This window comes from Ahaetulla prasina, chromosome 2, assembly GCF_028640845.1.
Source record: "Ahaetulla prasina isolate Xishuangbanna chromosome 2, ASM2864084v1, whole genome shotgun sequence".
Classification (NCBI taxonomy): domain Eukaryota; kingdom Metazoa; phylum Chordata; class Lepidosauria; order Squamata; family Colubridae; genus Ahaetulla; species Ahaetulla prasina.
In genome coordinates this window covers 158,857,065-159,001,243 of record NC_080540.1, presented here as the reverse complement: position 1 = coordinate 159,001,243, position 144,179 = coordinate 158,857,065, and the positions used below count along the sequence as shown (strand labels likewise).

Genomic DNA, 144,179 nt, shown 5'->3' with positions numbered 1-144,179 from the left:
GTGAGGCCCCATTGCTGCTTATCTTTCAAGGGCGATTACAAGTCCCCCCTCTTGGGACTGGATAAGCTGCCTTTAAATCAGGACTACTAATAGTTCTAGATTGCTATTCTCAGTTTATTCATTATCAATAGTAAAACTGATATGCAAACTGGATTTATTAAAATTAAGAACATGATACAATCTGCCTCTTTCCCATTCATTTTATTAGATAATCCAGTACTGGGAGAGTACGAAGACTGTTTTCTGCTTTCCTCCTCCTCTTCTTCCTTCTTTATTTAAGTAATATAATAATTCTATACTGATAGAAATTAGATATTTATATTTCCGGTCCATCCCATCTGCTGGCACATTTACAAGTTGTGATCTGAACCCTCACTGTATCTTTGATGTCTGTGATTAATTAGTGAAGCAAATACAAATGTATTCAAAACACCATTATGTGCGTAGCATAACACTGAGTTGCTTCCTGTTTATGAAATTAATGCAACGTCAGCTAAGCTATAGTGTGAGATCAGAGTTCTTTCCATGGTTAACATAAATAAAACTAGAGATGATGCATATAAATGCTGAAATGTCATTTCAACTTATTTGTAGATAGGAAGTACAAAATTAAGGTCTAAATTGGATTCACAATTAGTCATACTAAAATGTAAATTTGTTGAAGTAACGAAACAACTTAGTCACTTACAGATTGTACTCAAATTCCAGTTTTGCACTGCTATGTTACTATCTCCAAGGCTACCTTTGATCCTCCCATAGTGTCAATGACTCATTGAAGAGGGCATCTGGCCACGTATGTGTGTGTGCTCGCGCACGTGTGTGTATCCCAAAAATGGGGAGCCAGGCAACCCGCCTTCCCATCCTAACCTACATTCTTCCTTTGTTGGGCTTGCTTTCTGCTGCCCAAAACTGAGCTGATGTTAGCATAGTCCAACATAATGGTATAAATGTACAGCTAGGTATTTGGCAATATTATATGTAGAACTACCAATGGCACTCACAATTGGATGCAGTGGCACAAACTCTTTTCGAATTTTTGGTAACCCTAACAAGCATGGTGGCAAGGCTTCTGCCCAGCAAAGGCAGTTGTGCATTTCAGGTAAGATTGACAAAGTGTTGATGAGGTGATTAGTTTTCTGTAATACTTTGGTTGTCGCATCACATCACTTACATGTTGTAAGATCTAAGAGGTTCTGGATGTTCTTCAAATACTCTTTTATGTCTTCATAATAACTTTAGTGTTTCCCTTATCCGCTGGCAAAATAATTAAGTTATTTTTTGCACTGAGCTTCATAATTTGTTTATTCTTCATCTAGTATAGTACAGACCCTGCATGTTTGATGCGGTGTGACAGAACCAAACATCTTTCTTAATCAGAGGGAGACGAGCAATTAATTCATACAGGGAGTCCTCAACTTATGAGAATGGTGCCACAATTTCCATTGCTAAGCAATACAGTAAAAAAGTATGACCGCATCACTTTGCAACAGCAATTCCAGCACTCCCCATAGCTGAGGATGCACCCCAATTAAACTACTCCAGGTTTAGTCACTCACAGTGTTGAGTCTTGGTAAGATAAGGTACTGTAGCCTCTTTTGGCTGCCCTGCATGCTGTTTTGTCAGAAGGCAAGCAGTCCAGAACCACACAACTCTGCGGTTGCTTGTCCCACTGCGGTTCGGAGGGGTCTTGGTGCACCATCCCAGCAGCACAGTGCAAAGATGCACTGTGTTAGAAAGCCCCAGTAGCGCACTGCAAAGCTCCAGCTCAGAAGTTTGGTGCAAAGCCCCAGCCACCCCAGGAAGCCCCAGTAGCCTGGTACAAAGTCACAGCCCAGCAGTGCAGTGTGAAGTCACAGCTGTCTTCACTGTCCTGCACGCCACCATTTCAACTGACCTTCACCACCTTCTTGCTCCCACTGCTGATGAGGTTTGTCTATCCTGGTCCTTTGCGAGGGAACGGCTGGTCACATGATGCCATCTGCCTCATGATGGGCCAGGCCAGGTGTTATGTATCTTTAAATATTTTGGCGGGAAACAAGCACGTTGCTGATTGGTTGAAGCCGCCGGTTAAACAGTATATAAGGAGAGGTTTTTCCCCAGCCAGGTTGCTGGGTTCACCATATATTAAAGAGCTGTTGTCACTACCCTGGTCTCCAGCCTCGTTACTTCCCGAACTTAACACTGGCGACGAAGGTGGGATCTCGAGGCTAAGGAGAACCAGAACCGAGCTGAAGCACGGAAGAACCGAACCCAGCAAACACAGGGCAGAAACGCGGAGATGGCCAGTTACACTCCTCCCGCGCCGTTTGACCCAGCTAGAGAGAAATGGGGAACGTACATGACCCGTTTCGAAAGCTTTCTAGAAGCAAACGAACTGCAAGGAGTTCCAGACAACCGCAAAAGGGCATACTTTTTGAGCCACTGCGGTCCCGAGGTCATCGACATCGCGGAAGCCCTGGCAGAGCCAACGCCGGTACAATCGGTATCGTGGCAAACTCTGCAAACCCTGCTAAAAAACCATTTCGCGCCAACGCCGTCCAAATACGTGCGGCGTTTTGAATTTGGAGAGCGCCGACAGCTAGAGGGCGAATCCATCGGCGACTACATGGCCGCCCTGCGGAAAGCCTCCAAAGACTGTGGGTACCGAGACCTGGACGAGGCGCTGCTGGAGCAACTCATCCGGGGGGTCAGAGACATGCGTTTGCGGAGGCGGCTGCTATCAAAAAGCAATCTAACGCTGGCAAACGCCTTGGACGAAGCCAGAGCGCATGAAATGTCCACCCAAGCGGCGGAGACCCTGCAAAAGCCTCTCACACCAAAGGCGAGCACAAAGTCAACCCCGGTGCACCAAGAAGAGATCCAAACCGAATCTGACGGTGAGGATGAGGAAGGGGTGTGTCGAACCGAGAAACGCGGCAAAGAGGACCGGGACGAATGCGGAAGTTGCGGAGGTCAACACCAGCGCCAACACTGCAAGTTCAAGGACGCTACATGTCGGCGGTGCGAGAAGAAAGGGCACCTAGCTCAAGTCTGTCGAGCTCCCCAACCTTCCCGCCGAAAATTCAAATTGGCCAATCAGAGCGCGGGAGCGGCAAGGCGACCCGCGATTGGCGCAAACAAAAAAGGCGCGAATTCGAATCAAACAACTGTGGTCATAGGCCGCGCCTCAACCCGAGTGGAGAAGAAAATCTTCACCAAGCCCAAAATAGAAGGAGTACGGTGCCGACTCGAAGTGGACACCGGGTCAGCGATCACCATCATGTCCTGGGACACTTTGGCAAAATCGTTGCCATCAGTCGCGAAGCGCCACCTGCAAACACAACGGCTACGAGTCCACGACTACCAAGGGAATCGCATCCCTGTTCGAGGGACCACCTCTGTCCGAGTCGAGTACGGACCACACAAGAAGACCCTGCCCATCACGATCGTCGAAGGGACCCTGCCTAGTTTGTTGGGACTAGACTGGTTTCGTGCACTGGGCATGGGAGTGACTGGCATCTACAGAAGTGACTGTAATCTGAAAGACATACTCATGAGCAGTTCAAGATGTCTTCAAGGACTGCCTGGGCAAGTACAAGGGACCCCTATTTCCTTCAACTTAGACCCCAGGTAGCCCCATTAGGTTAAAGGCAAGGAGAGTCCTTTTGCCCTTAAACCTAAAATTGACAAGGAGCTAGATAAGCTCATAAATCAGGGATTCTGGTGCCAGTCGATCACGCAAAGTGGGAGACGCCAATCGTCACCCAGTAAAACCAGATGGGTCAATTAGAATCTGCGCTGACTACAAGGCGGCGTTAAACAAAGCCTTACAGAAAAGCGCTTGCCAGTTCCGTGGTGCAACACTTGCTGCACTCTTTGGGGCAAGGGCAAGTCTTTGCAAAGTTAGACTTGGCTCAAGCCTACCAACAACTGCCCGTGACGCCAACACAGCCGAAGCCCAAGCGATTGTAACTCACAGGGGTGCTTTCAAGTGTACCCGATTACAATTTGGGGTGAGTGTGGCACCAGGGCTGTTCAAAACTTAATGGAACGACTTCTGCAAGGGCTCCAAGGGTAGTTCCCTACTTGATGATGTATTGATATCAGCAGAAACGTAGAGGAATTGGGGAGCGCTTGAGAAAGTTCTGGGCATTTTCGGTCAGCGGATTAAAGGTTAAAGTGAACAAATGCCAGATAGGGGTAGAATCCGTCAATTCTTGGGCTACCGAATAGACAAGAAGGAATTCACCCACTGAGAGCAAGGTCAAGGCAATCAGAAAGGCTCCAGCGCCCAAAAACAAAACAGAGCTACAGGCATTCCTGGGGCTAGTGAATTTTCTGTGGTTTTTAAAAACAAAGCGACGTTGCTGAACCGCTGCATAAGCTTCTGGGAAAGAATACTGTTTGGTCTTGGGGAAAGTCGGAAGCTAGGGCTTTCGAGCAGTAAAAACCTACTCTCGGCGATAGCCTGCTGATCCAGTATCGTAGCTCATTGCCATTATTACTGGTTTTGCGATGCCTCCCCTTACGGGTGGGGCTGTGCTCAGCCACAGACTTCCAAACGGCACAGAAGCCCCTATAGCCTTCTACTCCAGAACGATGTCCTCCACAGAGAGGAACTATAGCCAGTTAGATAAGGAAGCGCTAGCAATTGTGTCAGGGTAAAAGTTTCACGAATATGTTTTTGGGAGAAACTTTGAAATTGTTACTGACCACAGACCGCTGTTAGGGATACTGGCTGGCGATCACCAACGCCTGTGGCACTTTCGCCACGATTGACCCGATGGACTATTTTCTTAGCCGCTTATTCCTACAAGCTGCAGCATCGACCGGGAAAAGAAGTGGGGCATGCGGACGCTTAAGCAGATGCCCACTACCAGGGCGATCGAAGACCCCACTCCGGGACGCCCATCCTGCTAATTGACTCTTTGGACTCTGGCCCAGTCACATCTAAGGAGGTGGCTCGGGCATCATACCGGGACATTACTTTGAGGACTGTACTAGGTTGGGTACAAAGGGGGTGGCCCGCTGCGCCGGGCGAACGGTTTAAGGAATTTGTAAAAAAACGTGGGGAACTCTCGGCTCAAGGGGGGTGCCTGCTATGGGGCGATCGAGTGGTGATTCCAGAGAAATTGAGGGAAAGGGTATTGGACCTCCTCCACGAGGGTCACCCAGGGATCGTAAGGATGAAGGGGCTAGCAAGAAGCTATGTTTGGTGGCCACTCATGGACTCAGAAATTGCTGAGAGGGTAGGAAAATGCCAGGCTTGCCAAGAGTCCAGACCTCTACCCCCAACGGCCCCAGTCAGGGAATGGGAAAAATCCCAAGGGCCCTGGTCAAGAATCCACATTGATTTTGCTGGCCCTTTCCACGGCCAAACCTTCCTAGTGGTAGTCGACGCTTTCTCTAAATGGTTGGAGATCATTCTCATGAAATCCATGACAGCCGAGGCAGTAATCGCAGCCCTGCGCCACCTATTCGCAACCCACGGGTTGCCTGACACGCTAGTATCCGACAACGGCCCGCAATTCACGGCAACCCAGTTTGAGGAATACCTGGCAGATGAGGGCATCCGACATGCCCTCTCTGCGCCTTTCCACCCTGCGTCGAATGGCCTTGCAGAGCGTTCCGTCCGGAGCGCTAAGGAGGCATTGTCCAGACTCAAGCCAGGCGACTGGCAAACAAAGATAGATTTCTTTCTGGCCGTTCAGCATAGAACCCCCAGCACTGCTACAGGCAGAAGCCCAGCCGAATTATTGATGGGACGGAAGCTCCGGTGCCCACTTGACCATTTAAATCCCCATTACACACCAGAGGGTTACAAAGGGGAACTGGAAAAAACGAGAGAAATGGGCATAGGCGACCGAGTGTGGGCCCGCAACTATGGGGACGGCCCAAGTTGGCTAGCAGGGCAAATCATAAAAGCAACCGGTCCAAAATCATACTTAGTTGAGTTAAAAAACAACCGAGTATGGAGGCGCCACATAGATCAGATAAGGAAACGAATAGCCGAACAAACCGAGATAATTGAGACAGATCATGACCACTCATTCTTTGAACCCACAGCTGACCATAACCCGGGGGAGGCGCAAGACTTAGCTGAGTTCCCGGAGGTCCAGCGACGCCATCAGGTTCCCGATGGAAATGGCAGGGAAAACTCTGCAAGTAATCCAAGGCCGGATGGCCTAGAAAAAGAGTCTGCAAGTAATCCAGGGCCGGATGGCCTAGAGAAAGAGCTGGGAGGAGCAAACAGCCCCTCCGACCAGCTCAACCCACTCCCAAGGACTGAACCGCGCAGGTCCGAAAGAATCAGGAGACGCCCAGGTTATTTGCGTGACTACGTCGAAAAATAACATGTAAATAATATGTAAATAGAGGTAAAGTGTTTTCTGGGAGGGGAGGAGTGTTATGTATCTTTAAATATTTTGGCGGGAAACAAGCACGTTGCTGATTGGTTGAAGCCGCCGGTTAAACAGTATATAAGGAGAGGTTTTTCCCCAGCCAGGTTGCTGGGTTCACCATATATTAAAGAGCTGTTGTCACTACCCTGGTCTCCAGCCTCGTTACTTCCCGAACTTAACACCAGGTATGCTTGGTACGCAGCAGGAGCAGGAAGATGGCAAAATTCAGCTGGGGTGGCAGGGCCTGCTGGGTGCAAGGGACCTAGATGGGAGAGGGAGATCGGCAAGTGTGGGGAATGGAAATGCCCCTGTGGTCATAAGAGCTGGTGGGCTGGCTCAGTGAGTAAGGCGCTGAGCATGTCGATCAGAAAAGTCGGCAGTTTGGCGGTTCAAATCCCTAGTATAGGTCTCCTGCGTGAGCAGACAGTTGGACTAGATGACCTCCAAAGCTCCTTCCAACTGTCAGTTATATAACCGAATTTTGATCATGTGATCACAGGGTTGCTGCAACAGCCGTACCTTCAAGGACCATTAATCAGTCTCTTTGTTCAGCACTACCAGAACTTCAAATGGTCAGAGTGAATGGTCAGAAGTCAGGACTACCTGTAATCACTGTGTATAGTTTGAGGTCTACTGACTAAACATTACCTTTCTAATAATGTAAAACAATGTTAAAGAAAAAGGAGGGTTTGAGTTCTATGACACCGTTATTTAACCTATATTGGGGAAAAACCCTGCTTCCATCCATCTGCCAGTTAGAACCTTAAAGGCGTACATTGTCCTTTAGTCTTGTGCCTCACATCCATTTTCTGGCACCACAATTTGTAGTTCAGTCCCTGCAAACTGGGATGATGCAAACCTCTGATGGCGGTGTCAGAAGATCCACAGATCAGATTGCTCCAGATTCATGGTGCATCTGTTTTTATTTATTTTTTAGAGCAGGGGTCTCCAACCTTGGTCCCTTTAAGACTTGTGGACTTCAACTCCCAGAGTCCCTCAGCCAGCAAAGCTGGCTGAGGAACTCTGGGAGTTGAAGTCCACAAGTCTTAAAGGGACCAAGGTTGGAGACCCTGTTTTAGAGGATTTATATGACCACCCACTTACTTTCAGTCACTCTAGGGCCGCTTTACAAAAAAAAAAAAAAAAGACTCCTCGGAGATAGCCTGATCCTATGCTAACTTATTCAGAAGCAAGCCCTCCACACGTTCGCAGTGCTTCTGCCGTTCACCCTTCCTCTTTTTTTTGCCCACTCCTTTTGCAGCCACCACGTAGTCCCGATTTTTTTTTTTTTTGCAAGCCAGGCTGCCGAAACAAAAAAACGAAACAAAACAAAAAACCCCATCTGTTGAAACCTCAAAGCGAACGCGAGCGGGGGAGGGGGGGATGGTGGGGAAAAAAAAAACAACAACCTCAAAAACTACGGGCTTCGATCCCTTCCTTTCTTCCTTTCCTGTTTAAAAGCTTTGCTATATTAACCCGTCCCTTTTTTTTTCCCCGGAACCTTTGTTGCTGCTGCTCCGTTCCTAGTCGGAACGAAAAGCTACTGGCCCCTAACATGGCCGCGCCCGTGAGCGCGTGTTGCAAGGTTCTTGCCGACGCCGAGCCCCCGGTTCTGCCAGGCGGGGCGGCGCCGTACGGAAATTTCCCCAACTACTCTTGGTTCCATCCGCCCGAGGGACGCGTCTCCCTCTTACCTGCGACGCTTTTAAGCGAGCTGTTCCCAAACCCGCGTGCGGGTCCCCTTTTGGGCCTGGATGTTGGATGCAATTCGGGGGTAAGAAAGAGAAGGAGCGGGAGGGGAGGTCTCAGTATCTTTGCATATGCAGCAGCTGCTTCCCCGTTGGTTTCTTCTTGCTTGCAAATGGGCATTCAGCTCTTGCGCAGGCAATCCATTATTTTCATATTACTCTGGTCGTTATTGATCCCGGCCTCAATCTCTCGAAGTCCAGAGAACCCAACTTGCAAAGCGTATCTGGCAAATCCAGGCTATCTATAATTCGAAAAAATTGCAAAGCATTTTTTTTTTTTGGTGTAGGTCAGGTTTTTCCATTCCTGGTATGTTCCAAATGTGTTGGAACCGATTCAACTCATCAATTCCCTGACAATGATTGGGGAAGACAAGGGATGATTTGACATTATAGTTCAGCCCAATGGTGAAATCCAAGTTTTTTTACTACCAGTTCTGTGGTTGTGGCTTGGTGGGCGTGGCAGGGGAAGGATACTGTAAAATCCCCATTCCCTCCCCACTTCAGGGGATGGATACTGCAAAATCCCCATTCCCTCCCCACTCCTGGGGGAAGGATATTGCAAAATCTCCATTCCCACCCCACTCTGGGGTCAGCCAGAGGTGGTGTTTGCCGGTTCTCTGAACTGCTGAAAATTTCCACTACTGGTTCTCCAGAACCTGCTGGATTTCACCCCTGGTTCAGCCACATATAAATTTGGCTGAACTATAATGTCAAATCATCCCTTGTCTATAGGTGCCTCACTTCAAGAAACCCCTAAGAAATAGAATGCTTATATAGATAGTATGATTTAGACTTGTGTAGGTGGCCGGATTTTCTTTATGGGGTTAGCCAGTTAGCCAGGATGGACTCAGCCAGTGTTCTATTGAATCTGACTTTCTGGATTTATGAACTATGGTTTGTTTGAACTTTGTTTAAGATCATAGAGGCGCAATTACATTTAGTCTATGGGTGGGTACCTAGGAAAAGATTAGAGCAAAAGTTGAGAGATTTCTTTCTTTCCTCTCTTCAGGAACTCAGTGTCGCCCTCTATAAGCATCTCCTTGGCTTTAACCATACTAACCCGGAGCATTCTGTGAATGGAAAGGACTTCCGCCTCCTCTGCTGTGACATTGATGCAAACCTGATTGAGAGAGCCAAGCAATACAGCCCTTTCCCTGGTTCCATTTCCTACACCACTCTCGATATCATGGACCCCAGTGCAAGAGAGACTCTGCTGACCTCCTACTTGAACAAGTTTGGTCGCTGTTGGTTTGACATTTGCTTCTGCATGTCTATAACTATGTGGATCCATCTGAATCATGGGGACAGTGGTCTGGTGAAATTCTTATCTTTCCTTGTGACTCAATGTACGTATTTACTTCTTGAACCCCAGCCATGGAAATGCTACCGTGCAGCTGCTCGACGCCTGAGGAAGTTGGGCCGGAATGACTTTGACCATTTCCATTCGCTCACCATCAAAGGGAACATGGCTGAGAAAATAACTCAGATCTTGACGAGAGACTGTGCCATGGAGTTTGTGTGTTGCTTTGGAAGCACTAGCTGGGACAGGAGCCTCTTGTTGTTTAAATCAAAAGAGAAAAAACATTTGAGATAATTCATGATTTGTATATTCTTGTTGAAGGGGCTCGATGATGATGATGATGTCATCGATGGCATGATAGCTTGTTGAGGTGGTGTGATGGTATTGGCATTCTATGCATTTTAGCATATAGCCATACTGGCCATATGACCATGGAAAATGTCTTTGGACAACACTGGGTCCCTCAGCCGAGAAAGAGAGATGAGCAAAACCCCCTAGATTTGGACACAACTGGACAGGAAAATCTTTAACCCACATTCTGGCATTTAATCAAAGGGAAAATGGCAGGTTATTGAGAGAACCAAGTCTTTTGCCATGTTGTTATTGAGCTGTAAGAATAACATGGGGTCTTGAAAATCATACATTTTAATATCAGAAATTATTTTCCAAATTTACTGATACACCTTGACTCTTGGTGTAGTCTCAAAATTTTGGAGACAGATCTTGCACAGAGAATTCCCACTAGATGGGAACAAAATTTAATGTTTTTGGTCCTCTAGCAACAGGAAAATAAGATATGCTTGATTTTGGTATTTCACAATTTTAATGATTCTTTTCTCATCACAGAAATTTGATTTCTGTTAAATAAAGCCACATATCATTTTTTCTTTTGGCGCTATACTGGTTCTGTATTCCTTGATAAACTTTATATTTTGACAATATAAATGGCAATGCTTTTTAGGGAGAATTGTTGAAGCATGCTCAAGCCCTTCAGAACTGGGAAGTGGGCTGAATGCTATTCAACTGCATTGATAAAACTTCCCTTCCTCCTTCGGTTTGAAGGCACATGATAGAATGAATGAATTTCAATGTGGCAAACCAGATTCACATAAGTCTTTGTTGGTATCCCAGACTCCGCTTTCATTTGCTTTCTTTTCAAAGCAACACAGAAGTGTGAAGTGACAAGAACCACAGGAAGAGCCTGCTTAAACCCTCAGAATAATTCTATAGAGGGAATTTATCTTGCGCAGAAAAGAAGATAAAGAATATTCACATATTCTCCTGTTCAGCCTTCCACACAAACATCTCCCCCTTATGGGTGATTCTGAAATGCAGTAAGCAAATTCAAAACAGGTACAGTGATAGATTATGCATAGCTGGGTATTCTTGCACCACTGTGAATGGCTAGGGGAGTACCAAAGGCAACTGGACTTTCTTGGTTTTTTTCCTTGGGAAAAAAAAAGTTTCGCTTTTCATCCAAGAAGCTTCTTCATTTTCAGTACTGAACGACTATGACCTGGATGATTTGAGAATCTCCATAGATATGCTAGCAAAACCAGCAAAATAATTATATTGCTACAATCCTCACTGCTGTGTTTTATGTGTTTGCAATCAGGGTGTGTGTATTTCCTTCTTGACTCCTGCTTGAAAATAGGTGGCTGTTGCGGCTAGGAGGGTCTTAGCGCAACTTTGTACTGTATTATCAGTTATACCCATTTCTGAATCAGGAGGCTGTGCTCTCAGTTACTCATGCTCTGGTCACCTTCCAAATGGACTTTACATGGGGCTCCCCTGCCCTAGAAGAGTATCCCAAAGCTTCAACTGGTGCAAAATGTGTAGTGGGCAGTTATATATGCTCCTAAAATTGCACATGTTAAATCTCTGTTTTGTGAACTGCATTGGTTGCCAGTTTACTTCCAGATTCAATGGGTTGGTTTTAACTTTTAAAGTCCTAGATAGCATGAGGCTCGGTTATTGGAAAGATTACATCTTCTTGGTTATGTTTACCTGTCTCCTCAGGTCTGATAGGAGGGGCTTATCAGGCATAAAAGAGATGGAAGGAGAGTTGCACTTTCAGGCTTGCAAGATTCTGTTAATGAAGTCTCACAATAAAGCAGATTTAGCCCATCTAACTGTGTTTCAAATCTTTTTTTTTTTTATAAAAAAGTTTTATTTTTACATTCATATCCAACAACTCATCCAATGTACAGTCATATACAATTAGTCGGGCTTGCCCAGTCACCACCCCCTTCTTTTAACTCTCTTCCCTCTTCTACCTTCTACTTTCCAGACCTTCCTCTCCTTCTCTTATCTACATCCTCTCCTCCCTCGACCCTATACCTTCCTTCTCCCTCTTCTACCCCTCTTCCTTCCTCTTCTTCCTCTTCTCCCCCTCTTCTCCTGTTCCCTACCTCCTACTCTCTCCTCCTTTCTCCCTCCCCACCATTCTAAAATGGTAGCTGGGCAGACCCGACCTTACATTAATTATATTTATACATCTTCAATAATCCCTGTACATTAACCATCACTCCATCCTCTACCCTCAACCCCCCAATTCCCCCTTACCCCCCAACTTCCCAGAACAAAATGCAGGGTATCAAAACTAACAATCATAATCCAAAATAAATCTTAAATTATAATCTCTAGTCACTCCACACATGATCACACTCTCAATTCCCTTCTCCTCCAATTCTCCTTCAAAGATATATCTAATACAAAATATTTCCTAAATTTACTCATATGCTATTTGATATTTTTTTATCTGATACTTATTTTGAATATAATCAATCCACATTTTCCATTCTAAAATATATTTTTCTTGTGTATAGTCTTTCAAATAAGCAGAAATTTTTGCCGTTTCTGCCAGATTTGATACTTTAAGTGTCCATTCTTCAATTGTAGGTAATTCTTCTTTCTTCCAATATTGAGCAATCAAAAGTCTTGCGGCTGTTATTAAGTTCAAAATCAATTTAGTCTCTATAGCAGTACAATCCATAATTATTCCTAGTGGAAAGAACTGCGGAGTAAACTTAATCTTCTTTTTCAGAATGTTCTGCATAATCCACCATACTTTAATCCAAAATGCTTTAATTTTTTTACAAGACCACCATATATGGTAATAAGTGGCATCTTCACAATCACATCTCCAACATTTAGCCTGTACATTAGGATACATACATGACAACTTTTTGGGGTCTAAATGCCATCTATAAAACAATGTTTCAAATCTTAGCTGGGAAGGCTGGCAGTAAGCTTGAGGATCCCATGGAAATAGAGAGCCCATGAAACGGCTATACAACAACTGCCCTGTTTGGAGACCATTTGAAGTTATGACAATGCTGAAAAAGAATTTTACAAATGGCTGACAACAGATGGTTTCACTTAATAACCATGTTGCTTATCAATGGAATTGTCAGTCCGGATTGTGGTTGTTAAAACAAGAACTAGCTATATTGCATGTATCTGAAGGCACTCTTCTGTTGTTTTAAAAAGGTAAAGATTCCCCTCGCACATACGGCTAGTCGTTGCCGACTCTAGGGGGCAGTGCTCATCTCTGTTTCAAAGCCGAAGAGCCAGCGCTGTCCGAAGACGTCTCCGTGGTCATGTGGCCGGCATGACTCAACACCAAAGGCGCACAGAATGCTGTTACCTTCCCACCAAAGGTGGTCCCTATTTTTTCTACTTGCATTTTTACGTGCTTTCAAAACTGCTAGGTTGGCAGAAGCTGGGACAAGGAACGGGAGCTCATCCCGTTACACGGCAGCACTAAGGATTCAAACCGCTGAGCTGCCGATCTTTCGATCAACAAGCTCAACGTCCTAGCCCCTGAGCCACCACGTCTGTTGTTTAATGGTTTTTAAAGTTTTATTTTTAATAGTTCTATTTTTATTCTATGAATAAAATCCCCCTGAGTTACATTCATAAGATGGGTGGCTATATCAATTTGATAAATAACTAAATAACTTTAAATATACATACAAAACAGATTGAAGGAATAAAAGTAAGAGCTTTCTTGCTTGGCTGATATAAAAAAGCTATGATAACACCACTATTGTCCCCATTAATTCTGTTTTTGCTTCTGGATTGGGTCATACTCCCCAGGCAGAACTGGCACACAATTTGGGAGCCTCTTGGACTCACAATTCCTGCTTGAACTGATGGCGGCCATGGCCAAGAGGTCTTTTCTGCAACTCCATCTAATGTACCAGGTGCACTAATTCCTAGATTGGGAGGCTCTGCTTCACAATCACTGGCTGCCTGGACAATTGCAAGGTGCTCTACATGGGGCTGCCCTTGAAAATCATCTAGCGATCTACTTGGTCCAGAATGCAATGCTATGGGTAGTTATATGCCTGTGTAACACTCCTACTTCAGGAGCTACATTGGCTTCCTCTCGGCTTCTGAGTGCAATTCATTTTACTGTTTATCACCTATCAAGCCTTTGATGGCACAGAATTATTAGCGGGACTACTAATCTCCAGTTATGCCTACCTCTCCCGCAGGATCCAACAGAGTAGACACGCTTCAGGTCTTTCCATGAATCAGAGCCATCTATTGGGACAAGGCATGCCTTCTCTGTCACAGCACTTGCCCTTTGGAACAGCAATCTCTGACATCACCTTTACTCCGCCCGGATCTGAATGGCCCTGATGCTATGGGCTTTCCATAATGCTTTAAAAGCTTGGCTTTCCTCATGAGCACTGGATTAGGATATTGTATCAACTCATCTAGAAAATAGTTTAGAATTCTGAACCTACTGTAGGTTGTGGTTTGTGTTTGTTGGTTAGCTTGATTTGGTTTTAATCCTTTGTTCACCAACCAGAGAGATATTTGTGAGTGGTGGCCATGCAAAGAAATCCACAGGCACTCTGCTGTTAGTGACACAAGAGTAATCAAATGGCTACAAGTTACCCAAATGCTTCTTAAAAAGCCCAGAAGTCTGATAGCACCTTTTCCAATTTGCTTGAATCCAGTAGGCTTTAAATGACCACACCTCTTGGGTGGCAACAATCTTGTACATTCATTCAGAGCAATATCAATCACTGTTCTGCTAAATCTTGAATTAATTATCAAGTTGGTCACGAATCGGGTGAAATGCTACTGGTTCAGACCAGTTCATTCGAACTGGTAGTAAAAAAATGCTACTGGTTCAGGGGAACCAGTATTTCCGATTTATATTCGCTAAAAAACAGGAAATCCTGCTTTCTAGCGAATCTAAATTGTGCGGCATAGCTGTTCTTCCCCTCGCTGTTCTACTTACTCAGAAAAGGCTTCTTAATCCCCTTTTTTCAGTTCTGTGCAGTAGCATGTGTGGTGTGTATGCACGTGAAGTGTGCATTTGGCGGGCACCGCACATGCACGTGCAAAACAAACCAGTAGTGAAGCCAATCGGTAGCAGACTTCAGAGCATTTCACCCGTTACGAATTTTTATTTTTATTGAGCCACAGAACTGTATTCTATAACAATAAAGGAGAATATTTGTAGCTCAGGGTTGAAATGAAAGGTTCGTGGTGCTCTCTGAGCTTGCTTGTTTTCTTGCAGATGTTTCATTACCCAGTCTAGGTAACATCATCAGCATTGATGCTCAGAGAGCATCAATGTATCCTGTACAGTATTGAAGATTTCATTATGGAGGTTGCAGTGCATTTGGTTCCCCACCAGGGGACTCCCTTATAACACCTTCAAAAATCTACAACACTACCAAAAGTATAATACCTTAATTTTCTCCATTCCTGCATTAATTTGTCTATTGGCTTTGTAATCTGTGGATATGGCAGACAACTTCCAATAATGAATATTCTGTTCAAATGTCTCCCTTGACATTTGAACAGAAGGTCTTCTCCACTTCACTTTTTATGTTAAGTTAAACACCCACCCACGTACACTGACACAAAGAAATCTGTATTGCTGCCAACCAAACCAGGCCCAAGGACCATATTTATTTTTCAAAATATGTCAGGGCCCCAAATGAGCCCCTAAAACTTTTTTAGAAAGCCAAAAGTCACTGGATTTTTAAAAAAAGTATCCAGTGAAAGGATAAAGACAAAGATCTCTATAAGTTTCTTCTGAACTTCTCTGAACTTCAGAGAGGGTAGGTGCCCCTTCTCTGTGGGGGCACCTACCCTCTGGAATGAGCTTCCCCCTGGACTCCGTCAACTTCCTGACCTCCGGAACTTTCGCTCCGAGCTGAAGACCTATTTATTCTTTCGAGCAGGACTGGCATAAAATGGGTTTTAAATTCGATTTTAAATGGGGTTTTATACTATGTATTTTATAATTTTAAATTATTAGCCACATCAAATACATTTTTTAATTGGGTTTTATTTTATTGTACTGTATTGTATTTTATCTGGCTGTTAACCGCCCTGAGTCCTTCGGGAGGAGGGCAGTATAAAAATTAAAATATTATTATTATTATTATTATTATTATTATTATTATTATTATTATTATTATTATTATTATTATTATTATTATTAACTCCAGCATCTAAGGAGGGGTGTCAAATTGGCAGCCCACAGGCTGGCTGCATACATGCAGGCTACACCCACCCCAGCTCCGCAAAGGCAAAAAACATCGTGATACGTCATGTGATGTCACGTGATGCGAGCAGGTTTGACACCCGTGTCCTGCACCATGGTATCAACAACAGATTTAGCTGCTCCTATCAGTGAGATCTGACCCTTTCTCTCATTTCAGACCTAGTCATCCAACAACCTGCTGGTCTCAGGGGTGGAAAAGCAAGTGCCTTCTAGATGCAAGCCTTTAGCTCCCAACACCTTCATGAGTGATGGTGAAGGATGCTGGAAGTTCTTCATTTGTTTTCTGTCCTGCAGTATCCCTGCTTATCCTCTGAGAGACTATCTTTCAGACTTCATACCCTTAAGAATCTCACCACTATTAACAGTCCTAGAGATTACACTAACCAGTTCTGGTAAAATTAAGGAATGTTTTGATAATTTGGAGAAGACATTTTCTAAGTAAGCAAATTAGAGTAGATTGTTGTGTTTCTAGTACCTGCTATGTTCCATTAAAAAAAAAATCCACAAGCGTTGATAATATTCAGGATGCACAGTCCACAACAATTGCACTTTTAACTTCACAACAATAGTACATTGTGTGAGGGTTCAGCATCGATTTGTTTGTGTTTGAATTCATAAAATAGTTCTTGCCAACAGTTGGAATTAACATAGCAGAGCTCACTGCTATTGCAGCCAATTATTTCTACTGCTACAATAGCCAATTGCATTTTTCCCCCTTGAAAATAATTAAGCTGCTCTTTTAATGGTAACAAATAGTACCATTTGTGAATGAAGGCAAATACCTTTTGTATTTTGTGATTGTTTGAGCTTTAGTGCAAAATGATTACAAGAGCTGCCACATAAATCTTCAGTGTTATCGTAGTGCTGTTTTTCAAAATACATTACATTAAAGAATTAGATTTGCAGTTGCATTGCTAAAGCTTAACCCTAGAGAGAAGCTGAATTTTTGTTTGCAGAAAGTGTATTGGTGTTATGGTCCACCAGCAGCCTACGGACCTGGCAGTGGAGTCGGAGGCTGGGGGGTGGGACAATGGCCCAGTCCTGGAGTCAAGGGAAGGCCCGGACGAGGGCTCTGCACCAGAGGCAGAGATGGGGCCAGGGCCATCTGGGAGCGATGCGCAGACTCCAGAGCCTCCAGAGATGGACAGCAGAGAGGCAGAGGAACAGGAGGAGCCTGTTCCTAGTACACGCATAGGGAGAGCTGCCAGAAAGCAAGAGCAGCTGAAGAAAAAAGGACAACTCAGGAGTAAGGCCAGAAGATGATTGGCCCCTCTCATAAGGCTTAAAAGAGTAGTAAGGAGTTGTTGGGCTCTTTGTAGAAAAACAACGTTGATTTCCATGCTTCTAGTCAGCGTCTCTTGCACTTTGTGGGGGTTTTGCCAAGAAAAGCCTTTGGCAGGTTGCCAAAGACATCAAAGTTTGGTGATAAGGCTGCAGGACTGTTTATTAAGAATTTTGTTTTGGACTAAGCTGAGAATGAATTCATTCTCAGCTGTTTTAATAAAATAAGTTTGTTGAGGACTGAATTGTGTTTAGTAATCAATATTTGAGCCTTGGTCACAACAATTGGCTGAAAGGAAAGGGTTTTGTATTTCATAGTCATTTCCCCTCCATATTATACAGATGGTCCTCGACTTACACCTATTTGTTTAGTGACCATTCAAAGTTACAATGGCATTGAAAAAAGTTATTTATGACCAATACTCACCCTCACGACTGTTGCGGCAAATTCACGGTCATAGAATCATTCAGGCTGTTGGCAACTGGCAGGTATTTATGATAGTTTCAGTGTCCCAGAGTTATGTGACTGTCATTTGCAATCTTCTCAGCCAGCTTCTGATAAGCGAACTAATGACCGCATGATTTACATAACAAGGGGCCGTGATAGCTCAGGCTGTAAAGAAGCCTGTTATTAGAGCACAGCAGCCTGCAATTACTGCAGGTTCAAGCCCGGCCCGAGGTTGACTCAGCCTTCCATCCTTTATAAGGTAGGTAAAATGAGGACCCAGATTGTTGGGGGGGGCAATAAGTTGACTTTGTAAATATACAAATAGAATGAGACTAATACACTGTAAGCCGCCCTGAGTCTTCGGAGAAGGGCGGGATATAAATGTAAATTAAAAAAAAAACAAAAAAAACTTCAGTGATTCTTTTAACAATCGTGGCAAAAAGGTTGTAAAATCGCATGTGACTCACTTTAACAACTCTCTTGCTTAGCAATGGCAATTCTGGTCCCAACTATGGCCGTAAATTGAGGACTACCCATATTGCTATTTGTTCTCCATTAGTAGGATAATACTTCATGAACAGAATGAAGTGAATAGGTATGCCATGCCATGCCTGATTAGAATTGTATCAGTAGGATAATTCAGTTGAAGAGGTGGCATCCATCTACTGATTTATATATGTAGTGACTAGAATAGAATAGAGTAACAAGAGTTGGAAAGGACCTTGGAGGTCTTGTAGTCCAATCCCCTGCTTAGGCAGGAAACCCTACACCACTTCAGACAAATGGTTATCCAATATCTTCCTAAAAATGTCCAGTGTTGGGGCATTCACAATTTCTGGAGGCAAGTTGTTCCACTGATTAATTGTTCTAACTGTCAGGAAATTTCTCCTTAGTTCTAAGTTACTTCTCTCCTTGATTAGTTTCTATCCATTGCTTCTTGTTCTACCCTCAGGTGCTTTGGAGAATAGCTTGACTCCCTCTTCTTTGTGGCAACCCCTGAGACATTGGAACACTGCTATCATGTCTCCCCTAGTCCTTCTTTTCATTAAACTAGACATACCCAGTTCCTGCAACCGTTCTTCATATGTTTTAGCCTTTGTGTTTCTTCCCCATTTACTTCCCTGCCCCTTAAATTGGTCTACAAGGTCAAGGCATTAATCAAATTGGAGAAGGAATACAAAGAAGAGTAAAAGCAGGACAAAAACTTTGCTGGTGTTGGATGCACTTTAAATATCTCCATGACAAAATCTGTGTTGTAGCATATGAATATGCAGAATTATTTAACTTTCCAGAATGCACGTAAGATATTTATATCCATCCTTGCAGCTGAGGTAATAAAGTTGCAAGGTAAGTCACATTGTTGTGTGTGCCTACTTAAATTGCCCAGCTGGTGGTAGTAGTGTACCACTGAAGGACTCTCTTAAAGGAAAAGAGGAAGCCATCTCCCTGGTCATTTCAGCATTGCCACAGTTATTGTCCTATTGAATCCCAATTCCCAAATAGGAGGTGAAAGATGTGTGAAAGAAGCAGAACTTGTTATAATCAAGAGCAACAGTGTGGTGTGATGGTTATTACAGGGTTTCTCAACCTTAGCAATTTCAAGATATCTGGACTTCAACTCCCACCTGTATTGGAGATTCAGAGTATCAGACTGAATGAAAACCCCCTCTTATCAGTGGTGGGTTTCAAATTTTTTTTACTACCGGTTCTGTGGGTGTGGCTTGGTGGGCGTAGCATGGCTTGGGCATGGCATGGCTTGGTGGGCGTGGCAGGGGAAGGATACTGTAAAATCTCCCTTCCCACCCCAATCCAGGGGAAGGTTACTGCAAAATCCCCATTTCCTCCCGGTCAGCTGGGACTTGGGAGGCAGAGAATAGATGGGGGTGGGGCCGGTCAGAATTTTTACTACCAATTCTCCGAACTACTCAAAATTTCCACTACCGGTTCTCCAGAACTGGTCAGAACCTGCTGAAACCCACCTCTGCCTCCTATCATGGCATTTACTAAGTAACCATGGTTACTTGCTCTTTATTTCTAAATAACACAGAGTTGTTGTGATGATCAAAGTGTGTGTGTTTTTCCCTGAGTGTGAGGGATAATAGGATTAGATAAACCAAAAAGGCAATTTAGAGTTTCTTGGAGGACAGATGAGGCTATAAAAGTAATAGTGAGTACTAATAAGTAATCAGACTTGTCCCCACATCTTCAGGGTAATTGAAGACTCAGTTTTAAATGAATCCATTTGGGATTCAGACAGAAAATATCCTGAGAAACTTGGCAGTTTGGGAGAAATCCTGCATGAAGTTTTATGGAATCAGATTAAGAAGTAAGTGAGTGTTTAATTGTAGACATGAGAAGCATCAAGTATTCTGACTGTTCACCACAGCTCTTCTCTTGAGCACACAACTGTTGCCGCCTACTCAACAAGCTGTTCTCCATGAAAGGCCGGTTTGGCAAGAGATAAAACGTTGATAGACTATTACCTCAACCTTCATCTCTTAAGAAGGCCTGGCATGTATTGCCATAAACTCCAGCTTTTTCAGATTTCTTTTGAACACGGCATAATGGAAAACTGCCTGGTTCTGCGACATTGTTAGGGCCTAGTTCCATTCCAGGGAAAGGCGTAGTCTCGCTCAATAATTCTATTTTGCAAAAGCAGCCTGGTTAAGCAAAGGCAATCCACTAAGTACTTCTTACCATAAGGAAAGGCAAATCTGTGACTCAGCTCACTTATCCAACAGGCAGCTCAGTTATATGGCCTGACCTAAGTATGCTCAGGTAAAAACGATGGGATCTCCATTAAGAACTCAGCCGTCAACCTTTGTGGTTATTTGGACTAAATATTGTTTGCCTTTACCATTCCTTTAAAGCAATTAAGCTTCAACACCACCCCATTGTGTGGTAACTACTTATCTCTAGTTGTTGTTTTAAGAGTGGAAAAGTACAAGGAGCAACCAGCTATCCTTCAGAACAATTGGACATTGCAGGGTTTCTAAAGGCTTCTCCCCCATTTTTGAGCCATGAACAGTAATGAGGCCTTCTGTGAAATTGTATGTGCATCTTGCTAAACTGAGTATAAAATCTGGAAGCATATCCTGGAGTTGAAATGGCTTCCTTCTTTGTATCAGAATATCCCTTAATATATTGCATGCTATGATGGAGGGATAGTCATCAAGGTCTTAGTTGTAGCACAATGTTAATTTATTGCCAACAGACAATAGTATGTAAGGGCAGGTTCCAAGCTTGGTGTTTTGTATGCCAGTTTTGTGGGACTATCACAACACAGCAATAGCTGGACTCTTGCTCAACTGATCTTCACAACCTTGATAGAGTCAAGGTGGCACAGTGGTTAGAGTGCAGTAGTGCAGGATACTTCAGCTGACTGCTAGCTGCAGTTCAGCAGATCGAATCTCACCGGCTCATAGTTGACTTAGCCTTCCATCCTTCCGAGGTTGGTAAAATGAGGACCCGGATTGTTGGGGGCAATATGCTGACTCTGTAAACCCCTTAGAGTGGGCTGTACAAGTACTATGAAGCGGTCTATAAGTCTAAGTGCTACTGCTATTCACAACAGTTTATGTCAGCCACATTCACAAAACCCATCACACTTGGCACTTTCTGGCTTTAAATTGTTGTTGTTGTTGTTGTTATTGTTGTTGTTATTATTATTATTATTATTATTGATACTTTGTTACAACAAGCTTACTCATCCCACTGAGTCACATAGGACTTAGTTCTCTTAGACCCTTTTCAATGCACCCAGATCCTGTATTTTCTCTGAATTGGATAGGAGGATCTCTTTTACTTTGTTTGTGGTGGGGTTTTTCTCCCCATTTTTTACTCCTGATGGAACTCCAGCCTGCCTGCTGAGAGAGTTGCCTTTTCTTGCCTCCTGATTGTGTATCATCAGATGTAGGAAGGATACTTTCTCAAGGTTAAGTAAATGGGAAAAGATTTATTTAGGCCTTCATGCCTTAGGCCAGTGGTCCCCAACCTCTGAGCCGTGGCCCACTGCTGGGCTGTGGCCTATTTGGAACCAGGCCACACGAGCGGCAGGCCGATGTGCATAAGTCGAGCTGCGCATGTATATGCGTGCTGGCCTGCTGCTTGGGCAGCCTGGTTCCCCTCTCCACCTCTTTAGCCGGGCTGCCAAGCCACAAAGATTGGGGACAGTTGCCTTAGGCATGAAAGCCAGCTGGGTGACATTGGGCCAGCTATTCTTCCTCAGCCCAATCTACCTCACAGGGTGGTTGTCGAGAGAAAAATAGGAGAAATATAGGAAGTCTTTGACTTATAAACATTTGTTTAATGACTGTTCTTAGTTACAATGGGCCTGAAAAAAGTGACTTTTGATGGGGACTTGCACTATCAATCATCAATCTCTTTCCGCTTAATCTCTTTCCACTTATGACTGTATGACTGTAACTTTGTTGCTGGCAATCCTTATGATTTATATTGATATACTGACCATCAATTGTGTTGTAAATGTTGTACCTCGATGAAGGTATCTTTTCTTTTATGTACACTGAGAGCATATGCACCAAGACAAATTCCTTGTATGTCCAATCATACTTGGCCAATAAAAAATTCTATTCTATTCTATTCTATTCTATTCTATTCTATTCTATTCTATTCTATTCTATTCTTACAACAGTTGCAGTGTCCGACAGCCACTGCATTTATGACCGTCTAAGGAAGCTTTTGACAAAGTCAGTTGGGAATGCTTAAAGACCATGGCATAAGTGGTCATAAAATCAGATGCAACTCACCTAATGACTGCATTATTTAGTGATGGAAGTTCCATTGTAGGTTGAGGTCCACCTGCATTAGGTATGTTTATCACGTTGAATTATAATAAAAACAGGTAAAAATAAATAAAATTTAGATATGAAGGTGACTTTGTCATAGCAATAGTCCATGCAGCCCCTCCCTTCATATTTATCTTGGTCAGAAGAGAGTTGATGAACAAGCTGCTTCATTTCACATCCATGCTATTTTTCAAATTGTGTGTACGTGAGAGACCTTGCAGTAAGCCATCAGCTTTTAACAATCTTTGCCTGGTGATATGATTAAAAGCCCAGCCTGCAGTGCATTGGGGAAAACATGGGTTTTGTTGTTTTTTTGAGAAGCAATCACAATATTATAATACTTAGCGTATAAACAGCGAAACCATAATTTTATCCTACATAATTTGTATGTAAAGGAAAAAAACGTGTTGAGCATTTTCTAGAATGTTTTGGATATTGGCATGGACCCATTAAGCTCTGCCAGGGCACCACACTAATTGAAACTACACCCAGCAATGTGCTGTGAACAATCATGTCAGTGATAAAATGGGCCATGCTAATCAAGCTGTCTTTCCAACCAATTCCTGAGACGTTTGTGTGAAGTTCTGGCTCCATCATTTAGACTATATTTCTTTGAGCAACCTGCCTGCAAGTGGAATCCCTTCCTCTTTATCCCGAACCCTTATCTGGCAGAAATTGCTTTCTGTGGCTTTCCAGATGCACTCCTGCCTTGAATATATACCTATTTCTAAATAAGTATATTTATATCCTTCCAGAGCTCAACACAGCATACGCAGCACTCTGTCTTCCTGTTTTCTCCCATATATAACCCTGTGAGGTTGGTGGGGCTAAGAGTAGATGAGTGTCCACAATCATTCACTGCATTTCCTTGGCTCATAGTGGACTACAAACTGGGCTTCGCTACTGTTTTGCCACACCTCATTCACTCCATCACAGTGGATCTCAAAGTTTAGTGAGATTTTACTGGATTTCTGCTGAAAAAGGAATACAAAATACAGAAGAGCAAAATTGGAGGTCTTCTAGTCCAACCCCCTGCTCAAGCAGGGTACCCTATACCATTTTAGATAAATGGCTGTCCAGTCTCTTCTTAAAAGCTTCCAGTGCATCCACAATTTCTGAAGGCAAGCCATTCCACTGATTGATTGTTCTTACTGTCAGGTAATTTCTCCTTAGTTCTAGGTTGCTTCTGTCCTTAATTAGTTTCCATCCATTGCTTCTTGTCTTGACTTCTGGTGCTTTGGAAAATAGGTTGACCTATTCTTTGTAGCAGCCCATCAAATATTGGAATACTGCTGTCATGTCACCTCTAGTCCTTCTTTTCACTAGACTTACATACCCAATTCTTGCAATTGTTCTTCATATGTTTTAGTCTCCAGCCCCTTAATCATCTTTGTTGCTCTTCTCTGCACTCTTTCCAGAGTCTCAACATCTTTTTTTAATAGAGTAGAGTAGAGTAGAGTAGAGTAGAGTAGAGTAGAGTAGAGTAGAGTAGAGTAGAGTAGAATAGAATAGATAACAGAGTTGGAAGGGACCTTGGAGGTCTTCTAGTCCAATCCCCTGCTTAGACAGGAAACTGTATACCAGTGATGGCGAACCTTTTCAGCACCAAGTGCCGAAAAGGTCATGTGGAAATGTTGCACATGCAACCGTGTGCCCGTTGGGGCCAAAAGCCAAACTTCTAGCACACATGTGCGCCCAACGATCAGCTGGCTGGTGCACATGTGCACACCAGTTTTTGGCACTGCCATATGCATAAAGGACAGCTGATCGTCATGCACACATGCATGCTAGAAACCTGGAAGACAAACAGGCAAGGCCACGCCATCACGGCCCTATACCATTTCAGACAAATGGCTATCCAATCTCTTCTTAAAAATTTCCAATGTTGGAGCATTTACAACTTCTGGAGGCAAATTGTTCCACTGATTCATTCTTCTAACTGTCAGGAAATTTCTCCTTAGTTCTAAGTTGCTTCTCTCCTTGATTAGTTTCCACCCATTGCTTCTTTTTATTTATTTATTTTATTTATTTTTATTTATTTATTTTGTCACAACAATATATGTAACTATCATACAGAAAGGTTATATAGTATATAAAGGTATAAGCATATATATATATATATATATATATATATAGGAAGAAGAAAAGAAAAACAATAGGACAGGAACGGTAGGCACGTTTGTGCGCTTATGCACGCCCCTTATGGTCCTCTTAGGAATGGGGTGAGGTCAATAGTAGAAAGTTTTTGGTTAAAGCTTTTAGGATTATGAGAAGAGACCACAGAGTCAGGTAAAGTATTCCAAGCACTGATGATTCTGTTACAGAAGTCATATTTTCTGCAATCTAGATTAAAGAGGTTGACATTAAGTTTAAATCTATTGGTTGCTCTTGTATTATTGCAATTAAAGCTGAAGTAGTCTTTGACAGGAAGGACATTACAATAGATGATTCTATGAGTTAAACTTAGGTCTTGTTGAAGGCGACGGAGTTCCAAGTTCTTGTCCTGCATTCAGGTGCTTTGGAAAATAGCTTGACTCTCTCTTCTTTGTAGCAGCCCCTGAGATATTGGAACTCTGCTATCAGTCCTTCTTTTCATCAAACTAGACATATTCAATTCCAGCAACCATTCTTTATATGCTTTAGCATCCAGTCCCCTAATCGTGGTGACCTAAATTGGATGTAGTATTCCAAGTATGGCCTTATACCAAGGCTTTATAAAGTGGTTGTAACACTTCTTGTGATCTTGATTCTACCCTCCTGTTGATGCAGTCTAGGATTGCACTGGCTTTTTTGGCAGCTGCAACACATTTAAGTGGCTGTTCACTAGGACTGCACAATCCCACACAGGAAGGAAGGAAGGGAGGGAGGGAGGGAGGGTTCAATAGGCTAGCCTCAGAAGATAGCTCACCTGGGCCTGGAAGATAGATAACATTGGACATGTTTAATACCTCAATGGGAGATGATCAAAAAGGCCAGGGCTGTGGACTAGAAGTGGGAAAGAAAACATTGTGGACAAAGACAATGGCACACCGCGTCTGTCTTCATGTCAAGGAAACTACATGGACATGTTCAGCTAATCACCAGATTAGCTGGTGATTAAGGCTGATTTAATCAAGGCTGGCTTAACGAAAACTTTACTTTCCTCTCTTCTGCAGATGTTGACTAAACACAAATACCAAGACTTTAAACCTATTGGTCAAAACAAAAAAAAACCTTAGCTTCTTTCTTTGCTCTTTGGCTTTAAAAAAAAGAAACCTGTCCCTTTAAAAAAAAAGTATACAAGAAGTCTTTGGAACAATTTCATTTCATAATCTTTTCCCTTCCTACCTTACAGTACTTCCTTGTGTTCCCCCATCTATATTCCTGGGACAGCTGCAGTCAGCATTTCTTCTGAACCAGCCAAAGCAAGTCTTTACATCTGGAGTGGAGGAAACACACACACACACACACACACACACACACACACACACACTTATACAAAAGCCGCAGCTACCAGCCAAGACCTGTAGCCTTGGCATGGAAATGTGTAGCCTTTCCCAGTGACAACATTGCTCAGATATTCTGAGCAAGAGAGGACAGGGAAAGTAAAATGCGTGCGATAACTCCAAGGCCAGGCTCCTTTCACGTCTCTGAGCTGCTGAGTTTAGCCCTAGACTCTTTTGCACCCCCATTCTTAAGCCAACCATTTTTCTGCCCCCTTCCAATTTTATTTACCTTCCAACTCTTTTTTTTTTTTTTTTTGACTAATGTGCAAGTATGGTTTGGATCAAAAAGACAAGAATAAAGTACACGGCACCCTGTTCTGCACAAATTTCAGAAACCAACAGAATAAAGAAGGATTTCTAATATGTATAATAGTTATTATACCGACAGGACTCCAGGAAATTATCTGGAAGTCCCAAATCTAGGGAAAACAACTTGGTAAGATGCATGGGACCAGATTCCTCTTCTTACAATGCATGTGAACCCCGAAATGTGGAATGGTTCTCTTGTACTGAAGTGATTAAAGCAAGTGCCCTTTTCTGTTGGGGGACAGTGAGCTACATCAGGGGTGGGCTTCAAAAATTTTAGGAAGGAGTTCTCTGCCCGGTTGCTGGGTGGGCGTGGTCATGGTGGGTGTGGCCTAGTCAGCCTCCTGCACCACAGCAGGGGCAGGAGGAGGTGTTTTTGCCCTCCCCGGGCTCTGGAGGATTTCCTCGAGCCTCTGGGAAAGCAAAAATGGCCTTCCCAGGCTCCAGAGGCCCTCTGGAGGCTGGAAACTGGCCTGTTTCTGGCCTTCCCGAACTTCTGGTAGGCTTGTTTTTCACCCTCCCTAAGCCTCCGCGTGCTCCCTGGACTTATCACCATCCAAAACAGGCTGCGTGGGGACTCCTGGGAGGGATGGGGTGGGCAGGGCCAGCCAGGAGTGGGATTTGGGGGTTCTCCGAACTGCACAGAATCTTAGCTAGAGGTTCTCCTGAACCCCTGCGAACCCCCAGCAGCCCATCCCTCAGCTACATGTTTATCACACCTTAGTGAAATGTTACAGGTGTAGAGCAGTCTGTCAGAAGACTTAGCAGAGCCTGTTCTTTGCAGCAAAGCAAAAATGAGTTAAAACAAGTAAAACTGGACTTTAGACCAAGGGATGTTCTTATTTTTCCCCCCCCCGAAACAAAATCTGAGTGTGTTATCTCCTATTCAAGACCATTACTTTGCAACTTAATATGACTGGTATGGTAAAATAACCAGTCTAGGGAGTCCTGTAGGGTGGCTTGATTATGGACAGTGCCCTGTTTGAAATCACAGTCTATTTCTAGGGGTTGCCAGTTCAAACTGGATTTAAGCCATGGTGGTGCAGTGGTTAGAATAAGTATTGCAGGAGAACTCTGCCCATTGCCAGGAGTTCGATCCTAAGAGAGCTCAAGGTTGATTCAGTCTTGCATCCTTCTGAGGTCAGTCAACTAAGGTTCCAGATTGTTAGGGGTCATATGCTGACATTGTAAACCCCCCAGACAGTGCTGTATAAACACCATGGGGCAGTATATAAGTCGAAATGCTATCGCTATTAAAGAAATTGACCTTGAACACTCAGATAGCAGATTGAAAAGGCTGGAAGGGACATGGTTGCAATTTTCTCCACATTGGTGAGATAATTATCATAGTTATTTCTACATTTGCTATTGCACATGATAATCAAAATATGCAAAATCTTTCTCTCTCTCTCTCTTGCTCGCGCGCTATGGCAGCCAAAATAGAAGTGCTGAGTGGTGAAAAAGCCCAACAAGCTGAGTAAGAAAGTTCCCAACAATGCTACACAGAAAACTAGAAGTCAGGCTGGGACAAGGACATTTGTTCTACTGACCAGAAAGGATGAAGCTTCTTAATAGCATTTGGTGAAACCTGGAGTAATAGCGGAGTAGGACACTGAGTAACATACAACTGACTTGTAACATATGCATCAGAATGAAGTGGGCAGCCAAATTTTAGACTCGAATGGTGGTGTCTCATTTTTACCAGGTTTGTTATTTTAAATATATATGATAAAGATGAAGTAAAGTAAAGAATATATATGAATCAGCAGATTCATGGAGCCAGATTCTTTGCACTTTCAAAATGTAGCACAGCCATTAAAGAATAGGCATCCCTTTATGGCCTTCTCAGGATTTCTAACTCCTCATCTTGCTACTTGGATAGAGCAGACTTTACTACAAATTACATCAGGGTTTCCCAATCTTGGCAAGTTTAAGACATGGGGACTTCAATTCCCAGAATTCTCCAGCCAGACATCCTGGCTGGCTGGGGAATTCTGGGAGTTGAAGTTCACAGGTCTTAAAAGTTGACATGGCTGGGAAATCCTGAACTACATGGTGAAAGGGCTGATATTTTTAGCAACTTTATTCCCTCTTATTCTCCTTTTATGCTTAAATGGCAAAGTGATGACTGTTCTGAAAATTAGGGTGGGGGATAGTAACACAGCTATCGAAAAAATTCTTGTGGGAAAGCTGTGTGTGGAAAAAGATCTATCAAGATGTGACAGATTTATTCTGCCTGAGGGAACAACCTGTCAGGGACACATCAAAAGGCCAGGCAGATAGCTGGAGGTTTGCCTCAGAGATGAAAAGAAACAAGTCCTTTCTTATCTTGATTTATTGGTAGAAACTCATCACTTATTTCCCTCTTTCAAAATCTCCAAGATTGTACCTGCAACCTATTGTTTGGCTGTTTAATGGCACAGATTACACTAACTTGCTTTTCTTCTCTTCTGCTGACAGAGGGGAAAATCTGAGCTCCATTCCTAAAACCTGCCGAAGGTCAGGAGAGATGATGTCCTTCAGGAGGCAGCTCTTTCATCCAGTTCCCGGAGATGAGAGGGAGCCAAAATCCAAGCAAAGGGCACAGAGGCCAGAAGTGCAGGGTGCCTCAAGAAGAAGTGGGAGGCTTGGCATAGGTCATGCATGAGTATCTAGCTTAATGAAAAGAAGGACTAGGGGAGACATGTTAGTAGTGTTCCAATAGAGGGAGCAACTTGAGGCTCCCATGTGACACCTCTCCTGAGCAAGCTGCACTGGCTTCCGGTGGTCTTCCGAGTGCAATTCAAGGTGTTGGTTACCACCTTTAAAGTGCTCCATGGCATAGGACCGGGTTATTTACGGGACCACCTTCTGCCACCAATAGCCTCCCATCGACCTGTGTGCTCCCATAGGGAGGGCCTCCTCAGGGTGCCGTCGGTCAAACAATGTCGACTGGTGACCCCCAGGGGGAGGGCCTTCTCTGTGGGGGCACCTGCCCTCTGGAATGAGCTGCCTCCAGGGATACGACAACTCCCTGACCTCTGGACCTTTTGTTGCGAGCTGAAGACTTTTTTGTTTTCCCGCGCAGGGCTGGCTTAAAGTAATTTTAATAGGGGTTATTATGGTTTTAATTATAGTTTTAAATTTTGTTTCGGCCTTAATTGAATTAGTTTTTTAAAAAGTGTTTTAATTTTTGTGCAATTGTGTTTTTATCTGGCTGTAAACCGCCCTGAGTCCTTCGGGAGAAGGGCGGTATATAAATTTAATAAATAAATAAATAAATAAAATAAATAAATAAATCTAAGGGATTGCCACAAAGAAGAGGGGGGGGGGATCAACTTATTCTCCAAAACCTATTCTCCAAAGAAAAGGGGGTCAAGCTATTCTTGTTCTGAAGGCAGAACAAGAAGCAACGGATGGAAACTGATCAAGGAGAGATCCAACCTAGAAATAAGGAGAAATTTCCTGACAGTGAGAATCATTAACCAGTGGAATGGCTTGCCTTCAGAAGTTGTGGGTGCTTCAACACTGGAGGCTTTTAAGAAGAGGCTGCGGACAGTCTGAAATGGTATAGGGTCACTTACCTAAGTGTTGGTGTTAGTGTCGGACTAGAAGACCTCCGAAGTTCCCCTTCCAGCTTCTGTTATTCTGTCTCTCCCTCAGGGGCTGAAAATCCTGCTTGGATTTTAGCAGGGAGGATTTTCAGCTTCTGAGCAGAGCCTCCCAGGGTTCCCCCTCCGCCCCAAGGCACCCCTCATTTTTTAATGGGATTTCATCTTGTTAACAACGTGATGGCTTAATTATCGCAACTGGGAGTGCCAGGATTACAGCAGTTGAGCGAGACAATCAAGTGAGCAGTCGGCTTGCTTAATGACTGTTTTGCCCAATGACAGAATTCCAGGCTCAATTTTGGTCATAAGTCAAAGACTACCTGTAGCTACTGCTGGGAACTACACATAAGGATAATGAAGGCAGCATTGCTAAGACTGACTAATTTTTATTAACTACTTAATGGCCATTGTTATTTCAGCTTTCCTTTGTTTTACAGCCCTGCGAAGATCATAATTTGGTCACAAAGTTAGCTTTCCATCACCATTGTAACTGAGAGCGATTACTAAATGAGATAATTGCTAAATAAGGATTGCCTGTATTCACCTGCAGATTACACATTAAAATAGCAACACTTCCATCTTAAACTGGGCTAATATTACCTTTATTTGTATTCTCTCTGCTATTTTCAGAGATTGTATTGTTCTTCCCCCTTTATTTCTACCCATTCATAAATCACTTCCAATCTTCTTACACTAAAACTGGCTACTCTCATAAATTTCCTGAAAATTACAAGGATGATCATTGGAGTTGCATTATTTCTCTCCCCTTTTGAACTAGGAGTTTCCCACCCTATTAGATAAGAAGCCCTGTCAATGGCAGAAATTCATTTCTGGCCAAATGGAAGATATAGTCAAATCAGGCTCATCCCAATCAAAAGATTATTGTGAACAAAGGGTTAACATGCAGGCAGGGAGGGAGGAAGGCACCTGTTTTCTGGGGGTCTTGGGGGGTGGTGAGACAGGGAGAGGAGGAAGCTGAAAGGCCATTGCTATTGTTTCTGCTAAAATGGCTGGCTCTAATTAGCATTTTCACATCTCAGCTGAACATACAATGAACATGTTCATTCATGTGAAGCTGGGTCTGTCGTTAACGGAAACCAGAGGAAGTATCTGTGCCAACTGCCTTCCCTACCCCAATATAGTCTCAATGGATTGAATACAGTTCTCCTAAGAGACACATCTATGGACTGTGTTGGCCGAAGACAATGGAACCAGAAGCAGATACACAGTGGGCTAGAGGTCAGGTAGAGTTTGAGTTTGAGGAAGGGTGATCTCTTACAACAACATTTTCAGCCAAGTTTTAGGTTCGCATGGATCAAGATGTGAAGAGGAGTTTTGTGAGGCTTTTTTTTTAAAGTACATTATACCACAAGAGCGTTCAGCCCAAATGAAATCCAATATTCTGTTTCCTGTACTGACACACACTTTTCTTTTATTCACTTGCTCTTCTCCCAAAAGTCCAACACATTCCAAGCCCATGTGCACATCTTAGGAACACACACTATTAAACCTGGGCACAGTTAATTCTCAGTAAGCATGCCCAGGAACTATGTGGTCAATGACTCACGATTGAATATACAGCAGCCTACCCATATCTAATAGCATTGTGCCTAATATATCCCTTCCCTTTCCTTCCCTTTCCTTCCCTTTCCTTCCCTTCCCTTCCCTTCCCTTCCCTTTTCCCTTTCTGTCTGCAATTTTTACACAGCACATTCCCACATAAATGAGCAACCACTTTGCACATGTTTCCCCAGAGCAGATCTGTTTTCACAATACAGTGGTAAATGAGCTAGGAGGAAATAGGATTCAGATTTATCACTAACCAACTCTGTTGAATTTTAGGAACATCATTTCTCTTTGAAGACTTTTTAAATGTTTTCTTCTTTTTTAAAATAATTTTAATTTGCCTACATGATAAGATCTTTTCTTTACCTTTTTAAGGCTATGAAAAACCAAAGGCTTTGCTTCTCCCAAAGGGGGAGGAATACAAAAGCAACAGCAGTGCAGTCCAGCAGATTGAAGACAGGTTAGTTCTCTATGTGCAACCACCAGCCAAGAAGTCAAGACACAGTGCCTGGGCTACTTTTGCCAAGAGGCATGGATTGGCCAAGGTGAAGATATGAGAGCCATATAAGAAAAAGTTGAGTGTTGGCCATAAAGGGCACAATTTTAGGATGTTCACTTGGGATGACTTAATCTAGATACATCTAAATATAGTATGCCAGGGGTGGGATGGGGGTTATGTCATAAGCAAAGCCCAGGTTGTAGACTTGGCTATGCTTGTCCTAAGGGATTTGTCAGCATTCTTTGGTGGCTCCCACCTTGTTGATGAAGCTGTGGCTATAATAATATAGCTGTGCAAATGGTTGAGGCAGCTCAGCAGCTTTCCTTCAACATCTTCTCACCCTTTGCAGGCCCTTAGGAAGGGGGTTCTGTGCAGGTGCAAAGAACGTCTCCCTCATGGTGACACAGACATACCAGTTTGAGCTGCTTTGTGTTTGTTCTTTGTGTGCTGTGTCAGTGAGGCACTGTGATTCCATACTTCAGGCACCACAAAGCTGTGGTTGAGGTGATGCATCAAATCGGCTTGCTAAAGATATTTACACGTGCAAACGTGGTTTGACAGCAGAGCAGGACCAGGCAGGCATACAGGGCTGAGGTATTTTCATTAAGCTTTGTTGTTCACCTGCAAGGTGTTCGGAGAAGTCTGAAATCCCAACTAATATTCTTTAAGAAACACAGTTTTAAGGTATCTAAATACATAAAAGCCACTTTCTCAAAATCTTACGCTGTTGTCACATTATTGCGTCACATTCTACTTTTACCCAGAAAATAGAAGATACTGTAGTTGAAATAACAGGATGTTGAGGTTAAGAAAAGGTTTGATTCTAAGTGACTGAGGTCCCCAGAGGAAAATTATATTTGGACTCATTAGCTATCATCAAAGTAAATACATCCTTTACTATCTCCCCTATTAGTAAATAACTGTCAACTAGCTCTATTGGGGAGAGCGATTAAAGTGTTAGATGTAGTTCAGTATTGAAATGAAGGCTTCTTCCCCATGACTTAACTGGTATTGGTGAGTTTGACTAATAGTAGTTGGAATATTCAGCATGAGGTACTCTGTAATCTTCTGCCTTTTGTTAACAGAAACATTTAGCAATACATAGTAAACAATGCAAATAAAATAAGGAAATGTTTATTTAGAACTTGGGGAAGGAAAAGAGGGTTTCATTCTTCTAAACTTTTGTTGTAGGCTAGAAAAATATTATTTAGAGATTCTGATCCTCTAAAACCAATGCAAGCTATATGGATGCAAATGAAATGCTGGTGTCCTATTTAACAGGCAGTATTGTATAACTGGGCGTGTGGTTGTGGAGCACCTTTATGTGGGTGATATTAAAACTATGAAATTCTCTCCCCAGGTTCAGACATGCTTCTTCAGTGACTAATGCCATTAAATAGTGTGAACATACATAGGAACTATGTACTTCGGAAACTTTCCAGAAGTATTTCCATTCAAGTAAGAAAACGTACCTGGCTGTACACATTTCAAAATTGGCTAGCCACAGAACTAATAGCCAGATTAAAGAACACAATTTCTGGTCGATGAAGAAAATAATGATTGTGAAGGGGGAAGGGAAAAACCATTTTTAAAAATTCCTAATTTAAAGAACTTCAAGTAGGTGGTCCAAACTTCTTTCCTTCCTTCTGAAGCTCCGCTGCAAAAAGTTGATAGCACAATCCTCTGCATGTCTACGTAGAAGTAAACCCCATTAAATTTCATTGACCATAATCCTTAAGGGACAAGATTGCATGAATCAACCAGGATTTTATTCAAATATGCACTGATTCCAAGGGTTGAGTCAAGCTGAAATGAGTCAGTTGAGTGTAACTTGCTTATTTGAATGAAATCAAATATTCAGTTTGATTTTGCATGAGTAAAACCCACCAAAACTTTGAATATATTTCAAAGCACCTGATTCACTTCATTAGGTGAAGTCAATTTTGGAGTTCAGTTCTGAAAAATTTATTTGAAGGAGTGATTAACACAAGGTTTGGAGAATGCATGCTTACTCAGAAGTAAATCTCACTTATTTTAATGGGCCTTATTACAGAGCTAGTTAATCAAATTGGAACAGAATTTGAACGCTCAACTTAATTTAAATAGTGTATGAAATCTAATTCCTATGGGAGATTTAATTTCATGAAAGTGCTGTTCACCTGTATAAAAGCTCATCTAATCTTAAAATTGTATTAAAGGCAAGTGTATCTGAGGTGATTTAGCAAATTAGAGCAATTCAGCAGAATTGTAGACTCCAAAGATCTATCAAAAGAATAAATCAACTGAATTGCATTCAACTTAACATCTCCAGAATTTAAATTTGTTGAGCCCTAGTTTGAATGGAATTTGAACCACAGTCTCCTTGAGCACATGAAGGAAAAAAACAAAGAGAAATATTTTGGGAAAGGAGCAGTAATGTCTCTTTCCTTTTCTTTTTTGAGCCACTTCTCTGAGGACACAATTTTTTGTGTCTATGTCTGAAACTTTTCTGCCTACTTGCTCAGCTCTTGACCAGATGTAGCTCCCATGATCACCATGATCACACATCAGATAGTGGAAGAATATTACTTGAATGTATGTTTCCCAAAAATCATATAATACCCAAACTTAATAATGCATGTTTCTTACATTGACATAGACAATTCTGTCCAGAAAATTAACTTGGTTTTGTCACCGATACATTTAGAACTTTTCCCGGCAAGGAAATTATCACCAATTGTTCAGTTTTCTTGAAGACCCAGCTAGAACTATCGCCATTTCAATTCTTAGTGGTGAATCAAACAGACCTCAAGCTAACACCTGGGTCTTTAGGCCTGCAAAATCCAGAGCAGAAGGTTTTCAACAGGGATGAATCATAAGCTTTGAAGCCCTGTGTTCTGTCACTAGGATTGTAGATCTTTTCTATTTATTCTGAAAATCCTTTGTTTTGTTTTGTTTTTGTTACAGTGTTTATTGGGAGGCAGCAGAGGGGAAATGATTTATTTGCCCTAGAATTGGCAGGATCCAACTCTCCTCCCTGGTCTGTTTCCCCAGCTTTTGCAGGCAGCTCCCTGCCCAAGGATTCTTCAGTTCTAAGATGATTCCTTACATTCCCCGCCCCTTCCCAAAACCCTGAATCAGAGGGTGTGATTATCAGGTTCACAAATACTCACAGGCCTCAGCAAGAAGTGGTGAGGAGATGCTTTTCCATTGCTGCCCTACAGAAGTAGCTTGATCCTGGCCTGATGCCACCAGCCCATGTCAGACAACATAGCTAACTTGAAGCACCACACGTTTGTTCCAGTCATTTGCCTCCATTGCATGGTTTCAATTAATCAGTCCCAGCCTTATTTTCATAGCCAGCAATGGAAACCAAATTGGAGTTCTGGTTTCTCTTTCCTCTTATACTATGCTTGATAGCAAATCTGAGCTCATCTGGATTTTTATATTCCAGATTTCAGTAGGCTAACCAAGTAATTGGATTCATTACTGTATTTTGTCTTCAGTCCACCCTTCTTCTTGACTTATGGAGTGCAACATCTGTCTGGGGTCCTTGCTCTTATATTTGAAGAGAGGAGAAAAAGAGAGAGAAAACAAAATTGACGTGTTGGTTCTGTGTTAAGCGATTTAAGGCTTAAGTATGGTCCAAGGACCTTGGGGTTACCTGAGACCAGTGGCGGGTTGTTCCCGGTTCTGTCCGGTTCTTGAGAACCGGTAGTAAAAGCAGTGGGAGGCTCCACCCACCCGCCCTGATGTCATATTTGGCGATCTGCGCTTATGCAGATAGCGTGCATGTGCGTGCTTCCGTTGTGAACCAGTGGTAAAGGTAAAGGTAAGTAGAACCCACCCCTGACTGAGATCCTTTCAGGAAGGTCCACAAAGTCAAATAAATATTTTAAAATTGCTCGGTTTTAACAGATATAACCAAAACCATGCTGTTGGTGTCCTTGATCACTTTTTAAGCATATAAAACAGTCTGGAGAACCAAAAATGTTTGAAAACCACCGATGCAGAGTCACGCAAATCCGAAAGACATACAGTATGCAAGCTGCGATTTTGAAATTCAATTCTTGCCTTTTTTTAGGTTTACTTTTTAAAGTGTTTGCTTGGACAAATTGGTTATTTTAACTTACGGCCTAGGTGAAACTTCAAGAAGAAAGTTGCGATATCATGTTCTCGGGGGAAAAAAGTATTGGATTGCGAAAGAAGACTGAGCCACAGAAAACTATTGAGTGATTTGGTGTCCGTCGCTCATTCTCAGCTCAACTTATTTTACGGTTGGCGGTTTTGGGGGAAAACTAGAAAAGTCAGGCAATGTGTATGCTGCCCTGAAACTCATGGAAGAAAGACAGACTATATCCTAATAAATAAACAAATAACCCAGATTGTCCTACAATCTGAACATAGATTTCTGCACTCATTTTCTCCAAATTGTCAATATACCTGCACATTCATGTAACTATATAAAGTTCTTTTTATTAGGTAGATAACAGAAACAGAAAAGGACAGGAGGCATTGATACCAGCATATCTCTGCTTTAAATTAGGTTCTGTATTCCCTTGATCAATGACTTTAAACATCCATTGACCACATGATGGTGCTATTATCCTAACACATCCTAACTTTGGTAAAGAGTATTTGATTAAAACACCCTTGTGTGAGAAACTGTTGTGCCGTCTGCTTTGTTAATGTACCAAGAGAAACGAAACTTAGCCACCCACAACCCAGCATGCACAGATATGCTGCTGGAGATCCTTGATTAGGAGTAGTTAGCTATCAGTACTAAACCTAGAGTGACTCAATATAGGTAGTCCTCCACCTACGACTACAATCGGGACCACAATTTCTGTTGCTAAGCAAGGCAGTTGTTAAATGAGTCATGCCTGATTTTACAACCTTTCTTTGCTATGGTTGTCAAATGAAACACACATCCATTGGGCAAATCCAGCTTCCCCCATTGACTTTGCTTGTCAGAAGCAAAGTGGGAGATCGCAACCATTCATGTTGATTACCAAGTGCTGAATTTAGATTACGTGACTGAGCAAATGCTGTGATGATCCTAAGTATGAGCACCAGGGGTGAAATTCAGCCGGTTCTATCCGGATCGCGCGATACGATAGGGCCGACTGCAGGAAGCCCCACCCACCCACGCGGATGTCATGACGTCCCTTTTTTGCGACAATTTTCAGTCTCTGCGCATGCGCAGAAGGCTTTGCGCATGCGCGGATGACGGCATGTGGCACGCGCACATTTGCAAACCAGTAGGGAAGGTAAGTGAATTTCACCCCTGATGAAGACCAGTTGTAAGTCACTTTTTTCAGTGCCATTATAACGGTCACTAAACAAATGGTTGTAAGTCAAGAACTACCTGTACTATAAAAACAAAAACAGATGACCTGCAACTTTAAAAATACCCAAGAAAAGAAATTTAAAGACTTTGGGTTGTTGTTGTTTTTCCTGCCACATGAAAAGCTGCATTTGTTAAATTGTCCTCATTACCTCATTGGGGATGCTTGCCTATCTAGGCAGAAAGCTTGTCTCCTCTTTTTTTTGTTCGTTTGGGCTTCCAAGATGAATCACACACTCTTTTAAATGACATACAGATTCCTTGGGCTCTATGGCACTTCATAATGCATCTTTTGTGTGAAATTCTCCTATCTCAAGGAAGAGATATAACAAAACACCAAAATAGGCAATGTCTGTGTTACTCAGACATTTAGGGTTACAATGTGCATTACAACTGCAGGCAGCCAGCAGTTCGATTCTCACCAGCTCAATCCTTCCTGAGTCAGTAAAACGAGGACCCAGATTGTTGGGGGCAATATGCTGATTCTGTAAGCAGCTTAGCGAGGGCTGTAAAGCACTATGAAGCAGTATATGTGGGCATGCATAAGCGCACAAATGTGTCTACCGTTCCTGTCCTATTGTTTTTCTTTTCTTCTTCCTATATATATGCTTATACCTCCTTATATTTACCCATATATGTGTTTATTTACTATATAATCTTTTTGTATAATACCTACATATATTGTTGTGACAAAATAAAAATAAATAAAATAAAAAATAAATATATATATAAGTGCTAGTGCTAGTGACCATGGTAGCTGGAGCTGAGGGAAACTGGTATTTGAAACCTCTGGAGGTCATGTTGATATTAGTGATGGGTAATATATGCCCAAAAATGCAGTCAAAACACTACATATTTAATGACAAAAAGGTCCTTTATTTTCCCCCAACCCTAATTTCTCCATTCCTTCCCTCCTTCCTCCATTTCTTAATCTCTCTGTCTCTGCCTCTCTCTCTTTCCAGGTGCTGACACCCTAAAATTCATGATCTAATTGAAGTCTTCAGAGTTGATAAAGATCAATCTTGGCACCAGAATGAGAAATTACTGGCTGTTCTTCAATTCCTACTTATATTCACTCAGAATCATGCCAAGCACAGTTAAGTTTGCCTGTTGGGCAAATATATCTTTCAACTTACATTAAGTTTGTATGTATGCATGTGTGTGTGTGTGTGTGTTTGTGTATGTATACGTGCATGTATCTAACTCAGCCATGTTCTAAAGATACTAAACAGAGTGATATAGAGGAAAAGATTTCAAATTAGCCTTCATGAGAGCCAGTGGATAAAATTAGTCCCACAAGCTTGGATTTTGTCTTCCTGTCACAAATCTAATCAAGGATTGAGGCAAGTCCCAAATTACTTATTTGGAAATAGGAAAAACACATTTCAAAACTATTCATTTCAGAATCATTGTGCTGTTGGATAAGAAGTGAAACTAATCACCAGAAAATTTGGCTGGATAATTTTTTATTTAGGATCTATGGTCAGACTCCCAGTCTCCTAGCAATCTTCCCAAAATACCAATCAAAGTCATTATGCCTTTTTTTTTTTTTGTAAAAAGTTTTATTTTCATTTTCCAACAACCTATTCAATATACAGTCTCTTATTCAACATTAGTCATTAACTTTCATTTGTTACTTATTCGGACCTGCCCAGCTACCACTTCCTTTCTTAACAAACCTTTCCTCCTCCCTTCTCTACTTTCTTCTACTTTCTTCATCCTTCCTCTCCTTCGCTTTTCTACATCCTCTCCTCCTCCCCTACTCTTCTCTTCCACCCTTTCAAACCCTCTCTCTTTCCCCTTTCTTCTTCCTCTCCTTTCCCCTTTTCTACCTCTCTCTTCCTACCTACTTTCTTCCTTCACTCCTCCTCTCCTTTCCATTCCTTCTGAAATGGCAGCTGAGCAGCCCGCTTTCATTTCAAATTATTTCTATTTCTTAATTACATATCTTCAATCATTCCTTTACATTGATCCTTCATCTCCCCTCTCCCCTTCCCTCCCTCCCTCCCACCCCGAGACTTCCCAGAACAAAGCACAGGGTATAAAATTAACAATCATAAATTAAAATACAACATAAGTCAAATCCATAGTCACTCCTCTCTCTAAGACCTTAACCTTATGCTTTTTTTAACCATTTCTCCTTAGTAAACTTCTTTTTTTTTTAATTGAAAAAGTTTTTACAAAAAAAAGCTTTTCCCCCCTTACCTCCCCTCCCTTCAAAATCACCCCTCCCCACCCCACCCCCGACTTCCCGGAACAAACACAAGGTATAGTTAAAAATAAAACAAACATATGCTAAAAATTTTCCCTTCTAACTCAGTTATACTCCTGCATTTCTCGTCAAATCCTAACCTCCCCCAATACAATCAGATATAATACATCCTAATCATTCAAAGGCAGTCTGATATCTCTTCATCTGATATCTGTTTTGAATATAGTAAATCCATTTTTTTCCATTCATTTAAGTATCTTTCTTGCGTATTGTCTTTCAAAAGGGCTGAGATTTTTGCCATCTCAGCCAAATTGGCAACTTTCAATATCCATTCTTCTATTGTAAACATCTTCTATTAGTAAACAACTTGTAAGAAAAAAAGTAGAAACCATCTTTCTAAGTAGGGTTATGCAGAAATCTGGATTTGAAGAACAGTCTGATTCAGAGCATGTCTGGTGCACACTACAGAGTTAGAGTTGCAAGCCCAGGGTTTGGCTGCAACTGCTCCAAAATGTTCATTTCACCCTTCAAAATCCAGATCTCTAAACAAAATCCTCTTACAAATACAGATGATAATGGTTAGATCTCTCATAAAATGTGTGTTCTACACAAAGTGTTGGCATAGCCCTCTCATATGACTTTGTGAGTGAGATAAGTGGTTTCCAAATTCTCTCTCTCTTCCTCCCTCCCTCTCCCTCTCCCTCCCTCCCTCCCTCCTGTGGACAAATCCTTTGTTGCATAAAAATTTGGGAGATGAACCCAAAATATTCAAAGCAGGAGATGGTGAAAGCCTATAAAAAATGCTTTCAAGTATGCAAGGGATGCAAACAGGGCATCTGATTGCATTTTTTAAAAGCAGCCATATCTTTACTTGGAATAATACAACAGCTAACAGCACTGTAGGGATGCGGTGGCTCAGTGGCTAAGATGCTGAGCTTGTCGATCAGAAGGTCAGCAATTCAGTGGTTCGAATCCCTAGCGCCGCATAATGGAGTGAGCTCCCGTTACTTGTCCCAGCTTCTGCCAATCTAGCAGTTCAAAAGCATGTAAAAAATGAAAGTAGAAAAATAGGGACCCCCTTTGGTGGGAAGGTAACAGTGTTCCATGCACCTTTGGTGTTTAATCATGCCAGCCACATCATGTCTTCTGACCGCGCTGGCTCTTCAGCTTTGAAACAGAGTTGAGCACCTCCCCCTAGAGCTGGAAATGACTAGCACGGATGTGGAGGGGAATCTTTACCTTTACCTTTTAACAGCTACAATTTTTAAAACTGATCCAAATGTTTACATGTTATTTCCTTTCCATGTCTCCACGTATGCTGGGGTTCTCACACAAAAAACGTTGAATGTGATCATTGTTTCCATTCAATAATTTATCACATGGTTTCTAAGATTTTCTCCTCTTCCAGTGCATAGAATTCAAAACACTGATTGCCATTGGGACGAGCAGGAGTTCACGAAAAGTTTGTTGCATTTTGAATAAACAAACAAACTTTTCGTGAACTCCTGCTCGTCCCAATGGCAATCGGTGTTTTGAATTCTATGCACTGGAAGAGGAGAAAACAGTCTTGAGTTGCACTTGACTCCCAGTGACTGAAACCATGTTGTTTCCTGGCTATTCAGAAGCTGCCATAGCTGTCTTCTGGAATCACTTTCTTGATGAAAATAAATACATTTCTTACATTAGCCAACAAGCCTGCAAATCCCAGGGAGTGCTCCAAAAACCTCAACCAAGGCTAATCCTGCTAAACTTTTGAAGTCAGCCAAGATCACTTAGGTTCTATAGGAATAGGCCACCTAATTACTTAAAATTATGTTGTTTTGGATCATGGAATGAATTCAAGCAGTTGTGACTGCAGTGTTGACCAATATTCAGGGTATTATTGGTTTCCCTGCCAGTAGGGAAGGCATTCAGTTTCTATGCTGTGTGAAAAACCTTACACACCTGGGAAAATCTTCACTCAAGGAGTGTTTGAGCAATACGCAATACAGTTTCTGAATTAACCCCAATTTTTTTGGTGTTCTCTCAGTGCAATGAACCACAAGCAGACCCCACAAGCTGTTTTGAGAGGATTCTAAGTCCCCCAAGAAACATTCATATTACTTAAGCTTAAATCTGGACAAGTTTTGCATGTTATATAAATGCAGCCAATAGATTTTTGATTGGTCTGATTAATCCAGGCATTATGGTTTTGTTGGGTTCCAGAGTGAGGAGAAATACTGTGATGACCAGTTCCAGCCTTAGTTGACAGGCAAGTCCTGTGCTTAGGAGTGGCTCTGACTAGCCCTCTACCACTGCTAAGCTTGTGCACTGCTGCCAATACACCTGGTGAGCTGAAAGCAATTTCCTGAAAGAAAAACAACAATAAGAGAAGAACTCCTGGCAGATATTCTGAGTTCTTAGTTGAGGGCTGGAATGTTTGCATTCCTTTCCTGATAGGCCAGTCAATCCTGAGGAGACCAAGTTATAACCTTATATGGTAAATGAGAATGCTTGCTTTACTTGCCACACCTTCCTAAGAGACTGAACTTGTCGGGAAAGATACTCTACATTGAACTTCAGGCGGATGGAGTGCCTTCCTTCCTTCCTTTCCTTCCTTTCCTCCCTCCCTCCCTCCCTCCCTCCTTCCTTTCCTCCCTCCTTCCTTCCTTCCTTTCCTTCCTCCCTCCCACCCTCCCTCCTTCCTCCTTCCTTCCTCCCTCCCCTCCCTCCCTCCCTTTTTCCTTCCTTCTTCCTTCCTTCCTTCCTTCCTTTCCTTCCTCCCTCCCCCCTCCCTCCTTCCTCCCTTCCCTCCTTCCTCCCTCCCACCTCCTCCTCCTTCCTTCCTTCCTCCCTCCTCCTCTTTCCTTCCTTCCTTCCTCCCTCCTCCTCCTTTTCCTTCCTTCCTTCCTCCCTCCCTCCTCCTCCTCCCTCCTCCCTCCCTCCCTCCCTCCCTCCCTCCTTCCTTGTAAGAAAATGGGTCAACAAATGAGCAGAATGCAACTAAATGTACCCCTCTTAATAGGACCCACTCAATTCTAAACTAACTGGCCATATTTTAGCAGAGGGTGCTGTGCAAACCCAGTCAGTTATGGTTAGTTCCTAGTTCTTTGTGTAATATGAACCTAGATAATTGGGTTAATTAAGTCTGTCTGGCTAAGAATATTTTAGGGAGTGTTGTAGCTCTCCTTTTATCCTATGCCAGTATACTTCTTATACTGTACGATATCCCCCATTTTTCTTGCTTTCACTGTTGCACTGTTAATACAAAATTTACCAATTACACCCGAGTTTCTTGTATCAAGTATGTGAAGAGACACGTGTGCATAAAGGGTAGTTCGTGATTCACAACCATTTGTTTAGTGACCGTTCAAACTTATACTGGCGCTGAAAAAAATGTGGTCCTCGTACTTAATGACCATCGCCGCATTCCCCATGATCATGTGACCAGAATTAGAGTGCTTGGCCATTGTCATGTTCTTACGACATTTGCAGTGTCCCCAGGGTCACGCGATCTCCATTTGTGGCCTTCCCAACTGGCTTCTGTGAAGCAAAGTCAAGGAAGGAAGCTGGAGTCACTTAACAATGACATGATTCACTTAACAGCTGCAGTGGTTTGCTTAACCATGGCAAAAAGGGTCATGAAATTGGGTGTGTCTCATTTAAAAACCACCTTGCTTAGCAATGGATATTCTGTTCCCAATTATGATACCTTGATGAACGTATCTTTTCTTTTATGTACACTGAGAGCATATGCACCAAGACAAATTCCTTGTGTGTCCAATCACACTTGGCCAATAAAATTCTATTCTATTCTATTCTATTCTATAAGTCAAGGATTGCTACGGCAGTATGTATTATCATATATGTCTCTATGTGATGGGCTTCTACTTGAACAACCAACTGCGCATAGGCTTACATTATTTAAACTTTAATGCAAGAATGACCAATACAGGTAGTCCTCAACCTACGACCGCAATTGAGCCCAAAATTTATGTTGTTAAGTGAGAAGTTTGTTGCGTTTTACCCCATTTTATGATTTTTCTTGCCACAGTTGTTAAGTAAATCACTGAAGTTGTTAAATTAGTAACATGGTTGTTAAGTGAATCTGGCTTCCCCAGAAGGTTGCAAAAGGTGATCACATGACCCCGGGACACCGCAACTGTCATACATATGAACCAGTTGTCAAGAATCTAAATGTAAATCACATGACCATGGGAATGGTCATAAGTGTGAAAAACGGTCACAAGTCACTTTTTTCAGTGCCGTTGTAACTTTGAACGGTCAGTAAATGAACTGTTGTAAGTTGAGGTATAGTGTATACTGCAGGGATGTCCAAACTTGGTTCCTTGAAGAGTGGTGGACTTCAATTCCCAGAATTCCCCAGCCAGCTTAAGTTATAAATATGAGCAAATTGCTGGCTGGGGAATTCTGGAAGTTGAAATCCACCACTCTTCAAGGAGCCAAGTTTGGACACCAGTGGTATAGTGTATAGTTTTTTTCTGTCCTACAGTCCAAATACTGTAGATACTTGGGAATTGAATCTGCTGTAATGTAATCTGTAAATGTGGAAATGCTGTTAAACTTTACTATTTACCTTTTTTAAAAAATGATATTTTTTTCATAGAGGCGACGGCCTTGATTGTTGACCAGCATTATGCTTTTTATAGCTTTATATCCCCTTTCAAGGTAAAGCTGCCTCTACACCTCACACTTAGAAACTAACAACCTACTCTCCAATAAACAATTTGGTTTCTGGAAAAAATTATCATGTAACTTACAACTTCTCCACTGTAAAAATATATGGACTACAAATCTTGATCAAGGCAAAACAATAGATGCAATCTACATAGACTTCTGCAAAGCTTTTGACTCAGTAGTACACGATAAACTTCTCCTAAAACTAAAATCCTATGGCATCTCAGGACCCCTTCACAAATGGATATCTGCTTTTCTGTCTAACAGACAACAAGTGGTCAAAATTGGCAATGCTCTATCAAAACCTGTTCCTGTCAAGAGTGGCGTTCCTCAAGGCAGCGTCCTTGGACCAACACTCTTCATACTATACATTAATGATCTTTGTGACCATATCTCAAGTAATTGTGTTCTCTTTGCTGACGATGTCAAACTATTTAACACCACAGACAATACATCTATCATTCAAAAAGACCTTGATCATCTAACCGTTTGGTCTAAAACTTGGCAACTCCAAATCTCAACCAGCAAATGCTCAGTCTTACATATAGGAAAAAAGAACCCAAACACTAAGTACATACTAGATGGACATTACCTTACAGATGACCCCCATTCCGTTAAAGACCTTGGAGTTTTCATGTCAAATGATCTAAGTGCCAAAGCCCACTGCAACTACATAGCAAAAAAAGCTCTAAGAGTTGTAAACGTAATCTTGCGTAGCTTCTTTTCCAAAAACACCACACTACTAACCAGAACATATAAAACATTTGCTAGACCAATTCTAGAATACAGCTCGCCTGTTTGGAATCTTCACCACATCTCTGACATCAATACAATTGAACGTGTCCAGAAATATTTTACAAGAAGAGTTCTCCATTCCTCTGAAAACAACAAAATACCTTATCCCACCAGACTTGAAATCCTAGGCTTAGAAAACTTGGAACTCCGTCGCCTTCGACAAGACCTAAGTTTAACTCACAGAATCATCTATTGTAATGTCCTTCCTGTTAAAGACTACTTCAGCTTCAATTGCAATAATACTAGAGCAACCAATAGATTTAAACTTAATGTCAACCGCTTTAATCTAGATTGCAGAAAATAAGACTTCTGTAACAGAATCATCAGTGCTTGGAATATTTTACCTGACTCTGTGGTCTCTTCCCATAATCCTAAAAGTTTCAACCAAAAACTTTCTACTATTGACCTCACCCTATTCCTAAGAGGTCCATAAGGGGCGTGCATAAGCGCACAAAAGTGCCTACCGTTCCTGTCCTATTGTTTTTTTCTTCTTCTTCCTATATATGTATATATGTATATATCCTCCTTATATTTACTCATATATGTGTTTATATATTATATAATCTTTTTGTATGATACCTACATATATTGTTATGACAAAATTATATATATAATTATTATATATTCAGCCTGCTAAAACAACTGTGTAGAGCAGGGGTCTCCAACCTTGGTCCCTTTAAGACTTGTGGACTTCAACTCCCAGAGTCCCTCAGCCAGCGAAGTGGCTGAGGGATTCTGGGAGTTGAAGTCCACAAGTCTTAAAGGGACCAAGGTTGGAGACCCCTGGTATATATATATTCCACATTCCACTTCGCTGGCTGAGGGACTCTGGGAGTTGAAGTCCACAAGTCTTAAAGGGACCAAGGTTGGAGACCCCTGCTCTACACAGTTGTTTTAGCAGGCTGAACATACTTGAAGTTATATTTTACAATAAAAGGTAAAGAGCATTTAGGTGTTTCAAACACTTTGCAGTCGTTTTGTCCAGCCGTTTGTCCATCATTGCGCATAAAACAGGATACTATTTTTCTCCAAATTTTGCGGATATAGAAACTGAGGTGAAATGTTCTCCTTGTATCTCCCTATGAATGCACAGCTGCAGCTGTTTTCCCAGCTCAAAATAACCTTCCACCTAACAAAGTACAGGAATGTCTTTCAGTGGGAGGACAAAAGCAAGAGACTTTTTTTTTTAAAAAAAAGATTTCTTTGTAATTCATCATTCAGGTCCAAACAGCTCAGCTTGTTGTTTCCAGCTCCACAAACGTGTGCCTGGCATAGCTTTCTTGAAACTACAAGAACGCTCATCCCAACTCTGCTCACCAAGCCCCATCCCCAAATTCCATTTTAAGAGGAAAAGATAATTGATGCATAGAGCAAAATCTCAAATTTTAAGGTCCAGGTAACACAAAGAGGGGAATTAAAATGGCAAAGAATCTCCAATGGACTTCAGTGTAAGTGTGTGTTGGTGGGGAAGGAAGGTATTGTTGATTCAGGTAACAGAAACAGGAAAATTTCACCGTCTTTAGAAAACTCAACTTTTCAAAGAGGGAATTAGCCCAAAGCTTATTTGGGCTCTGATACTTTCTCCAAAGTATGATCTCTCCCCACAAATCTGAAATGGAACATTCCTCTTCCCTTCCCTATAAAGATTGGCTCTTCTTTATCTCTTTACCAATAGTGGGGTGGGGAAATGGGGGCTTTGCTCAGTTGCAGTTTATAACAGAAGTAATAATCCACATTGTTTCTGCCTGAAATGGAGAACAAGATGGGCCTGCATTTCTGTCTGGCTGCACTGGCAATCAAATCTTTTCTGAATGCTCCAGGAGGAAAATGGCCTCCATCATCCTTAATGGCAGCAGGCTAGTTTTAGGAGTGCAAGATATGACTTAACAGTAAACATGCCTCCTTTATTACAAAGGTAAAGGTAAAGGTTCCCCTCGCACATATGTGCTAGTCGTTCCCAATTCTAGGGGGCAGTGCTCATCTCCGTTTCAAAGCCGAAGAGCCAGTGCTATCCAAAGATGTCTCCATGGTCATGTGGCCGGCATGACTCAACGCCAAAGGCGCACAGAATGCTGTTACTTTCCCACCAAAGGTGGTCCCTATTTTTCTACTTGCATTTTTACGTGCTTTTGAAACTGCTAGGTTGGCAGAAGCTGGGACAAGTAACGGGAGCTCACCCCGTTACGCGGCAGCACTAGGGATTCGAACCACTGAACTGCCGACCTTTCGATCGACAAGCTCAATGTCCTAGCCCCTGAGCCACTGTGTCCCTTTATTACAAAGGAGAGTCCTTTATTTCTGAAAGCTGTCTTTCAGATTTATTTGGAAACCATTCTTGGCAGCAGGAGATACAGATTAATAGAGTTGGAAGGGACCTTGTAGGTCATCTAGTCCAATCCCCGCCCAAGCAGACCCCCACACCATTTTTGACATATGGCAGTCCAGTCTCTTCTTGAAAGCTTCCAGTGAATGAAGTTCCCACAACTTCCAAAGGCAAGCTGTTCCATTAGTCGATTGCTCTCACTCTCAGAAAATTTCTCCTTATTTCCTGGTTGAATCTCTCCTTGTTCAGTTTCCATCCATTATTCCTTGTCTGGCCTTCAGGTGTATTGGAAAATAGCTTGACCCGCTCTTCTCTGTGACAGCCCTTCAAATATTGGAACACTGCTATCATGTCTCCCCTAGTCCTTCTTTTCATTAAACTAGACATACCCAGTTCCTGCAACCGTTCTTCATATGTTTTAGCCTCCTGTCCCCTAATCATCTTTGTTGCTCTTCTCTGCACTCTTTCTAGAGTCTCAGCATCTTTTTTTACAGTGTGGTGACCAAAACTGGATGCAGTACTCTAGGTGTGGTCTTACTAAGACTTTATAGAGTGGTATTAGAACCTCACTTGATTTTGATTGTATCCCTCTGTTAATGCAGTTTAGGATTGCGTTGACTTTGGCTGCAGCTGCACACTGTTGGCTCATATTTAATTGGTTGTCCACTAAGACTCCAAGATCCCTCTCACAATTACTGCTATTAAGCCTGGTTTCACCGAGTCTATAAGTATATTTTTGGTTTTTCTTGCCTAAGTGTAAGTGGAAATCTAAGTGTAAGTGTAAGTCTTAAGTGGAGGAGATAGAAGGATCTTCTTTCATTAAATTTTAATAAAATCAAGATGGGGTTCATTTGGATTCTCAGACTTTGATATCATAACTTTGATATTCTGCCACAAGATTTCTATTAGCAGTACCATGCATGCCTCTGCTTGTGACTGGCAGTAGGTGACATCACAGGCAGTGGTGGGATTCAAGTAATTTAACAACTGGTTCTCTGCCCTAATGATTTCTTCCAACAACCAGTTTGCCAAACTGCTCAGAAAGTTAACAACCGGTTCTCCCGAAGTGGTGAGAACTGGCTGAATCCCATCACTGATCACAGGTGTGCTTTGAAATACAAAGGCAATAAATTGGAGTCTCTGGCTAGAAATAAAGGCAAGACAGCCTTGATACCTTTGGCAGACCTGAGTCTGCATGTCCTCTGGATTATTTTTCAGCAAGTGGTGTTTGGTATCATGGATATATTTTTTTTTAAAGGAGTCTTGTTTTACTTCACCTCAGTCCCTGGATTGCAAATAGAATCCATACTTTGCAATCTCACACAAAAGTTCCTTTCCTGTATTTTCATATAAACTTTCCTTCCCAGTTTTTGTATTTCCCTGAAGAAAATAATGCCCTACCCAATCATAGTTATAGTTTGAAAATAGTCTCCATCGTTAGAAAGTCTTCTAGAGATTTACGGCCAGATGAGAATGGCTGGAATCTCCTCGAATAAGGCAATTGTGTCAGCACTTTAGCCATTTTATTGGTGTAGATCAGGGGTGTCAAACTCGTGACATCACGGCATTGTCACCTGACGTATCGGGACTTTCCACCCCTTCATTAAACTGGGCGTGGCCAGTGCGTAATGCATCTGGCCTGTGGGCCGTGAGTTTGACAGCCCTGATGTAGAGGTTTCCTGATGCCATTCGGGGATGTTGTGGATGCCCTGATCATTGGTTCACCATCCCTAGGGGCAGGTCTGCCTTCTCTGCTCCCATTAAAGTGTCTCCTTATCAATGTTTTCCTATGTGCAGTTCAGGGGTGGCATTCACTTACCTTCGCTACTGGTTTGCAAATGTGAGCATGTGCATGCGCAGGACCTTCCGCACATGCGCAGAGCATCAAAAACGGGATGTGATTATGTCTGGGTGGGTGGGCAGAGCCTCCCGCCACCGCCACCACTACTGGTTCGTCCAAGCCAGATAGAAATGGCTCAATACCACCAATGGTGCAGTTTGAGACATCAGAAATATGTGCTTCCAAACACTTTTTCTTATTGTGTCCTAATGCTGTTGCCTTCATCTCATCCCTGTCCTACGAAAGAGACAAGCTTAAGATGTCCTTAATGATACTGGGCCAAAAGTACTGACTTTTTCCTCATTTTGATACTATCCAAAGCAGGGGTCACCAACCTTTCGGACCTCAGGGACCACTAAATTCATAATTTTAAATCCCACGGACCACTAATATGATCTGCTTAATGACCGGCTGGGTGGGTGTGGCTAGATGATCATGTGACTGGGTGGGCGTGGCCAACTCAATGTCACACACGTCAAGGGGCACCTCACCAGCCTCTACTCGTCCCTCCCGTCCCACCCACTCATCGCCTGCCTTCCCAACAGGAAACAGTTGTTGGAGCTAAGCAGCTACCAAAACAGCTCAGTTCAAATTGGATCTGACCGAGAAGGAGGCTCAGCAGAAGCACCTCACTGAGGACTAGGAGCATAGGCTTTCCAAGCAGAGGGATGACCTGCGGGAGTGCAAAGCCAGGTACCGGCGCCTGGAGGCTCAGCGGGCTGAGATGCTCAGCCAGTACCAGGCCATAATGCAGTCCCACTGGAAAGTGGCCCTCTGGCTCTTTGCCACAATGGCACTTCCCTCCAGCCTTCGCCCAAAGCCCCACACGAGGAGGCTGAAACAGAGTCCAAATTGGAATTTCTGCCCCCCTCCGACCCGCACAAAAAGACCCCGAAGGGGGAGACTCTCTGCAGTAACACAAGCATTCATTGCACAAATCTCCCAGGGGCCGTAGTTTCAGGAGCCTTGATTTAGTGCACTATATATAATGCAAATAATTTTTCTGCAGACCACCAAAATTTTCTCGTGGACCACCAGTGGTCCATGGACCACCAGTTGGTGACCACTGATCTAAAGGAGCCTCGGGTATATATAAAATAGGTCCAAGTGGACAATCAACTTCACAGTGCATATGAATTGGCATACGCACAAGTACCTATTAGGTGGTATACTTTAAAGCAATAGTGGTTTTTCCTGGGATTCAACCCAGGGGTGAAATCTATTTACCTTCCTTACTGGCTTGGAAGACCATACGCCATGCACAGACCTTCTGCACATGTGCAGAAAGTAAAAATTACTTCCTGGTTAAAATGACACCCGGGCGGCGGATGTCGCCAGTGGTTTGGCGATCGCTACTGGATTGTTTGGCGATCGCTACCGAACCACCGGCCATAATCGCTACCGGATCACGAGATCTGGTCAGAACCGGGAGCATTTCACCCCTGATTCAACCGCTGCCCTCCACAGCTGCTTGCAAATTTGGGGAAAGATGCGTATTTGGCTTAGCATATTCCTGGCACCCTTCAGATCGCATTTTGCCCTCTGATCTGTAAATCTGAATCTCTATAAAACTCTAATATACAATCTGCCAGGGGATTGGACTGAATGGGAACAGGCACGAATAGAGTTAATTTCATACTGATTTTGTTTTTTGCTATACAGTTGATAGCAGCAAGGCTCTGAAATTCTGTAAGAACATCTGCTTCCTACGTTTGAACTATCTTCAGCTGGTGTTTTCAGTTCAAAGAGTGCTAGGTTATAAAGCCATGGTAGAAACCCCAGAGAAAAACTATCAGAGTGGATAGTAGCTGAATACAGGTATGGGCTTCAAAAAGTTTAGCAAGGGATTCTCTGCCCAGTTGCTGGGTGGCCGTGGCCATGGTGGGCGTGGCCAAGTCGGCCTCCTGCATCAAAGCAGGGGGGGCGTTTTTGCCCTCCCCAGGTTCCAGAGGCTTTCCTCCGGGAGTGCAAAAACGCCCTCTCTGAGCCTCCGAGCATGCCCTGCACTTACCTGCATCCAAAACCTGCATGGTGGACTGCGTGGGGACTCCTGGGAGGGGCGGGGCAGGGTGGACGGAGCCAGCCAGGAGTGGGATTTGGGGATTCTCCTAATTGCACAGAATCTTAGCTAGAGGTTCTTCCAAACCCCTGCGAACCCCCAGTAGCCCACTCTTGGCTGGATAGAAGATTTAATTTGATCTGAGGGGGTAGGACATTGATCTTTCTCTTAAGTCTGCCACATTGACTGTTCAACACTTCCTGTTGGATGCCTAAGCCAAAGTTTGCATGAGATGCCTTACAATCTTTATTATTTTATTAAGTTGCCTTCATGATCCCCTGGAATAACACTGAAGTCTTATTTTAGCCTTGAAGAAACACTCAGCTGCCTGTTTGATCAGTTTCTGTGTAAAATCATACCATCCTTTCTTTATCTCCAGTGAAAGAATGTCTTGGGATTTGCCCTGATCATTTGAAAAAATCAAACTTTCCTCTTGCTGCTAAATTTATCTTTCCACATGACTCCATCTAATTTTAACTCATTGCAAGTTTGGAGAATCCTATTTCACAGTTGTTTCTCCAATATCTATTTCTTTCTTTCTTGCAAAATCCTGCATCTCTCAATGCAGTGCAATAGCCAGAGTGAGGAGGGTATGTTTGGATGCCCTTTTAAGCTGTTATTTATCATCCAGTCCTGCATTTGGAGAAGCTATTTTTCATTCCAAATGCTCTGAATTCTGCAGTAAAGCAAAAAAAAAAAAAAAAAGTTAGCGTGACTCTTTGGAGCTGTCCCACCCATCCCACAGCCCCCAAAGATTCAATCTTTGTTTGATCTGCTGCTGAAGCAGAATCTGTCTCTCTCCCCACCCTTCAGTCTACAAGGGATGTTATTCAAAGCTTAGTTGCTAATCCTTTTGGATTTTTCACAAGTGCTTTCATTTTGGAATGCAGTTCAGCAATACAAGTCTGGCATTGTTCTTGATGGAAAGGAAGAGATATCCCACCTGAACCCTAGAGGGCACTGTTTACACATGTAAACATGGGCTTGGGGAAGGTTTTGTCTGCCACACCTTCTCTCACTTGTAGAAGAGGCCAAGAGACGAAATAGTTACTTCAAAAATTATTGAATGCTCCTTTGTTTTCCCCTTGTAATCCTTCCTGGATGTGGCTGTTAGCAAGCAATGGAGGAATTTTTCAATTTTGGTTTGGCTCCGTTTCTTGATTTTTCTTCAAGCCTGATTACTGAAAAAGGAGAAGGGAATATGTCATCAGGGGAAATATGTCATCTAGAAATGCCCCTAAAGAAATTTCCCCTGATTGTTCTACGGATGTTTCTTGTCTTCTTTATGACAGCTGTGTACTGCATGGTTTAATATTTTGGATTGCTTGTATAGATGATTATTTGGCATAAATGCTCAGGACAATTAGGGGAGAGGGATTATTTTACTTCCTGTAGGAAGTTAGCACCCACCCCTCTCCTAGAAGAATGAAATATTCTAGGAAATATTAAAAAGGCAGAATATTATACCTCCCTGGATGAGAAAAGGAGAAACATGCTCTAGGAAAGCCGCCCCCACCTTTGTTAATAACCCCAGAAAGACTGGTATCTACAAGACAAAAGGCTGGGCCATCTTATCTACAAAAGACCTTCAGCTCCAGGGTGATAGGATTAGCCCTCACTCAAGATCCAAACCAGGACAAAGCCATTAAGCCATGATAGGAATTGCACAAAGCCCCTTCATTACATCACCCAGCAAGATTCAACCAAGCCTGGGACTCAAGACAACCTACAAAGTTATCCCTGCATGGCCCTATGGGAGTCTGACAACCAATCAGAATACATTTCTTACACAGGAACAGGAAGCTCCAAGGCGGGGCCCAAGAGAGGGTATAAATCTCTCTCGCTCACACACACATATGTGCTCAATTGCCCAGGGTGTCAAACCATGTACCATTAAACCATCTTTCCAAACAGTCTCCATGTTTCCAGTGTCTTTCTCCCCACTTGGAACTGATCCCAGATGGACATTTCTTCCAACATTCCCTCCACTAGTTCCACGTTTACTGCTTATTTGGACTTCACAGAAATAACTAGTAGCCATTCTATTTCCTACATTTTTTTCCTGTATTAATTTAGTGGAAGCTTCTGATTTTTGTAGGACATGATAAATATTAAGTATTTCTGTGAGTCAAGGGAATCTTTCTAGACACAAAATACTCTCTGGTATTATCTCTCATTTTGCTTCTTTTTCTGTGCTTCAGTTTTCCCAGATGATTTTAGTCAACTTTGATATTTCCTAGATGTGAAAGTTCTTTCTTTAAAAAAAAAACAGACCTCCGATGAATCTCTTTTCTGCAAAGCCCTTAAATCCACAAGAGAAATTAGTTGTTAAGTGCTGTGAGAAGTGATGTGTGTGTTTTGTGTGTGTGTGTGTGTGTGTGTGTGTGAAGATAAAATTATCCACAAATCTGCTCAGCAGTGGTCTGAAGACAGATTACTAACAATTTTCAAGAGGCTTCATTGCCATGCCACTTGCCTTTATCTCATTGTCCATCTGCAGCTAAAGCAGCCAGAGAATAGATTGACATGCTGCAGGCAGGTAATATGCAGGCTATCGATGCAGAGGATAACAATCTGAAATAGTATGTTTTGTATTGGTAATCCCGTGGCCCCAAGTATCTACTAGTATCCTGTTCTACTAGTATCCTGTGGATTGTTAAAGTGGGGGGGAGGGACTAGTCCTCCATCAATCTAGAGCAGGGGTCCCCAACCCCCGGTCTGTGGACCAGCACTGGGCTGTGGCATGCCAGAAACTGGGCCACAAACAAGCGAAGCCCCATCCATGGGATGCAGGCAGCACGCGAAACCACATCCCCTCTGGTCCACAGAAAAACCTCTCTCCATGGAACCGGTCCCTGGTGCCCAAAAGGTTGGGAAGCCACTGATCTAGAGTGTGTAAAACTCTATAATTGACTGACTTGTCCCTGGCTTAATTGGATGTCTAATTGAAACAACTTCCTTTCTTGTATTTCCTTTCCAGTAGCTTCCAGGACACCCGCCTCTTCGTTTCTCCTTCTTGCCTATTGTTCTAAGCATTGTGTGCAGCTCCCACACTGATCTCCACTGTTAAACCCTTCTCAAACTCCAGCTTTTCAACAGCTTACTTACCTGGATGCCGCATAAATCTAGTCATTTGCTAGATGGCAGTCAAGAGATTATTTCTTGCTAGGATGGGAGGGGAACACATTAATTACGGTATATGCATATTGCCAGTGTAGTTCAATGGAACACCTATTGTTGCTGGTTTTGATTTCACAACATCAGGAATATTTAAATGGCGATTAGACTTTGGGCTTATTCATTTACTTTTTTAAAAAATCTCTTGAGATCCACCCATCAGTACCTGGGACACCCATAGAGCACTCAAGAATTCAGAGCCCAGGAATGTATTTTGTATAGCAGAACTGAATGGAGTTGATTCATTCCAGTTCATGAAATTCCACTCATTAATCCATTATTTTTCATTTTAGTAATGTAATTTGGGGCAACTGGTGAGTGAGTAACACTGTTAGCATTACTTAAACTATTGGGAAGCAAACTGTTCTCCACTATGATTATTTTCTGGTTTTCCCTAATTTCTTCTGTGCCTGATTTAAAATTGTACTGCATGACAATGTTTTTCAACAGAAGTTTCAAGAGTGTATCCAACTATTTCGTCTGGAAGGTATGCTTACCTTTCCTGAATGGAATGCAGCCCATCCAGGTTTAAGTTGTTCATTGACTCGAAACCTTTCTCAGCAGTGGCTGAAATATCGAAGGAACAGCAGAGTGTTGTCAGAGCAACAACACTTGCTTTGTTTGGCTGGTATTTGCAATCACATAAATAGTAAAGCCAACTTGAGACAGCAACTTAACAAGCACATAAGTAGTTTTGTGGTGAATCACTTGAAGAGCTTCTTGTACCTTCTTTTATCACACATATCTGAAATATTTTTTTTCCCAATTGGAAACACTCCTGTAACACTCTGCTGCACCCAATATATTAGCAATTGCCTCTTCTATGGAAGAACAGCATGCCACTAGTTTGATGGCTTCATTATGGATGATGGTTTTGCCTAGGTTGAGAAAACATTGGACTAAATCCCAGAGACCTTCTGTGTAAACTCTGGTCATTCCATGCTCTCCCTCCCTCCTACCTACAAATCAGGGGTAGTCAACCTTTTTCTACTTACCGCCCACTTTGTATCTCTGTTAGTAGTAAAATTTTCTAACCGCCCACCGGTTCCACAGTAATGCGCTATGTATTGTCGTCCGCGCATTGTGGTTTGGGTTTTGGGGGGGGGCGCCAGCTACCAGCTCTGCTTGTCTGTTACAGTTGGGTGGTGTGGGGGGAGATGCGTGAGCTATTCTGAGACGAGGGTCTTTTGTTTGCGGTCGCACTATAGTGCCATTTAGTTTCACTTACATAACATGAACTAAATTTATGCGCCGCCAATACAAATTGTATATTTTCAGAAATTTAAATTGTCACAGGGAATTTTATGAAAACCTAATGAAAATGTTTTTAAATAATGCTATGAATTTTTTTAAAAAAGTCAATTAAATTTAAAAAAAGGAAAGTGCTTCAGTATCAGACAAAACCCCTACCACCCACCATGAAAGCTGAACACCCATTAGCGGGCGGTAGGGACCAGGTTGACTACCACTGCTACAAATTGTCCCTTTCTCAAGGAGCATAAATTAGGTAATCCAGAGTGAAGGAAAGCAGGTTCTTATATGATTATCCTCCCCATAAAAGATTTGTATAGTGCTGAATTTTGGTTCCTTGGATTCATGTTTTACTAACTAAAGCCATTGTCAGGGTTCCAAGTGATACCCCCAACCAAGTAAGACTCCGAGGTCCATTAATGATTACCTCTTGTTTCTTAAAGACAGACAAAAGCTGTGTCATTAGTTCGCCACAAAGTGCTGTGGCTGCAAAGAAATTGATACTTTGATTTGTATTGGAATGTACAAGACAATAAATTAGTAAAATGTCCGCTATTCTTTGGGGTGTTTGGTATACATAGAGGATGGGTTTACATTGGGAGGGATTCCATGAAGATTCATGACACTACTCCTTATCTATGCAGTGCCATCTTGCACTCTTATCAGCCTCCAACGAAGTGTGCAAGCTCAGTTGAGTGGTTGGGGAGAGAAAACTGGGACACATTAACATAACATAACAACAGAGTTGGAAGGGACCTTGGAGGCCTTCTAGTCCAACCCCCTGCCTAGGCAGGAACCCTACACCATCTCAGTCAGATGGTTATCCAACATTTTCTTAAAAATTTCCAGTGTTGGAGCATTCACAACTTCTGCAGGCAAGTCGTTCCACTTATTAATTGTTCTGTCAGGAAATTTCTCCTTAGTTCTAAGTTGCTTCTTTCTTTGATCAGTTTCCACCCATTGCTTCTTGTTCTACCCTCAGGTGCTTTGGAGAACAGCCCGACTCCCTCTTCTTTGTGGCAACCCCTGAGATATTGGAACACAGCTATCATGTCTCCCCTAGTCCTTCTTTTTATTAAACTAGACATACCCAGTTCCTGCAATCGTTCTTCATATGTTTTAGCCTCCAGTCCTCTAATCATCCTTGTTGCTCTTCTCTGCACTCTTTCCAGAGTCTCAACATCTTTTTTACATCGTGGAGACCACAACTGGATGCAATATTCCAAGTGTGGCCTTACCAAGGCATTATAAAGTGGCACTAACACTTCACGTGATCTTCACATTATTCCAATCTGAATGCCAAGATTTCGAGAGGAATAAATGACAAAAAAAAAAAAACACGGTTATTTTTTCACCGTTTCCTTTTTAAATAGCGTAGGACTTTATTTAGCACAGCCGCATTTTAATACAATACACATACACAACAAGGATATTGCATTCAATGCTATCAAAGGAGTCGATTCTCACTGAATGGATATTTGAGCCACAGGAAGTGAGCCAAATGAACAGTATGGGTACAGAAACAGAGAGCTTGGTCTTACTCAAATTTAGTATCTGATTATTGTGAAGACTTTTGAGTTCCCATCTGATAATTGTGGAGAAGCCGCCCCTATAGATCAGATGACAATGTAAGTAACAATGCAGCTAACGTCTTACAAATGACTCAATGCTTGTTTCTTTTGTCACTTAGGAACAGCAACACAAAGGCAGTGAAAATTATAATCCCAATACTTGAGGTACTTCCTACCAAGGGGAGAGGACTTCTGTACTCTCAGTGGTAAGAATCCAGCTTGTTCACCTCCCTGCAATAGCATTATACACTAGCTTGTAAAAGAACCCCATGCCAGAAAGCCAACAAATACAGGTAGTTCTCAACGTACAAACACAATTGACCCCCAAATTTCTGTTGCTAAGCAAGATAGTTGTTAAGTGAGTTCTGTCCCATTTTATGACCTTTCTTGCTATGGTTCTTAAGTCAATCACTGCAGTTGCTAAGTTAGTAACACGGTTGTTAAGTGAACCTGGCTTCCTCATTGTCTTTGCTTACCAGAAGGTTGCAAAAGGTGATCACCTGACACTGCAACCGTCATAAATGTGAGTCAGTTGCAAGCATCTGAATTTTGACCATATGGCCATGAGGATGCTGCAACGATCGTACGTGTGGGGGGAAAAAAACTCACTTTTTTCAGTGCCATTGTAACTTTGAATGGTCACTAAATGAACTGTTGTAAGTGGAGGCTTACCTGTATTTTTGATGAAAATGGGGAGAGGAGAAATATGTGGAAGACTGACAAAACGTCTCAGCGAATGGAGCCCTGAATACAATCATGCCAATCCTCATAATCACCATATTTCTTGCAATGGTGAGAATGGCCCAGAAATATCACATGTTCTTTAAACCATAACTGGAAGGCTTTGTTAACAGAAAAGATTGTTTAGAAGTGCCCTTGATTGTTATGGGATGAAGACCTATTTAATAATTTTATTTTAATAAAATCAGTCACCTGTGCATCTCTAGTATTTAAATAACAGTACAGCCGCACGGTGGCTCAGGGGCTAGGACGTTGAGCTTGTCGATTGAAAGGTCGGCAGCTCAGTGGTTCGAATCCCTAGTGCTGCCGTGTAACGGGGTGAGCTCCCGTTACTTGTCCCAGCTTCTGCCAACCTAGCAGTTTCGAAAGCACGTAAAAAATGCAAGTAGAAAAAATAGGGACCACCTTTGGTGGGAAGGTAACAGCGTTCCGTGCGCCTTTGGCATTGAGTCATGCCGGCCACATGACCACGGAGATGTCTTCGGACAGCGCTGGCTCTTCGGCTTTGAAACAGAGATGAGCACCTCCCCCTAGAGTCGGGAACGACTAGCACGTATGTGCGAGAGGAACCTTTACCTTTACCTTTACAGCCGCACGAATGTCTGATCCCAGTGCATAGAAATGCTAGCTATAACAGGCTTTAATTTTAGTGCAAGAAGGAAAGCATTATATTTCAATAAGACAAAAATAATTGTTACCAATACATTATCTCGCCAAATACCAAAAATATACCCAGACAATAATTTCCGATTTTTTATTTACTACTTCCTTGTTAGCACAATATCTGATTTTCAATTTACCACTGTATGCATAGGTGTTAAAATTTTTGCTTTAGAAACGGGTGAACACAACACTTACGAAAAAGGCAGCTTTAAACATCCTGTTTACTGTTTTCTTTATCAAGATTAAGGAATGTGAAATAACCACTGTTACGACAATCACCCAACTCTTTTGGCCTTTTTCTCTCCTTCTAATTTTCCACATGGCTGTCTGCTTCCTCCGTGCAGTTTCCTGACGTCAAGTTGCATAAAGTTGCAAGGTAAGTTGCACAAAGTGTCCTTCTTTCATCATATTTGTGTCGGAAGCATCCTTCCCCTTCTTCAGCTTGTTTCTGTATTGCATGTTTGCTCAGGGAGTAGTTACAAGGAATTCATTTGATCCCTAGTAGTCAAAAATTATTTGATGGCACGTAAACAACCAATCAATCAGTCCTATATACGTATGCATAAAATTGCACTTGCTTGTTATTAGTTCCCATCCTTTGATCTAGCTTCATCGGTGACCTCTGTGTTCATGTTATAAAGTTCTGTGTTTTTGTTAACCAACGCCTAATACTGGGAATTGCATTCCCTTCCATGGCACACAAGACAAGACACCTAAACTAAGATATCAGTTAGAGCTTTGTGGGATTGTAGGAAGAGAATTCTGCTAATTTATGGTAGCAAAAAACTCAGAAGTAGTCGAAGGGCCTAGAGCAAAAGAAGCCAATTATTCAGCAATTTTATTCCGCAATTTTATTCAGCAATTGAAACTTTCTCCTTTTTGTGTATTCTAGCACTACTTTTGACCATGTTTGCCTATTAATTGGCTTTGTTACGTTTATTCCAAGCCCCAGTTATCTTCAGGCACCCTTAATCTAACTGTACTGCATAAAGACACAGCCCCATTATAACATCTGTATAACATCTGACTGGTGGAATCACATGTGTGGTTTGCATCTTCATTTTTTAAAGATTGTACTTTGCTCTTAATGGTTTTTCTGGAATAGCCAAAAGGTGATATAATTTCATCTGCATAATCATCAAACTGAACGTAGATCCTTTGATGAAGGAACGATTATACATGAGACAACTTGCGTTAGGTCAAAATTCAGAAAATATAATTAGTGCCTTTGGATAAATTTCCAAGAAATTTACCCCTATCTGCTGAAGGAATATATTCCAGAAATCACGCTTTTTCTTTGATCAAAGTGTGATTTTTAGATTCAGTTGGTAACAGGACACTTTAAACCAGGGGTCTCCAACCTTGGCTACTTTAAGACTTGTGGACTTCAACTCCCAGCTGAACTCCCAGCTTTGCTGGCTGAGGAACTCTGGGAGTTGAAGTCCACAAGTCTAAAAGTTGCCAAGTTTGGAGACTCCTGCTTTAAATGGTGAGAATTCCTATTCATATCAGAAATAATGAATGGATGATTAATTGATGGAGAACAGGGAGACAAATAACATTAATACAACATCTGGAATTAAATATAAATAACTGGGTTTTGTAATTAAATATAAATAATTCTGTTTTGGAAGTAGTGCATTTTTTATACTTATCAAATTCAATATTAGAACAAACCTGAGACTCAGGCCCTTAAACTGTACTTGTAATTTCCTATCCTTTTTTTTTTTTTTAGCTCTGATCACCATTAGGAATTAGGATTCCTAATCCTTGATTATCAGTACCCAATTTCAGTTTTATAATTCTGGCTGTAGTGTGAAAATACAAGAAAAGGCGTATTTATATCTAGGTTTATATAAATATACAAAAAATATTCCCCCACCTGTTGCCATGTCCCCAGAATTACAACATGCTAGCATAAACATAATGTGGTTATGTTTTGATAGACAATATGAGCTAAATTTGGGCAAAACGCCATTAGCTTGTTTTCAACTATACTTTTCACATTTTCCCTCTCCTCCCTATTCTGCATGCAAATTGCTATATAAAACTATGAGTTAAATGATGGTTATTAATATTTCTACCCATTCCTAGCCACACGTTTACCCTCACTGAAAAGGAAGCATGAATTTTCAATTATCTGCAGCTGAATTTCTATCAGCAGTTCAAAGGCTTGAGTAAAGATTTAAATTTGAGACTGTTATAATCAAAGGTGACAGGATGCATTGGATTCTACAGTGGTCAGGCAATGTACGAAGTCTCTGGATTGTGCTTATCCATCTGCATAGATGTGCAAATAATAGAAATGAAACCATCTAAGGCAGGGTTGTCTAAGCAAAGCTGGCTGAGGAATTCTGGGAGTTGAAGTCCAAAAGTCTTAAAATTGCCAAGTTTGGACACCCCTGATCTAAGAGAATGCTGAGGCAGACAAGACAAAACAGATTAATAACAGACTGGGCTAAAAACAGCTCCTTCAAGAACTGGCTGGTGAGTTTTCAGTAAGCATGCTGGTGTCCATTAAGGTTTTCAAAAGCCTTCTAAGCAAATGAGAAACATATTTTTTTTGCTTTTAAGAATTCAGTAGATCAACTCAAAAGAGGATTCTTGAAATCAAAGATCAGCAGTGAAGTAGACTAGTTTCCATCAAATAAGCTTTTTTGCAAAGCCTCATGCTATTTGCTTTAATGCATATTTCAACTTTGGTATAATATATGTAAATAACAGAAAAAGTACAACAAACAACATATAGTAAATAATACTGGTTAAAAATGATATACTGTTGGCATGTTTTGTAGCAGTTAAGGTCTGTACTATAACTGCAATATTAGTCCCCTCACCATAAAGTATAGCATTAGAAATTGTTCTGAACATGACTCACAAATTATAATAGCCAAAGAAGATTGGGTCAGCATCTTCAAGCCTGCAGAAATCTGCGTCTTATTGTTATGTTGATAACAGAAACCATTTTTTTATGGATTCCCATCCACAATCCATCAGTCTTTAGATGAATTTAAGCTTCTAGAACGTGGTATCTGAGTCCTATTTATGCGTTTGTGAGACACTTACTTTGTGAATGGTTGTAATATAATAACATTTCACCAGAAGAAAAGTAGTGATACACATCAGAGCAAACTTCACAGGCCAAGGTAATGGGATCTGAGGATGCTGGCTTTTCACTCATTTCTGCTGTCGTGGCTTATTCACGGATTATTCATTGCAACTTCATCCGTGTTGCTGTAGCTTCTAGAAGCATCAGACTGACTTTCTCTTTCACCACTTTGGCCTGTATAAGTTCCAGATGGGGAAAGCTTTCCACTTTCAGAACTGTGGCTTTCATACAGGCTGCTTTCTAGAACCTCTTCAGCCTTGTTGCTTTCAGTTCCAGGGTGTGATGTAACTGCACATTTATAACTGTAGTTTCTAGAAATCATGCCCTCGGTACATTTTTCATTTTCTTTGTCGCAACTAGTAGAAATATTGGCTTCTTGGATATCTCTGCTTTCTTCATTGGAGCTTCTCGATAATAAATCAGCTGCTTTAAAGCTCCCACTTTCTCCACTGTGGCTTCTAGAAAAGCTACGTTCGGCAGCATCTTCCTCCTTTCTGTGATCCTGAATAGGAGTGGAGGTCTCTACAGGACTTATACTATCGTTGAGATTTCTAGAGAAGCTGCCCGCTTGTTCATGTTCAATTCTGGAACGGCCAGATGGTAAGACACCTTCCTTTGTCTCATTTGCACTTCTGGCATCACCATCTGGATATCTTTTATCCCCATGACTTTCTTTGATTTCTTGACTCTGGTCTTTCATAAGACCGACATCTACAAATCCTCCTCTTCTGCTGCTTTGACCTCTGGAGGAACCACCTTCCAAAATGCTTCTGTTGAGTCTAGAAACCACAGCTTTGACGAAACCTTGACTTCCATCTGTCACACTGCTGGGGTAGTCGGCTTTATCTGGAACACTGTGAGGTCTGGCAAAAACACTTTGAGTCAAGCCTCCTTTTCTGTCGGTGTAGTTTATAGAAAAACCACTCTCTGATTGGCTTTTTCTCCCATGTACAAAAAGGGCAGGATTAGTATCTGGGATGCCTCTATTCTCTGTTGTGTGGAGTCCAGAAAGTTCAGGCAGTGAAAGTTCTTCACTTCTGGGACTAGGATCCCCTGAAATGCTACTTTCCAAAGTACTTTCTCTTGCATCACTATGAATTTTTAAATCTGTCTCCTCACACACAACTTCATCTACATTGGTAGGACTTCTGATAAACACACTGTCACTTAAAGTTGTACTTCTTATACTTGGGGTTCTAAAGCCACCATCCTTTGAGACAGATTTTTTCTCACCACTAAGGCTCCGAGAAACACTACCCTCTACGTAGGCTGTGTTACTACCGGTGTTACTGGAGTAATGATGAAGGTTGCTCTCCTGTATACCTTCAGTGTGGCCTTCACTGAAGATAGTATCTGTAGAGTCTTGACTTTGGTCTCTTTGTATTTTAGAAAAGCCATCCAATGAACTATTTCTGCTGGCCTTGCTGTGGCTTTCAGAAATGCCACCTACAGGGACTCCACCATCTTCAGTGCTCCTTGTTCTCGAAAGTATAGGTTCAGCAAATTCTTCATGGCTGCCTCTAGATTCAGGTTCATCATTCTGGCTTCTAGATAGGTTGACTTGTGAGATGTCGCTGTTTATCTCATTGTGAGTTCCAGAAAAGCCACCTTCAAGGACCCCATCATCTTCAGCATTTGTGGTTGTGGAAACAGGTTCAGCATATCCTTCATTTTCATGAACATTTCTGCATTCGTTTTCATTACTCTGACTTCTAGAAAGCCAGCCTTCTATATAGGACGCACTACTTCCACTGTAACTTCTAAAAGGGCTGTCTTTTGAGATACCACCACTGAGACTTCTAGCAAAAGCATTCTCTGTAAACTCTCTGCTGCCTTGGCTTTGAGACTGGTAACCAGCTGGTACACTTTCTTTTCTACTATGGTATCTACGTCCAGAGGAATTACTGCTTTCCCCACTTTCAGTTCTGGAAAATTTGGAGGACAAAAATTCTGCATTTCTATGACTTGGACTTCCAAAATCAGAGCCCTCTTGGATATTGTCACGAGTCTCACTGTGGGCTTTGACAGCTAGAGTCTCAGTCATGGCTCCATTTTCATTGTGACTTCTAGAAAGTCCAGTTACCAAACTGCTTCCACTATGGATCATTTTATTTGTCATATCTTTTGCTCCTGATGCCACATCTGGGACATATGTGATGCCAGAATCCGGTAAAACTGCAAAGGCAAAATACAAAACACAGGTTTTTTTTTCTTTTTAATGTTATTTTCTATTTTATTTTTGCTTTCAGTACTCATACACCTGAATTAACATAATTTTGAAGAGCATTTCACAAGTTTTTGATGTTATATGCCACTAGCTTTGCATAATCTCAACTCATTTGGGTAAGAAAATGAGATTTGAGCAAATGTTTTTTTTTTAAAATGATCATTTCAAAGAAATATTAAAGAACAAACTTACAGGACTTTGGTACGGAGTAGATTTTGCTAATGAATGCAGGTGATGGAGACTCCATGCTGTGATTAAAACAATAACAAATTAGCTCAGTTTTAGTATAAAATACCAGTTTTCAGAAGAAGCATATAGCAAAACTTAAAAATAAGGAACTTAGGAACTTTGAGGGTTCCCATCCTAGAAAACTAAACAGTTTCTAGAACAACAGATGCTTGCTGCTGGGATAAAAAACCCTATTTCTTACACTGATATCCTTAAGAATTGCAGTTATATGTAAAGAATATTTGTCACTGGTGCCTCCTCCTTTTTCTTTTTAGCACTTAGGGGATACTCTTGAATCTTTAGAATTCCAACAGAACAGGCATCTCTGGAATTCTAAGCACCCAGAAGATTCTATGGCATATTAGTTCTTCAGGCAGAAGTTACTTGTTATGTATTCTTGTATGTACCTTTAAATATTTGGGCGGGAAATCAGCACGTTGCTGATTGGACGAAGCCGCCAGTAAAAGGAGAGGTTTTTCCCCCAGCCTGTTGCTGGGTTCACCATATATTAAAGAGCTGTTGTCACTACCCTGGTCTCCAGCCTCGTTACTTCCAGAACTTAACACTGGCGACGAAGGTGGGATCTCGAGGCTAAGGAGAACCAGAACCGAGCTGAAGCACGATAGACCCGAACCCAGCAAACACAGGGCAGAAAAGCGGAGATGGCCAGTTACACTCCGCCCGCACCGTTTGACCCGGCTAAAGAGAAATGGGGAACGTATATGACCCGTTTCGAAAGCTTTCTAGAAGCCAACGAACTGCAAGGAGTTCCAGATAACCGCAAAAGGGCTTATTTCTTAAGCCACTGTGGTCCTGAGGTCATTGATATCGCGGAAGCCCTGGCAGAGCCAACGCCGTTACAATCGGTGTCGTGGCCAACTCTACAGACTTTACTAAAAAACCACTTCGCACCAACGCCGTCCAAATACGTGCGGCGGTTTGAATTCGGAGAGCGAAGGCAGGTGGAGGGCGAATCCATCGGTGACTACATGGCCGCCCTAAGGGAATCGCATCCCTGTTCGAGGGACCACCTCCGTCCGAGTCGAGTACGGACCACACAAGAAGACCCTGCCCATCACGATCGCCGCAGGGACCCTGCCCAGTCTGTTGGGACTAGACTGGTTTCGTGCCCTGGGCATGGGAGTGACTGGCATCTACAGAAGTGACTGTAACCTGAAAGACATTCTCTTTAACGAGTTCGAAGATGTCTTCAAGGACTGCCTGGGCAAGTACAAGGGGACCCCTATTTCCTTCAACTTAGACCCCCAGGTAGCTCCCATTAGGCTTAAGGCGAGGAGAGTCCCTTTTGCCCTAAAACCAAAAATTGACAAGGAGCTAGATAAGCTCATAAATCAGGGGATTTTGGTGCCAGTCGATCACGCAAAGTGGGAGACGCCAATCGTCACCCCAATAAAACCAGACGGGTCAATTAGAATTTGCGCTGACTACAAGGCGACGCTTAACAAAGCCTTACAGAAAAGCGCTTACCCGGTTCCCGTGGTGCAACACTTGCTGCACTCTTTGGGGCGAGGGCAAGTCTTTGCAAAGTTAGACTTGGCCCAAGCCTACCAACAACTGCCCGTGAGCGCCCGCACAGCCAAGCCCAAACGATTGTAACGCACAGGGGGCCTTCAAGTGCACCCGATTGCAATTTGGGGTGAGTGTGGCACCAGGGCTGTTCCAAAACCTAATGGAACGACTTCTGCAAGGGCTCCCAGGGTAGTTCCTACTGATGATGTCCTAATTTCAGGGAAAACATGGAGGAATTGGGGAGCGTTAAGAAAGGTTCTGGGCATTTTCCGACAGCCGGATTAAAAGTCAAGGTAAACAAATGCCAGATAGGGGTCGAATCCACGAATTCTTGGGCTACCGGATAGACAAGAAAGGAATTCACCCACTGAGAGCAAGGTCAAGGCAATTAGAAGGCTCCAGCGCCCAAAAACAAAGCAGAGCTACAGGCATTCCTGGGGCTAGTGAATTTTACGCGGTCTTTTAAAAACAAAGCGACCGTTGCTGAACCGCTGCATAGGCTTTTAGGAAAAATACTGTTTGGTCTTGGGGAAAGTCGGAAAATAGGGCTTTCAAGCAGTAAAAACCTGCTCTCAAGTGACAGCCTGCTCATCCAATATCATAACTCATTGCCCCTAGTGCTGGTTTGCGATGCCTCCCTTACGGGGTGGGGCTGTACTCAGCCATAGACTTCAAACGGCACAGAAGCCCCTATAGCTTTTACTCTAGAACGATGTCCTCCCAGAGAGGAACTACAGCCAATTAGATAAAGAAGCACTAGCCATTGTGTCAGGGGTGAAAAATTCCACGAATATGTTTTGGGCGGATTTTGAAATCGTGACTGACCACAGACCGCTACTAGGATACTGGCTGGCGATCACCAACGCCTGTGGCACTTTCGCCACGCTTGACCCGATGGACTATTTTCTTAGCCGCTATTCGTACAAGCTGCAGCATCGACCAGGAAAAGAAGTGGGGCATGCAGACGCGTTAAGCAGATGCCCACTACCAGGGCGATCAAGACCCCACCCGGGACGCCCATCCTACTTATTGACTCTTTGGACTCTGGCCCAGTCACATCTAAGGAAGTGGCTCGGCATCATACCGACATTATGTTAAGGACTGTACCGGTTGGGTACAAGAGGGTGGCTGCGCCGGGCTTAACGCTTTAAGGAATTTGTTAAAAACGGGATGAGCTCTCGGCTCAAGGGGTGCCTGTTATGGGGTGATCGTGTGGTAATCCCGATAAATTAAGGAAAGGTACTGGACCTCCTCCACGAGGGTCACCCAGGGATCGTCCGGATGAAGGGCTAGCAGAAGCTATGTGTGGTGGCCACTCATGGACTCAGAGATTGCTGAGAGGGTAGGGAAATGCCAGGCTTGCCAAGAGTCCAGACCCCTACCCCAACGGCCCCAGTCAGGAATGGGAAAACCCCAGGGGCCCTGGTCAAGAATCCACATTGATTTTGCTGGCCCTTTCCATGGCCAAACTTTCCTAGTGGTTGTCGACGCATTCTCTAAATGGTTGGAGATCATACTCATGAAATCCACCACGGCCGAGGCAGTAATCGCAGCCCTGCGCCACTTATTCGCAACCCACGGGTTGCCTGACACTCTGGTGTCCGACAACGGGCCGCAATTCACGGCAGCCCAGTTCGAAGAATACTTGGCAGAGGAGGGCATCCGACATGCCCTCTCTGCGCCTTTCCACCCCGCGCCGAATGGTTTTGCAGAGCGTTCCGTCCGAGCGCTAAGGAGGCATTGTCCAGGCTCAAGCCAGGTGACTGGCAAACAAAGATAGACTTCTTTCTGGCCGCTCAGCACAGAACCCCAAGCACTGCTACAGGCAGAAGCCCAGCCGAATTATTGATGGGACGGAAACCCGTGCCCACTTGACTGCTTGAGTCCCCATTACACACCAGAGGGTTACAAGGGGAAATAGACAAAACAAGGGAATTGGGCATAGGCGATCGAGTGTGGGCCCGCAACTATGGGACGGCCCAAGTTGGCTCGCAGGGCAAATAATAAAAGCAACCGCCCAAAGTCATACTTGGTCGAATTACAAGACAACCGAGTATGGAGGCGCCACATAGATCAGATAAGGAAACGAATAACTGAACAAACTAAGCCACAGGAAACAAATTATGACCCTCCTTATTTGAACCCACAGCTGACCATGACCCGGGAGGCGCAAGACTTAGCTGAGGTCCCGGAGGTCCAGCGACGCCATCAGGTTCCCGAGGGAAACGACAGGAAAATTACAAAAGTAATCCAGGCCGGATGGCCAAGAAAAAGAATCTGCAATAATCCAGGGCCCATGGCCTAGAGAAAGAGCTGGGAGGAGAAACAGACCCTCCGAACAGCTCAAAACACCACCCAGGACTGAACCGCGAGGTCTGAAAGAACTAGAGACGCCCAGGTTATTTGCGTGACTACGCCGAAAAATAACATGTAAATAAAATGCAAATAGAGGCAAAGTGTTTTCTGGGAGGGGAGGAGTGTTATGTATTCTTGTATGTACCTTTAAATATTTGGGCGGGAAATCAGCACGTTGCTGATTGGACGAAGCCGCCAGTAGAACTGTATAAAAGGAGAGGTTTTTCCCCCAGCCTGTTGCTGGGTTCATCATATATTAAAGAGCTGTTGTCACTACCCTAGTCTCTAGCCTCGTTACTTCCAGAACTTAACATTACTAACTCTATATCGTACTGTCTGTATCAAAGAAACTATAGCTTTCTCAGAACAAAAACTACTATAAACCTGCTGAATGTTTCAATTTTCCTATTCTGAATATGAATCTGATGTCTGAAAGGCAAAGTTGCATTCTGAATATTTTTTTCCTTTAGATTCTGACATTCATGTACCACATTTCCTGATTTTTTAAATTTTATTTTGACGCTGAAAAATACTTTCCGGTATGACATGCTATAGGCATCAGATGCTTGACTATGAAATAATTTCTGAAGGAAGTTCAATCTGTCTCTTGAACTTGATATTTTGGAGGCAAAATAACCTAAACTTTACTTTCTTTTCAGTTTATATATCCAGAAGCTTCAGATAAACAATCTTACCTGATTTCTTCTCCTTCTACTAGTTTCCTGTAAGTGAGAATCTCAATGTCCAAAGCCAGCTTGGTATTCATCAACTCTTGATACGCCTTAATCAGCTGAGCCAAGTCTTGCCTGGCATTATAAAGGACATCTTCCAATTTCGCCAGTTTTGCTTTGGCATCGTTGAGGGCTGTTTCTCCTTGTAGACCAACATCTTTGATGTTATCCTCTAAATGTAGACACTGAGTACACAGAACATCACAAGTAAGGGAAACAGCTTGGTATCTCTCAAACCCCTTATTTCGCCTCCATCTTCCCATTTGAAATAAATACAAAGTCGAACTGGGAAGGACACAAAAATGTCTTTACTCCTGCATGTCGGTACTTTTCAGTAGTAGATGTAAATTATGGCAAGTCTCCAAGCACACAGACAATCATAGAGAAATGCCTGCTCATGTATCTTCACCAGCTCATTACCACCACTTGCAATTTTTCTTTATTACCCCATAAACTTTAATATACAGGAATAGTTTGGTTGTTGCTATTAGCTTGGATAACCATAAAATCTGAATACCTCCAAGCCACACAGGAAAAGGAAAAACATACATAATTATATTTCTTAATCAGATACTACATCAACCACACCAAGTAAACAAACAAAGCTGAGTGGGCAAATAGGGCTTCCTGGACTTAAATTCTCCAGTAGTAATTTTTCTCTCCTTTGTTCTTTGAGATATTAATATTCAAAACTTCTGTCATAAGGGCAGACATTCCTGCGGACCATCTCTCCCAGCCTGGTTTCTGCCAAATGTTTTGGGCCACATTTCTCTGCAGTTCCAGCACATCTGGCTGGGGATGATGGAAACTGATAGTTATCATATGTGGTGGCTTACTGACAGAGAAGTAAATTTACTAAGACAACAACATGGTACTTAGCTGTATCATGGCACCCACAACACAGGGGTGAAATGCTACCGGTTCGGACTGGTTCAGTCGAACTGGTAGCGGTGGTGGTGCATGGTTCGGAGAACTGGTAGTGGTGGCAGCTCCGCCCACCTGCCCGGATGTCATTAAAAAGCAGGAAGTAACCTGTTTTTGACCCTCTGCACATGCGCATGTGCAGAGGATCCAAGTGCGCACGTGACACACGCGCATGGAGTGTACACTTCCGAACTAGTAGGGAAGGTAAGTAGATTTCACTCCTGCCTCCACATGCATTATGAGATCCATACAAACCCAAATTAAACATACCTATACCTATTCCTATTCTTATTTGTTTATAATTCATATTTCTGAACCACCCATCTCCCTCAGATATATCTATAGTTATACACATGTGATTGTACACACAGACACTCTTCTGAGAGCCTGTTTGGTCTAGTGGTTAAGGCATCAGACTAGAAGTCAGGGGACTCTTAGTTTCAGTCCAGCCTTAGGCACAAGCCAGCTAGGTGATCTCGGGCTGGCCACTCACTCTCAGCCCTAGGAAGAAAGCAAGGGCAAGTCACTTCCAAAATCTTGCCCAGAAAATTACAGGGACTAGGCCAGGAAGTTACCAGGAGTCAACATTGACTTGAAGAAAGTAAAACAACAACAACAAATATATTATCATATTGCACAAAACCGTTCAAAATGAGATGAAATAACCAGAACCTCATATAATGTATAACATTATAGGATTTTGGTCATGTTTTGTTTTATTTTTAGGTCTTTTTTTATATACCTAGACTATTGCCAAGAGCATAGGTTTCATTTGCATATTTCTATGTATTTGGGGAGGATTATAATTTTGCAATATTCTACCAGTCACATTCTTACCTGGCTTTTCAGAGAGACAATGCAAGACCTCAATTTTTGGATCTGTATATTTAACTCAGCAATCACCCTCCGGTCATTAAGGAGATGGTCCCCATACTTAGCACATAACACTTCCCTTTCGTTCAGCTGAAGGCAAGAATTAAAAGAATATTACACACGGTAATGCTTCCTGGGGCCTTCCTCCTCTTGCAATACCTACAGCATGGAATATAAAACAAAAAACTCCCCCAAACCATTACTTTGTGATCTACAAGGGCTATATTCACTAAAGTAAAACTCTCTGCCTCAGGCATCTGGAGCGCTAGACTCAACATGCCCAGACTATATACAGTAACATTAGATTTGTGACTAAAACAGTATAATGAAATGCTTTATATCTGAATATTAATTTATTTTCTGCTTTCTTATCAGCAATCATATGCATTCTCTTGTTTTCTTCTCTGTTCTCATTCTTTGCCTCATTATGGTATTTGATCCAGAGATTTTTTTTTAAATACCAGATTTTATTTTTTTCTTGACCTAGTTGAAGCTCATTGTCATATTTCTTGTCGGCCTCCATTTTCTATTTCTTTGTGCCATGGTTTTAAGTTCAGTTAGGCATGGAGGACTGTGGCAAAATCAAGCACCTGTAAATTATTCTCCTTTTGCAATGATACTCATTACAACGAAGCAGGGGTGGGCTTCAAAAATTTTAGCAAGGGGTTCTCTGCCCGTTTCCTGGGTGGGCGTGGCCATGGTGGGCGTTGCCTAGTCGGCCTCCCGCACCATGGCAGGGTTAGGGTTTTTTTGCCCTACCTGGGCTCCGGAGGCTTTTTTTGAGCCTCCGGTAGGGCGAAAACGGCCTCCCCAGGCTCTGGAGGCCCTCTGGTAGGTCTGTTTTTCACCCTCCCCGAGCCTCCGTGCGTGCCCTGCACTTACCCTGCATCCAAAACAGACTGTGTGGGAACCCTGGGAGGGGCAGGGTGGGCGGGTTGGGCAGGGCCAGCCAGGAGTGGGATTTGGGGGTTCTCCGAACTTCACAGAATCTTAGCTAGAGGTTCTCCCGAACCCCTGCAAACTCCCAGAAGTCCCACCCCTGCAACTAAGGTTCACAAGAAGCACTTTGGACAATTTTTAATGGTACATGAATGTATACCTTGAGTCTGGTGAGTGCCTCCAACTCTTCCCAGCTTTTCATAGCCAACTCTTCATACTGAGCTCTCACATCCTCCACAATCTGTTGGGGGTCAGGAATGTATCTGTTGTTGTCAATCCCCAGCACGACTGAAACATCTTTAACCTGAGACATCACTTCCTCAAGCTCCTAGATCAAAAGGACGTGGGCTGAGATTAATATGCAAATCATTCATTAAGTTTACAGTGGTTAGATCTGGCAACTCAGCACTTGAAGCTCAGCTATGAATGGATATGTTGTTAATTAATATTACGCATCCATTTTTTTTGTGTGTGTTTAGTATGTCTCATACATTATCATTAATAGTAATATGATGTTAGATGTGGTAGGTTGGTATTATTACCCAAAATGCAGATCTGAAATTCTATAATGGAGATCTACAAAGAAATTATTTTCTGGCTAAGGAAGAAAGCTCTGGAAGAGTAGATTTCCAACTCATATTCTTACAGCAGCATAAGAAAAGCAAGCAGGTGAATAAAGACCAGATTTAACACAATTTTAAAAGATTACTGCTAGATTAATATTATTTTTGAAAACGAGAAACTTCTCCAGAGGGAAGAAGGCAGAGTGAGCCCTGAAAACAACTTTCCTGCAAGAAAGGAATGGGAATTGATAAGAGACATGGAATTGGCCATTGTGGTAAGGAGTTTTCAGTCCTAAATTGGAAGAAAAGGTGGAGAACAATTTGAAGCAGGTTCTATAACTTTGAAGCCATCCTACTCCTGTGACATGAATTATAATGCCACAAAACTGAAGCATATATAATAGCAATGCTTGGAAACTGCAATCAACCCCCAAGCTATCTTATCAACCATCTCAGAACAAATAAAATATCATTCAGAAATTATTTATGGCCCAAGACTGGCATACAAGGCAATAACTGTAAAAAGAAATGCAAATGTTATATATATATATTATGTGCGCAATGGCCAAATTGATTAATGGCATATAAGGGCTGAGATCTCTGCAATGGTAGTTTAATACTCTGACGATGTCAGCAGATGGCTGACAAAAGATTAATAGAATAAAATTTTAATTATTTCAGTTCCAGAGCTCGCAGAATGTCTGTTTTTTGTTTTACAAATATACCTGGAACTCGTATTTTTAGATGTGATCACGATAATAAAGGGGAAAAGCTTCAAGATCACTTCCAAAGAAGGCAGATTTTCCAGCATAGAAACTTTCACAGGAAATGTTGCAGTGATTAAGCCACACAGACACATCCTTGGGTCACAAACAGGCAGGCAAGACCCTACATGAAGTTTCTGAAATCAGAACCCTTTGAATGTTTGGCTAATCCTAATGTCCTACTTTCTTGAGTTTTTACTTGTCTCCAGTCAAAATTGATTTATGATAGCAAAAGTCCACAGGCTTTACATTCCTGATCTCGGGGAGAGAAAAAAAAGAAAAAGAAAAAGCAGCAGCCTTAGAACTTTTTTGTGGTGATTCTCGGCCTACTTGGAATGGCCAAAAGCAGGAATGGAAGGCACGGTTTATCATTTGAGAACATAGTACTCTGGCCACAGGGTTCATTGCCTTTGAAGCAATTAAGGTTGTCAACTTTGGGAAGTAGCCAAGGGATGATGTTAAGGCAGAGGCAGGGTAGATTCATGACAAAGTGTGGTAGAACCTGGTTTATGATGAGCAGAGCTGGAAAAGTGGCTCATCAGCAACTATGGTATTGATTGCCTAATGTTGTTTGCTAAAATGAATCAGCAAAATGTTTGCTGGGTGATTTGCTGCTGCAAGAGCTATTGGTTACGTGACTCAATCATCTCATATGATAAAGGAGAGGAGAAAATGTTTAAAGTTCATAAGCATAATCACAATTTTACTTAACAACAACTTCACTTAAGGTCCAGGTTGTGATCACTAAGTGAGGAGTACCTGTACTCAGGTACTCAAGTACTTCATTCCTACAACTAAAAATCTAAAATGTCTACCCTAAAATTTCTTTCCTTTTCCTGGTAGATTGAAATCTGCTTTTTTTTATTAATTAAGCACAAAGCAGTAAGTCATATGGGCCCACAAGACATTATTGCTCTACTATGGTCATATGACCTGTTGCATTTTATCCATCAATTGCAACCTGTTGCAATTCATCAACCCAGCTGCATCCATTTTAGATGCATGCAACAGAAATACATGCCAGCAATGGAAGTTGATTGACCTCTGGGTGAGGACCTATGGTAGATTAGGTTCCACCCCCCAGTCCCCACCAAAATCAGTACCACAAGTATCATTGGGTGGGTTCTACTTACCTTTAATACTGGTTTGCATTGTGCCCCCCGCGCGCGCTTGCTTGCTCAGCTCGCACCCACATGCACTCTTCTGCACATGTACAGAAGAGTTTTGATGACGTTTTGGTCAGTAGGTGGAGCCTCCCACTGGTTTTACTACCGGTTCTATAGAACCAGTATGAACCAGGGGCAACCCAGCACTGATTGTACCAGATTACAGCCAGGAAGTGGGTTCTGGATGATGAAAATCTACAGAAGGAAAGAATGATCAGGGGATTGCCCATTTTGACTCTGGATAGCTGCTCCTCATAGGGAGACTACAAGAATTAAGTTTCTTGTGCTCATCCATTCATTAGTTGAGCAGCTTGGGAGCTAAGAGAATATCAGTCTGCCCAGAACCACTATGCAGCCTTTATAGATGTATAACTGGCAACAAACCTCACTTTCTTAAAGTATCTGGCTATAATTAATTTACAACCAAAAAGAAATATTCCAAATGGCAGAAAAGAACAAAGACACTCAAGTGAGTTGCATTCTGTTTGGAATTAAGAAAAGAAAACAATATTATCTTAAAGGATTTAATTTAAAAGCAAAAAGCTTAGTAAGATTTTAATTCAAGAAAGTTTTAAATGGATAAAAAGGATAGTAATTTTAAAAAACAGAAGAATTTTTTTTTTCTGATGAAAATGCCTTTGAAAACAGTAACATTAATTAAAAGGACCTTAGTGGGAATGCTGATTGTTTATTATTAAAGAAAGTAGATTGTTGGATTTTATAAAACAAACAGGATAGTATGAGCCAGACTGTGTAATGTAACTACAGAGGGACTAAATGGTTAAACAGAGAAAAGCCAAACATAAAAAAGGAAAAGTTTATCTTTTACCTTCACCCTAGTAATTCACATACTTTCACTTTGTCATAAAGCAAGTACAAGAAAAGAATTAGGAGAAGGGAGGAGAGGTTCACTACAGCCATACAGATAAGGGCATTTTAGCAGATTTATTACAGAAAATGTTTGAGGATTTGGCAAGAAGATAACTACAGTGGACAGGTGCCAATTGTTTGGATGCTTTTAAAAAGGAAATGGGAGAAGGATTTGCAGGAATGAAAGTGGATATGAAAGAAGTTAAGAAGATTGAAGAATCTGTATGACAATTCACTGGAGATCTAAAATAAATTAATGACAAGGTGGAAGATTTGAAAAGTAAAACAATAGAGAGATGGAGAAAGATTTGGACAATTTGGCATTACTGGAACTAAGAGAAAAATAATTTAGAGTGAATCCAAAAGAACATTGAGAGGATATCAGAGAAAACATTGATAAATCTCTGTCTAATTTCCTGAATTGGGAGGAAAGCGATGTTGAGGCAGAGATTGGTAAAGTTTACAGGATTAATACACGATTTGCAAAATTAAGACCTTTGAAGAAGCTTCTTGGATGAAAAGAGTAACATCTTCAAAGAAAAAACAGAAAGTCCAGTTGCCTCTTGAAAAAGTACCTTTAAGATAAAGAACTGGATACAATGAGAAAAGACAGCAAATTACCTCTGCCAGTGATGCTTTTAATTCTAGCAATTGAATTGGATAAGAATAAGGAAACCCTTTAATCATTAAAGGGTTAGTTTAAAGTTTAATGCAACATAAAATGGAAAAAAAAGAAGGCTTAGAAAGAAGCATAAAAGGCAGCCCACATGTACTTCTTAGACAAGCAATCAACCAGCCCGCCTCCCGCTCTTTCCCTTTATTGTATTTAATACAATAAAGCTTAAATGATTGGAGATGAGCTCAGAGGCCAAGGCAGGGCAGGTAAGCCATTCTTGACAGAGATAAGACGGCTGTAAAATGGGGGATTTCATAACAGCTTGTTTTAAGAAGCATATCCTCAAGGCTATGAGAAAGAAGAATTCCAGTCTGATTATGTATATGTACAGTATTTAGATCAGTGAAGGTGAGAGAGGCTGAGCGAGTTCCAGGGGGTTTCTTACTGAGCCAGATGAAAATAATTAGAATGTGTAACAGATGTAAATTGCACACTAGGTGCACTCAGGAATGCCCATGATTGACACAGATTACCGGTTCTGTTTCTTACAGTAGGTGCCACCATAACTACTTCACGTAACTTAGAATTAAGTTAAGATATGTGTACAAGATATTGCAGGTTGCAATTGATCTGGCATGTGGTGAAGCTAATGATTAGCAGAAAGGAGGACAGCAATCCAATGTAAAAAAAATAATAAAAGTGTGGGAGTTGATGCACTTTGCACATGCTCCGAGGCACCAAGCCTGAGGAGCATTATGCAGATATGAAAGTTTTCAACTCCATCCCTGAAAATCTGTATAATTGTCACTATGCACTTTGTTTCCTGATTATTTCAGCAATCTTTCCAAGCTTCAAATTTGGTTTCAAATATTTATTGTAAGTTGCTTATGGCAGAAAGGGAGGGGATAAAATCAGGAAAAAAAGTGCATTTCCTGTTTAATTTCCCAATGTAGGTCAGTTCCAGCTATTTTTAAGGCTGATGTTCCTTGCATCTAGTAATACAAGCAGCATCCATGTACAAACATATCTTTGGCCTTCATGAAATAAGTGTCCTTTTCTTTGGGGCATTTCCAAAACTCAAATACCGGTAAGCAGTAGTCTTTAAATGATGATCATACTAGCTGTTAATAAACATAGATGTGGGATATTTACTACAAACTAACATCACTCTAGGACAGGGGTCTCCAACCTTGGTCCCTTTAAGACTTGTGGACTTCAACTCCCAGAGTTCCTCAGCCAACTTTGCCGGCTGAAGGACTCTGGGAGTTGAAGTCCACAAGTCTTAAAGGGACCAAGGTTGGAGACCCCTGCTCTAGGACATTCCTTCTGTCTCTCTCTCTTTCTCACCTGCTCATGGATGGTACTCATTAACTCCACCCAAGCATGAAGTCCACTTAGTTTTGTTTCCAGTTCTGTCTTGTGGAGAAAGCCATTGTCCAGGTCCTGTGGATTAATGAAGACCAGAGAAAAAGAGTTTGCGACTTTTCACTTTAATTGGAACTTTTGACATAAATTTCAGTCTCAAGCAAAGGAAAGAGATACTGGTTTTTTTTGTGTGTGTTTGTTTTTTTGCAGGATTAGCATTCTGCCACTGCCATTTGAAAATAGTATTTGGTCAGGACATTTGATTTTAACTGAGAAAAATCTCTGCTGACAGAATTTCTCTGAGAGATCTTCTCAAAATGCTTGTTTTCCCCATTGGTAACATGAATCCAGCAATTATACAATTTAGAAACAAACAAACAAACAAAAATGACCTGAGTCTTCTCTTTCTATAATTGCCATTTTTAAATCCAGGTGACTTAGGATCATAACTGAGCATGGAATTCTGGTCGTAAGTCATAAGAGGGGTCATCACATGTCCAACCTGATTTTACACATTTTTGCTGCAGTTGTTAAACAAACCATGCTAGAAAATTGAAGTTAAATGCCATAAATTGCAGTCATGTGACCATGGGACACTGCAAACAGCCATATATGTGGGCCATTTGCTGTTCACCCAAAATGGAATCAAATGACTGTGGTGGGGGGGGGAGCTGTTGAAACTTCAAATGTGAATGCATTTTTGGAATCTATTGGAACTTCAAACCATCATGAAGAAACTGTCATAAGTCACCACTTCTACCAATGTCTGAGAGGTTGCGGATTTGATTTTTTAAAATTCTGAATACCTTCTTGGGGCATATGTGTGCTAGAGAGAGTCTAATCTATGGCATTCATACAGCAATTTATAAATAGAATAGAATAGATTTTTTTATTTATAAATTTATAAATACAGTACCTTAATGTGTAAAAATAAGTAATAATTGACAAATACAATAACTTTAACAAGGAACAAGCAGCATCTGTTGATGTTGCAATAAAGCAGAAGGGACACAAATATTGTTCAGAATGATTTTGCTCCTAGTATGTCATTCAGGGGAATGCCTTGTTCAAAAAGAGGAATGATCTGGGAGTGAAATGCTCCTGGTTCGGACCGGATTGCGTCATCCAGTAGCGATGGGGCTGGGTAGTTCGGAGAACTGGTAGCAAAAATCCCTCCCCCCACACCACCCACGCCTCACTGTTCCTCTTCTCTGTCCCTGAAGCTCTCGGTGGTGATATAGCTGCAAACGGCCTTAAATGTCTGCTGCGGCGCTTCAATGGGCCGCACCACAGCTGATCAGCGCTGTAGGTGGCTAGTAGAATGGTGCCTCTATTTTAAAGAAGGTAGACTGGTGCGCTCCCCAAAAAAGGCAATTAGTAGACCAGTGCCTCTGTTTTTAAAGAAGGTAGACCGGTGCGCTCCCAAAAAATGGTAATTAGTAGACTGGTGCCTCTATTTTTAAGGAAGGTAGACTGGTGCATTCCCAAGTTTTGTATACTTTCTTTATTATTTTTATTATTTATTATTATTGGCCATGCCCATTCAGTCACCTGACCACCAAGACACGCCCACTGGATCACCTGACCACCAAGACACGCCCACCAATTAAGCCACGTCCACAGAACCGGTAGGGAAAAAAATTATTTCACCCCTGGAATGATCCCACCCAGATTCCCACCACTAATACAATCAGGGTGGAGGGTGAGCTTTGTCTGCCTTGCCTTTCTAAGTTTCAAATTTTGGGTTCTAGATTTAGGGAATTCAAGTTATGTACATCCTCTATAGATCTCATTTTCTACCATATGCATGATTTCCACAGCATTTTAATAATGCTGGAAATTAAAACAAATTGGGTTGGCTCATTAGTCATCACTTAATCATAAATAAAAGACATCAGGGGAATAAACAAGGCAACTATGTTTAATACAGGATGAACACAATTAAAAGGAATTTACAGTTAATAATAGCAACTGCCCTAATAAGAATGTTTGATGCCTAAGCACCACATAAATCACCCCAACTAACATTGAAAAATCATTCCTTTCCAGCCGGCCTAAGTGAATTTTGTACTGGGATAAGGATCTTTAGAAAGTTTAGAACTGGAAATGCTGGAAAATTCTTCATTATATATTAAATAGATTGAATGTAATTAGATGCTTGACTAAAAAAATCATAAGCAAATGCTGAATGATCCCGAACAGGGCCTGAATTCCTTCCTTTTAAATTGCTTTTCAGAGGAAAAGTTATAATCATGCAAAACTCTTTAAGAATTCATGACAACTGTCCCAAACCAGCACATCTATGATTTTTTTATCTGTTCATTCCAGGAACAATATAGAAACCATCTAGTATCATTAAATCCTGGATTACTTTCTACTTGCTTTCTAAGTGGCAGTGAAAAAGTTGTGGTAATGATAAAAGTTTTTAAAAAGGTAAAAATCAAAGCTAAATTTTAAAAAAATGTAAAAACTGAATCCAATTGAAACAAAATTACTTTTTTTTATAAAATGCTCAATTCTGTATAAAAGCTCAATCAAACCTACAGATGATTTATCTACCTAGACCCTTGAATTGCTTTTCTCTGCTTGGATCTGAAAAATGTTTCTCTGCTTACCTTCTTGAGTGTTGTGAAGGTGAATTCCATCCCAGTGCGTTTGTTTATTTCTTCTTCGTATCTAAATGAAAGAGGGTTGGCTGGTATGAATGAAATGCCAAAAGATATCATTAAAAGAGACTGCATAATTTATGTTTTCTACTGTACCTCCCTTTATGTTTAGGAAATAAAACCAGTGATCCCAATGCAGACACACAAACATCCCACAAAAACCCTACACCTGGCCATCTGTTCATGTAATTGTGAATTATTATAACTCTTAGAAACATCAACATATGGATCTATTATACTAGTTGCTGTGTAGGTGTATACCCTGAAGAGTTACCAAAACAGCTATGCAATGTCTGGGAAAATAATATACAAAATAATAATTTTGGAAATAATAACAGAAAAAGGCAATGACTGTAAAGCTAAGTTTAGAACAAACGACAATTAGTGGGACTTCATCACTTGACTGCCTCAAGGAACAAAAGACATTTCTTTCCAATAATTTGTCCCATTTCCTTCCCTGGTGCAAAACGTTTGTGGTTTGACAGCCACAGCTGTCCTCAACTTACAACAGTCCATTTAGTGACCGTTCAAAGTTACAATGGCTCTGAAAAAAGTGCCTTACAACCGCTTTTCACACTTACGACCGTTGAAGCATCCCTATGGTCACGTGATTGAAATTCAGATGTTTGGTATCTGAATGGTTCATATTTTATTTATTTATTTATTTTATTTTGTCGAGTACATATTAGATAATATATATAAGTATAAGCATGAACTGAATACATAAAATGAATACAACTAAAGGGAACATTAGGACAGGGACAGTAGGCACGCTGGTGCTCTTATGCACGCCCCCTTTACGGACCTTTTAGGAATGGGGTGAGGTCAACAGTAGACAGTTTTAGATTAAAGTTTTGGGGGTTTTGGGATGAGACCATGGAGTCTTGTAGTGCCTTCCAGGCATTAACAACTCTGTTACTGAAGTCATATTTTCTACAATCGAGTTTGGAGCCGTTCACTTTAAGTTTGTATCTATTGTGTGCTCGTGTATTGTTGAGGGTGAAACTGAAGTAGTCATTGACAGGTAGGACATTGTAGCAGATGATTTTATGAGTATGACAGTTGCAGTGTCCTGGCATCACGTGATCTGCTTTTGTGACCTTCTGACAAATGAAGTCAATGGGGAAGCCAGATTCACTTAACAACCATGTTACTAACTTAACAAATGCAATGGTTCACTTAACAACTGTGGCAAGAAAAGTCGCAAAATGGGGCAAACTCACTTAACGAATATTTCACTTAGCAACAGAAATTTTGGGCACAATTGTGGTCGTAACTCAAGGACTACTTGCATTATAATTCCATATGACACAATCCCTGAAATCAACTAATACCAGATGCTCAGGTTTTACATCCCAACCTGCAAGGATTGCTAGCAGAAGGGACACAGGAATTGCTCATACTATCTAAATAAGCTTCATAAAATCTTAACATTCTCAGCATTGCTAGCAGAGTGATGGGGAAAGTGAAGCATGCTTAGCCAGAATATATTGCTGGCTCTTATGGCAGTGTTTGTCTTTATAAGGGCCACTAATGTTGTCATGGGATACACAAATTACATCTGAAGAGATCACAAAGGATTTTTCATTGGATTTGAGCAAATAATAATAAATATTTTACAAGAAGAGTTCTCCACTCCTCTTATCACAACAAAATACCTTATGCCACCAGAAATCCTGGGTTTAGAAAATTTAGAACTACGATGCCTTCGACATGATCTGAGTTGAACTCACAGAATCATCTATTACGATGTCCTTCCTGTCGAGGACTACTTCAGCTTCAATTGCAACAACACACGAGCACACAACAGATTTAAGCTTAATGTTAACCGCTCCAATCTTGATTGCAGAAAATATGACTTCAGTAACAGAAATGTTAATACTTGGAATATACTACCTGACTCTGTGGTCTCTTCCCAAAATCCCAAAAGCTTCAACCAAAGACTGTCTACTATTGACCTCACCCCATTCCTAAGAGGTCTGTAAAGGGGTGTGCATAAGAGCACAAGCGTGCCTACCGTTCCTGTCCTATTGTTTCCTTTCGTTATATCCAATTAATATAGTTATTACATACTCATGCTGATATATATGCTCATATATTGTATAGTTGTTTCATGCTTATGCTTATATATACTGTGTGACAAAATAAATAAAAAAATAACAAAGTACACACTGAGCTTTTGAAATCATGTCAACGGCACTCTCACAAAATGGCTGTCAATATCAGGTAGCCAGCTACAAATATCATTCATCCATTTGCTCCCTGCCCTACTAATCCCCTAAGATGCGTTTATACACCAGAGGGAAATACACTTCAAGGAAAGCTCTGGGAGGCGCTCAATCAGCACTTTTTCAAAAAATGCTTATGAGGTCTTTTCATTTTTAAACATTAAGGGATGCTATTTGTCATAAGCCATGTTGGCCAGCTTTCTTCTTATGATGCAATCCCTGCCCAAAGGCTTGGAAATAATAACAATAATTAAGAATAATTAAAGCAGAGCAGAGAAACAACTGTGGGTACAACTGTTATGAACACCCAAATATCGATAGGGCAGAATAGATGAATCGCTCTATATTTGATCATTTCTGTCCTGTCCAAATTGCTGCTTTTTCTGATCTCACATAATGTCATTGTCATTTTCAACCACTGATGGTGTTGTTTTATACAAGTGTCTTAGCAACTGCAGTCCCAAACTGGATCTTCAACTCAAATATAAATGGTTTTATTACCCCCTTTATACCCAAATTACCTCCATTGATTTAAACAATATTTACTATAAATATATATTTGGAAAATAGTGTTGTTGAAATATGTGTCTCAAATCATATTTTAATGGGTTCTGACTTATTTTTATATTACTATATTAACTATATTAACCCTGGATAAATTACAGCAAATTCTACAAATTCAGAAGAATAGTCATCAATTAGGATCCCGTGAAGCAGGATCAGGATTTTAAATGTGGGCTATGGCCTTCTTCAGGATGGCGACCACGTTTACTCTTTGAATGGCAACTGTCTGAAAATTCTGCAGAAGATGGGACAAATTCCATCTAATTAAAACCCAATTAAGTGCAATGGAGATATTGCTCTCTGTGTAGTCAATAATTTCCCCTTTCTATCACATTAAAAAAAAATGCTTACTTGAAAACAATCTTTGGAGGAGCTGTAAAAACAAAACCTAAAAATCTGGATGATTGCAAGATCTGTACTTTTAAATTTGAACATGGTCACTTACCTTAGGCTAATGTAGCAGGAAGCCCCACATAACCTTTATCTACCTGCTCGCTTGGTAATATGGAAGAAGGAGCTCTAAATTGGTTTCCTCCTTAGTGATCTCCTACGACAGTCTACCTAAATATGCTGACGTTCTAGGTTTTCTGAGGCTTCAAATTTGGCTAATAATGGAAGGCCTTGTTCTACTCTCTGTGGTTTCTTTGGGTCTGTGTATAAAAAACCCCCACATCTTTCTTCCCACCAACACTAAACCAATTAGAAGGCTAACATTTACCCCCTCCCATAATCTATACATACACCCATATATCCATACATTCATACATCCATACCAGAGGTGGGTTTCATCAGGTTCTGACCAGTTCTGGAGAACCGGTAGCAGAAATTTTGAGAAATTTTGAGAAGTTCGGACAACCGGTAGTAGAAATTCTGACTACCCCCATCTATTCTCTGCCTCCCAAGTCCCAGCTGATCGGGAGGAAACGGGGATTTTGCAGTATCCTTCCCCTGGAGTGGGGAGGGAATGGAGATTTTACAGTATCCTTCCGCTGACACACCCACCAAGCCATGCCCACCAAGCCATGCCACGCCCACCAAGCCACACCCATAGAACTGGCGGTAAAAAAAATTGAAACCCACCACTGGCCCTGAAAAACCCTCAAAATGTTCTCATTTGTCACAGCAGCAACCTTGATTGCTTGCTTCTCAAAGTCCTAATACTGGAAAAGCCCTAATATAGCTCCCATTTAGAGCATTCTAGAATCAATGTTACCCTGCTGTTGGGATTACACTATCTGGCAAATTTCTCCAATTTCACTGAAGTCTTGCTTCCTTTTTTAACAGGAGCTTTAAATATCATAGAGATGACACATTCAGTGGCTTAATAGATGACCACATTTCCCTGGAGAGACTGATGGACCATACATCCTGCGATGTGAACTTGTTTTCTCCTGACTGACTCATTTTCCCCGAGTCTGGCTGGAGTTTGAAACTGCCACATGCAGACAGACTACTACTCCATGTGGACTGATGTGGTAAGGGAAAGGCTGATGACTGTAGGATTCCTGGAGGATGCTGGCCTGTTTAGTTTCTGAAACACCCAACCAAAGAGAAGAATGTGAAGGAAGAATTTATCCCTGCAAAGCAAGTACCTCTTAAAAAAATATAGTAGCAATCCGTAGGCACCCTTTCTAATGTTCCTCCAATAAAATTCTTCACATCCCAGTAATTCTTCAGGGAGAAGAAGGCTAGTTCTCCAAATCAGGGGTCCCCAACCTTGACAACTTTAACCCTGGTAGACTTCAACTCCCAGGCTTAAAGTTGCCTGCTCCAAATGGTCATAAACTAACTTGATTTGATTTTCTGCTATTTAAGTCACTCCTCCCTTAACAACAAGAGTGGGTAGATTTCTGAAATTACATCCTTTGGTTGTTCCGGTTGTTCCAGATGTATCCCGTATGCCACATATATATATTAATTGCTCATGTATATGAAAGCAGTAAACAGCTGTACTTCATTTTGTTTTACATTCTTCATAAAAGGTGGAGCAGAGCATTTTACAGCAAATAAAGGGAGCTGAGCTTTATTTCCTATTCCATCTATCGGTGATTCAATTTGTAAACATTCTCCAAAAGGCAAGACAAGTCTAGCAAACAATGTGAGCAGTTCCAGGAGAGATGGAACTATATACAAGGCGATATCCTCTTGTTCCCCAAAGAGGGATTGTCAATACATATGATTAAAGAGGTGTGTGGGGGGTGTAGGTTGTTTAGGTGCTTAAGATGGGATGAGAGTACAACTTTTTCAGGTGTAGTTTGTTTTTCTATTAATTAAACAAGTCTATATAGCTGCCCAACTCATGGAGCAAATCCAGTACAGCATTAAAGATTCAAAGTTAAAAATCACCCCATGCCCCCCTGCCATTGGTAGGTTGCCCCTGGTTTGGACCGATTCTATAGAACCAGTAGTAAAACTGGTGGGAGGCTCTGCCCACCGACCCGGATGTCACCATAGGCAATCTGCACATGTGCAGAAACTCAGTGTGTATGTGAACCCATTGCGAACCTGTAGTAAAGGTAAGTAGTACCCCCCTCCCTGCTCCCCCTCCAATGGCGGCAATAATAGAATCAGACAAGTCACTTGATTTGGTTTGAATGAAGCCACAAACTCGCCGACAAAACCATGTCTTCAAGGTTTTGCTGAAAAGCAAGAAGGTGGGGCCACTCTTAAATTTTGGGGAATGATGTTTCAAAGGTAAGGTATTATGACAGAGAAGTCAAGTTAATTAGATGTCAGAAAATGCTCGTGGGGTATAATATAATTGTGAAGGAAATCCATTCTGGAATCTAGTAATGACACAAGAGAAGCCTTTTCCTGGCAAACAGGCCATTACCTATAATCATTCTTACTTTCATGTGAAGTGTTAATACCACTTTATAATGCCTTGGTAAAACCACATTTGGAATATTACACCCAGTTTTGATCACCAAAATATAAAAAAAGATGGTGAGACTCTGGAAAGAGTGCAGAGAAGAGCAACAAGATGATTAGGGGTCTGGAGGCTAAAATATATGAACAGTTGCAGGAACTGAGTATGTCTAGTTTAATTAAAAGAATTAGGAGTGACATGAAAGCAGTGTTCCAAAATCTAAGGGGCTGCCAAAAAGAAGTGGGAGTTAACCTATTCTCCAAAGCATCTGAAGACAAGAAAACCTAGAACTAAGGAGAAATTTCCTGACAGTGATAACAATTAGTGGAATGACTTGCCTCCAGAATTTATGGGTGCTCCATCATTGGAGGCTTTTAAGAAGAGATTGGACAACCAATTGTCTGAAATGTTATAGGGTTTCCTGCTTGAGGAGGGGGTTGGACTAGTAGACCTCCAAGGTCCCTTCCAACTCTGTTATTCTGTTATTCTGTATCAGTTGCCTATGATAGGCTCAACTTCCATGCCTATTATTTCATATAAAACATCTCTTCCAGTTTTACCTGGAGTTGCCTGGGATTGAATCTGGAAGCTCTACTTTCAAAGCATGTGTTTATCTACCGGGAACCTTCTTCTAATGCTTACACACTGGTTATAATCCACAACCACCTAGAGTTACTAGGAACTGGGCAGAATATACATTTAATATATAGTTGTTGTCACGCTCTATTCATTCACTTTTTATGGATACTTAAGACAATTTTTCTTCCATTCCCTATTAGCTGGAAAACCCAGCTTTACTATGTGAGACAGATTATTTTTATAACATTATGTTCTTTTAAAATGTGGCATTTTTAAAAAAAAATGTGTGCACCGATTTTTAGAGTGGACAGCTGTGCTGCCCAGCATCTGCATCTACACAGCTCTGCACTATTACTTATTTACAATGAAGGGTAATGTCTAATCAAGGCTGGAGCCACAGCCTTACCAGGTTTCAGTTCTAGAATAAGAAATTGAACTAGAAATTGAAATGCATGAGAGTAAAATACTAGCAATAGCATTTAGACCAGGGGTGAAATCCAGCAGGCTCTGACAGGTTCTGGAGAACCGGTAGTGGATATTTTGAGTAGTTTGGAGAACCGGTAGCAGAAATTTTGAGTAGTGTGGAGAACTGGCAAATGCCAGCTCTGGCTGGCCCCAGAGTGGGTTGGGAATGGAGATTTTGAAGTATCCTTCCCCCTGGAGTGGGCTGGGAATAGAGATTTTGCAGTATCCTTCCCCTGCACGCCTACCAAGCCACGCCCACCAAGTCACACCCACAGAACCAGTAGTAAAAAATTTTGGATTTCACCACTGATTTAGACTTATATACCACTTCACAGTGCTTTACAGCCCTTTCTAAATGCTTTACAGAGTCAGCGTATTGCCCCCCAACAATCTGGCTCCCCATTTTACCAACCTCAGAAGGATGGAAGGCTGAGTCAACCTTGAGCCCCATCAGGATAGAACTCCAGGCTTTGGGCAGTGTTAGCCTGAAATACTGCATTCTAACCACTTTGCTACCAGGACTCCTAGGTATGTGCATAAAAAACCACAAAATACTAGCTAGTTGTTTAGTCAAAATGAGGGTCCCCTCCCATTATTTGTACCAGGTGTAGCCCATTCAGAAACTTCATGCTGTCAATTATTGCAAACAACATTGTTGGTCCTTCTAAAGACTTCTCAGGACTCTTGAGGCCTGCATGTGCAGAAAGGCAGGTACTCAGTGTGCCAAGTCCCAGCCTCAGAAGTTGGATTCCCAAGCCGAACCTTGGAGACCCTGAGCCAGCAGCAAAGATGACATGTTTGCAGCAGCTATAAATGAAAAGGGATCAGGAACAGAAACGCCCAGAGGCTTCGGGAACAGGCCGCTCTTCCAAAGACAAAACAGGTGGTGACAGAACCTTCTCCCCACCCTGGGAGCTACCTATTTCATAAGCCCCATTAGAAGGATAATGGCAGAAAGGTTGGTTCTTCTGGTTTTTCTGCCCTTTGGCTGGAATGTTTGATTTGTAGCCAGGCTGTTAGGTTTAATTACAGCCTGCCTCATCAATATAGCCTGGCCAGATTCCTCTTTCCCTCTTCTTTGCAAATGAACTGATACCGGTACTTTCTACTGACCCAGCCCACCCAGAGAGAGAAAACCCGAACAACCAAAGACCTATATACAAACACCCGTGAAAACCTCAGAAAACAAATATATATATACCCTAACACAGGGAGTGAAGAAAGAAAAGATTGAAAAAGTCCTTATATATAGAAGAATGGTTAGTCCTAACTTGGTACTTCTTATCCCTATTGGAAAATTCTGTCGTTCGAATCAAAGCAAAGCTGCAGATCAAGAACCAGCTGCAAATTGTCTAGCATTAGCAAGGAAACATCTAACTATCTTATTGGATTTTTAAAAACAACAACAGTGACATAGTGAAACAAAGAAGTTTCACAAATAAACGTGTTTTTCCCTGCTTGCTTTTTGCCTGCAGTTGCTCCCCATCCCCTTTGGAAAAGTCAACAAGAGTTGTAATAGGAAAGCAATTACTTGTCTGGTGGCTAAAAACATTAGAAGGTATCTTTCCAGAAATCTCAATGGTAACTTGGCACGTTGCTCTTAGGCAGGTTCCTCGTAGTAAAGGAACATGGTGTCGAAATTATGGGAATTTTCCAGATGGCACTTTTGTCAGAAAGTAAAGATATATGTAGGTTTCAGGTATTTTTCTTTTCAGAGAAATAATTTGCACAAAATATTGTAAAATCTTCTCTCCCCTGCCTTCCCCTTCCCCCCTTTCCTTTGCCTTAAAAATGGGAACTCGGAAACAAAAGGTTTGCAAGCAGAAACATATAAAATTACACCAAGGACATGCTTTATGATGCGCATGTCAGGTTTTGCACAGGCTTTTCGCATGTGTGGCTTTAGCGCTTTTCTGCACAGAAGGCTGATTTAAACGGGGAAAGAAGAGGGAAGGATTCTTGCCAGCTCTGGCAGTAGTGAGCGCACTACAGCTTTTCCACGGCTTTTGCTGACAAAGGATTGTGTATGGCCTATATTTTACCATTTTTATAATTTGGAAGGAAGTTGTCATTTTGCCTATCTCCCGGGCTCCTTTCCAAGGATGCCCTCCAGGGCCATTCCCTGCCCCATTCACTTTCCTTTGCAGAGTTTGCTTCCTCCCTTGCAGTGGCAGTCTCCTGTTTCATCCTTCCTTCCCCAGCAATGACTACTTTTGGACACAGAGAAGCACTAGTCCATATTATGAGCATTTTCGTGCCTGTGACTTGCTTGATGGCCAACTTGACAGATTGCTAAACCAACCACTATAAATATCTACCTACTCTTGCCCATCTCCATCTCATCTCACATAAAGAACAGCTGCTGCTTGTTTGCCCCTCTGGTAGGTGACACTTTTTGGGAGAGGAAATATTGGTGCATAGCTATCACTTTCCTTTACTTGTCCCATATTAAGCAGGGAGGACAGCTCTACTCCCCAGCCTCGTGACCGAGGCTGCATAGGAACCATCAGTAAGGCCAAGGCAGTTTATACCAGGGGTGAAATCCAGCAGGTTCTGACAGATTCTGGAGAACCGGTAGTGGAAATTTTGAATAGTTTGGAGAACTGGCAAATACCACTTTTGGCTGGCCCCAGAGTGGGGTGGGAATGGAGATTTTGCAATATCCTTCCCCCAGGAATGGGGAGGGAATGGGGATTTTGCAGGATCCTTCCCCTGTCATGCCCACCAAGCCACGCCCACCAAGCCACACCCACAGAACCGATAGTAAAAAAAATTGGATTTCACCACTGGTTTATACCATCATATTTTTCCACTGGTTGACACATTGGAGAGCAGCCCTTTAATATGGCCAACTAGTTGCATCCGATATTGAAGTGTGCAATGCCATTTTAAGAGATCATGGGATAAGACTTGAAGAAACATAAAATAGAAGAAGAGGATGAGCTGGACAAATAAACCTTTTCAAGTCTCCAGTGCCAGACTGCTTTCAAGGTAGTTCTGAGACTTGGGGCAAGAAAAACAGTGGCTTCATCCATTCCTTGGCCAAATCAGCCACAAAAACTAGTTTGGAAAAAGGTGGGTGCTGAGCTATCATATTGCTGGACAATTGTGTGTCCCTTTTCAAGGTTTTTCGTTGTGCAGCCTCTTGCTTAATCTTCAGATGCTTCCATTGGTAATCTTCCCATATTTTTCCCCCACAGTTTCTCTTGATAAAAATGACAGTGTGAAGGGTAGACTGTCTATTGTAGACCACATCCCATTCCTAAGCGGTCTGTAAGGGGTGTGCATAAGCGCACCAGCGTGCCTACCGTCCCTGTTCTAATGTTTTCTTTTATTCGTATCCTTTACGTGTATTTATAATTATGTTTACACTTGTATTGATCATAAAATACATGCTTGATGAAATAAATAAATAAATAAACAAATAAATACTTATTTTATTGAACAAAATAAGATGGTAATCTGATCTAAGATAATGCTAGAAAAAAACACACTATTCTTAAGCAGCTTCGTGTAACTCAAGTCAAATCTAGCCAAGCCAAAAAAAAAAAGGAATGTACATTCTGGAATATAAAATGATGTTAATTCTCCCCTAAAACCCATAGATATCAATCTAGACATCATAGTTGTGTCTGTACAAGGTCCTATATTAATTTTTAATCCAGGGGAACACTTTATGTGAAGAATATGGTTCGTGGTAAATTGGCAGTGGTGGGATTCAAGTAATTTAACAACCGGTTCTCTGCCCTAATGATTTTTTCCAACAACTAGTTTGCCAAACTGCTCAGAAAGTTAACAACCGGTTCTCCCGAAGTGGTGTGAACTGGCTGAATCCCACCACTGTAAATTGGTTATATTTTTACTGCTAAAAAAAAAGTAAATATGAATGTAAAATGTGCTAAGAATTAACTGGTTCTAGTTTCAGCTTTATAATAAAATTGCATGCAGCATTTGTTAAATTAGAAGAGAACTTGAACTTGATCATCAAATTAGCTTTATTTTGGTTCTGCTTTCCATCATCAATTTTATCCACTAATTTTTCTGGCAATCCACTCATCCAAGTTCACCTTGCGAACACTTCTTGGTGAATTAGGCTTATAATTCAGATGGCTGAAACTGCATTCATGTATTTTTTTAAAGAGGCTATTATTATTATTTATAAAACAGGCATAAATGCTATGTGTAATAAAAACATTAAACATAGAAAGTTGTCATTTTGCCTATCCCCCGGGCTCCTTTCCAAGGATGCCCTCCAGGGCCATTCCCTGCCCCATTCACTTTCCTTTGCAGAGTTTGCTTCCTCCCTTGCAGTGGCAGTCTCCTGTTTCAACCTTCCTTCCCCAGCAATGACTACTTTTGGACACAGAGAAGCACTAGTCCATATTATGAGCATTTTCGTGCCTGTGACTTGCTTGATGGCCAACTTGACAGATTGCTAAACCAACCACTATAAATATCTACCTACTCTTGCCCATCTCCATCTCATCTCATCTCACATAAAGAACAGCTGCTGCTTGTTTGTCCCTTTGGTAGGTGACACTTTTTGGGAGAGGAAATATTGGTGCATAGCTATCACTTTCCTTTACTTGTCCCATATTAAGCAGGGAGGACAGCTCTACTCCCCAGCTTCGTGACCGAGGCTGCATAGGAACCATCAGTAAGGCCAAGGCAGTTTATACCAGGGGTGAAATCCAGCAGGTTCTGACAGATTCTGGAGAACCGGTAGTGGAAATTTTGAATAGTTTGGAGAACTGGCAAATACCACTTTTGGCTGGCCCCAGAGTGGGGTGGGAATGGAGATTTTGCAATATCCTTCCCCCAGGAATGGGGAGGGAATGGGGATTTTGCAGGATCCTTCCCCTGTCATGCCCACCAAACCACGCCCACCAAGCCACACCCACAGAACCGGTAGTAAAAAAAAATTGGATTTCACCACTGGTTTATACCCTCATATTTTTCCACTGGTTGACACATTGGAGAGCAGCCCTTTAATATGGCCAACTAGTTGCATCCGATATTGAAGTGTGCAATGCCGTTTTAAGAGATCATGGGATAAGACTTGAAGAAACATAAAAGAGAAGAAAAGGATGAGCTGGACAAATAAACCTTTTCAAGTCTCCAGTGCCAGACTGCTTTCAAGGTAGTTCTGAGACTTGGGGCAAGAAAAACAGTGGCTTCATCCATTCCTTGGCCAAATCAGCCACAAAAACTAGTTTGGAAAAAGGTGGGTGCTGAGCTATCATATTGCTGGACAATTGTGTGTCCCTTTTCAAGGTTTTTATTGTGCAGCCTCTTGCTTAATCTTCAGATGCTTCCATTGGTAATCTTCCCATATTTTCCCCCCACAGTTTCTTTTGATAAAAATGACAGTGTGAAGGGTAGACTGTCTATTGTAGACCACACCCCATTCCTAAGAGGTCTGTAAGGGGTGTGCATAAGCGCACCAGCGTGCCTACCGTCCCTGTTCTAATGTTTTCTTTTATTCGTATCCTTACATGTATTTATAATTATGTTTACACTTGTATCGATCATAAAATACATGCTTGATGAAATAAATAAATAAATAAATAAATAAATAAATACATATTTTATTGAACAAAATAAAATGGTAATCTGATTTAAGATAATGCTAGAAAAAAACACACTATTCTTAAGCAGCTTCATGTAACTCAAGTCAAATGTAGCCAAGCCAAAAAAAAAAAAAAAAGGAATGTACATTCTGGAATATAAAATGATGTTAATTCTCCCCTAAAACCCATAGATATCAATAAGATAGTTAAGGCCCTATCTTAATTTTTAATCCAGGGGAACACCTTATGTGAAGAATATGGATCGTGGTAAATTGGCAGTGGTGGGATTCAAGTAATATAACAACCGGTTCTCTGCCCTAATGATTTTTTCCAACAACTAGTTTGCCAAACTGCTCAGAAAGTTAACAACCGGTTCTCCCGAAGTGGTGTGAACTGGCTGAATCCCACCACTGTAAATTGGTTATATTTTTACTGTTTAAAAAAAAGGTAAATATGAATGTAAAATGTGCTAAGAATTAACTGGTTCTAGTTTCAGCTTTATAATAAAATTGCACGCAGCATTTGTTAAATTAGAAGTGAATAAATGAACTTGATCATCAAATTAGCTTTATTTTGGTTCTGCTTTCTATCATCAATTTTATCCACTAGTCTTTCTGGCAATCCACTCATCGAAGTTCACCTTGCGAACACTTCTTGGTGAATTAGGCTTATAATTCAGATGGCTGAAACTGCATTCATGTATTTTTTTAAAGAGGCTATTATTATTATTTATAAAACAGGCATAAATGCTATGTGTAATAAAAACATTAAACATAGAAAGTTGAAGATAGGCGTTGCTTGCATATACAGGAATACAGAAGAAAAAATAAGGGAGCTCATTCAGTAAAGTTGTACTTCTTAAAACATTTTTAGGTGTGGTAATAGAAAAAGCAAAACATTCTCTCAAGTAGAGAGGAAGAAAAGAAGGATTGGGGGCTGGGGAGAGGGGAAACCATGTTTTAATCCTGAACTCAAGTAGGAGGTTTTCATTAGAAGAATGTAGGACACAGAAAGAAAAGAAAGGTTGAGAACTGAGACACTGGAGAAGGGCATATTATATTTATGCATAATTACATGTTTATCTCTTTGCTTCTCACATTTCTTTTCTCTTTGATTGAACTTCATGCATCGACTTTTCAACCAGTTTACAATATCCACTTATCCATCAAACCACTTTGAGGTTAAAAAAACATTATTCATCAACTACACTCTACAATTATGGGGTTGGTCTTCGTCTTAAAAAGGAATAACCTTTCATACGGGCCCCATAATATCAAGGATGTGGCCATGTGTAATCTAATCTTTCCTTAGAATCTATTCACATGCCGAATGAATGAGAAATCAAGAAAGTCCATTTTGGCATTAGGGGAACGCTCACTCCGATACTCATAGCACTCACAATGCTGAATTAGAAGCAGGGCTTCTTCTAACCCCTTTGGCTGAGCAACCAACTACAGCTGTGATGGCGAACCTATGGCACACATGCCAGAGGTGGCAAGCAGAGCCCCCTCTGTGGGCACGCGCGCTGTCACCAGCTGGTCTTCTGGTTTCTGGCAGGTGCATGCGTGCCGGCCAGATGGTCTTTGCACATGCTGGAGCGCCGGAAATTCAAAGACTAGCTGGATAGTACGCATGCATGCGCCGGCCAGCTGGTCTTTGTATGCGCCGGAAACCCAAAGACCAGCTGGATGGTGCGCATGTGCACCAGCCAGCTGGTCTTCAGGTTTCTGGTGCTCCCCCACTTGCTCATGCACGTTCCAGTTTGAGCCCTCAGTGTTGAAAAGGTTCATCATCACTGAACTACAGTGTTTTCAGTGTAAAATAAGTGAATACAGTGAAAAATAAGTGAATACAGTGAAAAATAAGACAGAATTGAAGAGGATTATATGATGGGTATGGCCACAAAAAGTCCATCAGGGAAAAGAATACTCTGCACCACAGAAGATAACGATTGCCTTTTCCTAATTTCAAGATCACTAGGAACTTTGCATTACATGGTAACAAAAGCTTCACCACAGAGGCCTTTTGGCACAATTTCGTTTATGAAGTATGTAGGAATGCAATTGTGAAAATGCATAGAAAAATAGAAAAGTTATATAGGTAGGTTCGCCAAACCTGTGAAGGACAAAAAAAAAGAAAAAGAGAGAAGAGACTCACTTCTGTCGGAAGGAATCCATAGACACTAGCACTTCCTCAATTTCTGAGTCCAGCTGTTCTTTTTCTGCATCAATGGATCGCATTTCGAGATTCAGTTTGTTCATGTACCGGTCGTAGAGAAGTTTGATGTCCAAATCAGAAAGGGAATTGTCTTGTTCTTTCAAAAAGTTCAATCTTGTGACCAGAACTTGGTTGTGCTGTTCCAGACTTTGGACCTGTGGATTATTAACAGGTTGAGAAGACTATAAGGATCTTCTTCATTCAGCCGCTGCCACAACATAAATACTGCCATATTGAAGGGATAAAAGGATATTTTGCCTTCTCCCCAAAATGATCTGTGAATAAGTAGGAATGATATGTGTTTGGGGGGGGGATGGGGGGGGAAGCAACCTGATTACAATCAGCTAAAAAGCCCACATGCCTTTGAATGGGGGCTACTGCTTGGGAGGGGTTGTGTTTGTCTAGAATTTAACCCTTTGCACAATGTCTAGACAATTCTTTTCCTTCTTTTTTGTTATTCCTGCTAGAAGGAAGGGATTTTTTTTTTTTAGTTTATGAAAGAGAGTGGTTGGTATGTGAAGATGAGGATCAGTTAATTTGGAAAGTAGGGTTTTTCATTTTATAAGCAAATATTTTTAATTGATAGTTATTAATTAAATTAATATGCATTTATGTTTCTGGCCTGGCCCAGCCCTTTTTATTGTGTGTGGCTTCTGCTAGATCTATATATCCATTTATTCACACACCCACACAAACACGTGAGTCACATGTAAACATATATTAGACAAGATGGGGTGGGGGGGGAATCTTCAGGATTAGTTTCGGCCAGAGGCATCTGCAGTATCAGATACATTAATCAAAACGAAAAGCAGCAGCATTAGGTGATAAAAATTCTGCTCCTTTCATAGGTGTGCACGTACAAAAAGGGCAGAGCCGTGTACCACAACAAGACATTAATTTCATCATCTTCCCACTACCAATCTCCTTGCAGATCCTTCTAGTTTCAGCTTTTGGCAACCATCATTTGTTGATGTGAAAAAGCAGGGCATTATACAGGATTTTTTGGGATGTGATGATAACTATTTTCTGTTCACTCTTCCTTTGGGGACCATCTTATATTCAAGATTATCTTCCTTTTGGATAAGTAGAGTAGCGTCCCAAAATACGCATGTTAATTTTTCCCTTCCCCATAGCATTGCATCTAAATATTTATTTATTTAAATTAATTAATTAAAAACATTTATATAACTGCCCATCTTCCAGACAACTCTGGGCTGCTTCCAATGAAACAGAATTATTATGACATAACATAAATCAATTCCCACAATTGATTTCAGTTTCAGCATTTTAAAAGCAACGTTCTTTGAAAGATGGGTTTCTGTATAAACTAAATAGTCCCTTTTTGTACATAATTATTTTATTTGGGTCAGACATTGCTTCCGTTCACATAACAATGCGCTAACAACCATTTAAAAAAATATATATATCCCAAACTTTAAAAGTCCAATGGCTATTACAATGTGGGTCTTTAAAAAACAGTTTGATAGAGAAGATAATGTGCTTCTGATTGACTTCAAGAAGCATCCTTAGCCTGAATCTCACAAGGTGGATAGTATGAATCTAAGATTTCACACTTTGGTTGTCTGGTGGATCATTTTTAGGCTACTTTATGTGACAATCTCAACAAGGAGCAGCACCTGGCTAATTTTATTTGGCTTGGGAGGCTAAGCAACTTCAGATTTTAATTAGTACAGGTAGTCCTCAATCTCCGGTAGTTCATTTAGTGACTATTCAAAGTTAAAATGATGCTGAAAAAAGGGACTACTGAATCATCCCCATGGGCACGTGATCAAAATTCAGATGCTTGGCAACTGACTCATATTTATGACGGTTGCAGTGTCCTGGGATCACGTGATCACCTGTTGCAACATTCTGGCAAAAAGGTCCATGGGGAAACCAGATTCACTTAACAACCGTGTTACTAACTTAACAACTGCAGTCATTCACTTAACAACTATGACAAGAAAGGTCATAAAATGAGGGTGCAACTGACGTAACAAATATCTCGCTTAGCAACATACATTTTGGGCTCAATTGTGGTCATAAGTTGAGGACTACCTGTATGGACAAAGAAATAACAGGGCCGTAGACAAGAGTGGGGAAATTTTAGAAGTATCTGAAAAGAAGGCCAGGGTACATCATTTATCTACTGTGGCTAAGAAAACTGCACACTTGTTCCCATGGGATCCCTAGACAGTAAGCTTGATTCCCGAGCATCTTTCCCTTTACTAGTATATCAGTTTAGACTTGCAAGCAATTGTGAAACTGCAGAACAACATCCCTCATTTAAGGAGTCCACCGAATTGTCTCCTTACGAGGGCATGAGCATCAATATGGCATATTTTCTTAGTGCGACCTATTTGCTCAGCATACTTTTAAGAAGGGAATCGGAAAAAGACAGGGAAAGAGAAAACATATGCACAAAAAAAAGACTACCTAGGTTGCAGGTGTACAGGGCAATCCAATCCACGCTTATTTGTAGATCAGAACTGATACAACTGGTGTAAACAAGCATCTTTCTCTCTCCACCCTTCCCTAGAGGGTTAATCTATTCTTCATGAAACTATTTTTGTTCATCATCTATTTTTGTTTTGGGTTGTATGTGTATGCGTGTGTGTGTGTATACAGGTAATCTTTTTTAGCCTTGTGATTTGTTTTCAGAGTAAACACTATGTCACCATATAAAGACTTTATGAGGGAGTCCTGAATGTAATGTTGATACATTCCCCTGAAGAGTTCCTGCTTGTAGGCTACTGCAATATCACAATTACGCAGCTGATGTTACGTCTCAAGAGCATTTAGTTATATCTACTGTACATCCATGATTTTCCCAACTTAACCCTACCCCTCCATTTAGCTGCCTCTCAACACATTGTCTTACCCACCTCTCTCTCTTTTGAACAGAGCATCAGACAAATGATATGGATTAAAAGCTGGGTAACACATTATTACCGTATATACTCGAGTATAAGCCGAGTTTTTCAGCACGTTTTTTGTGCTGAAAAACGTCCCCTCGGCTTATACTCTACGTCTTCGGGAACCCCGCACAGGAGGGGGTACCGAACGGACTCCCATGGGAGGGACGGGGAGCGGGCCCGCCGAGGTCTCGCGGGATTTGTCGCCCCCAGGCCGGCCCCCATTCCCGTGTCTGGTGGGCGGACGGCGCAAACTTGGCGGACTGTGCATTGGCGCGGGGAAGCCCTGGTGGTGCAGTGAGAGGGCTGGGCAGGGGAGCCGCCCGCCTTCTCGGCTGAGGAGGAGGTTTCCCCGACCGCGAGCTTCGCCGCCGCGAGCCACCCCAAAGGCCAGAAGAAAAGGTCATTCCATCGGAGTAATGGAGCGAAGGCTCCTTCCTCTCCGCCTTACCCATGCTGTGCGAGCCGGCTGGGCCGCACCCCCGCCGCTCCCCCCCCTTCCCCACCCTCCCGGGGCTCGCGCTCTAGCACCCGCCAAGCTCAGGCCGGACTCGGCAGCTCCCCATCAGCACTCGCACGGCGCGATTCGGGCAGGAGGAGTCGGGCTCGCTCTGTGGCGGTGGCGCCTCCGCCGCCGCCTCCGCCGCCGCCGCCGCCGCCACGGCCACGGAGCGAGCCCGACTCCTCCTGCCCGAATCGCGCCGTGCGAGTGCTGATGGGGAGCTGCCGAGTCCGGCCTGAGCTTGGCGGCTGCTAGAGCGCGAGCCCCGGGAGGCTGAGGAAGGAGCGGCGGCGGCGGGGTTGCAGCCCAGCCGGGCTCGCACAGCATGGGTAAGGCAGCTCCCCATCAGCACTCGCACGGCGCGATTCGGGCAGGAGGAGTCGGGCTCGCTCTGTGGCGGTGGCGCCGCCGCCGCCGCCACCGCCACGGAGCGAGCCCGACTCCTCCTGCCCGAATCGCGCCGTGCGAGTGCTGATGGGGAGCTGCCGAGTCCGGCCTGAGCTTGGCGGCTGCTAGAGCGCGAGCCCCGGGAGGCTGAGGAAGGAGCGGCGGCGGCAGGGTTGCAGCCCAGCCGGGCTCGCACAGCATGGGTAAGGCGGGAGAGGAAGGAGCCTTCGCTCCATTACTCCGATGGAATGACCTTTTCTTCTGGCCTTTGGGGTGGCTCTCGCGGCGGCGAGTTCGCGCGGTCGGGGAAACCCTCCCTCCCTCAGCCGAGAAGGACTGCACCGCCAGGGCTTCCCCGCGCCAATGCATAGCCTGGCGGGAGTTACTGCAGCTCACCCGGCCCCCGGCCCATCTGGTGGTGTTGGGGCAGCCGCTCGGCTTTCTAGCAAAAGGTCGCCGCCCAAAACTCCTCGCCTTCTCCTGGGAAGGGCTGGATGGCTAGCCGAAGGGTTGAATAAGCAAGCCAACCTCCTCCCTCCTCCCTCCTCTCCCCAAGCGAAAGAGCGTTTTCCCGTTGGAAGAGAGAGAGAGAGAGAAAGGAGGGGCCGTTCCTCCCCTTCTTTCATTCTTTCTTCTCCCTCCGTGCTTCAGAAGCTGGGCGTGTGTGTGCGCGCCCTAGTCCCCTTCTGTTCGGCGGCGCTGGAAGAGAGAGAGAGAGAGAAAGGAGGGGCCGTTCCTCCCCTTCTTTCATTCTTTCTTCTCCCTCCGTGCTTCAGAAGCTGGGCGTGTGTGTGCGCGCCTGTGTGCTCTAGTCCCTTTCTCTTCCGCGGCGCTGGAAGAGAGAGAGAGAGAAAGGAGGGGCCGTTCCTCCCCTTCTTTCATTCTTTCTTCTCCCTCCGTGCTTCACCGTGCTGGGCGACCTGGAGCAGCTGCTCTTCAGCCAGATGCTCGGTGAGTCAGCCCGTCCCCTTCCTTCCCGTGGGGGTCTGCCTTGCTGGTGAAGGTTATTGGGGCTTTTGAGCAAGGGAGGAGGAACGCGAGCACCGCCTTTCGCGCTGGCATTCCGGGATTTCCCTTTGTTTAGAGCTGGGAATCCTCCTTCCCCCTTTTGCACTCCCTCCCTCCCTCCCTCTCTCTCTCTCTCTCTCACACACACACACACACACACAGACTTCTAAAGTCGATTGGCACAATGCTAAGCAAACACAGCAGTGGGTCAAGGGTGAAGGGCTAGGAACCTGGCAGGTGAAAGGTTGAGCGACATGAAAGGCAAAGACCACAATTGTTTTAAGAAAGAAGCTTTAGCAGGGAGGGGGGGATGGGAGGGTGTTTTAAGTTTTGGCAAACAGCCAGGCCAACTGTATTGGAGAAGGTCACACAACTGGCCTTAACATTTTAGCTGCTGTCTTTTTCCTCACACTTGGGTTTAATGATATTAGAGATCCTTATTGCCCTGCCAAAAAAAAAAGAGCCACCCCAACGCCTATGAATATTAACCTTCTCTGCCAAGAGACACTGTGCAGGGTATTTTCACTATTGGTGTGCATACAGGCTTAGATTTGTGCTGGGTTCTTAGTGCTTAGAGCACTGACCTTCAGAGGCACCCTGGTCCCTTGGAAGCTAAAGGAGGACTCATTTTCATGCTTGCAGTTGTATTGTCAATTTCTGTGAGACAATGTTGTTGAAGTAACTCACTCACTCATTCATTCATTCATTCATTCCTTGTGTGTCCAATCACACTTAGCCAATAAAAATTCTATTCTATTCTATTCTATTCATTCATTCATTCATTTTATTTTGTCAAATACATATTAAATAATTATATAAATATAAGCATGAATTGAATACATAAAAGGAATACAACTAAAGGGAACATTAGGACAGGGACGGTAGGCACGCTGGTGCTCTTATGCACGCCTTACAGACCTCTTAGGAATGGGGTGAGGTCAATACTAGATAGTCTTTGGTTAAGGCTTTGGGGATTTTGGGAAGAGACCAGAGTCAGGTAGCACATTCCAGGCATTAACAACTCTGTTACTGAAGTCACATTTTCTGCAATCTAGATTGGAGAGGTTCACTTTAAGTTTGAATCTATTGTGTTCTCGTATTGTTGTGGTTGAAGCTGAAGTAGTCATTGATAGGAAGTACATTGTAGCAGATAATTTTATGAGCTATGCTCAGGTCATACCAAAGGCGGCGTAGTTCTAAATTTTCTAAAGCTGGGAATCCTCCTTCCCCCTTTTGCACTTTTATTGTTTTTCGTTCAAATAAATATTCATGTTATTTTACTTGGCTCTATCTTTATTTTTTACATTGACCAGTAGCTGCCTCATTTCCCACCCTCGGCTTATACTCGAGTCAATAGTTTTTCCCAGTTTTTGTGGTAAAATTAGGTGCCTCGGCTTATATTCGGATCGGCTTATACTCGAGTATATACGGTACATTCTACTTTTGTGGAGGAAGATGACATTATATTTGTTAAATCCTGCTGGCTAGCGTGAACAGCTCCTGAGGCATCCCCATTCTCTGCAAATGCTAGCACCACACTCGCTCTTAAGTATCACTCGCTCTGATTATCAGCATAGTTCAGAAAACATGAAATACAGCTTGAAAATACCCTGCTTCATATAGAAACACACTGTAGAAACTTAAATTTCTTAAATTGAAGGCTTGGTAATCTGAAACCTGGTGGCAGAACTAAAGAAAGTGCAAAAATCAGATGATCATTATGAAGATGTTGATTCAATAATTAATATGTGGATAAAATTAGTTCATACTTAAATTTGCTCCTTCACTGCCTTTTAAAAAAAGCTTAATATCTATTCGTTGTTCTGAATGCCTTTGTTCCCCTGTCTGTATTGTTTTATCACTCTGCACCCATATCTCTTCTGGTCAATGGTAAATTCCATGAGGAAGAAACTTGTCTTTGCAGTGATATTCTAGGATTATGCCTCTTGTTCTGATACTGCCATTTAAATAAGTGAAAATATGTCATATTATAGTATCTGCTATTATAAATTACTAGATGTTATAAAAGATGTTGAGACTCTCAAAAAAGTGCAGAGAAGAACAACCAGGATGATTAGGGGACTGGAGGCTAAAACATATGAAGAACGGTTATAGGAACTGGGCATGGCCAGTCTAATGAAGAGAAGGACCAGGTATTTTTAACTATACCTTGTGCTCGTTCCGGGAAGTCGGGGGGGGGGGTTGTGAAGGGAGGGGGGAGGAGGGGGGGAAAGGGGAAAAAAAATTTTGTAAAACTTTTTGAATAAAAAAAAAAGAAAAAGAGAAGGACCAGGGAAGACATGATATCAGTGTTCCAATACTTGAGGGGCTGCCACAGAGAGGAAGGGGTCAAGCTATTTTCCAAAGCATCCGAAGGCCAGACAAGGAATAATGGATGGAAACTGACCAAGGAGAGGTTCAGCCTAGAAATGAGGAGGAACTTTTCTGACCATCAACCAATGGAACAGCTTGCCTTCGGAAGTTATGGGAGCTTCATCACTGGAGCATTTCAAGAAAAGATTGGACTGCCATTTGTCAGAAATGGTGTAGAATCTCCTGCTTGAGTGGGGGATGGGTTGGTGGGGGTTGGACTAGATCAGGGGTCTCCAACCGTGGCAACTTTAAGACTCTGGAACTCTGGGAGTTGAAGTCCACAAGTCTTAAAGTTGCCAAGGTTGGAGACCCCTGGACTAGATGACCTATAAGGTCCCTTCCAACTCTTGTTATTCTGTTAAATCTGTTAAACTATCTGCAGCAGTGTAAAACACCGCTTTAAAAAAAAGGAAAGCTATGGTGCTGTCAGGCCTGGAAACCATCTTTTGTACTGGGCCTTCAGACCTCCCAATTTCCCACAGTAGTAAATGTTTACACAGAATTTTCAAATTTTCACAGAAGTTCCCCAGAGATAATGCATTCCTCAATGACTGATGATCATTGTAATAACCCAGAGATCAGATGACATACTTGATATACTTGAAAAGGAGCTAAGAGAGAAAGTAGATAAATAAACTGAAGCAAATCAACTCCAGCTATGCTAAGAAAATAAATAATATGCTATCATCCCTATTCCTTTGAAGGCTTCATTGTTGAAATTAAGACAGATAACAATGGGAGAGGCGAAACAGAGATAACTTTCTGATTCTAATTAGGTGTTTTGTAATTTCATTAAAGCTTTAAATTAAAAAAGCAACAGTTCCAAACTTTTAAAACAATGCAGAGGCATCCCAATAGACAGGTATTGTCAGAATAATTCCTTTAAGATAAATATTAATGGAAATTTCACATAACCTGTGAAAAAGCTATGCTAAAACACACCTTACTTGCAAAAAATGGTTTTTTTATACCTACATTACTGTTTGAAATATATAACTCAATAAATAAGTAGCTTTCCGGTTTGCCACTATGGTATTTTGTTGGGATGGGTAGAATGAAGACAGGATTAATAAACATGGCCCTTATATTCGCCATCATTTTCAGTTTCAGGATCATAAAGATCTGACCCATCACTTTTCTTCCTGATTTTCATGAAGCTGGACTCAATTCTAAAAGTGAAGGACAGATCCTTTTACAAAGCCTTCCCTAACCAAAATGTCATTCACATTTGTTGAATTTCAGTTTTCATAATCCTTTGACTAGGACACAGCCATGGTAGTTGAGGTTCCAACCATGTTAACTGGAGAGTTACAGGAGATGAACAATCTGGAGGGCACTAAGTTGGGTAATGTTCATTTGTTAACATATTCTTCCATTTGTCTACTAATAATTGATTTGAGCATCTTTCATCAATAACTGCAGACAGAACAACACTACAAAAACACTACACTACTAACTACTACACTAAGTACACTAAGTACTACTACACTACTAACCAGAGCATATAAAACATTTGCTAGACCTATTCTTGAATACAGCTCGACTGTTTGGAACCCATACCACATTTCTGACATCAATACAATTGAACGTGTCCAGAAATATTTTACAAGAAGAGTTCTCCACTCCTCCGAATACAACAAAATACCTTATGCCACCAGACTTGAAATCCTGGGTTTAGAAAACTTAGAACTACGCCGCCTTCGACATGACCTGAGTTTAACTCATAGAATCATCTGTTACAATGTCTTTCCTGTCAAAGACTACTTCAGCTTCAATTGCAACAATATACAAGCACACAATAGATTTAAGCTTAATGTTAACCGCTCCAATCTTGATTGCAGAAAATATGACTTCAGTAACAGAGTTGTTAATACTACCTGACTCTGTGGTCTCTTCCCCAAATCCCCAAAGCTTCAACCAAAAACTATCTACCATTGACCTCACCCCATTCCTAAGAGGTCTGTAAGGGGCGTGCATAAGAGCACAAATGTGCCTACCGTTCCTGTCCTATTGTTTTCCTTTGTTATATCCAATTAATATAGTTATTACATACTCATACTCATATATATGCTTATGTGTTGTATAGTTGTTTCATGCTTGTGCTTATATATACTGTGCAACAAAAATAAATAAATAAAATAAAAAAAAACACTTTTCCATGCAAACCCCATGATGGGAAGTTGTGCCAAGTCTACAAATGCGATGGTTTCAATAGATACGAGGAGCATCTTAGTCAAGAGAGTAATACTGAAAGTTGATTTTTAAGTTAATGACCTCAGTGAATGAGGGAATATTTTTCTAACAGTGGGAGGGGATTGATTCTTTGGCACAGCTGACAAAATGATTTCCATCTTTGTGGGAGATATTGGCTCAAAAGCCGACATAGAAGCCTCAAGTATCATTCTCCTGGTAAGGAGCTTCACCATATCCCATGAAACATCTCTGCTGGAGTTCCAAAGGTGCTTTTTCAAGAGGCAACTGGACTTTCTGGTTTTTCTTTGAAGACATTTCACTTCTCATCCAAGAAGATCCTTCAGCTCTGACTTGATGGTTGGGAATGGAAGGATTTATGCTCCTTGCAGACAGCTGGCCATTTGCATTGTTTTAGCGAGTCATTAAGGCCCTCTGAAATATCGTCAAAGAAAAACCAGAAAGTCCAGTTGCCTCTTGAAAAAGCATCTTTGGGACAACCATGACCTGGATGACTGAGAATCTCCATAAATATATCTGTCGGAAGTTTTTGACAGCTTTCAGACTTGAAAGATACATGTGGAAATACCATGCAGTAGGGAAGTGGGAGGTGCCAGAAATATGATAAAAAATCAATCTCTTATCACTTTAAAACAATTTCTTTGTTTTTCTTAACTATTCCTACTTAGAGAATCATAGACTGGAAAACATACAGAAAAAACTTGGAGAATCATAGACTGGAAAACATACAGAAAAGGTGAAAACATTTTCTGGTAAAAGCCAGTCGTTTGTGGCTACCAGCCATACAGTGACATGAGCATTATTGTATTCTTTGATCAGAAATATCTGATAATTGTGGTCATAAGTAAACTATGCCTCACATCCCAATGCAGCTGGGTGTTACAGCTGAATAAGGTTAAAATGTAAAATGTAATCCTTGTTTAGGTACCACAACTGGGATTAACAACTCAGTCATTAAGTGAAGTGATCACTAGGTTAAACTACAACTGTACTTATGCTCTTACTTCAAGTTTTTTTGTTTTGTTTTACAGGTTTGTGAGGAAATGTGAGATTTGGTCATAAAGTTAGAGTTTGATAATCATCATACTTGTGAATAGTTGCTAAATGAGGACTATCTGTACTGAATTTATATGTAGCTAATACACCACAAACTGCTGCCTTGATCCACATGATGTCAAGGAGCAAACTGCTTTTCAGTTCAAAGTGTAAGTAAAAGGGGAAAAAAACACCTTTCTTTTTTTTTTATTTGCATTTATATCCCGCCCTTCTCCGGAGACTCAGGGCGGCTAACACTACGTTAGCAATAGTCTTCATTCTATTTGTATATTTATATACAAAGTCAATTTATTGCCCCCAACAACCTGGGTCCTCATTTTACCTACCTTATAAAGGATGGAAGGCTGAGTCAACCTTGGGCCTGGTGGGACTAGAACCTGCAATAATTGCAGGCAGCTGCTGTTAATAACAGACTGCATTAGCAGCCTGAGCCACAGAGGCCCCTCTGAATCTCAACTTTTCAGAGAAGAGAATGGGTTGTAAATAAATATTTCTTACTAATGAGCTACAGGATCATAGCTAACAGACTCCAAAATATAAACTGTATAATTATTGAACAAATAATTGTTTATTCGAATAGCAAATTATTGAAAAAGGTATAAGTCAATATAAATTTCTTCACATCATAGAATAAAGGACAAGCATCTGCAATCGTATAATGGCACACCCCAACTGATTCTCACAGATATTCTTTGCTCACAGATGACATTATACTATATTTTGTTACCCGTGCATTCCTGCTGTTATTCTTTCATCTTATCACAGATAATCTAGTAAGGAAGAAAATCTAAAATAGCTGACCAGCATCTTTTGGATTTTCCATTTAAACCCATCCTACACCTTACTTACTTAGGTTTTGTGCCAAAGTTTGGATTAGCTTTTTGTGTTTGCTTCTTTTTTTTTAAAAAAAGAGAATGTCTCCTACAAGTGTCACAATAGAGATATGAAGATTGCAGTCACATGCCCCACATAAAAAAATAACAAGAATTACTCTCACAGTCGATTATGTTGTCAAAGATTTCATGAAAAGGCAGAAAGACCTGTCTCCTTCCAAGCTTTTCACAATTGCTGGAGGGTTTGGGAGAGGTAGAATTTTCTCTGACTCACACTTGTTTGATAAAATGAAGAAACAGCTAGAGAGACCAGTTTTTTTTGGGGTGTGTGTGTGTGATTTCCAACCTCTGTGCAAATGAGAGAAATCCCAGCTCTCACAGAATCACTTGCAATGAGGGGATAGTGCAGAGGAATTGACAGCCAGAGCAAACAGAAATATAGAAAGTCAGTGTTATATTTGTAGACCTCTTTTGAAGAGATAGTCTGCCACTATCACGTTATAGCCTGTTTTCATTAAAACTTCATAAGCATGTATTACTGTAGATTCAGATTAAGCAGAATATTTAAGTAAAGAATCATGGAACTAGAGACGACTTCCGGTATCCAGCGGCAACGGACGTCTGGAAGGCTTCTCCTGCCTCCAGCGCCCGAATCCGGCCGCCGCCGAGGCCCTCAGGGGCCAGGTGTTCCGAAAAGGACACCTGCCGCACGGACGGCTCGCCAGGGGTCTCCCAGCCGACATACAGGACTGTGGGGACCGATGCTGGCGCGTCCTAGGCTTGGCGGGGTTTGGAGGCCACAGGCCGCGGCCATTATTTTGGTCGTCGCCTGGGCCGCTGTGCCCGGTGACACCGGGGCATTGGATTTATAACTGCAGCAGCCTGGTGGTGAACAGGGCACGGAGAAGAATTGAGGAGGAGAAGGGAAGGGAATATCGGTAAATGTGAGTGGAGTGCTCCGGAGTGCGGGGGGGTTTTCTCTCCCCTGCGGTTGGAAGGAGCACGAGTTATTCGGGAGAGAGGAGAACTTAAAATAAGAAGATTACCGGTTTTGTGGAGCTCTGGAGAGAAGAGGTGATGGAGAAATTTAGGAGGGAAGGTTTGAGGCCCCCCCTCCTTCTGGGGAACAGTGGTGGCGTCCAGCTTCCGCCTTCACTATGAGAATTTTGATGACATCACTTCCCTTCGGCTTCCTGGTTGACTAACTGTACTCTGGACTCGTTGCTCCTGTGAGTGCCCCCTGGTGGATCCGGAGGAAATTACAAGGATACTGTGCCTGCCTGAGGATTTTGTATTTTTTTTTCCTTAATGGCAAAAGGTCAGAGACCAACTACTGGAGAGATGGAGAGAATTTTGGAAAAGTTATCTAATATGGACAAGAAATTGGATGAAATAAGAGCAGAAATTGTGACTATCCAAAAGGATTTAAAGGATACTCAACAAGTTTCAGCAGAAAACAAGCAGAAAGTGGAAGGTTTGGAGGGCGAGATGCGGGCAGTGCAGAAAAGAGAGGAGACGACAGGCAATGCTGTGCTTGGACTACAGATGGATAAAATGTCTTATTTCCTTAGGTTTCAAAATTTGGAAGAAGTGGACCAAGAAGACTTGAGAGATGTTGTGACTAAATTGTTGGGAGAATTTCTTGGGAGAGGTGTTGATTTCATGAATTGGGATGTGGATCGAGTTTATAGAGTTAATTCGCAATATGCACGCACGCATGCAGTTCCTAGAGAGGTTCATGTCAAATTTGTGAGAAGAGAGACGAGATGAAATTCTTAGAAAACATAGGAGTGGGGCACTGATTTACAGGGGCAGGAGATAGCCATTCTGAGGCAGATTCCCAGACAGGTACGTGAAAAAGAAAGAAATATTATTTTTGTCAAGCAAATTGTACCAGAAGGAGTGGGCTTCAGATGGCTGATGCCAGAGGGATTGATGATTTTCGGGAGGGCATTACGAAAAAATCAGTACAATTGCGGAGGCTACGGCCTATGTGGAGGAACACAAAGCCCTCCTGGAATCAGATGACCCAGGAATTGAAGAAGGGAGGTTATAGATCATGGGGAGGAAGCGGCTGCCGCTGTTGCGGCCCTGGAGTTGGGTCAGGCTGAACCCAGAGTTCTGAGATCTAAAACTAGGAAGTGATAAAGATATTTGGGATTGTGTTGGTTTTCCTTACTCTCCTTTGTACGATATTCTGTTTATTCTTGACTCTTCTTTATTACGTATTTAAAATTTGTAAACTTAGCTACTTCGTGTCACCTGCTTGCCATATGGCTGTTGTATGTGTTAAAAAATTTGAGTAAAATTCTTATTTTAGATAAGAAAAATGAAAATTTACCATACCTGAAATGTATTTGTATAAACCTTTTTTGACTAATAAAAACTTTTTGAATATAAAAAAAAAAAAGAATCATGGAACTAGGAATGTATGAGTTGGAAGGCTTTATAACTCTCTACTCTCTACTCCACTTCCCTGTTTGGTGCAGAAGTCTTCTAGACCAGGGGTCTCCAACCTTGGCAACTTTAAGACTTGTGGACTTCAACTTCCACAAGTTCTGGGAGTTGAAGTCTACAAGTCTTAAAGTTGTCAAAGTTGGAGACCCCTGGTCTAGACCATCCCTGATTGGTGGCCATCAAGCACCTGTCTGAAACCCTCCAGAAAAGAAAGCATATGTCAGACCTGTTCCAAGCAGACTGTTCCCCTGTTAACTGCACCTACCCATAAGAAATGCTTCTTAATCTGTAGCATAAATCTCCTTTCTTTTAATTTCAACTCATTGGTCATGGCCCTACTCTTACTTTCAATAAAGGACAGGTCTGCCTCTTTAACAGCTGCTGTTTGTAGACACCTATAGTGTCTGCTCTTTCTCCTTTGCAGACTGAACACAGCCAGCTCTTTTCACTCTACTTTGCAGGGCTTCATTTCCAGACCTGTTTTACTCTATGTAACTTTTCTCTAAACCTGTTCTAAATTCTGTTGGTTTTGTCCCTTTTGGGCTGGACAGATATTCCAGATACAGCTCAACCAAAGCCGAGGATAATGGAATTATACGACTCCATTTTTACAGGGTTGAGCTATCAGTTTATATTCATTCCTCTTTAATTATCAGTGTTCTTCCATTTCCAAAGTATCTCCTTTTCTTGTCTCAATTTGTCAGTATTATTGGTATTCAACTCTATAATCCTCTTAAAGCTTTTTTTCCATTTTTTTCCTCACAGAGATGATTTGTAACAATACATTCAATATTTCATTTTTCAAAGTCTTCCTTCCATCTTCTTCCCTACTCTTTAGGATTTCAAGTAGTGGTATAATCCTCATAATTTGTAGTTCAAACAATACATCTTTCAACTTTCCCTTGTCTATTTATCTTCAACACAATGTGGTCACTTTTCCTGAAGGTGCCTGACATTTTCTTTCATTAGCCAGTTCCTGCCTCTGGATTAAGATCAGATCCAGGATAACTGATCTCTTTGTTTCATCACCTGAAAATTACAATTCTCAGAAAGAAATTAGAAGATTGAGGGACCTCATTCTTTGTTATTTTTCCAGCAGATATTTAGGTAGTTGATGTCTCCCACTATCACTCCATTCTACTAAGCACATTTATTCCCATCTTTATGAGATGCAGCCTCTTCCTAACCATCTCTGACACTGGTGTTTGTAGGAGATCCAGGTAACTCTATGGTGACAACAAATCAGAAAGAGTCTAGTACAGGGGTCTCCAACCTTGGTCCCTTTAAGACTTGTGGACTTCAACTCCCAGAGTTCCTCAGCCAGCTTTGCTGGCTGAGGGACTCTGGGAGTTGAAGTCCACAAGTCTTAAAGGGACCAAGGTTGGAGACCCCTGGTCTAGTACTACCTTTTCTATATTTTTCCAGTGGAAATTTTTGATTTAGTTGATCTTTGTGAAGTTGGGAATGTGGAAATGATATTGTATGGTGTCTTCTGTAAATTTTAGTGCAAGCCCATTATACTTCATATTCCTCAGATATAGCTTATCCACTTAAAATTAATCGCTTTAGTTCAAACTGCTATGATAATGAGCTTGCTTGCTAACCCATGATTAGGGTATTATCTCTTTAAAGAGCATCTGCTTTCCTTTATCTGTGACAAAGGAGTCAGCCCCCTCCTTTGGTCTCCTCTCCTTAAGCATAATTACTACTATTAGTTCACACTTTATGTTTGTTTGGACCTACGGAGATATTTTTTTTGATAAATTCCTTCCTGCATCCTTTATTACAGGGATCTCCAACCTTGGCAACTTTAAGACTTGTTGACTTCCTCTACCAGAATTCTGGGAGTTGAAGTTCACAAGTCTTAAAGTTGCCAAGGTTGGAGACCCCTGCTTCATTATATACAATCTGGAGAACAAAAATATTACCCTGTTGGACAATTATAGGAAAAAGCACTGCTCAATAACATTTCCCAAATAAGAGGCTTCCAGATGAGGCATCTATTGTAAAACTGCACTGACTCATTGACAAGATTTATAGATGCTTAAGCGACCATCATTTTCTCTTTGGAATAAAATCTGCAAAAGCAAAAAAAAATTGGCAATGCCCTAAACAAAGTGGTCTCAACCTTGGCAACTTTAAGACTTGTTGACTTCCTCTACCAGAATTCTGGGAGTTGAAGTTCACAAGTCTTAAAGTTGCCAAGGTTGGAGACCCCTGCTTCATTATATACAATCTGGAGAACAAAAATATTACCCTGTTGGACAATTATAGGAAAAAGCACTGCTCAATAACATTTCCCAAATAAGAGGCTTCCAGATGAGGCATCTATTGTAAAACTGCACTGACTCATTGACAAGATTTATAGATGCTTGCCCTAGACATGCAATAGAGAATATAAATATAGAACAGAAACAGGAAATGATTACATATAAAGAACTTTTGTATGCTGAAGGAGGTAGATTGCAATTAAAATCATTACAGGTATTAAATGAAGAAGGGAGGAATTATACTTGGTTTCAATATGGGCAAATAAGTGCTAGATGGAAAGAAGATCAAAAAATTGGTATAATGCAAAGGGAGGAAAATTTAATAAAGCAAATTAGAAATCAGACCCAGGAGCATATAAAGAGATTGTATAATGTGTTGCTTGAAATAGATTCGGAAAAGGATTTGGTAAAGGATTGTATGATAAAATGGGCACAGAATATTCAGGAACCAATAATGTTGGAAACATGGGAGAAAATCTGGGTTAGAAATGTTAAGTTTACACAAGCACAGAATTTAAGGGAAAATTTTTATAAGATGTTTTATAGATGGCATTTAGATCCCAAAAAATTATCATGTATGTATCCTAATATCCAAGCGAAATGTTGGAGGTGTGATTGTGATGATGCTACATATTTTCATATTTGGTGGACTTGCAAGAAAATTAAGGTCTTTTGGATAAGAATTTGGTGGATTATTCAAAATGTACTGAAGAAGAAGATAAAGTTCCTGCCACAATTTTTCCTTTTGGGAATTATAATGGATTGTACAGGGATTGAGACTAAATTGATTTTGAACTTAATAACAGCAGCAAGACTGTTGATTGGACAATACTGGAAGAAAGAAGAGATACCTACAATAGAAGAATGGATATTGAAAGTTATTAATTTGGCTGAGATGGCTAAAATCTCAGCGTTTTTAAAAGACAATACGCAGGAAAGATATTTAATTGAATGGAAAAAATGGATTGATTATCTACAAAACAGATATCAGATTAAGAAATATCAGATTGCCTTTGAATAATTAGAAAGTTATTTTATGTAATGGGAGGGGTTGGGAGACGAAAAGCTTTGGATGTGGTTATTTGGATTGAAGGAAAATTTTATTCTATGTTTGGTTTATGTATAACTTTGTGATTGACCGGGAAGCCGGGGGGGAGGAGGGAAGGTGTTGTTTTTTGGGAGGGAGGGGGAAAAAAGGGGGAAAATGTTTTTGTTTTTTTAAAACTCTTTCAATAAAAAAAAAAAAAGATTTATAGATGCTTAAGCGACCATCATTTTCTCTTTGGAATAAAATCTGCAAAAGCAAAAAAAAATTGGCAATGCCCTAAACAAAGTGGTCTCCAACCTTGGCAACTTTAAGACTTGTGGACTTCAACTCCCAGAATTCCTCAGCCAGCTTTGGGAGTTGAAGTCCACAAGTCTTAAAGTTGCTAAGGTTGGAGACCCCTGCCCTAAACCATGCGCTTGAAGGACCATAATCTGGAAGAATTTGAGATACCTCCAAGAACTACATGTATTTGAGTAAAGAAAAAGAGAAGCAGCCATCTTAAAACCTCAACTTAAAGCTCAACTGAATTTAATGTCTGAGCAGAATGCTTCCAAATATTGATTTATCCTTCTAGTTATGTGTAACTCTTCTCCCTTCGAAGGATGCGGAGGTCTTCTCTTTTTTTAATGGAAAAAAGAAGTACTACCGAGAAAACAAGGAGAGTTACAAATTGTAGTCTACAAAATTCCATGCACCAAGGCAGTACGGTGGTAAATTAAGAACTTTATCTGAAAGCAATGTTAAAGTAATTCTTGCCCAGACTTGCAATGCAGCTAATGGTTAACCTTATGGCTTGGGTATAATGGTCAATATCCAGCCATGAAAACATTACCGGTGTTTATTTAAAATGTTGAAGTTAGGTTATAAAGAGGCCACTGATCAGCAAATATAACATTATGGTGTTTTCTGGCCAATGCTAAATCACTAAGCCATATGCTATTACCCATATACTCCAGTGTTTTGGAGAATAATCTTTTCTAGAACTTCCATTTGGGTTTCAATTAATGTTGACAAATCAAGACTGAGCATAACGTTAGACTTCATTCTGTGACTCGAGAAATGTAGGATTGCATCCAGGATTCCACATATAAAGCAGGAAAACTCCTTAAAACAATTAATGGGATCTTAAAGTTGCCTACTGGTATCCAATCGGAGTAGAGGAAAGCTTTTCAACATATGTAGAGTTGGTTTAAGTGCGAAGCCCAGAATGACATTGACTATAGCAGAGACACATTTTGATGGCAAACAGTGCTCAAAATCCAAAGCAATCCATAGCATTGTGCCATTCTTTGGAAATGTTGCAAATAGATTCTATGGCATTTTTAAATTTGCAAAATGATTTATTATTATATAACTCCTTGTTACCGCCATGTTAAAGGTTGATTGTGATAAGTGACTTTAACATAGGGAACTAACCTTGGGCAAGATCACCCTTGTCACTGCCATATGATCATTGCCATTCCAACCTCACTCTTTGATATTTGGCTCAGACGAATTCATTTACTACATGTAGAAGCCATAGCAAAGATGGACTGATCAACAGGTATGGTGTATCACTGGTGTATCTGATTACAAGTAAAATAAAAATACTTCTGCAATGATAGAAATGACTATCAGTGCCCGGTTGATTTTTTATTTCCATTCAATACATATTGCATAAGAAATTATATGAATTGACTTCTAGAGAGAAAGCTAGAGAAATGATAAGCACAATTACATAACATCACCCATTCTTATGGCTGCTGAAAAGATACAGGATTTAAATTAACCATCATACCAGTCCTTGGCTTCATATGACATCATCTGACTTCTACATTTAAACCCAGTATTAACTATTAGACAAATGTTTTTGCTACTCATAGTGACTACTTGCCATGCAGATATTTCTATTGAGGAACACTGGTATATCTGTTAAACAAACACATATGTTTCAGAGGATTTGGGGGAAGGTTACAGAGACTGATGGCCAGGCCTGCTGTTCCTTCTGTCCTTAAATAAATGGGGGAAATACTTTAAACCAGGGGTATTCAAACTTGGCAACTTTAAGACTTGTGGACTTTGCTGACTGAGGAATTCTGGCAATTGAAGTCCACAAGTCTTAAAGTTGCCAAGTTTGGACACCCCTCCTTTAAACCATACATTCCCTTGTAAATTTTAGGCAATATTTATAGTAGTGGTTAAACTGTGTTTTTTTTTTAAAGGAAATCATTCATCATTATGTGTCACCGCTGAGAAAACATTAATTTTCCATAGAAAGTATTAAAAGAATTCCACATTGTGCTGCGATAACATATTGGCTCCTAATGTGTTTTTCATTCAGGCAAAGAATGTACTTAAAATATCTATAGGTCGGTTTCTTAAATGCCTCTTAGCGTTTCCAAAGCTCCAAAGCTCAACCTCGGATCCCATTTTAAGGCACTGTCTGGAGGTCATGCCTGTTTATTTGTCTACGTGTATGTTTTAAACCCAAGAATGGTATTCATGTAACTGAGAAATAAATGGAGCTTCTTAACATTAAAGTACAGAGATCATTCTGAGTTGAGTGTGAATGTACATATTGTATGTGTGAGTTTTGAAGACTGGCATTCCCAGCCTATGTTAGTGAAGCAATACTTTAGATTAACATCTGTTTGCAGAGCATGAGGGCTTTGCAATAACCTGCCTTGAAGAGCTAAAACTATTTTTCTTTGAAAACAATCTTCTACGTTCACTATGGATTCAGTACATAAACAACTTTCTGGTAAGAGAGAGAAGAGAGAGAGAAAAGAAACCCTAAGCTCATTGTAGCGTCCTTATTTCCTTCAATTTCTAAAGGCTCATAATTCTGTACAACTTTAATGGGCTTTTGGATGATAGGCTCACTTATCTGTTGAACAAAATAGATGTTTTTCAAATAAGTCTTTGCAAGCCAGATGAGGCCCTGTTATATTCTTATTGATACACTTCTGTTTCATCAGTTTTATTTTAGACACTGGAATTTGTAAGGAACAAGGTAAAACCTAGCACAAATCCTCTGAGCTCATGACATTACATCTCTGTCCTCAAAAGTTACCAATAAGTCATTATTTTTTTCCTTTTTAAATAAAGCAGAGATATAACCTTGCTGTTTTATGAAGACACAGTTCCTTCCTGTGAAGCAGCATCATTCCCACCAATGATCAAGCTTTAGATCCATTGCACTTATTACATCTCAAGAGCTACCCTAGAGGTGTACAGAGGATGGGCCAAGACCTGGGACAGGGTAGGCAGTTTGGGAGATTTTAAAATAGGTCCTTAAGCTTGCACAAGACAGAAGGCAAATATGTTGACCCTTAATATCCCAATACCAAAACATAAAAACATGCACGTTCAAAAAGTTGAAAATCTTAGCCTTACCTCTTGGTACTTTAGGGGGTCTTTGAAAAAGATGTTGGCAAACTACATTTTGTATGCCAGTCCTATAGGAAATTATATGAAAGACTAAAGCGATAGTATTTTGAAAAGCTCAAGTCTTGCCGAGTTTTTGTGTAAAGGCCTCTAAAGCCAGTGGTAGGATTCAGCCAGTTCGCACCACTTCGGGAGAACCGGTTGTTAACTTTCTGAGTAGTTTGGTGAACTGTTTGTAGGAAGAAATCATTATGGCAGAGAACCGGTTGTTAAATTATTTGAATCCCACCACTGTCTAAAGCCCTACTCAGCCCACACTTTTGATATTTGAAAGGCTTCTTTCTCCTACCTAAACTTGACCGTTAAGAATGTTTAAGAGGGATCTCTCCGGTTCGTGCCACCTTTTGACATGGACAATAGAGCTTTCCCAGAGGTGACTGTTACATTGTAGAACTGTTTGTAGGGGCTTCCACTACTTCCTTTTGTCATCACATTAAAGCATTCTGTTCTCCTTGCCTTATATACCATCAGTTTGCTTTTATGAGTAGGGATCCTCTTTTTAACAGAATTATTTTACTATTGCCTTTATTTAATCTGCAATCCATGGTTTATTTTTATGATTGCATTTTTCATTTTCATTGATTTTGCAAAATTGCAGAATATACACTTCAGAAAAATAACAATAGAGAATTTTGGACTGTAGGCATCAGTGGGCAGGTAGGCATATTTTTTTTAAGGGTCTCTCCTACTTCTGCTTCAAAACTAATTACCTCCTTGTAGAAAACTAGAGCATTTATGAATGAACTTTCCTAAAACTATGTGATGTATTAGATATGAGAACTTTTCAATTAGGGATAGGTTTGGGAACATGATAGCTCAGCCCAATCTGGTGTGGCATATTCTAGAATGCTATTATTACTGTAAATCACCTTATTTATTTGGAGTCCTTCCACAATCAGCTATAATGTTATTCTGCATGTTCTGCATCTTCCTTATCAGCAGTTTATAATAAGGAAATCCATTTAACTTTCATATAATGATGTTCAATGGAATGATGCTACACCAGGATTTAAATATAAGTTGCACCCCTGCTATTTTCAAATAGTATAAAGTTAGATCCAGCAATGTTTTCATAAGCCCTAGGCCAAAACAAGGCCAGCTGTGGTACAAATAATTAGAAATATGAAAGGAAACCAGTTCATTCCCAGTAACATGACAGCTATCTGCCCTAACACTTTCAAAGTAGTATTTAGCTAAATGCATAAAAGCTGCATCCTTATGGGCTAGTATCAGAACTGTGATGCTGTAGTACTGTATTAGCATTTTCGACAAACTACCTTTCCCAGAATTCATTGGAGAAGTCATGACAGCTTAGCTGGTAAAATAAAACATCTTAAATTGATATTGTGCTCAGACAGTAGTTACTCAGCAAATGGATACTCTTAATATTGTTACTACCCAGAGGAATGCTTGAGAAAAGGAGCTGACCATTGCTATTATGAGTGCTGTGTGAAAACATAATAGTATAAATGATATAAAAGTGTCAGTAGTGAAAATCAAAGCCAATGACAATAATTTTTCTTCTTGTCTGCATTTTGAATCTATCAGTTTGAATTTGATTGTAAACATGTAATTTCATGGTACCTTTCTTCTATACTGTTCAGGACATGTGCATAAACCTTAAAAATTCCAGATACTTGCAAGATTATTCTTATTTTCACAAACATTGTTTGATATTTTCAGTGTGTGCTTTCAGTTCTCTCAACTGGCAACCATATTTTTTTAAAAAAATAATTAGATGAATGGAAGGCTAATTTCCCCTTCCCATCATCCTGAGTCCCTAGGGAGATAGGGCGGTATAAAAATATGAATAAATAAATAAATGATGGAAAGAGGTTTCCCATCAAAACTCAGACAATTACCCAAGGATGGTATATCTGAAGAAATATGACTCTATTGCTAAGAAGCAGCCCATGTTCTTCTATTATCTGGAAAACAATGTTGGTACTTTTTGGGTTAAATTAAATCTGGCTACGGACAATTTGGCTCTTCAAATAGGAAATTAAACAGCAACTTATTTATAGAGATACAACTCTGAATATCATCCTCATCATTCTCAGCATCATCCCTATCAGCATCCTCTTTCAATGCTCTAAATCTGTCCGTTGAGTTAGCCTCCCATTTCTTCACGGCACATCATTTCAAGGCTATCCTCTGCTTAAGATAAGGAGGAACTTCATCTTACCTTCCCAATTAAGGCAGCAAATTGGTTATTGAGCATCTTGATATCATCTTTCTCCTTGGTCTTTATCTCCTGGAGAGCTGGGTCAACATCCAGGTGGAGTGGTGTCAAGAGATCTTCGTTGAAAGACACTCTTGGGTAGGTAAAATAGTAGCCATGTCCTGTGAGGCTGGAGGAACTGAAGCTTTTCTTGCTGGCTTCTCCCATGGTAGGACTGCTGCAGGCCCCATCCCTTGGAGAATGAGGAGAATGCGAAGGAGAACACTCTCTTCTCCAGCTAGAAGAGGCTTTGGGAGAAGTGAAGGAGCTGGTACTGAAGTTCCCAGAATGACTTGTCATCCTTACGATGAGGGAAAGCAAAGAAGCACTAGGTCAGCTACCGAGAAAGAGAAGCAGCAGCGTAGATTAATTCCTGCCTCTGCTGAGCTCAGTTTAGCTAATGAATTACAAACACCTGTTCTCCTATGTTCATAAAGTCAGGAGGGTGTGACTATTGATGTAATCCAGATCAACCTGTTGGCTTTGTCTCTCCCTCTTTCCTCTCCTGCCTTTTGTAGTTTTGTTTTGTGAGGTGAGCACATATGCGGAGACACTTATAGGAAAAGAGGGAGGAAACAAAAAAAAAAGCCCAAATCAAAATTATTCCCTTGCCTCCATCTACTTGCTTCCCAAGGAGAGGAAGTTAAGAGGAGGTTCCTCAGCCTTAATAGCGAACAACAGGCTTGAACAAATACACTATTTTGGCTGAACCTCAAGATCAGTCAAGAGCAGGAAGCCTTAGAGAGTTGAACATGTCAAAACATTCAGGCCCTGCTTCTTCTCCAGTGACTGTACTGCTTGTTTCTATTGTAAAATGCCAATTAAAGATTTTGCATGCTCAGGTCATTTAGTTTCAGGCGGTTTGAATACTGAAACAGATTCCAAGCACTTTTCCGTCTGGCTTGTCTAATCAAAGCTGCTTGATTAAGCTGCAAAAATATACAAAATTATTTCTACCTATAGTGTGGCGATACTAATGTATTTCATCACTTGGATTAAATGAGGCTGCAGTTAAAGATACTTGAATAATTCAGTGTTCACAATTCCTAATAACTGAAAACATTCATATTTGCCAGAGAGTTGTTCAGCTTAAACTATCCCTCAGATTTACAAGTGGAGTATATTTTTAAGGCAGTCTGACTTCATTAGAAAGATTACATATTTGTGGGTGGAGAAGTTTTAAAAAGTAAACAAAAAAGGAAGCATGATGGAACAAGTAAGCATATTATTAAGGATACATAAATAAAAAATGGGACTCATTCCTAAATTTGTCATACAGTTTTGTGTCACTCTTAGACAATGGTATTTGTTCTCTTTGTATTTCATTGGGTGTTGCATATTGCTAGTTAAATAAACTATAGACATTTCAGATGAAGTGCAAGTATTGTAATATATTCCTGTGATGGATTTTTTGGTCTTTTATTTGGTCTCAGTTGCTCAAAAAAAAATAGTACCTTAAAAGAATATTATGGATTACACAATACTATACTACTTTTGTTGGTGGAAAATTGCACCATTTCCATCTTATACTTGTATAGCCAATGACATCATTGTGCCGCATAGAGCATTCATATTTCCTAGAAAGTTGTTTAAATCCAAATATGAAAGTTGTTTAAATCCAAATATGAACCTCTATGCATTCATAACACCCCACTGAGATTAATCTGATTTAAATGTTTTAATTTTAACTGAATGTTGACCCTATTTAAAGATTAGATTTTTAATATACAAAATCTATGCTCCTTCATGGAATTTCCAGACATTGTCGTACATTTGTCATCATCATACAGTTCTCTGCCATTTTTCTGTCTTCTTTTTCTACCAGCGTAGGATTGGTATTATATAGAAGTGTTTATCTGGAAGCATCTAAACTGAGCAATCCTAAATTCGAATTAAGGTGTTCCAAAGTCAGCATGTCAATAAATCCTAAAGCCTGACTAGAAGTGGCTGAGGAGAGCAGGAAGAGTGAATGTAAGGGTGTTCTACCTGTGTTTTGCATTTAAATTGTCTCTTCATTGCACTTAATGGGAGTAAATTTAGACCAATTTCTGAGGTAATCTATTCTGGATTGATATGACTGTACTTGGGATCCTGAATCAAATCTAGCCTGTCTCTGCCACACGCCTTTGTGCGTTTTCCATAGTTGGGATTTCATTATCTTCTAAAAATCTGCCCTCTAAAGATGAACTGTACCTCGAAGTCCCAAAGGTGCTTTTCCAAAAGGCAACTGACTTTCTTGGGTTTTTTTTTTTACCTTGAAAACATTTTGCTTCTGGTCTAAGGAGCTTCTTCAGTACTGAATGAGAACCTCCATAGTCTTGTACCTCAAAGTATTTATTCTCCATACAAAATGGAAAAGAAACATTAAACATTGGCCTCCATAAACTGAAAATTTCTTGAAGATTCTTGAAGGGGTAGTTGATTATATGGGTAGTAGGCAAAATTAGTTATAGTTTATGTGAGAAGTTAACCTGATTTCTATCTGGTCCTTTGCATTTACATAATACGTAACTCTCTATTTAGCTTTACTTAATTACTATGATATATAGGGGAGAATATCTGCCTTATGAAGTGGCTAAAAGAATGTAAGGGGAAAACAACTATTAAATACTTTGTTGATGGTAGTGAAATGAGACCTCTTTTTTTGGATTAGTAGACATTAAAAAGATTGGTTTAAAATCGACACGGATGACATTTGAGAGCTTTTGAAAAAAATTATTTGGCCCCAGCTGCTGTTATAATAAATACATGGTGCTCTTGATAGTAATAGTAATGCACATTTGAAACCTGGTGTCTTATATTGGTAAGAAAGGCTTCATATCTTCTATTATTTTGTCATTTGTGTCTCATAATTTCCTGTTCCTGAAATCTAGATGTTATGACAGCGCTTCTCAAACTTTTTACTTCATTACCTAAAATCGTTAAACAGAAAGTCATTTTTACCAAATGTAGGTAAAACACTTTTAAATCAATTTAAAGTGATTTAAATTAAATTAAAATCCTGCTGTGGGTTTATGTATTGCTACCCAAACAAAAACTACTTTTGGAAAGTACTATATTATGGACTGTTATTCTGTATTAACTGACATGGGAAGAACTTCTGCCGGAACCCTAATTGGATATTTATTTATATTCTTTTTATTTCTGGAAAGGCGATCTGGACTTCCCACCCAAAACTAAGCAATCAGATACCGTGGGCCTTACTTCAAGCTTTCCTGAATGCTTCCTGTCCTTACCAGATACCTAAAGCTCTGGGGTGGAGCTTGGCAATTCAGCTTTACAAAATTAGCAAGTTCTTCACCACTGCTTGTTTTTCTCCTCAGTCAAAACAAAATGTTGATCATATTTTCTGTCTTACCAGTCTGAACGTGCCAAATCAGGGAAAGGGATTGCCTCCCTCTTAAAAAATGCATGGCTCAAAGCTGATCTGATTATAATTAATAAATGATAATTGATACAAAGATGTGGATTAAGTTTGACTTTTGTACACTACTCATGGTTAGACATCAGCTCAAATCTGCTGTTCTGTGGCTTGTCACCATGAAGCACTGCAGAGTGTCATGTAAAGATCAAACCACTAGAATGGACTGTTCTGGCCTCATAATGACACCTTCAACTGGTCACACCAAGGATAACTGCTCCCTGGTGAAGGAACAATGGTTCAGCTTCTGCTTCTTGCTGGTTTAATCTACAGAATTTTACTGGTTTGATGTCATCTGAAATAAGGAGAATGGGATGTTTTACAAGAAAGGTTTACAAAAAGAATCACAGATGGCAAAAGATAGATTACAGAGAGGATTATTTACAGAGAAAATGGTTCTAAAATGTTGTTTTAGGCTACTTTCCCAGTGGAATATAGGTAAGTTAAAAGATGTATGATGCTAATGGAGTCAAGCATAATATACAGCATCTCTAGTCTGTATCTCTGTGAAATTGCAGCAGACCTAGTGAACCTAAACTAGTCAAGATTCCAATTAAAATTCCAATTAAAGAAAAAAGTGTAAGAAAAATAAAACAGAAATATATATTTAAGAGCAAAAATACTATTGGAGTCGGCTGCAAAATCAGCTCGGCCTATGTGAAACGGCCGCTGCATATTGCCTTTTCCTTGACCTGGCAGAAAGTTAACCATTAGTCTTCTGAATTATCAGTAATTTATTAATTATTACAAGGATGGACATCCAACAGCTGAAAGAAGTCGTGCTGAACAGCGTAGCATGGAGAACACTTGCCTATAAAGTTGCCAAGAATCAGACACGAGTGAACAGTTTAAACTACTACTACTATTTCTGAATTATCAGTCTTCAGAATTAGGTTTTTGAATGAGTAATCCTTAGTCTTTGGGTTATTTCTTCTTTCTTTACTCTAAATCAGTGATGGGGAACTTTTGGACTCGGCATGTCAAAAATTCAGAAAGTGTCTAATGTAACTGCTGGCATATCACTTCCTCCAAACAAAAGACAATTGTTTATCTCCCCCCCACATCCATCTAGGCCAGTGGTTCTCAACCTTTATAGTGCTGTGACCCCTTTAATACAATTCCCCATGATGTGGCGACCCCTTTAATACAATTCCTCACGATGTGGCGACCCCAACCATAAAATTATTTTCGTTTTGAATTTATCGCGCCTGAAGCTGTATTGGCTAGTGATCTGAACTCCTTGCGATTGCCTTGAGGACGGAGGCATTAAAGCGGAGACTTCTCCCCTATTAAGTTTATCGCGCCTGAAGCCAGATTGGGCTAGCGATTGGGAGTGATTGCAGCTGGCTTGAGAGGGAGACATCAGAGCAAAGATTTCTCTCTTTTTTAATTCATCGCGCCTGAAGCCAAATTCAGCTAGCGATTTGAAGAGCCTGCAGTTAGCTTCTGGAGTCAACCATTGGAGTGCGATTCTTTGACTTGCAAGTATACTTCCCATATTTCCGATGGACTTAGGTGACCCCTGGCAAATCGTCATTCGACCTCCAAAGGGGTCGTGACCCACAGGTTGAGAACTGCTGATCTAGGCCACCTTGAAGCATGGCACTCAGTAATGGCACAAGGCAGCCACTCAAAAGGGCTGCCTTGTGCCATTACCCAAGGCATACTAGCCTACAGAAAGGTGAAATTGCCCCTGTGGCTCAGCACTCCTCAAGGTCTGCTGTGAAATATTTATTTTCAGGTGGTCTTCTCTTTCTATTGACAGGCCCCTGAGGCCCAGCTGAGGTTGCTCTGCATCATACAAGGTCTTCCTTCGTGAAGCAACTATGGAAAATGTTTTTCTGCAGCTTCGGAAAACCGTGCTAAAACATGCCCTACTCTTATGCGATTTTTGGAGGGTACAGAGACAAGAAGACCCCATTCTTGCATAATTGCAAATATTTTTCATGCAAGATGTATATAAACTTTGGAGAATGCTGCTGCATGGCCTTGCACCTGACAAAAAGTGTGGGAAAAAGTGTGGGAAAAGTGTGCCTTATTCTTGAACAACTTCCAGAGGGTTTGGTCATAAAAAAATATCATGACGTGTCACGTGTCATGGGTTCTCCATTACCGCTCTAAATCTCATGTTCCTCTATCAGTTTCAGAGGCGGTAGTCAGCCAGTTTGGGCAAACCAGTTGCTCTGACAGTCAGTTGGTCTCACCCACCCACCCCCACTCTATCCTGTCCTTTATTTTCTGCTTTCTAGCTTATCTCAATCACGCAGCACAGCTGATCCCCCCCCCCCTTGCTGTTCTATTTACAATTGCTGACTTGGAAGGTAAGCAGCTGAGCTTCCAAATTCTCCATTTTCAGCGCGAAGCGCGCCTCACCAAATCGGTTGTTACAAAATTTGAATCCCACCACTGATCAGTTTCAATTTCCAAAATCTTCAGTTCTGGGCTTTCATTAGCTTTTGACGGAAAAGAAAGACCACCAATATAGACTTTATTTTTCCACTTTCCATGACAAATCCTATTGCTCTTCCGCCCAGTTCTCTTTAAAAAGAGCTATTTCCCTTGTTTTCCATTCTTCACTTTGCTAATCATTATTCTAACATACCCTTTTCATTCAAGATAATGATCCAGGAGAAGGTAGGTCCCTTATGTCACAGAATATTGAGATAGGGAAGAAATCAATATTTTCATTGAGATTCTAGCAAAATCATCAAAATGGCAGGTCTTAGGCCTATGATGGTGAACCTATGGCACACGTGCCACAGGTGGCATGTGTAGCCATGTCAGTGGGCATGTGAGCTCAGCTCCGGTGCACACGTGCATGCTGGCCAGCTGATATTTGGGCCTTCTGGGCTCACCAGAAGTAGGGAAACAGGCTGTTTCCTGCCTCTAGACAGAGGGCCTCGGGGGTGGTGGTGAGGAAGGCCCGTTTTTCTCTCTCCCCATCTTTCAGAGCCTTTCTAAGAGTCTGGAGAGGTGAAAATGGCCTTCCCCACCTCCCACCCCCGGATACTGGTAGTAAAATGTAATATGAAGGAGAGGAAAAATGCCTTCATAATGCCAAAGGAAATGTGACACTGAATTTAGGACTCAGCGGAGGCGTTTGTCTGGGGACCCAGAAAACCTGACTTACAAAATCTAAGTCAATGAATATTTCTCAATGGGTATTTGAGAATACTCACTGAGTATTTGAACTGAGTATTTGAATACTCAATTCAATATTTGAGTATTTGAATACTCAATTCAGCCCTCTGGAGGCTGGAAATGGCCCATTTGCCAACTTCCGGTTGCACTGAAAGGCTCTGGAAGCTGGGGAGAGCAAAAAACAGGCTTTGTGGTCCCAACGGAAGTTGGCAAACGGTCCATTTTCAGCCTCCGGAGGGTCTCCGGGGGGGGAGGTCATTTTTTCCCTCCCCAGACTCCTAGAAAAGCTCTAGAGGCTAGGGAGAGCAAAAAATGGGCCTACCATGCCATCACGAGCCAGGAGCGGGGGGAGCATGAGGGGGTTGTGCGTGCATGCACAGGGGCAGGACGCATAGAATTATGGATGTGGGCACGTGTGCGTGCAATCCCCCCTGCTCCTGGCACGTGATATCATCACTGTCTTAGGCTATTTCCAACCTCGTTCACCTAAGGCTGCTCATTTGGTATACCTCAGTGCCATAAGTTACTTCCTCTAACTATATGAAATCCCTCCACCATTTCTTCAGAGGACATCATACTTGCAACGCACCTATTATTTCAGAAAGACTCATTGTGTATTCAAATACTCAATTCAAATACTCAATGAGTATTCTCAAATATTCATTGAGAAATATTCATTGACTTAGATTTTGTAAGTCAGGTTTTCTGGGTCCCCAGTCAAACGCCTCCGCTGAGTCCTAAATTCAGTGTCACATTTCCTTTGGCATTATGAAGGCATTTTTCCTCTCCTTCATATTACATTTTACTACCAGTATCACTGCTTTCTGCTTTATAAATATAAATTATAACCAAAGAAATAATAAATATTCTGCATAGAGCAGGGAGACATTTGAAATGTAAATTATATTAGTCCTTCATTGTAGAAAAAAAATGTTAAAAAGCATATGTATTTTTAAAAATAATAGTCCCGTAGAATTGTCTCCTCTGTTCCGGTTTCCAGTCTTTCCATTCTCCTATCAAGACCTTAAGGCAATGATGTATACCTGAGATTTCAGAAAAATGATGCAAGTTGACAGGAAGATATAGAATCATACATGTATTTGTAATGAACCTTGCTTATACTTACGCAAAATATTCTGTGGGAGGAGAAATGGTTGCATTATGTGTGAGAGACATGGAATTTCCTGCTTTTTTCCCCTTCCTTTTGTTGTGACGGCGTGGGAGTAATAACTTCTTTAAAAGGTGTTTTTCCACCTTTCCTGTTTATACTTTTGTAAACAGGACCTTTCCAAATATCTACTGCAATTTAAAAAGGCAGATTTGCCTCAGCTCTAATTGGTTATAATAGCTAAAAGGTTGGAGGGACCAGAAGAGAATATACCTGCTATGGTGCCAGTGTGTCACGACAATCAAAATCTTCCATAAATTTCAGTGAATCCAAATTGCCCTAAATGATTTGGATTATCATTAAACTATGTAACATTTTATAGGTAAAATTGTGGATGGCCTTTAAATAATAATGGTCCTCCAAAATAGTAACAAAATATGTATAGGATCATTTGTTCTCACAAATATGTGGTACTTTATTATAATCTCTTCAACAGTTATCACAATGAGGATCAGAATAACCTCTTCCATTATTCCCAAGTTGGTAAGAAATTCATTTAACTGCATTTTAATGCCTCTGAACAAAATTATATGTGAATCAGAACAAAATTAAGTGGTGTACCTTATGATTCTTGATGAACGTATCTTTTCTTTTATGTACACTGAGAGCATATGCACCAAAGACAAATTCCTTGTGTGTCCAATTACACTCAGCCAATAAAAAATTCTATTCTATTCTATTCTATTCTATTCTATTCTATTCTATTCTATTCTATTCTATTCTATTTGTCAATCTTCATTTTTCAAAATTCTCTCATGCAGAACACAGCTTCCCCCTGCAATATACTTGGAGAAACTGTGCATAAAACTATTTTATAAAGATGAACATCAAATTGTTTGGAAAACTGTGCATGTTAGAAAAAGCCCAGAATAAAATGTACAAGGTAGGAGAAATGCATATGGAATTATTTAATTTTCTTTTTTTTTTTATTGAAAAAGTTTAAAAAAAAACAAAGACATTTCCCCCCCTTTTTTCCCCCTCCCTCCCAGAAAACCCCCTTCCCCCCTCCCTCCCCCCCCCCCCCCGGCTTCCCGGGTCAATCACAAGGTATTGTTATACATAAACCAAACATAGAATAAAATTTTCCCTTCCAATCCAATTAACCTCATCCAAAGCTTTTCATCTCCCAACCCCCTCCCCATTAGATAAAATAACTTTCTAATTATTCAAAGGCAATCTGATATTTCTTAATCTGATATCTGTTTTGTAGATAATCAATCCAATTGATTATGGATTACGCTAAGATTAGATGAAAAACTGTATAGAACAAATATTAAGTATTTTTATGTCAAGAAATAGCATCATCTAAAATTCTGAAGACATCAACATCAAGTTGTTTAATCCTTTGGCTTTCTATTCCAGTGGAATGCTTTTCACCAATTTTCTTGACACAGAGACAATGGTACATGCTGGATAAATTATGTATGTATAAAAAGAGGTATAATTTTCAAAATTATAGCCGAGGGAGACCACTGTACCTCAGATTGCCGGGTGTGAATCCCTCTTTGTGAGGTGGGGTCATAGATGTCAGATGGGCTTGCTGGTCGCGTATCTGGCTCCTTGCTGCGTGACAGCCGCCCTGCCCGAGCTTCTGGAGGTGCTTGCCGGGGTGGCAGTGGAGACCCCCAGACTTTTAGTCATGGGGGACTTTAACTTGCCATCTGCCGGCCCGTCATCGACAGTGGCTCGGGAGTTCATGGCCTCCATGACGGCCTTGGACCTGACTCAAGTAGTGGATGGCCCTACTCACATCGGGGAAGGCACACTGGACCTGATTTTCATCTCTGGTCAGTGGCTGAAGGATCTGGACTTGAGAGATATAGTCACAGAACCTTTGTCATGGTCAGATCACTCTCTCCTTCGCCTGGACTTTCTGACCGCCACCCAACACCGCAGGGAGACGGAACCACTACGTTGGTACCGTCCCAGGCGCCTGATGGACCCAGAGAGGTTTCGGACGGAGCTTGGGCCATTCCCTGAGGGTCTGGCTCACGGCACGGCAGAAGAACTAGCCGCAGCCTGGGAACGGGCTGCGGCTGGGGCTTTAGACTGTCAGGCCTCTGCGGCCTCTGACCCGGCGCAGATCCCAACCGCCCTTGGTTCTCCGAGGAGCTGAGGGGATGAAACGCCGGAGAAGACGCCTAGAGAGTTCCTGGAGGTCCAGCCGCTCAGAGGTTGATCGGACACTAGTTAGATCCTATACTAGGACCTACCTAGTGGCACTGAGGGAAGCGAGGCGTTGCTCGCCTCCTCCCTCATTGCGCCGGCAGATAACCGCCCAGCTGCCCTGTTTGGTGACCCGCTCCCTCCTTCACCAGGGGAGCGGGATGACCCGCTGCAGGGACGTGCTGAGGAGTTTAACGGTTATCTATACGATAAAATCGCTCAGCTTAGGGACGGTCTGGACCAAAATTGTGGCGATTCGGACGGGCATCTGAGGGCGGTCTTGGTGATGTTGTTTGGGATGAGTTTGACCCTGTGACTCCGAGGACATGGACAGGTTGCTGGGTAGATTGAATGCCACCACGTGTTTACTGGACCTGCCCCTCCTGGCTGGTGCTGGCCACTCAGGAGGTGACACGAGGCTGGCTCCAGGGGATTACGAGTGCTTCTTGTTGGAGGGAGTCTTCCGCCGCCTTGAAAGAGGCGGTGGTGAGGCCCTCCTCAAGAAGCCTTCCTGGACCCGCTGTTTTAGGTAATTATCGTCCGGTCTCCAACCCGCCGCGAAGGTTGTAGAGAGTATGGTGGCATATCAGTTTCCTGCACCTGGAGGAAACTGTCTATCTGGACCTGCTCCAGTCCGGCTTCCGCCCGGTTACAGCACTGAGACGGCTTTGGTCGCATTGGTGGATGATCTCTGAGGCCAGGATAGGGTTGTTCCTCTGCCCTGGTCCTATTAGACCTCTCAGCGGCTTTTGATACCATCGACCATGGTATCCTGCTGCGCGGTTGGAGGATTGGGAGTGGAGGCACCGCTTATCGGTGGTTCTCCTCCCATCTCTCCGACCGGTCGCAGACGGTGTTGACGGGCAGAGGTCACCCCGCGCGCCTCACTTGTGGGTGCCGCAGGGCCGATTCTTCGCCTTCTGTTCAACATCTATATGAAGCCGCTGGGTGAGATCATCAGTGGCTTCGTGTGAGGTACCAGCTGTACGCTGATGACACCCAGCTGTACTTTTCCACACCGGCCACCCCAATGAAGCTATCAAGTGCTGTCCCGGTGTTTGGAAGCCGTACGGGTCTGGATGGGGAGAAACAGGCTCAAGCTCAATCCCTCCAAGACGGAGTGGCTGTGGATGCCGGCATCCCGGTACAGTCAGCTGAGTCCGCGGCTGACTGTCGGGAGCGAGTCATTGGCCCCGATGGAGAGGGTGCGCAATTTGGGCGTTCTCCTGGATGAACGGCTGTCTTTTGAAGACCATTTGACGGCCGCCTCCAGGAGAGCTTTCCACCAGGTTCGCCTGGTGCGCCAGTTGCGCCCCTTTCTAGACCGGGATGCCTTGTGCACAGTCACTCACGCCTTGTGACGCCTCGCCTGACTCCTGCAATGCTCGCTACATGGGGCTCCCCTTGAGGGGCATCCGGAGGCTGCAGTTAGTCCAGAATGCAGCTGCGCGGGTGATAGAGGGAGCCCCTCGTGGCTCCCGAGTGACACCTATCCTGCGCAGGCTGCACTGGCTACCTGTGGCCTTCCGGTGCGCTCAAGGTGTTGGTGAACGCCTTTAAAGCGCCCATGGCATAGGGCCGGGTTACTTACGGGACCGCCTGCTGCTACCGAATACCTCTCACCGACCTGCGCCTCACAGAGAGGGACTCTCAGGGTGCCGCCGGCGCGACAGTGTCGCCTGGCGACACCCAGGAAGGGCCTTCTCTGTGGGGCTCCCGCCTCTGGAACGAACTCCCCAGGACTCGCCAACTTCCGGACCTCCGAACCTTTCGCCGTGAGCTTAAAACTCACTTATTTATCTGCGCTGGACTGGGTTAGTTTTTTAAGTTTATGGGTTTTTAATGGGTTTTATTTCTAAATTTTAATTCTGGCCAATTTAATAAGTCTTTTAATAGTATTTTAATTGTATTTATAGTTTATTATGTATTTTTACCTGGCTGTGAACCGCCCTGAGTCCTTCGGGAGAAGGGCGGTATACAAATTTAAATAAATAAAATAAAATAAAAATAAATAAAAAATTTTCCCAGTTTGAACAATTGTCCAGTTGTGCAGTTTCCAATAACACAACATTGCTTCTGAAATAGAAGAAAGGCTACAGGAATTCTCTACAACTTTAAAGCCTGTTTATGTTTTGTGCAAAGTATACAATGTGTAACTTGCTGCAGGTATCCCTTCTTTTTACTCATGTGCTTCTCCCATCCACCCACTACTATGTAATTGTAATATAGGTTGATGAAAGACACAACAAAGCCATTGTTATGCACTCGGTAATTGATGGCATTTTTTAAATTAATGTACATGTAGGGCTATATCATTAAACCATCTCAGTACAATCGGTTGTACCTCAATATTTGCCCTTCCCCCCTTAAATGCAGGTCTGTGCAATATCCTCTCTCAGACCATGCACTCACAAACACATAAAAGGGTGGGTTTGTTCTCTTTACTAAATGAGGCTTGAAAACATACATGCTTGTAGTATAGAGACAAGTTTCCCCACAGTTCAGCGAGTTTGGCTTACAAAAGTTCCAAATCAAAGTGGCACACAGGAGAGTTTTTAAGGTGCATCCATATTCAAAGTGAGGGTTGCGAGGTTCATGAGTCAAGACACCCAGAGTGGGCATTTGCGGGTGATTGTTGTCAATGGAGACCTTGTGCTTGCTGCTCCATCCTGGTGTAACTCATTTAGCAAGGTGAGACGCCTTCTGCATGAAGACTCTTACAGAGTCTTTTTGCTTTACTCTCTTGTAGGTCATTAAGCTTTTACACTGGGAAGGGACTGTAATTCTTCACCCTCATTTACAGATAGTAGTTGTATTTGCTGGTTGCTGGTATGTCCCACCAGCCACCATCTCTCACTGCCCAGATGGTGCTGGAGCTGGCTGTTTGTCACCTGTTGGCATTTCTGGAGCTTGCTGCTCATAGTTGGCCCCTCCTCTGACTCCAAATCTGAGCCCACTTTGACATGCACTGGTAAAATGCTATCCTCTTAAATATTTATGCACCGGTATGTTTAGTCCTTCCAATAAGACCTCTAGTTAGGCAAAGATGAAATCTAGGTAGTCCATATAGATAGACCATAATTGATTCTGTAATTTTGGTAGTTGCAATTGTGAGTTGAGTCACTATGCATCCAGACTCAATTCTACGATGGTTTTTATGTGAATCACATGATCTTTAAGCAAATCACATGATCATATATCCAAATCCATCTTATCCGAGGTGTGTTTTTTGCTGGAAAATTGCAAACATTATTGCAAAATGCGAGCACATGACCATGGGAGGCGATATTGTTGTTCTCAGTCTAACTCTAGTGGTTCTAAGTGACTGATCCTCTTCAGAATAGTCTTTGATATAAAAGATGCCAGCTGGCAGTCAATCTCCACGAACCCAAATCCCTAATTGCTACCCACACTGACACTGAACAGCACCAATTTGATTGGAGCAATACAACAACAATCATCGGCCACACTATCACCTGCCACGCATGCAACTTTACCAAAGCCTGGCACTCCACAAACAATTCCATCAACAGACACATTGACCTACAAATAGCCTATGAACCCTGAGAATTCAAATCAACCTCACAACCAACCCGCGACAGCGCTGATGTTCAACCAATCCATACTACCTCCCAACCAGCACTTCACCTCCCAATGATCTCATCTGATGTGACCTCCAAGACCCACCACAAGACCCTCACCTGACATGTCCCACAACTGATGCCTCACAAGACCCATCACTAGACCCATCACAACACCCTCACCTGATGTGACCCTCCTATCACAAGACCTACTGACCCCACAAAGCCCTTATAAGTAGAAGAACACCAACACTGACATTCCCTCAATTCCATTGAAGATGTTACCTAGCCTGGTAATGAAACATTTGTAAACCAACTCGCAAGCTTGAAGGATGAACCTCCACCCTCATAAAAGATGTATTCCTAGTAATATGCATATTAATTCTCTGCAAAAAGGATTTTTTTTGGTTTTTTCTTAGATTTTTTTTCACAAATGTGGCCCTTGCCACAGAGTATATTTTACAATCAAACAAGATACATGCAATGTTTTCAACAGCTGGAGCACCATATATGCCCATTATCCGATTGCTAGACTTACACGTGTTAAGTGTTTCTTTCACTAAATCCTAAAATTACCAAACCCTTTTGCAAAGTCTGATCAAAACAGAATGGCCTAATATTCTATCAACAGAATGCATAACAATCTATTCTTCCCTTAGGGAATATCAATTATACTGTTTCAAAATATCTGGTTCTCACATCTGGAGGGTACCAGCTTATGGAAGATGACCAAATAGAACTTCAAAGGTAAAACAATGTGGCAAATAGCACAAATGAAGCAATACAGCAAAAGCATTTCACAAATTCAGGCATCAGAAATGAGTATGTCCAAATAATTTTGGGAAGCAGCACCACACAGAACATATGCCAGATGTCCAAATCATATGTTACTAGACAGACATTATTTGAATCATGTACGATATATCTTCTCCAGGAAGAATATATACAATTTTGAAAATTAATTTAAACATTCAAAACTGGACTGTCAGCCACTGTTGCAACTTAAGCAATTAGGAGTCATATCAAATGATGGAAATCTAGGTATAAAGTGTAAGGCCACGCAAAAATAGTTTTATCAGTATTAGTTCTAACATTCTGAGGACTTCAATCCAAACTGTACATTGTGCCATTCACACAAGCATGAATCTGTTTTGTATTGAATTTAATCCATTCTGAAACATCTGCACTCTGCAGACTTTTGTAATTTCTCATGTAATAACTGATCTTAGGCTTCAACCTGCCAAAGTTACATCATTTTTGCTAATGATATACTTTACATACCCTTTTCTCAATATTTCCATGTTTATACCAGGTAAGATGAATAGGTGTTACAGTGAATGGCATTTTGAGGTTTTATTGATTATGTGCCATCAAGTTGTTGTTTACTCTTACTGACCATATAGTTAGATATTGGTTGTGTGGACCTTCTTGTAGTTTCCAGGAATATAAAAAAAACCACACTGGATTTTCAAACCTGATCCCGAATCATATCTTAAAATTCACTTAATTCACCACCACCACCACCAAAATGCCAGTTTATAATTTGTGCATTGTGTTGATCTAACCCAGAGTGAAATCCAGCAGGTTCTGACAGGTTCTGGAGTACCAGTAGTGGAAATTTTGAGCAGTTCGGAGAACTGGTAGCAGAAATTTTGAGTAGTTCAGAGACCGGCAAATACCACCTCTGGCTGGCCCCAGAGTGGTGTGGGAATGGAGATTTTGCAATATCCTTCCCCCAGGAGTAAGGAGGGAATGAGGATTTTACAATATTCTTCTTCTGCCATGCCCACCAAGCCACGCCCACCAAGCCACGCCATGTCCACCAAGCCACACCCACAGAACCGGTAGTAAAAAAATTTGAAACCCACCAATGGGGTGGATGACCTTCATTTAGTTACAATGGATTATTTTGGTTCAGTCACTCTTTTTAAATCTTACTTCATCTTAAATTAGCTCATTAGGGTTTTTTGGGAAGATGTTGGAAGACTGCCCTGAGCATTTTGAAGGATGTGATGGACTCAGACATTATAACCTGACAATAATATTCCCGGAGCTCTTTGCATACAACGCAGGCTACAGATGTGCCTCTGTGTGTGTGAGAGGGAGGGAGGGAGGAGATAAACAACGTATTGGGTTGTTGGTCTTTAGTTGCCTTTACCCACTTTCCTTTCTGCAATTCAGCAGGCACCACCGAGTGTGTTTGTAAAGTTGATTTTCTGTACAAGAAAGGCAAGTCCAGGCAGCCACATCGACTGCCATCTGGTGTCCTTCTCTGTCAGAGGCACCGTTTCCGTACAACGCAGATCAAATGTGTACTTTTTTGGCAATGCAGATCCATTTTCCCTGAGGGTTTTGGACAGGGCTGATGCCCTATTTTAAAAATGTGTGAGTCAAAACAAACTGGGTCTTGATTGATATGATGCAATCAGCAAATACTTAGTTAATCGTATTACTAAGAGTAATTAAACCTGTATACATTTACCAACCCAGGAAACCAAACTGCGTCTTGACTTATATGAGGCAATTCACAAATAGCTTGTTTTCTCATATTTCTAAGAATTGAGGCTAACCAAACCGGTCTAAATTCATCAACGCAGGAAAAACAGAAGATAAAACAGGCTGTCTCCAATTAATGACCACAACTGACAATCTGACAACTTGTTTGCTAAACGATGTGATCATTAAGCGAGACATGACTTCCTCAGACCTATGATGACCTTACTTCTGCTCTGGTCATTAAGTGAGACATAATAAGACCATGACGGGAAATTTCAACCCCTCCTTCTTCATTGACTCAGCTTGTCCGAAGCCGTTTGTGAAGCACACAACTTGACTGGAACACCGCAATGGTCGTAAATACCTGCTGGTTGCAAAGCACCCCAATCTGAATCACGTGTCTGTCAGGATGTTGCAGTGTGTGCAAGACACATGTGTGAAGTGTGAAGACCAATCATAAAGCTACTTTTTCAGCACTGTCATAATGTCAAGCAATTATTATACCGACCCGTACGCTCTCACAGAGAAGGTCTCCTCAGGGTGCCGTCCGCCAAACAGTGTCGGCTGGCAGCCCCCAGGAGTAGGGCCTTCTCTGTGGGGGCAGTGACGCTCTGGAACGAACTTCCCCCTGGCCTGCGTCAAGTGCCTGATCTTCGGACCTTCCATCGTGAGCTCAAAACATATTTATTCATTAAAGCGGGACTGGCATAATTTTTGATGAATTTTAATTGGGTATTCTTAATATTTTTAAAATTTTAAATCTAAATTTTAATAATCAGCCTTTAAAATTTGCTCTTTTTAAATGTTGTTTTAAATTGTATATATTTTGTTCTTATTCTGGCTGTACACCGCCCTGAGTCCTTCGGGAGAAGGGCGGTATGAAAATCTAATAAATAAATAAATAAATAAATAAATTATTAAACTAGGCAGTCGTTAAGCAAGGACAGGATCTATTACTGTAATATAATATTTGTTCTTTGACTTCAAGAAAGTTGAAGTTTGTTGTTATTGTTGTTGTTGACTTAGAAATCATCCTCCCAGGAATAATTTGGTGGAAAAGAAAATCACAAAGGCCACAGAGATCATTAGAGAGGTATCACTGGGAGGACTGTTTTTGCTTATGTTGACTGAAGGCAGTTTTGACTGAGAGAACTGGCATTTTGTGTTTTTCCCCCCACTGGAGATGGAGAATGAAATATCTGCCTGTTCAAAACATCCATTATCCCGATTCCTGTTCCTAAAGGGAGTCAGGCTCTCCAATCCATTTAGCCACACACTATTTATTTTCACATGGTCATGAAACAAGAACACACCCTGAATCCTGATAATCATTCTCCTTAAAATGTGTACACAGGTGTGTTCCCTATCAGGGGGAGCTTTACAGCAAACATCCCAGCCGGAAGTTCCAGGATTCAGTCTGTTTCATCTCTGCACCAGTTCACTGGCCAGGACTGTGGCTTTCTGAGTATTTATGGCACACATTTTTGGCCTCTATATTTCAAGATTTCAACAGCAGGTCATTTCCACTTCTATTATACAGTACATCAGATCTGGTTATCCATTAAGCCAGGCACAATTTATTTGTGCCGCATTAGGGCCTTGAAGATATTTCATAAATTGTCTGTTTTTAAAATCTCAGGTAGCAAAATGAAGAAGTTTGTTCAATTTTTAGTGGGCCACCAAACTTGCCATGTAGCCACGTTTCCTCCGAGGGCTCCCTGGCAGTGGTGGGTTTCAAATTTTTTTACTACCGGTTCTGTGGGTGTGGCTTGGTGGACATGGCATGGCTTGGTGGGTGTGGCATGGTTTGGTGGGCGTGGCAGAGGAAGGATACTGTAAAATGCAAATAATAAAAAATCTCCAGTCCCACCCCACTCCAGGGGAAGGTTACTGTAAAACCTCATTTTCTCCCGATCAGCAGGGACTTGGGGAGCAGAGAATAGATGGGGGCAGGGCCAGTCAGAATTTTTACTACCAGTTCTCCGAACTACTCAAAATTTCCACTACTGATTCTACAGAACTGGTCAGAACCTGCTGAAACCCACCTCTGTTTCCTGGTTAACAAAACTTGCTAAATAGGAATGAAACATTAGCACACATCACAACCCTGCTTTCTATCTGTCCATTTCCTATTTGACAGTAAAACGCTGTTAAAGTTAAAGAAACAACTCGGGGGGGAAAACTGTGTAACTTTATTCCAACTCAGAAATGAGTTGATAATCTTTGAAATTAATGAATATGTTATATGTAGGGTGGGGAAAAGATGAGGTGAATGAGAAAAGAGTCTAAAAAGATATTCTATAGCAGGGCTCTTCAACCTTGGCAACTTTAAGCCTGGAGGACTTCAACTCCCAGAATTCCCCAGCCAGCTTTGCTTAAAGTTGCCAAGGTTGGAGACCCCTGTTCTATAGGATGATAGGATTTTTATATTTTTCAAAGATGCTCAGAGATAATAATGTAGCAGATTGGGTAAATGTTCTTGCGTTACCAAGAAAAAATGGCAGATAAAAAAATGTATTTGCCGTTTCCATTTCTATTTTGACAGTTTCTCCTAGGGCAAAATTTGAAGGAAGTTAAAAATTGCAGAAAATATTTGATAAAACAAATGATGAACTGATGATAGAGATGTATAGTGCAGAGTATACAATTTTGTATCCGCTGTACAATTTTTGACAATACTACTTTTTATCAAATATAAATATAGAGCAGGGCTGTCAAACTCCCCGCCTACAGACTGGATGCGTCACGTGCTGGCTACGCCCAGTTTAGCGAAGGGGAAAAAAAGTCCCGATATGTCACGTGACACCGCTGTGATGATGTGAGTTTGACACCCCTGATATAGAGGCAAGTTTCTTCTTTGGTGGAACATCTAAGCATTTCCAGGTAAAAAGCAGAGGGTACAAAATGCTTAATGAAATGTCCCAAGAAGATGGTAATTTTGAATAATTCTGAGGTTACAGTGCAGTCTCTATTTAACAGAACAGACCATTCTTGGAGACTGGTGCTAGTTATACCTTAATCCTGTTAAATCCGAATGTACGTAATTTGCATCAATCTATGTCTTTTGGATCACACTGGGTGTCAGCTTTGGAAGCCATATTAGGCCGGCTTAATGGAATGGAAATGGGATGGAAATGGATACAAATGACATTAATTTGCATGCATCTCCTGGATTACTTGAATATGATAAATCTTGTTTATTATTTTGAAGGGATTCCAGAAGTACATTTTGTACATTAAACCCAATGTCTATTAAATCAGCCTGTGTTAAACTGATGTTTCACTATATAAAAATCTTATCAAACTGCAAAACAGAAAGAATTCCACTTAGTCACTCGATAACTGTGGAGGCTTAATACAAATGAATGCGCTACCGATAATAAGTACAATACAGGCAAGCCTAGTCCATTTTGTTTACTTCCAGAATCTGATTCATAAGCTCTATATATTTTTATAGACCCTAGAGCTAAATTGATTTTAGGTAGAAATTCATGCCTCAAGCACTTAGGCAGACTATGAATGCTGATGGGATTGGGCAGCAAAGAGAACGATTGATTTGAGTGTGAATGATGTAAAATGGAGAGACCTATTAATAAATCTAATCTAATTATTTGAGATTGAATTATTCCCCTCCCCTCCCAAAAGAATTTGGCAACAGGCAGAGCAGGAAAGAGATTACAAAGCAATGAATTTGTTATGATAAATAGTTTATAGCAGTGGTGAAATTTGAATTTTTTTACTACTGGTTCTGTCGGCATGGTTTGGTGGGTGTGATGTGGCTTGGTGGGCATGGCTTGGTGGGCCTGGCAGGGGAAGGATACTGCAAAATCCCCATTCCCTCCCCACTCCTGGGGGAAGGATATTGCAAAATCTCCATTCCCACCCCACTCTGGGGACAGCCAGAGATGTTATTTGCCAGTTCTTCAAATTACTCAAAATTTCCGCTACAGGTTTTCCAGAACCTGTCAGAACTTGCTGAATTTCACCCCTGGTTTATAGCTCAGAAATAATACAATTGTGACATTGACTGATGGGGAAGGTAGTACCTGATCCAATATGTAGAGAGAGATAACTTGGACTATCTTTCACTTTTAAGTAGTGGATGGTTGAACTAGAAATGGGTGACTAAGTCCTTTGCCATGGTTGGGTCATGTTGTGGTCTAGATGAGATTTGTCATTACCCACTGTCTCTGCAAGATCGATGGACCCGTTAAGATGATTTTCTCAATGTACTTGATATATCTAGATGGATTCCCAAGAGTGCTTGAAAAGTTTTCTAACAACTCAATAAGTGGTACAGACTTGGAACTGAGAAAGCAACCAGGACATTTTCTCTGTTGGTTATTCCTAGTGAGTTCCTTGACTCACTGAAAACTGCAGAAGATGAAGGTGCAAAGATGACACCTGGTATACTATACGGGTGGAGGAAAATGAAAGGAATTTTTTTAAAAAATCTGATTAAGCAAGAAAAGAGAGTTAGAGCCTATCATAGTAATTACAGCAGTCAAGGGCTCATATACATACAGTATGTGGTCTCATTGTGTCAATGATTTGTACTATTATTTGGGAGGGAACTCTTATGGAGTATTCTCTAGCATGATCTACATGGGGATTTCTACCATGCCCTTCCTAGCTGTTGGTTGGGGGTGGGGGTGGCTATCTTGGTGTAAGAGGTAGTTCATGCTTCTTTGTGGGAGCAGGTGTGATATCTGATAGTTTTGGACAACTATTGACTGATGGTAAGCAGTCACCAAGGGATGTGGTGGCTTAGTGGATAAGACACTGAGCTTGTCGATCGAAAGGTCGACAGTCAGCGGTTCGAATCCCTAGTGCCGCGTAACGGGGTGAGCTTCCGTTACTTGTCCCAGCTTCTGCCAACCTAGCAGTTCGAAAACATGTAAAAAATGCAAGTAGAAAAATAGGGACCACCTTTGGTGGGAAGGTAATAGTGTTCCATGCGCCTTTGGCATTTAGTCATGCCGGCCACATGACCACAGAGATGTCTTCTGACGGCGCTGGCTTTTTGGCTTTGAAACAGAGATGAGCACTGCTCCCTAGAGTTGGCAACGACTAGTACATATGTGCAAGGGGAACCTTTACCTTTACCTTTTAAGCAGTCACCTGAGAGTATCCTTGAAGAACTGGAGATCATGAAGAACGTATTGAGAAAACTTCAATAAGCCATTAATAGCTGTGACAACCATTGAGGTTGGAGAAGTTTCTCCTAATTCACTTTTATATATCTCCAGTATGCTAACCCTAAGTCCCCCACCCCAGAGTGGATAGAACCCTTCAAAATCCTTTTCTCCTCCAGATTAATTTGGTTGAGTTTTCTTTCTTGATCAGTACTTCCATCATACTTTCTTCTCCAAATCCTTGCTTCTTTTTATGTTTTCTAGGTAAGCTAAATTCTCAGGAAAAGCACCATTTTGTTAACTTCTGACCTGTTAATTTCTATTTCTGTATCTGAATTCTGCATAATGTGAGCTGAGCTTCCAATTCATTATCAACCATTCCCTTGAGAGCCTGTGCTTTTTATTTCACTTGATACTAACTTCTATCTCATGGTCAATAGGTCTGTAGAATCCATAAACCATCAAAAAGAGCCTTTGTCCTGTGTGAGTCATTGACTTATAAATGCCCAGAGAGAAAATTATTTCCCTTTTCCCCTGAAGCCAATAAAGTCTGACTTTCTCGCTTTTTTTTCGAAGCAACTTTGAACATCATCGAAAAAATCCCTTCTAAGCAAAACTCAACTTTTCTCAGTATCTATTACTAGCGTTCATGTTTGTCTACCTTAAATGAAGCTCTCTTTTTTTCATTCTTGTAATATTTCAAACTATTGGACAGGAGGCAGGTGGATACATAAGCTGGGAGGTTGCTGTTTTTCTTGTTTTTCATTCATTCTCCTGTCGCTATCTGCAAAGCACATTTTCATCTAGGAAAAACTGGTCTAGTTTTGCTCAATCCGCAATGCTAATATTTCAGGAAAGGTCAGTAGCAAAGACTTAAAGACAAAAAAAAAAAATTAAAATAAAGTTGCAAAATATATTTCATCTGTGCAAAATGGTTTTGCTGATGGTTCCAGTGTGGGATTGCGTTGCTCCAACAATTGACAGCTGGGTATATTCAGATAGGTAAGGTTGCTCCTTCCTTAAACACCAATATCAGTTAAAATAAGTATACACTGGGTTCATATATTGCACTATGCTATAATAAAATCTCATATGAGATTTGAAAATAAATTGGCTCTCTGCCCAAAGCTATTAACTTAAGGGAGAGAGAAGAAAAAAAAACCCCGCCCTGTCTTTCACTTTATTTCCCCCCCTGAGTTTTAAAGGGGCTAGAATTTTTCTGCTGAGGAAATGGCTATGTGGTTATTTCTTCTTTTTCTTTTCCCTTCCTTTGGTTAATTACAAATGAGCAGGAATGTCTGAGGTGTGTGTGAGCTATTAGAATAATTAGGCAGGCAGGCAGCCTTGACTATTCAGCTGGTTCACAGAACTCCACAAAGAGTTAACAAATGGTTCTCCCAAACAGGTGCGAACCGGCTGATCCCACCATTGCTTATAATATAAAAAGTCAGGTACTATACAGTAGGAAGTAACCAAAAACTGTCTACCATTGATCTCACCCCATTCCTAAGAGGTCTGTAAGGGGTGTGCATAAGAGCACAAATGTGCCTACTGTTCCTGTCCTATTGTTTCCTTTCATTATATCCAATTAATATAGTTATTACATACTCATACTCATATATATGCTTATATATTGTATAATTATTTCATGCTTATGCTTATATATACTGTGTGACAAAATAAACAAACAAACAAACAAACAAACAAATAAAGTATCTGAACTGCTAAGAAAAGTGTTTGGAGTGTCTTGGCTTCCCAGTTACCATGCTGAGATCCTATGCTTAGTGAAATATGTGAACTCCTCTATTATGGTTTGTAAACCATAATTTATAACTTAATTTTATGTATGACTCAAGCCACGATGCTTGGTGCAAACATATTATAAAAACAAACTGCAGCTTATAACCATGATGGCGAACCTATGGCACGTGTGCCACAGGTGGGACACGTAGCCATATCAGTGGGCATGCAAACTCAGCTCCGGCGCACATGTGCGTGCTGCCAGCTAATTTTTGGGCCTCCTTGGGCCACCAGAAGTAGGGAAACAGGCTGTTTCCTGTCTCCGGAGGGCCTCGGAGGGTGATGGGAAAATTCCATTTTTCTCTCTCTCCTTGCTCCAGAGCCTCTCTCTCTCTCTCTCTCTCTCTCTCTCCTTCCCCACCCCCCCGGAGGTCCCCTGGAGGCCAAAAACAGCCCGTTTGCCAACTTCTGATGGGGCCGGAAGGCCCATTTTTTGCTGTCCCATTTTTTGCAGGGCCTCTCTAGGAGTCTGGGGAGGGTGAAAACAGCCTCCCCCCTCCGGAGGTCCTCCAGATGCCAGAAATGGCCCATTTGCCAACTTCCGATGGGACCGGAAGTTGGCAAACGGGCTGTTTCTGGCATCTGGAGGACCTCCGGGGGGTTGGGGAAGGCCATTTTGCCCCCCTGACTCCTAGAAAGGGTCTGGAGCCAGGTGAGAGAGAAAAACAGGCCTACTGGGCCATTGCGTGCCAGGAGCAGAGGGAGAAGGGGGGGTTGTGTGCGCAGGGGCGGGGCACATAGAATTATGGGTGTGGGCACGCATGCAGCTGGCTTATAACAAACGTGAACCCATTTGTTGCCTTGTAAATGGCGGCAGACCTTTAGACTAACATGGACCTGTATCAATCATTCATTTGACCTTCTTCAAAAATCTTTTTATGTTTAGTGGCATGAAAACATCACAGCCAAACTGTTTTGCTCTGTTATTATATGGAACTGCTCCTAAACAAATAATTATGATACTTAGCATTAAGAGAAAGAGATATTTCAGGTAAAACATTCAAAGAGGCATATGTATGAGGGAGGTTTTCTGCACAAGCATAAGTGGAGTTGGTAGTCTATTATGTCTTTCTCCAACTTAATATCCTCTTAATAAGCTGGAATTACTCCTATTAGCATCGAGACATGCAAATTCTGCAATGTCATGATAGTAAAAGCAGGAAAAGCGGAACTTGCGTCATATTCCAATGCACGTTTCATCATTTTAGTACCATCATAGTCAAGAACAGACTTCTATGTCTATTACCATGATGCTTAGGTATTTTGGAAGTTTAGGCTTTGCGCATCAGGAGGCTTCAGACCAGTGTTTCTCAATCTTGGAAGACTGAAGATGTGTGGACTTCCAGGATTTCTCAGCCATTGAATTTTGGGAGTTGAAGTCCATATTTATTTATTTTATTTATTTATTTTGTCACAACAATATATATAAGCATCGTTCAAAAGGTTATATAATATATAAACATATATATGAGTAAATATTAGGAGGTATAAGCATATATATATATAGGAAGAAGAAAAGAAAAAACTATAGGACAGGAACGGTAGGCACGTTTGTGCGCTTATGCATGCCCCTTATGGTCCTCTTAGGAATGGGGTGAGGTCAATAGTAGAAAGTTTTTGGTTAAAGCTTTTAGGATTATGGGAAGAGACCACAGAATCAGGTAAAGTATTCCAAGCACTGATGATTCTGTTACAGAAGTCATATTTTCTGCAATCTAGATTAAAGCGGTTGACATTAAGTTTAAATCTATTGGTTGCTCTTGTATTATTGCAATTTAAGCTGAAGTGGTCTTTAACAGGAAGGACATTACAATAGATGATTCTATGAGTTAAACTTAGGTCTTGTCGAAGGTGACGGAGTTCCAAGTTTTCTAAGCCTAGGATTTCAAGTCTGGTGGGATAAGGTATTTTGTTGTTTTCAGAGGAATGGAGAACTCTTCTTGTAAAATATTTCTGGACATCAATTGTATTGATGTCAGAGATGTGGTGAGGGTTCCAAATATCTATCTATCTATCTATCTATCTATCTATCTATCTATCTATCTATCTATCTATCTATCTATCTATCTATCTATCTATCTATCTATCTATCTATCTATCTATCTATCTATCTATCTATCTATCTATCTATCTATCTATATCTTCAAGCTCCTCAGGTTGAGAAATGCTGCTTCAGACAGATCTTTGTAGACTCCTCAGATTTGAAGTTAGTGGCTACATGGACACATTTGTTTATCTTGGCAGCAAAACAAGTGATATACCATTGCTTTCTGGGATGTTCTTTCAACATCTAGCCTACAGCTTGGGAATTTCCTTGAACTCTTCAATCCAAATATTTGCCATATTTTTGCTCTTCTTAGCATGTTTTTTTTTAAGGTCACCTAAAAGCGTCTTGGTTCTTCCTGCTCCTCTCGCTGTTTTTGTTTACCTTTCCCTAGAATGGCCAAACGGAACTATAGGGATTTGCAAATAGTTTTGGAATTAGAACTACTTTCAAGGGCCTTTGTTAGCAGATCTCCAGAGTTCATACCATGTGATAAAACCATGTGTCTGAAGGTTATTTTTCCCCGTTTAAAGGAAATTAACCTGCTCTAGCATCCAGACAAAAGTGTGTATAGTCAAGACTATGGTTTTCCCAGTTGCAATGTATGGCTGTGAAAGTTGGGCCATAAGAAAGGATGAGCTCCAAAGAATTGAGACCTTTGAACTCTGGTGCTGGAGAAGACTCCTGCGAGTCCCTTGGATTGCAAGGCAAACAAACTGGTCAGTCCTAGAGGAGATCAACCCTGACTGCTCTTTAGAAGGCCAGATCCTGAAGATGAAACTGAAATACTTTGGCCACCTAATGAGAAGGAAGGACTCACTGGAGAAGAGCCTAATGCTGGGAAAGATTGAGGGCAAAAGAAGAACGGAACGACAGAGAATGAGGTGGCTGGATGGAGTCACTGAAGCAGTTGGCGTGAGCTTAAATGGACTCTAGAAGATGATAGAGGACCGGAAGGCCTGGAGGAACGTTGTCCATGGGGGTCACAATAGGTCAGACACAACTTCGCAACTAAGAACAACAACAAACATCCAGACATTGTATGACTGAGAATTAAGATTACAAAACAACTATGTCTTGGGCAATTATTAATTCCATCATTAAATATTGTATACACTGTAGTCTTTACCACACTGACCTACTCTATATATACAGCAATACCCTGCAATTATGAGAACAACAAATAGATAATTGTGGAGAGCACTGCAGACAAAGTAATGAAATATGTCCCAGATTTCCTTCCACCCCATACTTTAAGGCCCTTAAATCTTTCCCAAAAGTTGAAACCAGAATTGTTCACCCAAGACCATAGAATCATAGAATGAATGGAACAGAACAGCCCTTGGTGATCATCTAGAAAATAGTTCCCTTTTGTAGGAACAAAAGGGTTCCTAGTTCAGCATCCCCAACAAACAACCATTCAGCTTTTATTTTGGGCAGTCTATTTTTATTGCCCAACAATTCTTTCTATTATCTTATTTCCCCAATGTCCTCCTAAATCTACTTCTTTAAAATTCACATTATTTCGTTTTTGTCTGGTCTTCTGGAACACTGTTAAACAAAGTTAGGTTATCTTCTCTGTGATAGCCTTTTAGATACTTGAAGATAGCTAGCATATCTTCCTATAGTCCAGTGGTTCTCAGCCTTTATAGTGCTGCAACCCCTTTAATACAATTCCCCACAATGTGGCGACCCCTTTAATACAATTCCCCACAATGTGGCGACCCCAAACATAAAATTATTTTCGTTTTGAATTTATTGCCCCTGAAGCTGTATTGGCTAGCGATCTGAACTGCTTCCGATTGCCTTGAGGACGGAGGCATTAAAGCGGAGACTCCTCCCCTATTAAATTTATCGCGTCTGAAGCCAGATTAGGCTAGCGATTGGGAATGATTGCAGCTGGCTTGAGAGGGAGACATCAGAGCAAAGATTTCTCTCTTTTTTAATTCATCGCGCCTGAAGCCGAATTTGGCTAGCGATTTGAAGAGCCTGCAGCTGGCTTGTGGAGTCAACTATTGGAGCGCGATTCTTCAACTCGCAAGTATACTTCCCATATTTCCGATGGTCTTAGGCGACCCCTGGCAAATCATCATTCGACCCCCAACGGGGTCCCGACCCACAGGTTGAGAACCGCTGCTATAGTCACTTCTTCTCCAGGCTCTCAGCTCCAAACATTTCTCATAACCTTTTCCTTCTAGGTCCCTTATCATCCCAGTTCACCTCTGGAGATGTATTAGATTTTTAATGCCCTTCCAAAAGTGCAGTGCCCAAAATGGGACCTGATATTTCAAGTGTGGCCTGACAAGGAAACAGTAAGAATAAATTCTTTTCTTGATCTTGACCATGTACTTCTGTTGATGTGATAATTCTCTTCTAAGGCAGCGTTTCTCAACTTTTCTTCACCACAGACCCTCTTTAAATACCTTTTGTGGTCATGGACTACGGCCATGGCCCCCAAGGATTGAGTGAGGATTTAAATCATAACACTTTTTCAAGACTTTGCGGACCCCCTGTG

At 41.5% G+C, this 144,179-nt stretch overlaps 2 protein-coding genes across 2 annotated transcripts; one reads left to right on the top strand and one right to left on the bottom strand.

The window, feature by feature from the left end:
• The first annotated feature begins 7,895 nt into the window (after positions 1-7,895).
• Positions 7,896-11,895, top strand: BCDIN3D (BCDIN3 domain containing RNA methyltransferase). The gene is made up of 2 exons (XM_058166204.1): positions 7,896-8,154; positions 9,138-11,895. The coding sequence occupies exons 1-2, from the start codon at positions 7,936-7,938 to the stop codon at positions 9,720-9,722; spliced, it is 804 nt and encodes a 267-aa protein (XP_058022187.1). The 5' UTR covers positions 7,896-7,935; the 3' UTR covers positions 9,723-11,895.
• Positions 11,896-58,664: 46,769 nt separating this feature from the next.
• LOC131189781 (neurofilament medium polypeptide-like) lies at positions 58,665-117,229 on the bottom strand. The gene is made up of 9 exons (XM_058166202.1): positions 116,677-117,229; positions 93,946-94,160; positions 79,463-79,523; positions 76,830-76,925; positions 71,664-71,831; positions 70,529-70,654; positions 68,732-68,952; positions 64,116-64,171; positions 58,665-63,871 (listed from the first exon to the last, which is right to left on the bottom strand). The coding sequence occupies exons 1-9, from the start codon at positions 117,010-117,012 to the stop codon at positions 61,788-61,790; spliced, it is 3,363 nt and encodes a 1,120-aa protein (XP_058022185.1). The 5' UTR covers positions 117,013-117,229; the 3' UTR covers positions 58,665-61,787.
• Between the last annotated feature and the right edge of the window lie 26,950 nt (positions 117,230-144,179).

Excerpts from the sequence above, each read along its gene's own strand:
- LOC131189781 (XM_058166202.1), bottom strand. The coding sequence starts at position 117,012 with ATGACAAGTCATTCTGGGAACTTCAGTACCAGCTCCTTCACTTCTCCC. Across the intron at positions 79,524-93,945 it reads ATGGATTCCTTCCGACAGAA|ATACGAAGAAGAAATAAACA; the intron begins GTGAGTCTCTTC and ends TCTTTCATTTAG. Across the intron at positions 68,953-70,528 it reads TTGTCTCTCTGAAAAGCCAG|TGTCTACATTTAGAGGATAA; the intron begins GTAAGAATGTGA and ends CTGTGTACTCAG.
- BCDIN3D (XM_058166204.1), top strand. The coding sequence starts at position 7,936 with ATGGCCGCGCCCGTGAGCGCGTGTTGCAAGGTTCTTGCCGACGCCGAG. Across the intron at positions 8,155-9,137 it reads ATGTTGGATGCAATTCGGGG|GAACTCAGTGTCGCCCTCTA; the intron begins GTAAGAAAGAGA and ends TCCTCTCTTCAG.